The sequence below is a fragment of the Camelus dromedarius genome, chromosome 36, assembly GCF_036321535.1.
Source record: "Camelus dromedarius isolate mCamDro1 chromosome 36, mCamDro1.pat, whole genome shotgun sequence".
NCBI lineage: Eukaryota > Metazoa > Chordata > Mammalia > Artiodactyla > Camelidae > Camelus > Camelus dromedarius.
In genome coordinates, this window is record NC_087471.1 from 398135 (window position 1) to 541132 (window position 142998).

A 142998-nucleotide genomic window follows, 5' to 3' on the forward strand; every position below is an offset into this window, starting at 1 on the left:
TGGCAGGAAGAGCTCCCTGCCGGAGGCCCCTTGGTCACGGCCTGCCTTTTTTCTTGTCACTGACCTTAAACCAGGCCCCCCACGCTCCGTTCATCTCAGGCCTTAGCACAGCTTTCAGATCTTTTGACGGCACTACACTTGCCTAACCTGGTGGCTCCTCCATAGGTCACAGAAGTAGAAATGGGGGTGAGAGGGTAAGAGATGAGCAGAGCTCTTCCCTGCCTCCCCCTTCAGTCCCCTCGTGAGCAAACTGTGTGAACAAGACAGCATCTAAGGAAGATTCACAAGGAACTGCCCGCCTGCAGGCAGGGGCGGGCGGTGACTCTGACCCCCGTCTCGGTGATTAACTGCCCCGTTTCCCTTCAGGACTTCCGTGGCTGAGCCGCATCTTCGGAGACGGTCTCTGGGCGACAGGGGTCCGCCGTCTCCCCGGACTGCCGGCATCCTGTTGAAGAGCAGCTTTCCTCCCTATCAGCAGTGCCTCTCTCATGCACTGACTTCGGAGCGGCGAGCAGCCAGCCCCGCGTTCAGAAACGTTCACGGGGCCCGGGGTGGGGCCTTGGCCCCCGTCTGCCGACGTCAGAAGGAAGGGCCCTCTGCGAAGCCGGGGCGCTGGGCAGGCTTTTCTCTCAGCAAAAGATAGATTAAAATAATCCAGTCCACCAGCGCGGGCCTGAGGCGGGGGTGAGTCCCAGCCCCCGTCTGTGCCCTCAGCGACTGAGGGGCTCGAGCTTACACCAGCGGCGCCGTGTGAGGAATCGGTGTGAGGCTGACGTTGAGCAGGGAACCGTCTGGATGACCCAGCCCGAGAGAAAAGAAAGCATTTGACTTTTTATTTCAATAACTGTATTTTTCACTTCCAGAAGTGCTATTTTTTCTCCCCTTAAATCTGCCCACTAATTTTTTTCATGGCGTCTTGTCCTGCCTGTTGAATCACTTAAAACACACTTTGACATAAAGCGCTTGGAGCAGTGCCCAGTACATCCTAACCCTGCGTAAAGCATGGTTGTGAGGTAATAGCCTCAGTCAATGGCTGAGAATTTTCTAGAACTGACAAAAGAGAAATCATTAGATCCAAATGAAGTAAGCAGATAGATAAACCAGCATCGAGACATACTGTGGTAAAACTGTTACTGAATCCAGACTGGTTCTGCTCGCTGCACGACAGGCCAGTAAATCGGGAGACGAGGTGCTGGGGCAAGGAATGGTGGCTTTTTTGGAAAGACAGCAGACCGAGAGGATGGCAGAATAATGTCTTGGAGAACCATCCTACCACAGTCAGAATACAGGCTCCTTCTATACTGAAAAAAGGGAAGAGGGTATGGTTGGTTGTTGCAAACTTCTTGCTATAGGAATTCTTTGTTCTTGCAGCTGTCCTCGTGGGTCAGGTCACTGTGTCCCTGTAAATCTCCAGCAAGACAAATGTTGTTTTCTATTCTGCGACTTGTTGTCTTTATGTAAGTGCAAAAGTGTTAATATCCTTCAAGGTCAGAGCCTTGAGAATAGGCTCTTCTGGGTATTTCAGGCTAAAGGCAACAAAAGGTTTTACAAAAGGTGCAGAGTGAGTAGGACTAAGCTTAGAAAACAGGGCACAGGGTTAGAGCCAAAGGAACAGATCTAGTACGGAGTCAGATTTGTTCTTTTCTGTTACAAAACCACAGAGCATTAAGACAGAAGTGATTTAAGGTGAGGGGAGCAAGAAAAAGCAGATACTTACCTACCTGAACTATTCAAGAAGGGGGAAGAAAAGACATTTTCAGAAAAATGAAAGTAAGAGTATTTCCTCTCACACACAGAGAGCCCTTGTTGAAACCTCTTGTTACCGGCTAAGAGACGCTTACCAACAGGTGGTAAACAGCGTTTGCACAAAGTAAGATGACAGAAATAAACCTAAGTGTATAGTCGTGATGATTTATATGAAGAGATTAAGCTCATCATGTACAAGAGGCAGATTCTAAGGCTGGATTAAGAAATCCAAGCTCCACAACATTGTAAACTGACTATTACTCAATTAATACAAAAAAAAAAAAAGGAAAGAAAAAAAAATTGGAGCCAAAAAAATACATAAAAGAAAGAACTCCAATTTCCAATCTGCAAAACCAACAGCTAAAACATAATGTCACACACACACACATACACACACAAATGCTAAATGCAAAGGAATTTAAAATAAAATGATAAAATAGACTAATACTATCCAGAAAAAGATGGCATGGCTGTGTGAACATAATTATATTCCTCAAGGTCAAATGCATCAACAGGAATAAAATAGTGAATAAGGTAATGGCTTTGTTAATCGGTGATACAAAGGAGAACCTTATAAAGAATGTATCATGATCTTAATGTGTAGATAGGGGCTCACCCTCAAAATGCAGAAAACAAAGTGGGCAGGCTTACAACGTGATCGACAGATCAGCTATCACAGTGGAAATACGGAGAGCATGGTTCTGTGAGAAACTGGGAGATGCATCAGACAGAAAATAGTGAGGGCATAGAAGATTTGAGCAATACAATCAATGAGCTTGGATTCCTGCACCAAAAGGGGTAGACAGAACATCCTTTTTTTTTTTTTTAATTCAAATATACTCAGAACAGTTCCAAACACTGACCTGGTTATCAGGTCTCCAAGTTTATCTCAATAAACCTTACCTGAGTGATATCATACAGACACCATGCTCTGACCATACAGTGGTAAAATCAGAAATTAATAACAGAAGTATCCAAACCCAGCCTTGGATTTAATATCTTTCTAAATAAGACAAATAAAAGGAAACTCCTTAATAAAAATTATGGTGTATTTTTAATTTAACAAAAATTCCCCATCAAGATTTATGTGATGGTCTTCAGGCCGTATTTCAATGGACATGCACACAGCCTTAAATTTATACATTAGAGAAAAGTGGTTGGAAATCAGTAACTTAAATATTCAACCCAAGAAAATAAACCCAAAGGAAGGAGGAAGGTGGACATAGATATGGGTAGATGTATGAGCAAATAATAATGAACTAAAAAGTATGAGTGAGGGCAGGTCTTGGTTAACAGAAGACAAATTCAGGCAAGGCTGATAAGGGAAAAAGAAGCAACAAATAATTTTTTGAAAAAGGATCGAATTATGGACAAAGATTTTTAAAGTTATAATATTATGAACAATTTGATGCCTTTCAACCAAACTCTTAGACAAATTGGACAGTTTTCTAGAAAAATAAGTGATTCAAACTCATTGACTAAAATAGGAAATCTGAATAGATCTACAACTATTAAAAAAACTGAGTTAACAGCCAATGATCTGTCCACAGAAACACAACAAAAAAAAGAAAGCCAAGATGGTTTTGTCAGGAACATGCTACCAAACCTCCAGGGAACGGATTGTCGCTATGTTATACAGTTGTTCTTGAGACAAATAGGAGAAAGGCCCTTGGTGCATTCCATGGGGCTGGGATGCTCGTGGTTGAGATCCGTTCGAGGGAGGCCTCTTACTTCCCCACGTCAGCTGTAAACAGAGGTCATCAAATCGAGTTCCTTTACTTCCCAGTCAAGCACTTGCAAGCACACAAACCCGGCTGGTGTTCTTACAGGTGGCCATCTGCAAGGGAGCTGCTGGGCCTTTGAGGCACAGTTTCTCGTTATTCGTTTGGTGGCCTAATTCAGATAGGATATGTGACCTGAACACGTGTCCGAGGACAGTGTGGCGGACTGAATGTGTGCTGCTTCTGAGTCTGGCTGAGCAGTTCAGCTTTCTTACGTGTCTCGGTTTCTCCCCGTGACAGCCTAACATCAAAATGCTAGGTTATCAGTCCCTGTCTCGTGCCTGCGCCCCCACTGCCCCCAGTCCCCTGGACGAGCAGTATTACTTAATGGTTGTAATGGGTCTCTCTCGTTCTTCAGAGCTGAATAATTCAGCCTCTCATTTCACTAGCAAAAGTTTTATTCAGACCATATATCAACTTGTTTAAGCCAAGTTTAACACAAACCCAGCCACTTACGTTTCCCTAGGTGTCCCGCCCAGGTCCCTCTAGGTCCCTGCCTAGGAAGTGCACCTGGGCCCCTTAGACCTCCCAGTCCTTAGTGAAATAGCTCAAATACAATTTTCAGATCGTCAGTCACTCAAACAATTGAGACAGGCGGGAAGGGGGCAGGGCACAACCACTGGAGGAATGACACAGCAACTGAGGACAGGACATAAACTGGTTAGAAACAAGATGGCGGAAGACAGGAAGGGAGATCTCGCCCTCTCTCTCTGCCACGTGTGGACACAGTGGGAAGGTGGTCTAAAAGCCAGGAAGAACATAGGTTTCTGCAGTTTAAGCCACCCAGCTGGTGGTCCTTTGTTATGGCAGCCTGAGCTGACTGAGACACTCTGCCATCTTCTCTCCGCCCCTGCACTTTCTGTTCCAAGCCATCCGATAGAGCAATCCAACTGCTTCTCGAATCACCTCAAAGCATTACTGGGAAGAAGCTGGTGGAACCAAGGGGCATTTCTTTAGTCCGACACTAGGTCTGTTTCGGCCACTAACCATTAAGTCATCTCTGAGAAGCCAGCGCCCATTTGGGATGACCTGCCCATGGCCCCACGGCTTGTCACTGACAAACCCAGGCTTCTGCCTGTCACTTCAATGCCCTTTCCCTGCCGTGGACCAACCACGATTTTGAACATGAGTCACGAAGACCTCATGATACCAGTCCCTGGGAACAAATATTTAAAATACAGGAAAATAAGTAACATAAGCACGAATATTTAAAGCCAGGAAATTCAGAATGTGATATTTGCACACTGGGATGTCTAATTTGTTTGCTATGTTGATCAGAGCAGAAAGTTTCCACAGCTCTATTTGTGTATTCATAAGTGGTAGTGGAAAGAAATGAGTCATCATTTGTACATTTTGGCAATGGAAGGAAAAAGTCAACTTATGTCAGGCAGCCCAGAGCCCCACGTCCTTCACAAACTCCTCTTTTGGCATGGGGCAGCAAAAGCGGGCCTGAGAAGAGGTGCACCGACCTGGGGACTTCTCAAATACTCCTGCTTAGAAGAATAGTTTCTCTAGTGAGAAACAGCCCCATTCAGAAGTGGCGGGAGCTTGCATGCTGAACATAGAAAGGCAGAGCCATAATTTTATTGTAGTGTTTCACCCCAGAGAGCCTTTGACGACCCCATGTACCCAGCCAGTGTTAGCTCTGGAAACACCCTGCCTTTAGTTGATGCCATGGTAATAAGCCAACTAAGGTGTCACAGCCTTTGATAACTGCTCAAAAGAAATAGAGCCAGACACTAGTTAAAGGCAACTAAGACAGGTTTCACTCAGTACTAGTGCAACAGGGAAAAGAGTGGAGCTCATTTCCAAATGCAAGGACAAGTGGAAGTTTATGGGCAAGAAAAGGGACTGGGGGTCACTGGATGGAAAACTGAGATGAGGGGAGGGGGCAGGGCACAACCATTAAAAAAAATACACAGCAATTTAGCATAGGACATAAACTGGTTAGAACCAACTTGTTCCAAGATGATGGAAGATTCAACTTCCAGTAGATCTTGAGCCTCATTATAGGTTCATTGTAACACATTAGCTGTTAATGCGACACCCACAAGTGCCATGACAGTTCTCAGGCTGATCACAAAAGGACAAAAAGTATGTGGGGCCCGGTTCCTGAAAGTTCCCACCCCTCGCCCAAACTGTTGGAATAACCCCCCCTAATTAGCACATGAAATTACCCAGCCCCTGAAAACTAACCACCCCATACCCTGAGGCCACTTCTCCTGCCTTCTAGGATGGCCTGCACTCTGCCTAGGGGGTGTGTATCTCCCCAAATAAAGTCACTCGTCTATGGCTCACTCTTGACCTCTTTCCTGTGTGAGAATGTTAGAGCAGGCTGAGAGCTAGAAATGAGCAGAGAAAGGGGGACACAGACCACATGGCAGGAATTGGGCAGAAAGGAGGGGCACAGGCCAAATGCTGGAAAACATACATCATGGAAGCACCAGGGGTCCCTGGGCAGAGAAATAAAAGCAGGAAACTTTGGGTTGATGAGAGGCCACAACTTTTGGCCTGAGACCAACAAAGAAATGTCAGAAAAGGCAGGAATTTCCAGTGTCCGAATGTAACCTTTTGCTCGTTATGCCCTCATTTCAATAAAATTAGCCTTGCAGATCAGAAGTACCCATCATGCACCAACACCATGACACTTCGGATCCAGACTAAATAAGGACAAAAACCCCTCCTCCCTTGGGGAAGGTGGAGTTGGGATGATAATCAGGGAATGCAACCCCAGACCCTTCCCTCCCCAATGAATATTCCGCCCATTCACTTTTACACCCTATGTAACTAACTTGCCAAAGAAACTCAGGGCAGCCGCTCACCTGGGCCTGCCCACTCTCCCCTTGAGTGTGCTATCCATCCTTTAATAAATCCTCACTTTACTTTTCTTAACCTCTATGTCTTGTCTCTGAATTCTTTCTGGGACAGGACAAGAACCTGGAGCACCGGTTGCCTCCACCGGCAACAAAACCACCTAATCTCCAGTAACAAACCCACTGAGAGGAGACATCAAGGGTGAGCTATTCTTGCTACTTAGCAGGATTCGTGCTGAAGGCAGGCCAGGCTGGTCAGTGGGGGATGACTTAGCAGGATTCTTTGCTAAGATGGGCTGAGGCAGGCTAAGGACGGGCCCGGAGGAAAGGCCTAGTAGAGCAGAGGGTTCAGAGGAGCCTGTCAAAAGTTCGGGCAAGGAGAGTCATGGACAGAACTGAAGTTATCAGACAGGAGGAAGTGCGGAAAAGGCCGCCCTTAACTTCAGGCAGGAGATGGATGATGGGGTGGCGTATGTAAGTTGCAAACTATTTTTAAAGTGGTGGCAGGCGTCAGGGAGTGGGGGCTGGGTGGGGAAGGCAGGTGTGAGAAGGCCCTCATGGAGTGAAAATGCTGCCCAGCTAGACCGAGATTATCCAGGACACATAAAGCTGATTAGCAGACGCCAGAGCCCTAGGCACCATTTGATGCCCTCGAAGGAAGTGGGCGATGAACTGATGTTGGATGTCCCAGCCGGGGTTAGGAGTCCTCCTAATCCTGTGTCCAGGACTGCACTGGTGGCTGTTCCTGCGCTCAGCAGAGGACAATGTATAGGAGACTTGGCTCCAAAAGAGGCAAGGAGAGGGTCCTGGGCTTCCTTCTGCCTCTCATGGCACCAGCAGCCCCCTCCCACCTTATGGATCAGCCAGTGGGATGCAGTCAGAGGCAAATGACATAAGATCATGCTTCAGGAAGGGCCCTGGGGAGTTCCTTCCAAGACTGGTTGAGACCATGCATTAGATTCAGAGCTGGAGAATGAGCTGAGCTGCGTCCCTGTGACAGGGCTCTTAGGGCAAGGTCCCCTGTTTACACACACACACACACACACACACACACACACACACACACACACAGATGCTCAGAGGGGCCACAGAAGGAGGGTCCCTTGTAGAGGAGGGGTGCTGGCCTGCTGCTTTCCCCAGGATCTCCCCTCCCTGGAGGGCTGTCCCTGCCTCACCATGGTACCCGAGTGGGGCCATTCTCCCAGGAAGGCGCATGCCCCCCTCCCCCAGCACTCTGAGGGTACACAGTATTTCTGCAAATAATTGGGGATTTCTCGGTGGGCAGGTGGCACCATCACTAAAGAAATGTTCTCTACTTTGCTCACTGTTGTGATAAAAGAAGAAAAGCTGAACAGATCAAGATGCAGACTTGATGATATTTAGAGTTTGGCTACCTTGGTCTTATTTCTGAGTTTTAAGGAAAGTCAGGCACCTCCACAAGCAAGATGTACAGTGCTCATAGTGCCTCTCTTTTTTTCTCTCCGATTCGCCTATAAATTCCCCTGAGTCTTCCAAGAGGGCAGGGAACCAGGGCTTTGGCAGCGCGCTTCCTGGAGCAGCATCAGTCCTCCAGCAGAAATTCCCCTTAGCCCTGGCTCTGCCAAGCGCATTTACACGACCAGCCCGGCAGGCTGGGCTAGCAGTGCACAGTGTCCACGCACTTCCGTCCCATTTCCCTGGGAAGCCGAGGGACAGCCGGCCGCTGGGAGGAAGATCGGGTCTCAGCCGCCGGCGACCCCGCCTTCAGCGCGGCTCAGGCCTGCGAGCCGCTGCCTCCCTGCCGCGCTGCCCGTCCCTCCTCCGCGGGGCCCGGGGCTCCCGGCGAGGGGACTGCGGTCGGCGTCCAAGGACGGGGTGGGATCCGGTCCTTACCTGTTTGATGTTTTGTTCATCATGAACTCTTTTACATTAATTTTTAAAGTTTAAAATACTGCATTAAAATACTGCTTATCTTGATCACTGGTTTTTTTTTTTGTTTTTTGTTTTTTTAGCGCTAAATCCTTTAAATTCTGCGCCCCACGCGAGTGCCTCAGCCCTCCTGGGCAGGGGGCTGAAGCTGTTTCGCTCGCCGCTGAACCCCAGGGCCTCCTCTGACAGATTCGGGCACATTAATACCCTGGGTCTCCGAATGAAAAATTCTTTAAGAACCGCCTTCGATTTCTTGCAGGCACTCTCCCAGCCTGGGCGTAGTACTGCAGGGCAAACCCCCTGAAAGAATGGGGCCCAGGTCTCCCCATCGCCCCATCCCTGCCTCCTGAAGGTCGAACCGATCTTAACCTCCGGCGGCGGCAAGACCCGTGGGGCAGGCAGGGAGGGATGGAGCGCCGGGTGGGGCGAGCGCAAGGTGGATGGGGCGAGGGCGGGGCTGGAGGGGCTCTGGGGCGGGTGCGAGGGAGGGGCTGGGGGAGGGGGGAAGGGCGCCCCGCCCGGGAGCGCAGAGGCGGCGTGCCCCGCCGGACCCCGAGCTGCACGGGTGGGTGGGAGGCGAAGCGGGGCGCAGAGGAGCACGTAGGGATGCGGGGAGGGGCGCAGGGGCTGGAGGGCGAGGGGGCGGGGCGGCTTGGCTCCCCGGAGGCGGGTGCTCTGCGTGGCGCTGCTGCAGTCGCCGCATCTGGGTTTGCGGATATCTGTGAACGAACCCCCTGTCCCCAGTGCGGACGTCCCAGCTCCAGCTGGAGGCGGAGACTCAGCCCCGTGCCGAGGTTCGGGCGCCCGGAGGTGCAAAGGGAGCCAGACACCGCCGCCCGCCCGCAGGTGACCGTCTGCCTGCAGGTGACCAGCCGCCTGCGATCGCTGCCCATCTCCGCCGCGTTTTTCTGCAGGTGTCCGTGAGCCCGTGCTCACCGCCCGGCGTCTCCCCCGCAGGTGTCCTCCCGGACGGGTGTCCCCGCGCCCGGCCATGGTGGACGTGCTCGGCGGGCGGCACCTGGTGACCTGCGACGGCGCGTGGGTGGAGGCCGAGGCGGCGCTGCAGAACAAGGTGGTGGGGCTGTACTTCGCCGCCGGCCGCTGCGCGCCCAGCCGCGATTTCACGCCGCTGCTCTGCGACTTCTACGCAGAGCTAGTGGACGAGGCACGGCCACCCGCGCCCTTCGAGGTGGTCTTCGTGTCTGCCGATGGCAGCGCGCAGGAGATGCTGGCCTTCATGCGCGAGCTGCACGGCGCCTGGCTGGCGCTGCCGTTCCACGACCCCTACCGGCAGTGAGTGGGGGCCGTGGGGAGGTGCTGGGAGAACGTCGGACGCGCCCCCAACCCGCGCCCCAGTCCCGGTCCCTGCGCTTCTCTTTGAGACCCCGACCCCTTCCCTAATCCGTTCGGCCCTCTCTCAGCTACATGGAAGTCACTTGCTTCAGCTTCCCAGGGAGGCTCTAAAGGTTGGCAGATGGGGCTCATCCACCTGCATCACCAGGGGGCTTGGTGAGCCTGACCCTGGCCCACCCTAGTCTCTGGCCGGTGGGTCTGAGGCTCTGGGAATCTGAATTTCCAAGGAGCTCTGGTGATGCTGATGCTGTGGTCCAGGGAGCCCTCTCTGGGAACAGCAGCCCGGGGACGCCCCACCCTGCTGCGCAGGGAAGACGCTGTGGCCCCTTATCTGGAAAGAAGGAGAGGGAGACTCAGAAAGGCCGCTCAGGTCAGAGCTGGGGACTGTGGACTGACTGACGTGGGTCGGTAGGACGGGGCTGCGGGCCACGGGCTGGGGGAAGGGCCAGGACTCAAGGGGCTGGGCGAACCCGGAGCCGGCCACACTGCGGTTTTACCTTCACTGACAGTGACTGAAACTTCATAAAAGCATCTCCAGCTCCTGTAGGAAGAACCAGGTTCTTGGACTTATGAGGGGACGGATGTCAAAGGTGACAAAAATCTTTGCTCCCTGAAGGGATCTTGCCCCACCCCTGCTTCTGAAAAGATATGACAAAGGGTTAGGGTTAGGGTTAGGCCCTCAGCTATTTTGGGTTTTGGAGTTTGTGAACAAGCTAGAAACTGAGCCTAGTGCTCTAGTGGCTGTGGTCATGGGCTCCGCGGAGGGGAGGAAGGAGAAGGTGAGGGGAGGAGGGGGGAGGAAGGAGAAGGTGAGGGGAGGAGGGAGGAGGAAGGAGAAGGTGGGAGGAGGAGGGAGGCGGAGGGGGGAGGAGGGAGGGTCTGGGGAGGAGGAGGGCGGTCTGGAGGATTGGCAGAGGGGAAGATGGCATGGACACCCACTGTCTAGCATACCGGCATCTCCTGTGGCATAGGAGTCCAGATTTAGGTTTTTTGCCCCTCACAAAGTGCATCACCCCACCATCCCCTTAGTAGATAGGGAGATGAATTTCTGGATTTGCTTTAAAGCAGTATGTGTTGATTTCTCTGAGGATTAGTACTCAGTTGTGACATTACCCTCCTCCCCCCAGATTAATTATTCTGAGATGACGTTCCTTCTGGACAATTAAAAATGGGAGCTAACTTTGGAAAGTTCCCTGGAGGAGTAATTTTCCTCCAGCGCATGCTTTTGGTGCTGTCGGGTAAGATATGAGGCCCAGGGGTGCCTGCTTCCCGAGGCCTCATTCACTGGCAGGACTGAGAAAGTCTCATCGACAATAAATCCAAGTGACCGTGTTACTCAGCGGAAGGACTCATGTAGCTTCACGTCTAGTGGTAGTTGTAAAATGAGTTTGCATTTGCTTAGCGTTCAAATTACGCACAGCTTTGGAAAGAACACACTTAGTTTTGAAAGTGGCAGGACTAGCAGTTGGTAATGAGGCAAAGAGCCCGGGCTCTGGGACCTGCTCGTGGCATGACCGTGGGCAGGGTATGCAGTCCGAGGACAACGACACGTCACGTGACGCAGGAGCCCTGAGCCGATGCGCGAATTCAGAGCCCTATCAGTAGCGGGCGTGTCAGTGCTTTGCATCAGTAGCCCATTTCACAGATGCGCTGTGGAGGCTCAGAGACTGGTGTTCCTGGCTCGGGAACCTGTCCTTTCTTGCTCTGGCTTCCTCTTTGTGGGGACACTGAGCCTCGGTGTCCCTTGCACCGCTTCGCTGGGGGTGTGGGTGGAGGTGGGGGACGTGCCCGCTCCCTCTGCTTTTCTGGGTTACTGGGTCAGGGGCTCAGCAGTTCAGGGCGCGGGCACTGTGTTTGGGCATCCTGACCTCAGAGGAATCTGAGGGTGCTCTGTGGGGAGAATTTAGCTCTTTGTGCCTCCCCCTTCCCAGGCTCAACTTTGTTAACCCTTTCATTGCAATTCGTAAGTTAGGAAATGCAGTATTCTGGGGGCAGTTTTTGGAGCTATGCCCGAAATTCTGCTAATCCTGGCCTGCATTTTGGAATCAGATCACGGGCAGAAGCGGAAATGGCTGCCACGAACGAGACCTACGGAAGGTGGGAAGTCTGCAGACAGCCTTTTGGGAAGTTGTTAATGTGTGCAAGGCGTGGTGTTCAGCTGGGGCTGTGAGAAGGTGGGGCCCGGACAGCAGGCACCCGTCAGTCATGGGCTGTCTTCCCTCAGTGGCCGAAATGCTCCATCCCGTGTCCCCCGGATCTCCTCTGACCTGCCTGAGGCTCAGAAGGAGGTAAACCATCACAGACCCCCCACGGGGTTAGCCCGGGCATGGCCGGAGGCAGCTCTGCTGCAGATGCACCTGCAGGAAGAGAATGCCAAGGGCCACTCACCTGTCCTCCAGGCTGCGCAGGGCTTGGCTGCCCAGGGCTCGGCTGCCCAGTGCAGCCCCACACGAGACCCGGTGATGACTGCCGCCTTCTGCCTTGAGAGGCCGGTGTTTACTGACGTCCCTCAGCTGAAGGCAGTGCGGGCACAGGGCCCGCTCTCAGGTCCTGCCCAGGTGCCCGTGTGCAGGTGGACCAGAGGCCTGAGTGAGGGGACAGGCTCGATGGGCACAGTTCCATCCCGCCACCTTCCTTCCCTTTGTTAAGGGCCCGAGAATCGGCAACAGCTTCCAGCTTCGCCAGCAGGAGTTTCTGTCCCGTGCTCCCAGGCACGCGAGCCCCATTCAGTAGTGGGTTTGCATGGATTTTATGATTGTTCCTTGATGACACTCACACCCACGTGGGCTCTGGAATGTCGGTGGACCCCAAGGAGGTCTGGAGTGGACCTGCCCGCGTCTGCATTCTCTGGGTCTGACCGCTGCCCTTGGCCATGGGCCAGGTGGATAGAGCACCTCAGCTTCAGGCCAACAGATTTTGGCTGGATGGAAAAGACAGCTGGCCATGGCTTCCTTTTGGGGATAGAGGACCACTCCATTAGAGCCACTCACTTGGTGAGTTACAGCCGGTGCTTACGCCCAGCATCTAGCCTGCCTCTCCACCCCTGCCCCACTCCAGGTTCCCAGCCCCTCCTGTCTCAACACGTCCCCATCCAGGCACTGCATCCTCTGAGTCTGCGACTCTCCAGTGCTTCCTTTATCTTCCTGCTCATTAATACTTTGTTCATTAAGGCCCTGGACCAGTAGAATACGCTAACTGGCCCCTGGGCCTTGGTGTCCCATCTGATGGACTCTCGTTCCGGTACCTGCTTCATTTCGTTGAACACAGGTCTGGTCCCGTCTCTCCCTGTCCCATCTCTCCAGTACTTCCTGTGGTCCACAGGGCTCAGCCCATGTCTCCTGCAGGCCCCCTTCCCACATCTGACCCATACGCACCTTGTTTCCTGTTGCCCCCTTTCCCCCATGCTCTGGCCAGACTGCACAACTGATGTTCCAGAATACTCCACACACTCTGCCACCTCCAAAGATCGTACACATGCCACATCCCCTCAACCCTGGGGCCCCCACTTCTCTGCCTGGTAGTTCCTCCTCCTCCTTCATGCCCCTGGGGACACTAGGAGCATTTCTGGCCCAAAGGCCTGTGCCCTCTAGCTCGAGCCCAAGGCCACTGCTGTGCTAGGAGTGTGTGTCTGGGACTGGGGTCTCTCTGTAGCCCCTAAGGTTGGACCAGAATTGTTCGGCGATTGGCGCCTGCAGGGCTCTTGTTTGATGGATGCTTGGAGCAAGTAGAGAGATTTGCTTGGTAACAATCTGCCCGTGGCTGAGATGCAAAGAGACTGGAGCCAGAAGTTGCCATGACAACCCAGAAGCCGTTGTGCCAGGGACAAGGATGTGCTGCATTAGGTGGAGGTGGGGGGAGCCAACACTGCAGCGGCACCCAGGGCGAGGAGGAGCCAGGCTCTCGGGTTTCCCCCGAATGGTTGAAATGCTCAGTTATCACTTCATTCTGCCAGCAGCAAGGCTCTTTCCTCTCTAAGGCCTGGCCTGTTCTCTCTAGACACAGCGCCCAGAGGGGAGGGAGGTGACTTCGGGGGAGGAAGGTGGTTGGGTGCCTCTCCCGCTTGGCGCCAAGGTTACAGCTGTCCCCAGGCAAAGGCTGCCAGGGTGGGGGTTTGAGGGCCCACTTGGTGACTCTGAAGGTAAGCTGGAGCAGTGGAAGTCTAGTCAGACCTCCTCCCCGCTCCTCAAAGCCTCGCCTGGTTCCTGATACAACCGTGTCTTCCTTTTCTCCTTGTCAGTCTTGACAGAACCTCACTCTGCTTCTCAGTCGTTTCTGAGAACGGGTCTCGTTTCATCGCTCAGCCCACCTTGATTCCTTTCCTAGTTTGGTGATCTCTGGCCTCCGTCCTTTGCCTGCTTTCTACTTCCCCTGTGTTTGCTCCATCATGGTTTTTTGAGCGTCTCAAATTAAACACAGAACTCACCCATTTAGAGGCCTTTCAGGTTTGGGTGTGTCTGAGACACGACCCTCTCGACTGTGTCATAGCACCTGCAGCTGGGGGCCCGCGGTGTGCTCCGCGTCGCCCTGCTTTAGTTGCTTTGTGTGTCTGCATGGCTGTTTCATATATAACACACGGTTGTTTCGTTTTTAACTCATTCCAAACATTTCTTACTGGTTTCCAACTGCATTATGTTATGGTCCGATTGAGTGGCTTGTGTACCATTGATTATTTACAATTTATTAAGATCCCTTTATGACTGGGGACATGGCTGGTTTTGTCACTGTTTCATAGACGTTTGGAAACAAGGTGCAGTCTCTCCTCCTTGGGTGTAGGCACTGTGGCTTTTCTTTTTTATTTTTTTTTCCTGCTGGAATGAAGATGTGTCTTGGACCTGGATATCGGGCAGCAGCAGGAAGACCCTGACAGAGGTGTCACGGGGACATTTGGTAACAGGAGGATCTCAGGTGCGTCCTTCCTTCCACTCCAGTTCGCAGTCCGGAGGGCGACAGATGAGGGAAAGCAGATTACTGCTAACGCGAGGCCACGGCAAGCCCGCTGTGGTCCAGGACCGGGATTTTCACTCAGCTGTCCTGTCTTGAGGGCAGTAATCCCTCGAGGGTTATGAGGATTTGCAGAACTGAGAACGAGGGCACTTCTTTGCCTAAAAGAACACAAGTAGTTTTGTAAAAAGGCTTCTCGAGGGGTTACACACGACGGTAAACGTACCCAAGACAGGTTTCATGCACAGCGCTGACCGGTGTGTCCCTGAGTCCGCAGGGAGGAACTCTAGCAAGGCTTTGCGTTTCTCTGGAGCTCAGGGAATTTAAACTTTTACCATTAAACGTACCTGACACAGTTCAACCGCTTGAGATGCAGGAGAGCATGTACATTCGTGGGGTTATTTGTGGGCGTGAAACTGCACTGCGCGATTGGGCAGCCACTAGCCACCTGTGGCTCCTTAAATTTAAAGTCAACTAAGGCAAGCAGTTCCGCTCCTCAGGCACCCCAGCCACGTCGCAGGTGCTCGGCAGTCGGCCGTGGCTGCGGCTGCGGCTGCGGTGTCGCGCCGCGCAGGTGCCGAACAGGCCCGTCGCTGCGGCCCCTCCTCCGGGCCTGCCCCGGCTGGGGCGCGGCCGGCCGGCAGCCAGGAGGGAAGAGGCGCAGCGGGGCGCCCGGCGCAGCGGGGCGGGCTCGAGGGCGGGGGGCGGGGGACGCTCCGAAGAGGCCCCCGCGCGTGCAGCAGCCGGCCCGGCCTGCTGACCCGGGCCGCCCTCTCCTCCCCCGCAGTGAGCTGAGGACCAGGTACCGCGTCACCGCCACCCCCAGGCTCCTGATCCTGCAGCCCAGCGGGGAGGTCATCACCGACAAGGGGCGGAGGCAGATCCGGGAGCGGGGCCCGGCCTGCTTCCGGAACTGGGCGGAGGCGGCGGACATCTTCCAGAACTTCTCCGGGTGAGCTGGGGGCGTCTCCGGGCGCGGACCGGCGCGCCCCGCTCAGCGCGCTCCCAGCGGGGCCGGGGAGCCGCCCGCCGCCGCCCGCTCCGCCGCCGTAGGGGGCGGGCGCGGCTCGGGGGCCCCGCAGCGGTGCGGGGGGGCTGCCCGCGCTGCTGTCAGCGCCGCTCCCTCCGCGAGATCGCGGGCGGTTTCACACCTGGCCGCCGGAAAGCGTCGCGAAACGTGCATCCACACAGCCCCCCGGGTATAGAAACGCATTTATTGATACCTTTTCTGGAGACGTCTTTATTTTAATGACATGCTTCACAACTGTATCTATTACTAACATTTGCAGAATCTATTTGCTTTAATAAACAAACCTATTTGCACCCGGAGTCCCGATTTCCTTGCTTCTTCTGGAGGACCAAGCGCCCTTAGGCGGGAAGTGCTCAAGGAATACCCTGCTCGCTCCGTTCTGTTTTTCCAGCTTTATTATGTAGAATTATTACAGTCCGACCGCACATGCACATTACACTGCGTGTAAATACATACAAACAGTACCCTGCACATTTTTTAGTTTTCATATATGTACTAATTACTGTTTCTAAGAACAGGTTAGGTCTTTAGCTTTTTAAACTTACATAATTATCAAAGGAATAAAGCCAACCACAAAATAAGAATCAACAGAAGGCGGAAATCCAATCATAATGGACAGTGAGATGCGCTTACACATATTCAAGAAATCAAAATAGTAATTAGTTCACTTGTGTCATTATTATTGTTACTATTTTTTAGATTCTTCATATAAATGATGTCATATGGCATTTTTTTTTTTTTGATTGAGTCTTCTTGGGGCACTTTTTCCCCTTTGTTTTCTTACGCTTCCTTTAAATAGCATCATAGTATCTTAGAAAGAAAAGAAAATCTCAAGGCTGCGTAGTCACGTCTTCAAGATGAAACCTCCACATCTTCAAAGATGCCGATCAGTCCAGGTAAACAAAATCCTCACACAATCTACTGATAGCAAGAGGGCTGTGAGCAGGGCCCGTTACCAGCGCCCCGGCCTCTCGTCTCGCTGGTCCACCTGCTGGAGACGGCCACCCGCCTTCTGATCCACACAACTGGAATCGTGAAATACCGGGCACCCACCTCTGGCCCGGTTTCCGTTTGCCGCCCACTTGGCCTGCTGGGTCCCTCAGCTGGGAATTTGGAGCAAAAGTGTCCCTTGTAGGACGCAGGAATCCCTGAGTTCCCCTAACGAGGCCCTCTGCGGTGCAGTGCGGGCCACCTGCTGAACCCAGGACGTGACTGCTGAATCCACAAGGGTGAGGCCACGCCATTGGCTTCCTTAGAGCAGGACTGGGGACCCCACGGTGAAGTCCTATTGACCCCCCTCACCCCCAGTCAGATTATCACCACAGAGGCTGAGACCCAGCGTCACTGGGGTCCAGGGGTTGACTAAAGGCATGTTTGGTGGAACTAACTCCTTCATTATTTGCCCCAGAAATAAAGTATAAAAAGTGCAATTTTCTTCTCCAAACACCTAATCGTGGTATTTTTTTCCAGCACCATAGTGTTAGTTACCATCTTTGTCACATCATGTGGTTACCGTTTCTTTTTTGTGGTGAAAACATGTAAGATCTAATCCTGTACTTTTTTTTTTTTTTAATTTCTCTAATGGAGGTACTGGGGATTGAACCCAGGACCTCATGCATGCTAAGCACACACTCTACCACTGAGCTATTCCTACCCCCACAATTACTGTATTTTAAATCGTACATTCTTAGGGGTGGGTGGGCATCTCTTGCAGGTGCGACAACCACAAACTGTGCATGCACGTGTGAGTGTGTGTCAACCACAACCAGACTTCCTAAACAGTAGAGGTACGCCCCTCCTGGTAAACACGCTTATTCGTCGCCACGAGGGACAGGGGCTGGAGCAGCAGCCGCTCCAGGGTTGCGTGTGGCGCGAGCATTCCACAGAGGAGGGAGGGAGGGGTCCCGGGCAGAGGCCACCCCACAGCTGCCCCAGCCCTGCAGGGCACGTGCCTCCTCCTTGAGGGCGTGGCTCAGGCTGGGAGAGTGATGTGTCCTGTGCAGCACTGTTGTTCCCAGAAGACATTCTGTTTACTATTCTAACATCCCTTACAGTTATTTTTAAAATTTTTAATTCAGGCAGAGTATTTCCAACCTTTTATCAGAGAACAATGGAACTGGTTGCTGTTTCTACGGGTGCCTTCGGCCACTTGTATTACAACAGCAAAACGTGCTCACTGCAGAAAAGCAGGCGGAAAGCCCTGTCATCCGAAGGTAAAGCCACTGCACACGTGTGTGTCCCACTAAAGTCCCCGCCGGTGTGCTCCCTGTGAGTACTCTTTGCTTCCCATCTTTACCCTGCACCCCTGAGGCCCTCCTGTGGTCCTGGACCACCAGCAGCACAATGGTTGTCGACAGCCCTAAGTGCGGGCTGGGGGCGGTGGGACCTGCAGCATCCTGGCTGTCGTGGTCGGCTCGGGCCACCCCCACAAAATACTGCTGATAATTATTTCTCAGGTGCTGGAGTCTGAAGTCCAGGATCACGGCGGTGTGCGGTGGGTTCCTGGCGAGGGCTCTCCTCTGCCCGCACACGTGGGGAAGTAGAGAGAGAGCTCTGACGTCTCTTCTTCTAAGGGCACTAGTCCCACCGGGGCCCATCCTCACGCCTCGTCAACCCTCCGCACCTGCTGGAGGCCCACCCCCAGGTAGCATCACACTGGGGGGGGGGGCTGCAGCGCGTGAACCTTAGGGGCACACAGACACTCAGACCCCAGCAGTGGCCCAGCCCGAGCCCCGCTTTTCCCTGGGATCCCCGGGTGTCTGTGTGCGCCGCATTAGGGAAGCACTGCTCTCCGTGTTGAAGTCACTGCATGGAGCCCAGGGTTGTGGCGTCTCCTGTCACACCCAGGCTGCCCGATGAGCAGGCAGTTCTGGCTGCAGCCTGAGGACGCCCAGCCACACTCTTCCTGCAGGGTCATGGGTCACCCCGGAGGTCCCCACGGTTTCACTGGTGTGTTCTTGTGCCGGGCAGCCACCAGGAGAGCACACACACACACCACACAGACACACAGCCTAAATGCACATATACACCCACTCCACATGCTGCACACCACACACACTCACCACACCATATACACATACACACCACACACACTCCACACCATACACGTACCATATAGACACACACTACACACACCATGCCATGTACACACCATATACACAGATACACACACTACATACCACACACACCACCACACACACCACATAGACACACATCACACACCAGACACACCACACACCACATACATACCATACACAGACGCATACCATGTACACACCAGATACACACACTACATACCACACACATACCATACACAAACCCCCACACACCATATCTCATACACACAGTACCACACACACAACACCACACACACCACACAATCATACATATCACACACACAACACATGCATCACACCACACATAGACACACACCACAGCATACACAGATGCATCACACATACTCCATACATACTTCACACAACACCACATGTAGACATATACCACATACCACACACAGACACACCACACATACACATGGACACACCACACAACACCACACAAACATACACAACACCACACACACATAGACACACCACACACACCATACACACCACACACAACACCACACACACAAACATGGCACACATACCACACACGCCAGTACTTCCCCCTGGCACGCACACACACACATGACACTCACATATACACACCACAGTCACACACACACACCCCACAAGTGTCTTCTGAGTCTCTCTTCTCTTCTCTTCCTTTCTCTCCTTCTTTCTTGTATTTTGTTCTAGATCCATGAAAGCAGTGTCTTCTCACCTCTTAAGTGGGACCCAGTGGGTTCAGGGGGCTGAGTGGAGCCCAGTGGGTGGTAACTGTGAGCTCCCCTTGGCGGTGACCTTGTGGCGCCATTTTGTTGGTGAGACTCTCCTCCCAGGCTGGTCACATTGATCAGGAAACGTCCTCTTGTCCGCTGTTGGCTGCCTGGACTCTGGGGGCTGCTGGGGGGCACACATCTTCCCCTGGTTACCTGATTTCACTTTGGCACCCCTCCTCCAGCTCTCCTCTCCAACCACGGGAGCCCACCACCAGCCACCCCTAGGTCATCGATGAGGTGGGTCACCCAGGGCAGCAGGGTGGGGAGGGAGTCTAGGTCTACCGACTTCCTGAACTCATCCCATGGTCCTCGGATGTGCCGTGTGTCCCCTCAGGGGGCGTCTGGAGCTACAGGGTCCCCGGCCTCTGAGGATCCCCAGGTGTAAACCAGTCCCCACTTCCCCAGCACTGGCTGGGGTCCTCCACGTGTGGGCCTGCGGGGTCAGCCACCGCCCCCTGTCACTTTTAGAGCCTCAGACATTTCTGGTCGGTCCCTCTTTTGTTTCCCCATCATTAAAGCACCCCTTTGCTGTCATTTTAATGTCTCTGTCGGGGAGTGAAATTACACTCCAGTGTTCAAACTGCCTGTTTGCCTGAGGGTTGAGAAGAGTTCGCTTTAAGTTTGCAGCGCCCCAAGGACCAGCCCTTTGAGAAATTTTATTTGGTTTAGTGAACTGCCAAGATGCAGCGTAAGTCTGGTTTTCTCTTTAAATGTGAACTTCCGTTCTCTGCAACGCCTCCGCAGTTGTGACTGCGCGTTCAGTGTTACTTCTGCAGTCTCCCTCTGCCTTTGTGGTGGCGGCAGCAGAATGGGGGCACTGGCGCCGGGCCGGACCCAGCCACGTCACACCCAGAACGTGCCCCGACTGGGGTCTGAAAGAAGGCCTTTAATCCTGGTGCGGCCGGAAGTGAGTCTCAGGCCTAAAATCCTGGACCATCTCTCTCTACTCCACGTGAAAGTCACCTGTAATCCTGTATCCCGTGGGCAGGCTCCCTCAGAGACCCACGGCTCATAGTAATTAGAAGATTTCACTTGTTACTTACATCATTTGAAAAGTCATTAAGGAGACCCGTCCCACAGCCCCCACTACGCATCTAAAAGCCCCCTGGCTTCTGCTCCCCAAAGCTCCGTCCAGGCCCTCCCGCCCACTCCCGCACAGCCCTGCTCCCCACGCCCCTCCTCCCCCCTCTCAGTTCCTCCCCTTACTTAGAGTGGGTTTCAGCGGCTCTGTTTCCATGTGTATCTCTTTCCTCCTCCTGACGCTGCCGCTCCTCGTGCGGGGCTGGGCCGACCTGGGGGGCTCTCTGACTGCAGGAAGGGGCCAGTCTTCCGGGGTAAAGAGAATGTTCTCTCTTTCCGGCTGTGGAGTAACGGGGAGGAGGCTGGCCAGCGATGCGCTGGACCATGTCTCCATTCTACGTCATCTTTTATTATTCCAGGCAAATATGAATCCCCGGGTTAAGGCTATGATCTGGGGTTTGGCTTTCTCAGTGATGAGGAATGAGATGCATCGTTTTTCTTTCCTGTGTTCTTTTACTGGTTTTCCCTGTCTGAAACAAGAGTCATTACCTTTAGTCTGCTTACCTGCGCATCGTGATGATTTTACTTGTTACCAATAATCTTTGGTTTGGGGAAGGATGCATTACCTTAATTCAAGGCTTTGGATGTTAACTAACACTAACACTTCATCCATTCGTTCGGCAAGCTTCTGGGATGACAGACATTAAATGTGACATTAAGTGGTCTGTGATGGGGGGGGACAGAGCGTGGGGATCTCTGGCAGCTTTGGGCTCAGAGGGGAGAGAGGAGACTGGAGTGGGCGGAACCTTCCAGGACGGTTGTCCACCCGACACCATGGCCCTTCAATCAGGCCCTCAGTTCTGTTCCTCCGCAAAGCAGGTCCGAGGCTGTCCCCAAGCTGCGCTGATTTCTCTAGGGGGTGACGACCGTCTGCTGTGAGTTGGTGGGGAGGACCTCGCTCTTCCCTTGGCAGGGAGTCATTTAGAAGCGTTTCCATCCTGCAGCGCCGCGCGGGTGACGACTTGGTTGCCCGGGACGGTGCCCAGCGTGTCTCCCTTTCCCGCTGCGGGCGGGCATCGCTCCGTGACCTTTTCTCCAGAGCACAGTCGCCACGCGTCCTGCGTGAGGCCAGCATCACGCCCTGAGTGGTGCTTCTGAGGTGGGTTTTCCTGGGAGAATCACCGTCACCGTTTGGCTGGAATGAAGCCCCAGGTTGACAGGTGGGGTGGGGTGGGGATCTTCCCGGTCCATGGGACAGACTTTGTGGGAAGAAGGTTTGTGCAGCTTCCAAATTGCAGGAGAGAGGCGACATTTTTCACTGCGGCAAACATCTTTGCAGGCTGCTCTTTTGTAAATCTCACCTGGTGAGGCCTCCCTTTCCCTCCTCCCTCTCCCAGCTTCGAAAAAGACCAGAGAAACTGCTGGCTTGGGGGGCTCCCCTTCTAGGTGGCAGGTCACTCCATGCTCACAGGGCTCCCTGTCCCCATCTTCAACCTCTTAGCATCTGTATCAGTCAGCTTAGGCTGTGTAACAAAGCACCATAGACTGGGGTCTTAAGCACCAGACATTGATTTCTCACAGTGCTGGGGGCTGGGAGTCCAGGACGGACGTGTGGGCAGGGCGGTTTCTCCTGAGGCCTCTCTCCTCGGCTAGTAGACAGCCGCCTTCTCCCTGTGTTCTCATGTGGTCTTCCCTCAGTGTGTGTCTGTATCCCAGTCTCTTCTTCTTACAGGGACACCAGCCATATTGGATTAGGACCCACCCTACTTACCTCATTTTAACTCAGTCACCTCTGTAAAGGCTCTCTCTTCAAATGCAGTCACATTCTGGGATCCTGAGGGTAGGGAGGGGCTTCGACATACATATTCTGGGGGGACACGACTCAGCCCATAACAGCACCCAGAGCTCAACCTTCCGAAAGCATTGTGCTGAGCAGAGACAGCTGTTGGGAGCTAATACGCTGAGTTTCTCAGCAAACAGACTACCCAGAAAGAGCAGAGGAGAGGGAGAGGGTCCAGCTAGCCCTTCAGAGACCTCTCTCCCTTTAGGACCACATGGAGTCTTGTGCTGCCCACCCGAGGTGGCGTTTGGGGTGTGGGACAGGGACTGGGGGCCTTCAGGTGACGCAGCAAGTGCATGGACACCACCAGGAACAACGCGGCTCTCTGGAGACTGGAGGCTAATTTTAGCTAACGCGGGATGCCGCGCTCTAATGAGACCCCGGGGACCGGCCACCACAGGGAATCCCCCTGAGACTCAGTGCTTCACCACCTACCAAGCCAAGCCGGTCCTCCGTGGCTAGTGAGCCTCCACTGCTTGTCCCTTCAACATTAGCAACAGCAATAATAGTAACTGCAAAGGGGCTCGCTCTTTCCCAGGTACAGCCACTTGTGCGCTCTCGCCTCCCTCAGCGCCTGCAGGAGCTCCAGGCCCCACCTCTCCGGCGGGACCCCACCCCACGCCCAGCGCCTCCCGCCAGGCACGACCTCTGCCCAGCTCGCCCAGTGCACTTAAACTCCAGCTTCGGAGCAACAGCGCCGACGTGAGGCCCTCTGCCCTGAAGTGGCAAACTAAATGGATTAAGTAGAAAGTGTCAAGAAAAGTCGTCAACAAACAATCACGAAGAAGAACAGAAAAGAGTTTTATCTGAGCCAAACTGAGGACCAATCTGGACCCGCTTGCTTCCAGAGCACTCTGAGAAACCGCTCCGGAGAAGCAGGGTTTCCAGCACAGTTTCATTCCTTGTCAGAACAAAAGCATGAAACAAGGCGGGGGTGCATTTCTTCAAGTTTTCAAAAAAGGAAAAATCGGACCAGCAGATACACACACAGCACGCACAGCACAGCCTTGGCCCCTGGGATGGGAGTCCTACCACCAAAGGAGGACCAGCTTCAGCATCCCGGGAAGAGGGGCGTTTAATCTTTATTTTGAACACTGGTCAATGTGCCCTTTTCCTTAATAATTAACACAGAAGTACAACGTACGTTTGATAGGCCACACACAGGCTGCTTTAGTTAGCATAAAATTCAAGATAACTCATGTACAAGCCAGAATGACGTCCTTATATCTCAACAGGTGAACATTTCTTTTATAAAAAGACGGTGCATCCTCCCCCAGGGAGTTCCCAGGTGGCCCGCTCCCTCCCCAGGCTGCTCTCCAGGCCGGGTCCACTCCCCCTCCCCACCCTGCAAAGCCCCTGAGTTTCAAGTTTGATTAAGAAGGTAGGTGGGATGGGCAGGAATGCAGTGTGGGAGAAACTGGGGACTCAGACCCCTTTCAGGGTGACTCAGTAAAGCCTGTGGGCCCCTCCTTCCCGAGTGGCACAGCCCCTTCCCCTTTGTGCGGGCCCGTCGAGTGAGGTGGGGGCACCTGTGTAAGCACCACGGTCCCCAGAAGAAGGCGGGGCTGGCAGAAACCCGGAGCAGAAAGCGGGCCTGCAGCTTTCTCAGGAATCATCGCAGGGTCTCCCTTTGCGTCATCATCAGGAAGTCTGAACGCAAACCTTCATCTGGTAGTGTGAATTCTGGCCTCAGAGCAGATGCTAGAAAAAGGCCTGGCACCGTCCGCCTGACAGCCCCTGCTGGACCAGCTGGATGCGTCTGTGGGACCCATGCTCCCTGTGGGGGTGAACCTCCCTCCCACTCGTCTACATTGGCCGCCAGGGTGTTGGCTGGGAAGGCCCAGAGGCTCTGGGTGTCCGGGATCACGGCAGAGTCCTCGGGGCTGAAGGCGCAGGGCTGGGGCACGGAGCGGCAGGTAGCAGAGGGTTGGAAGCACGGGGTTTCCGTCCCGTGTTAGCAAGTCTCAGGCTGACTCCAGAGCTGCTCAGGCAGAACCTCAGAAGCACAGCTGGTCGTCAGAGCCCTGTAACTGTCTGCACAAGGAGTGACTGTGTCTGCGACAGAACTAATGGCCACGGGACTAAGAAAAGACACTTATCATGCCTGAAAGCAGCAAGAGGTTCCCCCTACGTCCGTGGAGCTCACAGGTGACAGACAAGATAAGGACAGCAGGGAATGTGCCAAAGGCACGAACGGGCACATTACAGCAGAGGGGAGCCGAGATGCTCACAGGCCCCTCAGGAGACAGTAACCCTTACAGACACTGGAGATAAGAATCGCGAGAGCCCGTCTGGACTTGGAGGGCACTGTGTCCACCGCCGGGGGAGTGTGGCGGTGCCACGTGGCAGATGGCACCAGAGCAGGACACGAAGTGTAACAGGGAGGGAAACTGAAAGGGAGCGGGACCCTGAGCCCCCTCCCCACCTCTCATTTATAGAAAAGCTGATGTCTCCCCGGCCTCCCTGAGTCACAGAAGAGAGGGATCAAGCAGTTGATCAGGACAAGCCTGCAGGCGCTGGGGGGCGGCAGTGACTCGGACCATCTCTGTTAACTGAGCTTACTCCCCCGTTTCCCTTCAAAACTTTCATGGCTGAACAGAATCCTTGGAGATGGTTTTCTAGGGGATGCTGGTTGCACCAGGTTGCAGGCATTCTGGTTCAAAGCAACTTTCCTTTTTGTTACCACAGCTGTTGCCCCCAGGATTACACCCCGCACCTCCCTCGAATAGAAATCAGTTATTCTTATCTAAATCTCAGGAGGCAGCTGCTAAGAAGAAACAAGAACTGGTGAGAACCCGGTCCAAGATGGGGGAGGATGTGACTTCCAGGGGACCTTGAGCCTCATTATAGTTCACTGTAATTCATTAGCATGCTAAGTGACACGCCCACCAACACCATGACAGTTGACGGTTGCCACGACAACAACCAGAAAATTCCACAGAAGGACTGAAAAACTCAAACCAGGACTGACTGGCTCCATCACACCCAGAACGAGAACACGGGGGTGGAAGCCTCCCATAAAAGCCCGCGTAGCCAGACCCAGGCCAGAGCTGTCCCTCTGCCCATCTTGGCTGATGGCTCCCAACACAAGCATGTCTTCCTCTCTCCAGCGCTGTGTCTTCCCTCCTCCCTGCCCCAGCACTTTCCTTCCTTTTCCCCTTCTGAGCGATAAGACACTTGTTCCCTGGTCCCTCTGCCTCTGCTGTGTGGATTCTCTCACAGTTGGTGGCAAGAACTCCCACTTCTGCTGCAAATGGCAGACCTTGGACTTCGGCTATCATGTATCGTGCTGCCAGGAACACTGGGGTGCAGGTGTCTTTTCGAATTAGAGTTCCCTCTGGATGCATGCCCAGGAGTGGGGCTGCTGGATCACAGGGCGAGTCCACTTTTAGTTGTTCGAGGAACCTCCATGCTGTTTTCCGTAGTGGCTGCACCAAACTGCATTCCCACCGGCAGTGCAGGAGGGCTCCCTTGTAGGAGCAAATACAAATCTGTGTCGACACCAGTTCACACACGTGTCCAGCCATGGGTGGGAAGGGAAGGAACAATAATTGTGGGGTGTCTTTGTAGACCTGTCAGCCCCTAAGGCCATAGCAAGATGGGTCATCCTCCCTCAGCTGGACAAGATGCTCCCGCACAGAAATCCCACACATCCCACAGCGCCGCCCGCTCTCATTCCCCTTTTACGCACCTCTAACAGGCGCCCCACCACCTTCCTCTCAGCCCATTCCCCTTGTGGCCTTGGGATGCAGAGGGAGCTGCCTGCACCACTCCCCAGGTTGCAGGAACCCCAGGAGACTCAAGGAGGCTCCCTGTGCAACGGGGCAGAGAGGCAGGAAGTCCTGTCCCTCAGGCCCAGGCTATCCTCTCTGGTCAGGACGCCCAGGCAGGACGCCCTGGCCTGCCATCGGCCGCTTCAGGGAAGCAGAGAAGCTCCCCAAAGACCAGGGCTGCCTCCAGGCTCCATCCTAGAGAACTGGCGAGCGTCTGGAGGCACGAAAGGCATGAAAACAGCTCTCCATCCCTAGCTCATTCAGGGGTGCAGACGATGATGGGGTGCCCCACGGCCCGTGGCCAAGCAGGCTTGAGAAAGAAGGACGATGTGGGGGTACCTGGGGACGGTGAGAGCTGGGGGCTCCCAGGAGCATCTGAGGTCCCTGTGTCAATGCGAGGAAGACCTAGTCGGCCCCCCGTGGACCCGTAGCTCCTGGGACCTCCTCATCCTCACTCTCAGGAGCCCTCTCTGTGGAGCAGGGCAGACATAAATAAGACTACAGTGGTCTGAGAACATTTCTGAACAAAACTATTTTTATTCCCATTTTTTTATATCCCCTGAAGGTGCTGCTCCCACCCACAGCCGCCCAGACCCACCTCCCCCAGCCTCTAACTCCCTACCCCTCCCTCTGCCCCGATGGTCCCGCCCTCCCTCCCTGCCCCCCACGTCAGCCGGGACCAGCGCTGAGTGAGGAGGAGCCCCTGAGCTCCCCCCGGGGCCCCCTGGGGGGCCAGCCCGCTGCTTCCTGCTGGTGCCTCCTCCTCCTCCTGCTGCTCCCTGCGACAAATGGGTCGCACGTCCTCTTTTCTCGCTGTGAGGGGCGAGCCTTGGGACCCCGAGGGCGGGCTTGGGCAGCTTCTCAGCAGACACCGGGCCTCCACACAGAGCCTGCGTCCTGGGCGTGGCAGCTGGCGGAGGAGCTGGGCTGACGCCAGTTCTCTGAGGGAAGAGGGCCTGGGGAGCCCCCCGACCTCCAGGGCAGACAGATCTCGAGGGGCCCAGGGCAGAGCTCTGATTGGCCGAGATACAGTCCCACCTGGGGACCTCCTCCTTGTCCTCACGGACCGTCGCCTGGCCCTGGGCCTCCCTAACAGGAGAGGCCCCTCTGAGAACGGAGGCGTCCCTGGGTCCCAGGCTCGGTGCAGTGCGCCTTTGACCCTGGGGAGGCGAGGGGGGCTGTCCAGCCCGGGGTGGAGGGAAACCCTGACGCCCTGCAGAGATAATAAAGCGTCTGGGCCTGACCAGGCCACTGTTCTGTAATGCCTTGTAAGTTCCTCAAAATCAATCTCTGGTGGGCTGTCTTCATCGCTGACCCCTAGCTGGCCTTGGTCATGCCTCTAGGCATCTTGGCCAACGTCAGACTCACGAGGACTTGAGTCCAAAGAGGGTGCACTGTCAGTGGTGGGTGCCTGCACACCCGACTCCTCCTTCAGGGCCAGGAGTCGTTTCTGCACCAGCTGGTGGGAGGGGGTGGACAGTGACTGGCCCCGCATATGCAGGTGAGGGGAGGAGGGCTGGGCAGGGGGATGACGGCACTAGGGGGCAGGAGGGGGAATGTCCCCAGGATCCAATCAAAGTACACACACTGCTGCACTCCTGCTGTCCTCCTGGGCCTTGTCCCCAGCTGTGTGTCCTTCCCTTCTCTCCAGAGCCCCATCCTTTCCTTCCTGTGGTCTTGCATTGCCCCCAGTCCCTAGTGGGCCCCCCGCAATGCCAGGCCTTCCAGGCAGGGGAGAGCCCTGTGGGCCTCCTGCTCTGGGGCCCCCACCCCTCCCCCGCTCACCTGGGTCCTTGCTCCCTTGGTTCCCTGGGTGTCCCTTCCTTTCCCTCTTCTACCTGGGGTCCCTCCCTCCCCTGTCTCCCTGAGTGTCCTCTGGCTCACCTCTTCCAGGGCGAGTCCTTCCTCTTGCTCCAACTCCTCAGCTAGGGCCAAGAGATCCAGCTGTGGTTCTGGAGAAAGCAAGTCTGTCAGGAACTGAGGGTGAATGACGGCCTCCACCTAAGATGGAAGGACGAGGCCGTGAGCATCCTTGTCCAGGAGTAACCTGTGAGCCACGGATACTTGGAGCAAAAGTGCACAGCAGAGACCCACCCCATGCTCCTCCACAAGATGGCATGTCTTAAACCACCGTGGCAGTCAGCCACACACACACACACACACAGCTCAGGGACAAGGAGCAGAGCTTAAGTCCCAAAGGCCTGGGCAGAACCCCAGTCCTGGGTGCTGAGAGTGCCAGTCCCTGGAACCTTGCAGCCACCAGGCTGCAGGCCCAGCCCACCTTGGTGACGAAGTCTTCCTGGGAACACAGCTGGTCCATGTAGCTCAGGAGACCCGGGTCCGGGTAGGTCCCGTCCTCTGGGCATGCTGCCTCTGGCTCCCCAGTGGCTGAGTGGACAGGCCCCAGCAGCTCCTCCAAGATGTCCTCATGCTTTTTCACAGCCTCAGGGGGACTCTCCTTGGGTGCCTTGGTCTCCCGGGGCCGCTGGGATCTGTGTGGCTGCCGGTGGGCGAGCTGGGCCCTGGGGCCGGCCTTCCTGGGCACACAGGCTACGGCAGAGCGGGAGGAGGAAAGGAGGGTGAGGGGCTCCCGCGTCCAGCTCCTGACCAGGCAGCGCTCGGGTCGGCTAGGGCAGTGCTTGGGGGACACTGACGTGGGCGTGGGTGGGGTCAGGACCACCTGCACCTTCACCCACAGTGACGGGGAGTGAGGAGGGAAAGGTAAGTGGGGGCACCTAGGAGAGCCATGTGTGAGGAAGGGTGGGACCTCCAGTTTTCCAAGGGTCTCCCCATTGAGCCCGCTTCTCAGGCAGACTTTCTGTGGGGCCCTCAGGCAGGGAGGCGGGAGATGAGTTACAAAACCGACCAAGTCAATACCCCACAGTGACAAAGCGCAGCTGAGACCCCTCCGGGTGGCTGCTCAGGTGCAAAGACCAGTGCCCCCCTTGAGGGAAAGGACCAATGTGGGGACAGTGCCATCCCTGGGTCCCTGTTACCTTTGCGCTCAGCTCCAGTGGGCAGGTGGCTACCTGGCTGTGGGCCCACTTTGGGGGCTGGGGGCCCCCAAGGTTCTGGCTTCGGTGGGATTGGAGAAGGCAGGCCCTGCACCCACTTCATCCACTGCACCTGCTGGATCTCCATCTCCTCCTTCGCCTCAAATTCCATGAACCTGAGGGGTGAGGGAGGCACAGGCCATGCTGAGAAAGAGGCCTGGGCTCTGGTGCCCACGCGGGGTGTGTGTCGGGGTTACCATTAACATGACTCCTCTCTTTCTATCTGGGTCTATGTTCCTAGGTCAAGAATTTCTACAGTCCCTTAAAATTAAAATTCAAAGTACTAGAAAGAATCTGGTCAGATTTTCAAAAAAAAAAAAAAAAGGCACCCAAATGAATTAGAACTTCAGATAAACGACAAATTGTGTTTTAGTATAATTTTGTCCTAAACATTATTTTTGGACACAGTTTTACTAGAAATTTGTTCTCTGTTTATCTGAAATTCATTATTAAACCTAGATCCTGTGTTTTATCTGGCAACTCTTCCAAAGAAGCATGACCAAAACAAGTACAAAAAAGGTATGACATGGTAAGCTAAACTGTTAGCTACTCATTTTAAGACAGAGAACTTGGATTAAAGAGACTTTAGCCTGCACCATGTCTCCACTGCAAGACACCACAGTTGCACGTGCATACACACACACACACACACACACACACACACACACACACACACAAATCTTCAGTTTCTTCTGATGATACGGGACTTGGAAGAGCTATCATTCAGCACTGGACCTCTTAGTTTATCAGTGTCAAAATGGTATGAAGGAGCATTTGCGTTTCTCAGAGTGAGAAGAGAATTGTTAAGAAATTGGTCAAGGGAGATGAGGGGTGAAAACTTCACAGGACTGCAACCAAATCTCTTGGAATACAAGCTTTACTCCATGCTTAAGAAGTTTCTTGCTCCTTGCAAACAAACAAACAAACAAACCAATTTGCCCTTGAAAAGGCAGTGTTGTATGAAATCTTGACAGTGGCCACACTGAAGGAGAAAGGCAGTGAACTGGGAGAGTCTGATGTCCAGGGTTCTTTCCTCATCTTTGTTACAGATGTGTACGAAAGTCATTTCTCAACTCCTGTCCAATTTGCTCCTGATTTCTAAGCTTTTTCTAAACTCTCAACCTGAAAGGGTCCAGTGATATACACATGATACATGTAGGATACTTTCAGGGTGCCTTACCATCCTCTAGAAGAGAACGCCCACCCACCGGGATGGTCCCCAGGCCCTAGTGCTCTGCAGCACAGAACTGTCTTCTTACATGCACCGATCTTTTTATTCTCTCTGGTAGCTATTCTGTGCACTCTACCTTGACCGTAGTTGAAAAGAGACAGTGAGAGGAACCGAAGCAAAATCATGATGAACATTATTTAAAAAAAGCAACTGTTGAGGATTGAAGGAATAAACAAATTGGAGATATCTCTCAGTACTTGAACTTTGATCATGGGAAAACCTTATTTTTAACCAATAACTTCATACTAGACCACTGATGAGGCAAAATATACCCATGCACTCAAGAAAGCCAGGCTTCCTTGTTGCTTCCTCCCCTTTTCCAGTCAGTTACAAGATTCTCACTCATGGCTCTGACATAGGATTTGAATGAATCTTCTCAGGGCTAGTGATACAAAAAACTGCACTGTGGAAAAATTATCTGGTCCCAATTTTGCAATCATTTTTGTACTACATCAAAATCTTAGGCCACAGAGGCAGATATAATCAAATTAGCCCAAATGTAACTTGGGGAGACCAGCCACGGAATGGGGTATCTGAACGTCCTTTGGCCCACGGTCTCTCACTCTTTCTGCAGAGAGGTTGGGGGCCTGCATTGACTGCTGAGAAGACAATCTCTGGATATGGATCACAGGCCTCAGAAGACAGCTGATTTTCCACTCAAGTACAGAACATTAAAGAAACAGAGAAGTACCAGGTTTGTGTCTTGTGGAGCTTTCAAGTCTGTGCACTTGGAGGTTCTCAGTGTTGTGAAACATGAGGAGTCGTCAGAGGTAAACTGCTGAGTGAGAAACGCTGTGAACTTGCAACTGACCAGAAAGAGGATCTGATGACTGAAGTGTGTTTTGAAAGTATTACAAAGTCAATGTCAGTAAGTTTATTCTGCTACTGTTTATTACTTTTTATTGACTGAACTGAAATCCTGCAATATATTATAAAATTTATGGAAGGGAGGATAAAGTTTTTCCCATACTACCACTATGTCAATTGAAATTGACCCAAATTATTAAGTCTTGATCAAAGTTATAACAAACACCTTGCAAAGGGAACATCTGTGAATCAACATTTATTGAAAAACTTCTCCTTGTCAAATAAATACACACTAAGAAAAAATATTCTAGTAAATACATTTGGAAAAATTCTAGGAATGGTGTCAATGTATTTCTTAGAAGTGTTTCCCAGGTCTAAAATTCTTTGCCAGAATTATTCCTTAATGGAACCTTCAGACCAGCTAGGAAAAAGGACCTACTAGTTCTAAAAAGGCATTAACAAGAAGCAAGGAGCTGCAGCCTAAAGGCATGAAGCCGCTCGCCCCAACTTGAAGCTACCGTGCTTAGGGTGGACTGCTCCACAACTCCTTCATGAGGGTGCTATCTAAGTGCATGCACTGCACGTTTGCAATTTTAAAATCACAAGTGCTCATCTCAGAAGAGCTGGGTTTTAAGTATATATATATTTATTTATTTATTATTGCATTACTTATGTTTTATTTTGGCAGGAGGGTGAGGTAATTAGGCTCATTTATTTTTGGAGGGGGCACTAGGGATTGGACCCAGGACCTCATGCATGCTAAGCATGCGCTCTACCACTCCAGCTGTACCATCCCCCCAAGAGCTGGTTTAAGAGGAGATGCTGAAGCAATGTCGCCAGACATACTTCCCACCGTGCCAGGACCCTCCTTTTCTTTCCACTCCTGCAGGGACTTCCAGAGAGTTCCCACGCGCCGCGCGCCTACACGCATGCGCACGCCCACTGGGGGCGGGGCTCTAGGGCACGCGGAAGGCGGTCCTCATCCTCCGTTCCCAGCGGCTGCGGAGGCGGGCCGCTCAGGAAGACAGGAGCGCATGCGCGAGTCCTGAGGGCGGCTGCGCGGGGGGCGGGGCGGCTGCGCGGGGGGCGGGGCGGCTGCGCGGGGGGCGGGGCGGCTGCGCGGGGGGCGGGGCGGCTGCGCGGGGGGCGGGGCGGCTGCGCGGGGGGCGGGGCGGCTGCGCGGGGAGGCGGGGCGGGCGAGGGTTCCTGGCGGGGGGGCAGGGCCGCGCTCGGCGGCTTCCGAGGCTAATTCTGTGAACGCGGAGGTGAGGGGTGCGTGGAGCCTTCGCCCCGCAGGGGTGCCTGCGCCGCGCTGCTGTTCGCGCTGCGGGTCATTTGTGTCCCTGTCCCTGCCCCTGCAGGGGGCGCCCGCGGCGTGGGCTCGCGACCCCGCAGGGCTCAGCTCCTTGCAGGGGCTCCTCCCGGGTTCCTGGCTCCGCTGGGAGCAGGCTGCGTGAACGGCTCGGCGCCCGCGGGGCCGCCGGCGGGGGTGCGGGAGGCGTGCGCGCGGGTCCCAGGGGCGTTCTCGCCTGCGCCTTCTGAGCGGCAGAAAGGAGGGACGTTCTTCCGATTCACAGGAAGGATGTGGCCCGGGTCGCTGGAACATGAACGGGGAGTGAGGAAGGATCTAACGTTCATCCTTACAGTTTCACCGGTGTCTTCCTTCTTAAAGTAAAAATATTATCTAACTCTTACGCTCAAACTGCACTCTTTTGTCAGTGATTGGAGAAGTGTGCTGCATCTTACCATAAACATTTATTTGCAGTCTGGTGCTGTCAAATCATGGTGCAATCGCAGTCTTCAGTTGGCTAGTGATGCAAGAGTCCAGCAGAAACGAACAAAGCGTTAGGTAAGAATCAATGAGTATATGGAACGGTCTGTGACTGTTCCGTGGGACTGGTAGTATGCTGTGTGTTTGCAGATGAACGGGTTATGTGGTGCGGGACCTACATGAATCTGCGTTCTGGAATGTGGTGCAGTTATTTCCGTGTGGGCAGTGGAGAGTGTCGGATTATGTCTATTCAGAGAGTGTGAAGCTTTATGTGTATTTGGGGGGACTGGATGGTGTGTTTCTGTATTTGTAGCTTTCAGGGTAGTTGTGGGTATGTCTGGGGCTCGTGGTGAGAAACGAACATTGAGTGTGTGTGTGTCTTCAAGGAATTGGATTGGACTGAATATTTTCTAGGGCGTGTGCTTGCATTTTTCATTAGGGAGTTATTTGCACCTGGGAGTGGGTATTTTTGTATTGATATAGAAATGGGGTTATGCGTGTACTTGGGAGTGGGAAGACTGTGTTTGTGCTGAGATATGTGAGATGATTCTGTGTGAGTGTCTAGGGGTGTGGAGGCTCAAGCTGTGTCATTTAGGCCTGGAAGGGGTTACAGGTATTTATATATGGCACGCGGGAGGTGTGTCCTGGTCTCTTAGAAGTGCGCACTGGTTTGTGGGTATATCCATCCATGTGCTGGCGAGTTACATGTTTATTCAGAGGATTTGGGGTTATCAGAAATGGTCTGAGTGGTTTCCCAGAATGCTGGGCTTTTTATGTTTGGGGATGGCGGTGGTGATGTTGTGTTCTGGAAATAACAAGGATGATGTGTAGTGTTTTGTGGGACATATATATTCAGAGTTTGGGAATATTTGTGTGTGTGTGTGTCCACGGGTGTGTGGGGGTCGTGAGTGCATAGTAGCTACAGTTAGCGGATTGTTGATGTTTTTGTGTTTCGTGTGTATCCGAGTGTGATGGGTGTATATTCGTGGATACTCTGCGAGTGTGTGCATAAGGGCTTTGTGTGTGTTAAAGCATTCAGGGATCCTCTTTGTGTTACTTCTGGGATGTTATGGTTGAAGAACTTGGTGGAGTTGTTTATGTGTGTTTTCATATTTGTGGGGCAGTCTTCTGTATATTTGGTAAATTGAGTTGTTTGTGACTGTGTGTTCAGGTTCACGGGGCTTCTAGGGTGTGTGTGCTGAGAGACGGGAGAGGGTCAGTGTGTGTATTTAGAAGCAGAGGCTTTGTGGGTTGTGTGTTCAGAAATTGTGGAGTATGTGTGTTTTAGGACTGTGGGATTGTGTGTGGGTATTTTTTGGGGTGGTTCATGAAACAACTGCACACTGGGTGGGTTTGGGGGCCTGTGTGTCTGTAGAGTGTCTGCTGTGCACATACGGGTGGTGTGCATGGATTTATACTGGAGCACATTCAAGGTGAGTATGGGTTTGTATAAAAGCCAGGCAGTAGGAAGTGGTGTGTATGTCTGTTCGGGTTTCAGGTAGCAGTTGTGTGGGTGTGTTTAGTGTTTATTGTATGTTCTGAAATATGTTCTGGAGATGTCTAGAGTAGTTTTGTTTGTTCATTTGGGGTGAGAGTTCAGGGTGTTGGTCAGGGTGCACTTGGATTGTGTGCACATGTTCACATGAAGGGCGATAGGGTGCCCTGGAAGTGGCTTGTCCTAGCTTGGGATAGGCAGTGGTGCATAGCTCTTCCCAGCTCTGTGACACCAAAGTTAGTCATGCTGAGAATAGCTACACCAGGTAAACTGTGAAACTCCATAATCAAAGCTTTCCTACCTACCCCCGGACAGCGTTTTATTAAGCATTCATCAGCATTTATCACTGGTGTGTGTGTGTGTGTGTGCACGCATGTGTGCACGTGCGCCTGGATGTACGTGTGTGTGAAGTAGGAAGATTCAGGCATCAGTGGGATACGCATGGGAGACTCTATGAGAATTGCGAGTGGGACATCCCGGGGTTGCGGGCCCTTGTGTGCGTGTGCATCAACCCTGGTCATTCTGAATTATTACATTGTTCCTAATCCAGCTGGCCCATTCTTTAGAGCCAAAGAATCCTCATAAATGTTGGTGATTTCTGCCCCTCTCTGTGCAGATGTCTGCACCTCCGGCAGGTGGACGCCCCTTCAGCGTCTGTGTGGTGCTGGCATCTGAGTCCTGAGATGAGTGGGCCTGGCGGACAGATGCCCACGCACCAGCAAGTGTATTAATCATATTATTTCCTGTATTTTGTGATGTTTTGAGATCTTAAAAAGCCATCTAGCCAGAATGAGACTGCCCCGAACAGGACTGGCCAAGGGCTCCCAGGGAGCATGTCTTTCACATGCAAACCTACAGCCCAGAGTCTGTCGCCCATTTATCTGACTCACACATGGAGCTAATATGCCCCCTGACCTAAACTGTTCCAGGATCAGGCGACTGGAGACCTCCCCTGTAGCCTAAAAGCCACCAGAATTGTTCAGATCAGGCAATCCTGAACTGTTCACTGTGCCCCACCTTCCATTTCCTGGGGAAATTCCAGTGGAGTCCCTGGCATGGGGTTTCCCCTCCGTCTGCCTCTGCCTCCTGACCAAACCTCCTGTTCACCCTGTGGAGCAGTTCGATTTGAAAATGGGCAAAAGACATGAAGACACGTTTCACGCAAGAGGACGTATGTTTGGCAAATAAGCCATGAAAAGATGTCGACAACACTGGTTATTAATGAAATTCAAATTAGGAGCACAGTGAGAATTTTCACATGTCAATTAGGACCGCTAAAATAAAAATTAATTTTATGCCCGTGAGGATTCCAAGCAACTGGATTTCTCATACTGTTGCTAGTGGGATTCAAAATGACACAGTCATTCTGGAAAATAGTTTCCTTGTTTCTTATAAAAACTAAATACATACTTACCATATGGCCCAGTAATTACATTCTTGGCCGTTTATCCCAGGAAAATGAAGACTTCTGTCCACACAGCAGTCTGTGCATGATTGATTACAGCAGCCTTATTTGGAATAGTCAAACGTTGAGAACAACCCAGGTTCCTCTTAATAGGTGGATGGTTAAACAGACGGGGGCACACGCACGCCAGGAACACCGCTCAGCAGCAGCAAAAAAAGCACAATCTGTTGCTACAGCAATAAATTGGACAGGTCTCAGGGGCTTTATGCTGAGTGAAAAAAGCCAACCTCAAAAGGTCACATACTTCATAATTCTATTTATATAATATTCCCCAAATGACAAAATTGTGGAGTTTGAGAAAAGACTAGTGGTTGCCAGGGAGTAGGATTGTGTTGGGGAGGAGCTGGGTCTGACTGCAACGGGGCAGAATGAAGGTCTCCGTGGTGATGGAATCTCAGTCTTGACTGCGGTGATGGTTACCCAAATCTTCATGTGACGAAATGACACAGAACTCCACAGACACCTGTACCAATGTCAGTTTGCTGGGTTCGATACTGTCCTATAATTCTGTAATACGTAACTACCTTGGGGACCTGGGTGAAGAATACAGAGGGTCTTTTGGACTATTTTTGCAACTTTTTATGAATCTGTAATTATTTCAACATTTAAAATTAAACAAATCAAACAAACAACAGAGACAATCACTGGGTTGACCCCATTATGTACTCGGTGAGAAATTACATTCTTTAACTAGCTTTTTTAATGCTTCTGAATGTTTCTTGGCCCTTGGAGGCTCATGGTACAGCCATTCCTGTCGTAATGAGTTGGGTTTAGTGCTGTACAGATTGGAACTGGAGTGTCTTTAAGTGTGCGTGTTGTAGCCAGCGTGCGTTGGGTCTGGCTTTTTACCTCCTCTGACAGTTCTGTATTTTAGCTGGCGCACGCAGACACTGCCACTGACAGTGGTGGTTGACACAGTTGCGCTAATATCTACCGTATTTGTCACTGTTCTCTCTTTATTGTCCCCGATCTTTGTTTCCTTTTTGTCTTCCACAAAGAAGGCATAAAAATGCCTTTTCTGATTTGAATCGAGCATTTTGCAGTTCCATTTTTCTCCTCTCAATATTTCGAGTTTACTTTTTTTTTTTTTTACATTTTTTTAGTGGATGCCCTTGATTTTGCATTATACATTTACCACTAATCCAAGTGCACTTTCTTTTTTTCCAAAATGTTTTTAAATTGAAGTATAGTTGATTTATAATGTTGTGTTAGTTTCTGGTGTACAGCATAGTGACACAGTTATGTATATATTCTTTTTTATTATAGGTTATTACAAGCTACTGAATATAGTTCCCTGTGCTGTACAGTAAGACCTCATTGTTTATCTGTTTTGCATACAGTAGTTTGTATCTGCCAATCACAGACTCCTAATTTATCCCTGTCCCCTTCCCTTTCCCCTTTGGTAACCCTGAGTTTGTTTTCTCTGTCTGTGAGTCTGTTTCTGTTTTGTAAATACGTTCATTTGTGTCATTTTTTTTAGATTCCACATGTCAGTGATATCCGCTGGTATTTGTCTTTCTTTGTCTGAATTACTTCACTTAGTATGATGATTTCCCAGTCCATCCATGTTGCTGCAAATGGCATTATTTTATTCTTTCTTATGACTGAGTAGTGTTCCATTGTATTTCTATACCACATCTTCTTTACCCAGTCATCTGTTGATGGACATTTGGTTGTTTCCATGTCCTGGCCATTGTAAACAGTGCTGCTGTGAACATTGGGGTGCATGTATTTTTTTTGAATTAGGGTTCTCTCTGGATATGTGCCCAGGAGTGGGATTGCTGGATCATAGGGTAGCCCTATTTTCAGTTCAGTAAGGAATCTCCACACTGTTTTCCACAGTGGCTGCACCAAATTGCATTCCCACTGACAGTGTAGGGGGTTCCCGTTTCTCCACACCCCAAGTTCACTTTCAGATAACACTGCACTGCTGCGTGGGTGGTGCCAGGACTTCACGCCAGAATATCTCCAGCTCTTCTTCCCTGTGCCTCATAATGTTGCTGTCGCTTATCCATAAGCTACAGCCAGTCACTGAATGCAGAGTAATTATTATTATTTTAAACAAATTGCTGCTTTTTTGATCAAGTAAGAATAAGAAAAATAAGCAGTTTAATTTCATCTCCACTTATTTTTTTCCCGGCACTTTTCCTTCCTTCATGTTGGTCCGAGTTTCTAACATACATCATTTTACTTGTCTTCGTAGACGTTCTTTTAATGCTTCCTGCAAGGCAGGTCTACTGGCAACATACCCTTAAATTTTGTTTGTTTGAAGAAGCCTTTATTTCTCATTCACTGCTGAAGGATAATTTTGCTGAATACAGAATTCTAGGATTCTTTTCTCTTCCAACATTTTAAATATTTCCCTCCACTGTATTCTTGCTTGCATAGTTTCTGAAGAGAAAGCCAATGTAGTTTAACAGGTAAAGTATTTTTTTCCTCTGGCTTCTTGAAGAATTTTCCCTTTGTCTTTGATTTTTTTGCAGTATGAAAATGACATGCCTAAGTGTAGATATATTATTTTTTTGGTGTTGTTTCCTCTTGAATGATCTCTGAGCTCTCCGGATCTGTGGTTCGGCAGCTGTCATTAGTATTGCAAAATTCTCAGTCATTATTGCTTCTAATATGTCCTGCATCCCCTTTTCTCCTTCTGGTATTCCCGTTACTCCTATGTTACAGCTTTTATAATTATTCTGCAATTCTTATTATCTTCATAATTTCTCTTGACACGTCTTCAAGCTCGTTCCTCGGTGTGTCCAGTCTGTTGGTGCGTCCATCAGAGGCATTCTTTATTCTGGTCACAGTGCTTTTTGTTTCTAGCATTTACTTTTAATTCTCAGATTTTTTCTTCTCTCTGCTCGCGTTGCCCACCTGTCCTCACGTGTGGCTTCCGTCTTCCATTAGGGTCCTCAGTGTAGTAACTGGTCGTCTCAGACTCGTGGTCTGAATGTTCCAGCGTCTCTGCCGTGCTGCGTCTGCTTCTCACGCTTGCTCTGTCTCTTCAAACTGTGCTTTTTTTTGTCTTTGGTTGTGCCTTGCCACTTTCCGTTGAAAGCTGGACACGATGTACTAAGTAGAAGAGACTGAAGTAGACAGGCCTCCAGGGTGAGGTTTTACCTTCGTCGGGCTCGTGCTCATGTTGTGTCTGGCACAGCTGTCGGTGTTAGAGACCAGAATCCCCTGTGGTTTCCTTGTCTTTGCCCCTCTCGCCCTTGTGTCAGGCTTCCCTACAGACTTCTTCTTAAATCAGCCCGAGGAGCGCACTTCCTGTGGCTGCAGCCCCCCGTGTGCGGGAGCTCTGCCGAGGTGATGGGTGGTGGGTGGTGCGTAGGGTGTATTCCGTAGGACACTGAGGTCTCAGTGTTTTAGTGCGTCTGTGTGCCTGGGCTGTGACCTCTACAGGTGCTTCTCTGTGTCACACCCCACCGCTAGGTGGGGCAGGAGGGCTGGGGGGGCTGGAGTTGGGGATTTCCTTCTTCCAAGTCACTTAGGCTGTTAAAAAAAAACCCAATAAATTAAATTTAGTTAAAATAGTTTCTCTCCAGGGCAGGCTTTTGTTAAGTAGAATAGAATGCTCTGGGTGTTGTAAAAATTACTACGTCCTCCCTCCCCCTAGCAGAAGCAGGTGGGCATTTCCTCTGTTCCACACTCTGAGGCCCTAATGAGGATGCTGGAGGAAAACTTCCTGACAGCGTGGGCCTCCCTGCAACTGGAACCCTGGAGACTTAGTTCTCAAGCTCATCCACCCTGAGCCTGCAGCCCCTCACGTTACAGCGTAAGGTCTCCTGCACCGCGGCTGGCTCTGGCTTCCGGCTTCCGCTCCTGGGCTTCGCTCACGTAAGTGTGATTCTCTGCATCTGCCTGTTTCTCCCGTTTTCAGGGCAGTGGTTTGCCCTGTGACCTCAGGTCTCTGATGGGTCAAGTAAAAGTTGTTGCTTTTCAGTTTGTTCATTTTTTCTGGTTTTGAGGGTGGGAGGGATGACTTCCAGGCTTCTTACACCCTAGACTAGAAACTGGAAGCCTCTGATTGGTTTTTGGTAGTTTCTTCTCACCTCCGTAGCCTGTCTGTGTTTGACTTTGGCAGTGAGCACCAGCAGCCCACACGGTGCACCGTTTGGGGGGGCAGGGAGTCCCTGAAGACAGACCTTGCAAGCCCCTCTCCCCGCCAGTGACTTCAGGGACACCCCAGGCCCCACTCCCAGGCTCGCTGGCTCCTTCTGTCCTCTGCTTAGCCCTTTCCCTCCACCCCTACCTTAGTCTCTCTGTTCAGTAGTGGGCACCTGGGGTTTGCTCTTGGGACAGGGTAGACTAAGCCTTCCCCAGGTGACGAGGGGAAGTCAGACAGGGTACCAGGCCTCTGGGTACAACAGGCAGGAGTGAGAAGAACGAAGATGTTCAAGTTCTCTCAAGAGAGATCGAGTTTTGAATTCCTGTTCCACTGCTTCTACCTATGTCACCTCTGAAAAGCCACGTAAAAGCTGGTAGGCTTTAGTTTATCTTAAAAAAAAAACCTAAACCAGGATAATAATACTCAGCACTAAGCTGGTTTCAGGCAGTGGGGAAACTGACTGGGCTGGAGCTGAAATCTGGTCAGTGTGTTGTGCGGCTGAGGTGTGTATTGGGATCCCTTGGTTAGAGGTGGGCAGAGAATCACCTAACTTCAGGAACAGAGTATATGAAGGCCAGGCCCCCGGGGCACAGCCAGCCCGAGTCTGCTGTGGTTGGGTGGAGAACAGGAGTTTAGGGCCAGTGGAATGGCTGCCGCTGCAGCTGAACTGCCCGAGCTCCCCGATCTAGTGGAGAGTGTGGGTGAACCACAGGCCATCCCAGTAACTCACTGACAGCCAGGGGCTGAGCAACCCAGCCTGAGACCCCATAAGTGAGTTTACCACTGAGGGAGGGAGTGTGTGTCTTCCACCTTCCAGAGACAGCTGAGCTCCTAAGGACCGATGCTGGTGGTGGGCACTTTCTAGGCGCCGTGGTACCTCAGTGGTAGAGCTCCAGTTAGAGAGATGGCCAGGGACAAGGGCTGCTGGCAATGCCGAGACGGGTGTGGATGCTGGGAAGCCACTTTCTTGAGGCCTCCCAAGATTATCATGGGAGGGGAGTCCTGTGCACACTCCTGCTCAAGCCAGTGAGATCCCAGTGTTCATGTGCACGTGAGTCCATTTGTGCCCACCTGCCAGTGAGGGTCCAGGATACCTGGGAGATGCCAGGACTGGAAAAAAATATACAGAGTCAGTTCACAATGCTGTGTCAATTTCTGGCGTACAGCACAATGCTTCAGTCCTATACGAATACACATACATTTGTTTTCATGTTCTTTTTCACCATAAGTTACTATAATGTATCGGATATAGTTTCCTGCACTACACAGCATGAACCTGCGGTTTATCTGTTCTATACGTATCAGTTAGTATCTGCAAATCTCTGACTCCCAGTTTATCCCCTACCATCCCCCTCGGTAACCACAAGTTTGTTTTCTATGCCTGAGAGTCTGTTTCTGTTTTGCAAATAAATTCATTTGCCTTTTTTTTTTTCAGATTCTATGTATAAGTGATCTCATATGGTATTTTTCTTTCTCTTTCTGGCTTATTTCACTTAGAATGACATTCTCCAGGGCCACCCATGTTGCTGCAAATGGCATTATTTTACCATTTTTTATGGCTGAGTAGTATTCCATTGTATAAATATACCACAGCTTCTTTATCCAGTCGTCTGTTGATGGACGTTTAGGTTGTTTCTGTGTCTTAGCTATTGTAAATAGTGCTGCTATGAACATTGGGGTGCATGTGTCTTTTTGAATTAAGGTTCCCTCTGGATACATGCCCAGGAGTGGGATTGCTGGATCATAAGATAAGTCTATTTTTAGTCTTTTGAGGAATCTCCATTCTATTTTCTATAATGGCTGCACCAAACTACATTCCCACCAACAGTGTAGGAGGGCTCCCTTTTCTCCACACCGTCTCCAATGTTTATCGTTCGTGGACTTTTGAATGATGGCCATTCTGACTGGTCTGAGGCAATATCTCATTGTAGTTTTGATTTGCTTTTCTCTGATAATTAGTGATATTAAGCATTTTTTCACGTGCCTATTGGCCATTGTATGTCTTCACTGGAGAGTTGCTTGTTTAGGTCTTCTGTCCATTTTTGGATTGGGTTGTTTGTTTTTTGTTATTAAGTTGTATGAGCTGTTTATATATTTTGGAAATTAAGCCCTTGTCAGTCTCATCTTTTGCAAATATTTTCTCCCATTCTGTAGGTTGTCTTTTTGTTTTGCTTATGGTTTTCTTTGCTGTGCAAAATCTTATAAGCTTAATTAGGTTCCATTTGTTTATTTTTGCTTTTATTTCTATTGCCTGGGTAGACTGCCCTAGGAGAACGTTGCTAAGATTTATGTCAGAGAATATTTTGCCTCTGTTTTCTTCTAAGAAGTGTATAGTGTCTTGTGTTACGTGTAAGTCTTTAAGCCATTTTGAGTTTATTTTTGTGTGTGGGTAAGGAAGTATTCTAACTCCATTGATTTACATGCAGCTGTCCAGTTTTCTCAGCACTTGCTGAAGAGACTGTCTTTTCACCATTGTGTGTTCTTGCCTCCTTTGTCAAAGATTAATTAACTGTAATTATGTCAGTTCATTTCTGGACCCCCTGTTTTGTTCCGCTCGTCCATATGTGTGTTTTTTTGCCGATGCCATGCTGTTTTGATCCTGTAGCTCTGAAGCACTCTCTGAAGTCTGGGAGGGTTATTCCTCCAGCTTTATTATTTTTCTTCAGTGTTATTTTGGCAATTCTGGGTCTTTTGTGATTCCATATAAATGGAACACATGGAGCATTCTCTAGGACTGAACGATCTATTTTATTGAATGTTTAAAGTACTAAATAAGAACATGTATTCACTGAAAAAAATTCAAGCAATATAAAAGTATATAAAGTCATTATCAATTCCTCCTTCTCTGTCCCTGACAGTATTTTTGACTCTGAAACCTGCTTTGCCTGGTAATAATACAGCCTCTCCAGTCTTCTTTGACTGGTGTTAGCATGCTGTATCTTTGATGATCCTCTCAGTCATTTTGTGTCTTTATAGTTAAAGAGAATTTCTTGTGTTTCTTAGCTCTTGCTTTTTGACAGCATGAAGATCTCTGGCTTTTCATTGGGTTGTGTAAGCCATTTGATGTGATTATTGACGTGGTTAGGGTTAACCTTTCACCTTGCCACTGGCTTTCTACTTGTCCTGTTTGTTCTGTGCTACGCCGTCCCTCTTTTCTTGCCTTTTTGGGACTAACTGGATTTCTTAATGATTCTGTTTCATTCGCTTTGTTGTCTTAATTGCTGTAACTCCTTGTTCCATTATTTTGTTAGTTGCTTTATGGTTTATAATGTGCATCTTTAACATATCATAGTGTCTTCAAGTGATGTTACGTTCACTTTCAGTGTAAGAAGCTTCCAGGAGGAGACGTTATCCTCCCTTCCACTCACCCAGACTTTGTGACATTGTTGGTGCACATTTTACTTTTATGTGTGTTGTGAACTCTGTAATACATGGGTATTAGTCTTGCTTAAACAACTTTATTTTAAAGGGATTTAAATAATAAGAATTTTTTTGTGTGTGTATTTGCCAATGTGGATGCTTTTCTTAGTGCTGTTTATTCTTTTGTGTAAATTAGTATTTCATCTGGTGTTATCTTCCTTCTGCCTGGAACTTCCTTTACGTTTCAAAATTTTATATGCAAATTATTTAGAGTCTCTAAAAAGGATAAGTAGGGGAGATAGTAGAGAAAATGTTTGAAGAAATAATGACTAAAAATTATTTGATGAAACTGTACCCCCAGATGAAAGGAGCTGAATGAGACCTTCACACAAGAAACATGAGGGTTGGTTGAATGTGCCCACCTACCCATGGCTGCTCTTCCCTTTTAAATTATTTTCCCCTTTTGTTCCTTTTTGAATAGCTTCTATCGCTATGTCTTCAAGTTTCTTCTCCAGTACCTGATTGCCATTCATCTAACCTAGTGTATTTGTCATCACAGACACCTAGCTTTCATGTTTAGAAGTTCAATTTGGGTCTTTAATAACAAATACCTTCCATGTCTCTATTAAGTTTTTGGACACCTGAATTACAGTTACAACTGCTTAATGTTGTTCTCTGCGAATGCTAGCACTCAGCTCAGTTTAACTTGGTTGATTTTTAATCTTCATTTTGTGGCATGTTTTCCTGCTTCCTTGCGTGCCTACTATCTTTGGATGTCAGATATTGTACATTTCCTGTTGAATCCAGAAAGGTTTCCTGAAGTGATGTTTGAGCTGAATATTGAAGGATATGAACGGATTAAAGAGTTATTAGAGAAAGCATTTAAAGAAGAGGGATGAGCATGTGCAAAGGACCTGAGTATGTCCGTCCTTGTGCCTTTGAGAGAGTGAGAAACTGTGACTGGAACAAATAAACAGAAAGAAGAGTTGTATTAAGTGTCTTTGGGGGTAAAGGCACGAGCAGATCATGTCCTGCCTTCTTCAGCGGTCTTGTCAGGCATTAAAATTTTTTTCAGCTTTATTGTGGTATAATTGATGTATAAAATTGTAAGATAGATTTAAAGCTTACCTGGTGGTGATTTGATCTACATAGACATTGTGAAGGGATTCCCTCCATCCCCTCATGTATTTCTCTTTTGTGTGTGTGTGAGAGAGAGAGAGAACATTTAAGTTCAATTGTACAGTATGGTGTTATCAACTGTACTCATCATGTTACACATTAGCTCTTCAGAGTGTCTTCATCTTATAGCTGGAAGTTTGCCCCCATTTATCAAACTCTCCTACCCACCCCTGCTCTCCCCCAGCTCCCAGCCCCTGACAGCCACTTCATACTCTTGGTTTCTAGGAGTTTGACATTTTTCTTTTCTTTTCTCTTCTCTTCTTTCCTACCTTCCTTCCTTCTTCCTTCCTTCATCCTTCCTTCCTTTCTTTCCTTTCTTCCTTCCTTCTTAGGTCCCTCATATACAGGACACCTTGCAGTCTTTGTCTTTCTCTGGCTCATTTTACTCAGCATAATGCCCTCAAGTTCCACCCATATTGTTGCAATATACATACAATGTCTTTTATCCGTTCGTGCGCTAATGGACATTCAGGTTGTTTCCCTAAGCTGCTGCGGGCAGTGCTATGACAAGAATGGAAGTGTGCTGTCTTTTTGAGATGCTACTGTATTTACTTTGGATAAACACCCAGAAGTGGGGTTGCTGAGATCACATGGTGGTTCTACTTTTAATTTTTTGAGGAGCGACGTGCTGTTCCATAGTAGTTGTACGGATTTACATTCCTACCACAGCCCGCAAGGTCCCCTTCCCCCAGATCCTTGTCAGCACATGTCATCCTTTGTCTTTTTGATGACGGCTGTCCTTGCAGGTGTGAGGTGACGTCTCACTGTGGTTTGATCTGCATCTCTCTGATGAAGCGGCATGCCTTTCCAGCACCTGCTGGCCAGGTGTATGACTTCTTTGGAAAAGTATCCGTTCTGTTCCTCTGGCTACTTTACAATCAGATCGCTTTTGTGTTTGTAATTGCGTTGTGTGAGAGCTTTATATATTTTGGATATTAACCCCTTATCAGATCTGTGATTTGCAGATACTGGCTCCCATCCCGTTAGTTTGCTCTTCATCTGCCGCTGGCTCCCTTGCTGTGCGGGAGCGTCTCCCTTCATCAGCCCCACTTGTCTGTTTTCACTTTTATTGCCTTTACTTTTTGGTGTCAAATCCAAAAAAGCCACTGGCAAGCTGATACCAAGAAGCCTACCATCTGCATTCTCCTCTAGGAGTTTTACGGTTTCAGGCCTTATTTTAAGTCCTCACTTCATTTTGAGTTGGTTTTTGTGTGTATTTAAGACAGGAATCTGGTTTCACTCTTTTGCATGTTGCCGTCTAGTTTCCTCAGCACCGTTTAGTGAAGACAGTGTCCCTTCCCTGTTGTATATTCTTGGCTCCTCATCAGAAATTCGTTGACTGTGTATGCGTGGGTTTATTTCTGGGGTTTCTAGCCTGCTCCACTGACGGATGTGTCTGTTGTTAAAGCCAGTACCCCAGTGTTTTGAGTAATAGTCTTGCCGTGTAGTTTGAAACCAGAAAGTGTGACGTCTCCAGCGTTGGTCTTCCTTCTCGAGGCTGCTTTGGCCGCTCGGGGTGTTTTGTGGTTCCGTACAATTGTTACGCGTTTTAGCCTTTGTCCTAAGCGGTATTGGAATCATTTATGGGTTTGGAGCAAGCTCATATTTTTCAGAAAAATCAGTCCGGTTTCAACATGGAGAACACCTTGGATGGGGTTTCAGGGCTGGACGAGCTAGGAGACAAGGGTACATTTAGATGAGAGACAAGCTTGCTTGTACTTGGGTGGGAGTGAGATGGAAAGAGAGGGCCTGGCCTGGGACAGCAAGCGTAGGGCGATTCTAGACCCTTCTTGTCTGCGTTCTCTCAGATTGATCACCACATTCACGTAAACCTCCTTCCAAGGGAAGTGCTGTTTTCACAGCGTGAGTGTATTTCTTATGAGAATGGTCATAAACATATATATATATATATAGTTAGAGTTCTGAATCTTGCACACAGTGTCCTAGAGAGGGAAGCTGTTTACCAGCTTCTTCCCGGGAAGGACCCTCGCAACTCGCTTCTGATATTTGAGCAGGAACTCCCCTGAAACCCTCAGAGTGAAGAACGCCATTGCAGAGGCTGAGTCCCGCAGCCCTCAGACCCCAGCTGCGTCGGGATCATCTGCTGAGCTTGTTCGAACACAGGCTTCTGGGCCCAGCCCCCAGTTTCTGAGTCAGTAAGTACGGGTTGGGGCCAATATGTTCCACCTAAATCAGGTTTCCCAGGCGCTGCTGGCCTGGGGACTCGTGTAGGACCCGCTGGAGAATTAGTGGTGGGGTAGCCAAGAGGAGAACTTCTGGCACTGGACACAAGACCCTGTCCCTTCCTGGTGACGGGACTTGGGCAGATCCCTCCCCTATTTGTGCCTCTGTTTCCTTATCTGGGCTTTGATGAGGATTAGAATGAGGAGTGTGTATAAATTTAGGGCGGGCACACAACGAATATAAATACATTTTTTTATTAAAAAGAAAACGGATTTTACGTGCCTACAATGTGCTGCAAGTCTCAGTGTGAATGGGACCGATGACTCAGTTCATTCGTGGGAAATGCTCGTCAGAGTTCAGTGTGGTAACAGAGGTCCTCAGTCAGCAGCCTCGCGGGGGAGCCTAGCTCTGCTCTGTCTCTGCCTGCTCAGTGCTGGTGAGTTCCCAGCAGGACTGTGCGAGGTGGCTGCCCGCCCCTCCCCCGTCTCTGATCCCCGCGACCTGGGCACTGAGCCTGCCCCTAGGCGGGGCGTCTCCTCTGGGAACGGGCAGTTGATGGAGGAGGCAGAGAGCTGACTCACCCATGCTCTTGGAAGGCAGCTGTGGGCAAGTTTTCCCAGGCTGCACGAGCCGCGAGTTTCTGAAACAGAAGGAAAGGCCGCATCTGCTGGCTCCTGGCTGACCTCATGGGGACAATCGTGGTGTGTCAAGAGGAGGGACTGGGAGGAGGAGACCCACGGAGACCTGTCATCTGAATGTTAAGTGCTGCCAGATTCTTTAGCAGTAAGCAATAAATGGCTCACCTGCACATCCCAGCTCTAAGATTTCCATGGATAAAGGCTGGAATGTTCTTTACCTGGAACTTGCACAAGGGAGTCTAGTCGCTTTCCAGAGGACAGGGTGGAGTAAAAGCAGGGCCAGAAGACAGGTTAGCTTCTGCTGAAACCACCCTTCAGTCAGCCTTCGGGTATAGGGTGGAGCTAGGGGAGGTAAGGCAGAGCTGGCGTAGACTCATTTCGAGCTTCTGAAGAATGTGTGAAATCCAGACTATGGGCTGCAGGAGAGAAGGCTGGGCTCGATAATTAGGCCTTCTCAGCCCTCGATTTAAACCTGGGGCAGGGAGAATGCACCCCTCTACCTGGGCCTTCGGGCACTGTGCCCTCTTTGGGCGATGTCCGAACGTGATGAACCCTCTCTGGAGCGACCTTTCTCCATGTGGTTAATGTGCAGCACTTGTCGAGTTCCCACGATGGGAACGTGTTTAAAGCTTGGCCTGGCTCTGGCCTGGAGGAGTCGTGGGCTTCGTGTTTGGGACGTGAGGACACTGAATTCTGAGTCCTTCGGGTCCTTGCTTCTCTGTGGGGGAGTGGAGGCAAGCATCAGGGCCTGGAGAGCTGGTGACGTTCGTGTCAGAGGTTCTGCCCTTCACTCTACGTGACCTCGTTTTCACCTGCGTGTCGGTGTGGCCCTGCCTAACGAAAGCTCCTTTTGGGGAGATGCCAGTTATCTGCGTGGTCAGCAAAAATGGTGTTTTCCTGTTATGGCCGAAGTATGATCAAAGCATCCGTGGTTTGAGCCAAAGACCTGAGTGTCTGGTCTGTTTAACGTCTCAGATGTTGCCCACTTAGCAGTAGGTCATCCCCAGCCTAGCAGAGAATTCAGATTTTGTTTGGCAGAGTAGTAATTGGGTGAAAAAGCGTAAATTATGTCAAAATGAGAACGTGTTATAATTAGAAATAAAGAGCTAAAGGGTATTTCCTTCACTTAAGTAGTAAAACCGGACCTCCTCACTCCTTAGCATGGCTTTTGTAAATGCGTGCTTGCTAGTTTTATTTGCTGTCAGTAATTAATAGCTTGTTAGTGTTTCCTCACCTCTGATGATAAATTGTAAATTACAAAAATTGTCCAACAGCTTTAACTTAAAAATGAAAGTAGATATTGAAATAAATTTGATACCTTTTTATTAGAAAACGTTGGGGAAGTCGCGGTGTCGTTTACTCGCGTCTCCCTCAGTCAGCCGCCCTGGGGGACCCACACCACGGGACACACACGTTCTGTGCGCCCAGCGCAGAGGAGCGGGGGCTCCTGGCGCTGCTGGGCCGACCGGACCTCTGGGGGAGGCTGGCCCGGCGGTTCTCCGGAGGCAGCGGGCCGCAGGGCGCCCCGTGTCAGTGCCCGGGCCTGCGGAGGCGCCGTCGGCCGGTTCTCTCTGGCCGCGGCCCATCTGTGAGGCCCAGACGGCGGGCGCTCGCTGAGCGCCCTCTGTGAGCTGGAAGTGCCGAGGGGCTTGGGACCCCGAAGAAGCCAGCAGGCAGAGGCGCCGGCTCCGACAGGGACGCGCACAGCTGGGACGGACGCCAGACCACGCGGCGCCTGTCGTCGTGCTCCCGCGGCCGGGGCGCAGGGTTGCCGAGGCGGACCGGCTGGACTGGCCACCAGGGGGCAGCCTGCCCCGCGGGCTCGGCCCCGGCCCCGCCGCGGGCCGCGGGGCCGCCTGCCGCCTGCCTCCTGCTGCGTGCTCACGGCAGCTGCCGCCCAGGCCCCGGGGGTCCTACCGGCGGCAGAGCCCACGGCCGGGTCTCCGTCGCGTTGCGAGCGGACGCCAGCGGGCTCTGGGGGGCGGGTGTGTGTTCAGGGATTCGGAAGGGCCGCCTTCTGCTTCCCGCCGCGCCCCGGCCTGTGCTCTCCCGGGGGATCACCCGTCGGGGCCGACCTGGGGCAGCCTCTGCATCGACCGGCTCGCTAAGCCCGGATCCGGTCCGGGGCGGCCGTCGGTGGGACGACACAGCGCCTTCCAGAGGCTCGCGTGCCCTCCTTGGGAACTGAGAGCCAGAGGGAGGCAATCATTCCACTATAATTTTTAAAAACCATGTTCTGCGCTGCAGTTTTTTTTTTTAACATCCCTAACCTTGGAGAGTTAATAACAGAAACGTAAAATGTATTTAAACTCTTTAAGATAGGATTGGGGATCTTGAATCAAGCTTTAAAACTAAAGTAACTTTGAAATGATATTTCAGGATATTCAGTGAGGATCTTTAATTAGAAAAGTTCACCCTCAGGCTGGGACGGTCCTGAACGATGTGCCGCTGAGAGCGGTCAATTCAAAGGCGGCAGATCAGCACTGAGCTGCCCCTGTGGCTGCTTAAATAAGACACAGACGAGGTTAACGTTGCTCATTCACTCAGTCACGTTTCTCGTGCAAGGGTGACTGATTCTCTTGCAATTTTCTTTTATGATAGTGATTTTTTTTTTTTTTTTGCGTTGCCTGGACAGCTCCATACGGGCAGCACAGCTTTTTCCGTCCTATTTTAATTCTCGAAGTGTATTGATTTTTAATTTGCTGGAGTCAGTTTTCTAGGCAACCGTGCTTTATTTAGCATGAAAAGCAGTGCCAATTTTAAACATTTATAGAGTTGTTTCTCCGAGGAAAAGCACAGGCTAGAAAGAAAAGGGAAAAATTCATTTGATGAGATTCAAATGGCAGTTGGCAGTTTGACTGTAGGAACGTTTTCTTACCCAAAACAGTCACTGGAAGTCCATTTATGAAATGATATCTGGCCAATTTCTGTGCATTTTGCAGAGAGAGAGGACAGTTTCTGAGGAATCAAAACAAGTTTGCCGTTGTCTTGTGAGCCTGATGCGAGAGACAAGGGTGAGGTGGAACATATAAAGCTAAAGTTTCCCCTTTATACATACAAACACACGTACTTGGAATCAGTACATGGATGATGGATCACACAATGTTGCTTCTCAGAAATTTTCTTTTTGTGTTTTCCTTGTCTCACCCCCTTATCCCCCAAGCTCCCTGCTTGCCTCACACGCAGGTATGACCACAGGACGCGGTCTTTGGTTTTCATGGCACACGTGAGTTTTCCACTGCTGCTATTCATGCACACATACCTACTTGCATGTGTGAACATGGGCGCAAAGGGCTTTTCTTTGTTGTTTTAAAAATGAGATAATAACAATTTCCCCTATTATGCACTTGGTCTTCCTCTGTAATTGCTCAGGGACATCTTCCGAAGTCATTAAATATGCCTGTGATTCATCCTGTCTGATGGCTGGGGAGTGCATGCACCAGAATTTAGTTAACCATTCCTTTGCTAATAGGCATTCATTTGAGTTCCTCCCTTTGGCCAGTAGGAGCAGTGCTGCAAGAAATGCTTATGTCCTCGCAGTTTTAAAAAAGAACTTTACTTTTTGAAGAAGAGTTTAGGGTCACAGCAAAATTAAGAGAAGGTACAGGGATTTCTCACATACCTCTGGCCCCACACACGCGTAGTCTCCTGCACTGTCAACCTCCCCCACGGGAGTGGGGCGTTCATTACGCCTGGTGAACCCACACTGACGCGTCGTGACCACGCAGCGCCCATGGTTTGCACTAGCGTTCACTCTTGGGGTAGCGTATCCTGTGGGTTCTGACACATGTGTAATGACACGTATCCCTTAGTGCAGAACCGTATGGAGGTTTCACTGCCCTAAAAATCCCCGGTGCTCCGCCCTCGTCTCTCCCTCCTAACCCCTGGCCATCACTGACTTTTCTCCTGTCTCCATAGTTGTGCCTTTTCTAGAACGTCAAGGAGTTGGAGTCATACATGTCCTTGCATTTTTGTTTCTGTGGGGTGGATGAAGGTGGATATAGAAGTCTGAGTTTTGTTTTCAATCCCCTTTGGCTCTTCTTTATCCACTGTAGGTGGTGGAAAGGTCAGACTCACCTGGCAGAGCCTTCACAGCTGAGAACGGCCGTGGGCCCGAGCCTGCGGAGGGGAAGTGGCCTTTGCCTGAGCCTCTTCCGATGCCACCTGCTTCCTGCGTGGAATGCGGCTGATGCTAAGACCATTTTTAAAGCCTCGTTCTGCAGTTTAGCCATCATTTCAGTAGGTGTTTACTGAGCATTTACTCTGTTCAGGCAGGAGGGACATGGCCCCCTAGCTTCATGAAACATGTAAGTGCTTTGTAGGAACAGCAGAAGGGCTGTAAGGCCATAATGCACACAGCTAGAGTGGTCTGGGGAGATGGGGTTCATAAAGACCTACGGGGGACTCGGAGTGGACCTGGAAGCGAAAAGGGGAGGAGCCTTCTGGACAGAGAAAGCTCTGCGGTAGAGAGGGACGCGGCCTTCTCCTGTTTGTTGGAGGAGAGAAAAGGCCATCGTGGCCAGTGGCCAGCACTGGAGATGGGAGGGGCCAGACCGGACGTGGCATGTCAGTCTTTCAAGGGTCTTGAACTTGGCTGTTGGTGAGGGAGGGATGAGTGTGTAGAGTTAGGGATGGCTGTGGCTTAGACCACCAAGGTGGGAGGAGATCTAGAGTGAAGCTGAGTTTTAAGATGTAGCTTTCCCCCATTTTTAAGATTACTGTAAAACAACATAGCAATGAAAATAATTTACTCACCCCCCCCAGATTTGTCTGATTGTCTATTTAGAGTGGATTCTAGAAGTGATCCTCTGGGAGAAATTGATGCCTGTTAAAATTTTGTTTTAACATTTTTTATTGACTTATAGTCATTTTACAATGTTGTGTCAAATTCCAGTGCAGAGCACAACTTCTCAGCTGTACATGAACGTACATTCATCCATTGTCACATCTGTTTTTGCTGTGAGCCACCCCGAGACCCTGTGTCCGTTCCCCTGTGACGCCTGTTAACGTTTTGCTGCCCCTCCTCCACCTGCCGTCTCCGGCAGCAGGGCGGTGGATGCTCCCGCGTCAGCGTGGCGGTGGGCACTGGCCAGACTCCATCAGCACCGGCCAGTGCTTTCAAATATTCCCAATCCGATGGGCAGATACTAAGGTCTCACTGTCATTTGCCTTTCTTTTATTACGTCTGTGGTTGAATTTCTCAGTAACGTCACGATGTCACAAAACACTTGTTTCCCTTTAGTTTATAGTTTCCTAAAATGAAATGCGGGACTGAATGAGATGGAAAGAGAGTGGATCTAGGACTTCCCATCTTTTAGAAACGCACCTTCCACTGGTCACCTGATGAATTGCTTTTCTCTGTAGATGTAACTACACTCCTGGAATACGTGTTAATTTACTTTCAACAGGGAAACCGTGATGACGTCAAATAGGGTCAATCAAGAAAATGGCTTGAATCAAAAGAAAGCACTGCGGCACTGCACTTTTAGGAGACAGGTGTGTCCTCAGGGACAGCAGGGTGAAGTAACAGACGTGGGAAAGGCTTTATGTGATAATTCTGTGGGAATGCAGTTTATCGTTTTGAGCTACAGGGGTAACCAAAGGAGACTGAAAGTACCGGACGTAGAAACCATATTACCACAGTGTGGTGGGTCCTCCTGGGTGCCTGGCCCTGCGTGATGGACGCGTGAACACATTCCCCTTCCCAGGCTGATGTTCAGCCACCCCCTGAGGTCGGCCAACCAGCGACAAAGCAGAAACTGGCGTAGACCTGGGACGTGAGTAACAGCACAAGTGCCCAGATTAAGCCAGCGCCCTGGCCTCTTGTGTATCACTGATTCCCTCCGTTCACAGTGGCCTCTCATGGTGACCTGAAGTGCCAAGTGGTCACTGTAAGCCCAAACTTTTAGTACCACATGTGCCAACGAATAGCAGCTCACAGAGAAGAGAAACGTTTTTCAGGAAAGAAATCCATTCCTTTTACTCCAAAAAGTTCTACTCCTTTATGCTTTTCCAGAAAAAAAACATCGTTCCCAAAACATCACTCTTCAAGCACCCAGATTAACACGGATCAGACTGTAGAGGAACCTCAGGTGGGAAAGCGGACAGGACCTTGGGGCCCATGAGGAGAGTTTGTTCACAGTGCGTCCGGAAGGCTGCACATCGGAAGTTTCAGGAAGCGCTTCGCCCTGGGGGCGCCTGCCCACCAAGAGGCACGCACACGAGAATCACGTCTGCATCATCACAGCGAAGCCACTCGCCACACTAATACCACGGGGGCCTGTTGGTGTCTGGACCCCAGGAAATTAATTCGTTTATAGATGAGCTAATCTGGAAACATCCTCACTGAAGCTGTTGCTCCTTTGGTTTCCTCCTCTTCAGTGTGCCCTTAACATTAATAAAAACATAACCAGGCTACTGTACTAACCCCCAAAGGCCAAATACGTGTTCTTGTCACGAGCATGGAGGAGCAGAGTTACGTTTCCAGATACTTAACCGCTGTCCTGTTTTGGATTTTTCAGGGCAGGCGCGTGCTTGTTAGTGATCTTGGAATCCCTTCTCACGCCTGGAGGTCATGAACTCTTTTATCATGTGCTCTGGAGATTTAGTTTTGCCAAGAAATCAGGGATTTCAATGACAAAAATGCGGCACATGAATTAAAGAATCATTTCTGGCCAGTTCCCAGTGTCCTTCCGTTGACAAAGCAGTGTTTTGTGTCCAGTGTTTATGTTCTGTTGGTTCCACTTCATGGATGTGGTGGGATGTCAACACTGCAAGTTGATTCAAAGTGGTAGCTTCTCTGTGCTTCAGTCACGGCAAAGGGGTGTGTATTGGTCAGTGTTCTTGAGAAAAACAGCCAATAGGATGCATACACAAACATTTATTTATTATCAGTAATTGGCTCATGTAATATATATATATATATTTAAAATACATATTTATTTATTATAAGGAGTTGGTTCATGTAATTATGGAGACTGGCAGGTCCACATCTACAGTGAGAGCTGGCGGGCTGGAAACTCAGAAGAGCCCATGTGCACGTGAAGTCGGATGGCCGTCTGCTGGAGAATCCCTTCTTACTCTGGGAAGGATTGGTCTTTTTGTTTAACTCGGGTCTTCAACTAATTGGATGTGGCCCACCCAAATCAGAGCGGGCAATCTGATTTACTTAGACTTTCAACTTAAATGCTAATCTCATCCCAAAAGACCCTCACAGACATAGACATAAAAATGTTTGAGCAAATATCTGGGATCCCTGAGACCCAGTCAGGTTGACTCACACTTAAACATCACAGAGAGGATGCTGTTTTAACCCGGAAATGAGTCAGTCTGTGAGCAAAGGAAAATGGAATAAGCCTGAGTGTGTGTTTCTCTCATTCATTTTAGAGTTGTGTGGCATCACCCAGGATGGCTGAACCATGATTTACTAAGATCCCTGGTGAATGGACATCTAAATGGCTCTCTCCTTTTGCCTTCATGCCCGTAGCCTTGAGAACTTGTGCAGATATTTCTGAACTACGTAATTCCTGTGGTCAAATTGCTGCCAAATTGCCCTCCCACAGGGTCTTTGACTTTCCACTCCCACCTTTCTCCTCATCCTGTGAGCCCTGAGCACTACCCGTCTTCCGCATTCCTGCTAATCTCAGCAGAGAAAGGTGACCCTGTTTCTCTAATGTGCCTTCTCTGATCACTGTCATCCTGTTACGGTTCTTCCACGAACTGCTTGTTAGCGCTTTGGGTGCTTTTAAACAAGGAACAGCCCGCTCTCAGAGCTCCCTTTGCTAGACCGAGAGTTGGCGGGGCTCCTGCGGGACTCGCCGCCTCGTGCTGGACCCAGGGGCTCTTCCAAGGTTGCCGATTGTGTCCTGTGTGGGGCGCTGAGCGCTGTACTTTCCCCGCCGTTGTCTCCATCATTTCTCCGCATCATTCTTCTGAGGTGAACTATGATTTAGCTCCATTTCATGGTGAGAAACTGAGCCCTAGAGGGAGTAACTCACTTTTCCAAGGTTAATATAGCAACGCTGGTAGCCGCTCGGCTTACTCATGTTAACCAGAGGTTAGCACATTGCATGGGGGGCAAGTTTGCAGTGCTAACGAGAAAAAATAACCACCAGCATCACTGGATAATTTATGAAAGTACAATTTTTGCTTTGGCTTCCTAATTTTCTTTTTCCATCCCCCCGAAGGCCTTGCCTCAGGGCCGTTCTCAGGTTGGAAATGAGTTGCACAGCTGTTCCACCTTCTTGGTGTGCGCGTGCGTGTGTGTGTGTTTAAGAACCAGACTTGACTTTTTGGGACATGGATCTCCCAGGAAGGAGGCTGTAGGCACAGAGGGACAGGCTCTTGGGACAAAGAGGAAGCTCTAACCCTGCAGGAAGAAACATTTCCCAGCCCAGGGAATCCCAGGGGCTGTGATGAGAAGCCGGGCTGGGCAGGCCCAGATCCCTGACAGAGCTTTGTGGGAAACGGCTGTCCACCCACACAAGCAGTGAGTCTTGCTGACCAAAACACAGAAGACCTTTCAGAATAATCTGCTTGGTAGTAGGCTCCCAGGACCACCACGTGGCCCCATGGAGAGCTGGGGAGAGGTTCCCATGAAGACAGAGACTGAGTTTTCTACCAGCCGAGTGCGACAGGGATTTTGACAGATTTCATTTGATTTTGGAAAAAATAATGAGACATTTCTTCCATCCCCATGTTAATGTTTGCACGTTCATTTTTATTACATAGAAAGAGCATGTCTCAGGCAATTACCAGATATCCAAGGTGTTAACCAATCAAAGGTGCAACTGAGTCAAATATTTTTATCTCAGTGAGCAAACGGATAAATGGGTGCCAGACCGCTAGACAATGGCAGTTTGATTGAAGCCTGGCATCTGGTTCCTATTAGCCAAATTGGAGGCAAAATATGTGTTCAAGGTTTCCTGCCAGTTAATTTAAAAAGTAATTTGGGTTTCATGGGCCTCAGTTGAAGTTTGGTTTCGGGGATCCCATAGGCATGAAACCGCAAGAAGCTGTAATGAGCTAGACAGGCTGGTAATTTCTCTTCCATATTGTAAAAGCAATAATAACCACCCCGCAGAGTGTTTGGAAAGGAGATGGCAGTGACTCACAATCCCAGTCCCAGATGCAGCTTGCCATCTTCTCTTGCACGTTCTTCGAGTGCTCCCCCTGTGACGGCGACAGAGAGGACGTTGTATCCGCGCGCACGTTTGTGTCCACAGCCGCGTGACTCACAGAAGATGCTGCGCGCTCTGGCCGCTCCCAGCGTCGTTCTCGTGGATTTACGTTGTCCTCGTGAGTGCTGCCTGTCTTCTTGCTGGTGGTCCGTTGGGGGCAGACCCCACTGCCTTCTGCCTTCCCCATGGTGCGGGGTTGCTATGATGCAGCCATTTTTTTTGCTCCCAGAAATAATGACATGGCCACACCTCTGCACAGCCAGCCACGAGCTGAGGGCAGGACCTCCCGTGGCTCTGCCTTTGTGCCTGTCACCAGATTGCCTTCAGAGGAGCTGTGCCAGTCTGCACTCAGCAGAGCCTGCTCCCCTAAACCCTCACGGTGTATCCTTGGTCTGATTCTGTGCTTTGAGATCGCTAATGATTCTGAACATCTTCCCGCGTGTTTACTGACCAGTGGCTGGGCCTCTGTTGTGGGTCTCCTTCAGGGACAGTGGCCGTGTGCATTTCAGTTGCCATGTCTGGTGTACAGAGAAGGCTGGGGAGCTCATTCCCTGGAACTGACCTTGTCGTCTCACAAGATGGGAGGGAGAAGTTAAGACTTTCAGTGAGTGACACACCTGTAGCTTAGAACGGTCCCTTCCCGGGTTGTGCTCAGCTGCTTCGAGTGCTGGTCAAATCCCGGCTCTCCTCTGCTGGTGGCCACAGACGCCGTGGGATCCTGGCCTGGTCCTGGCTCCTGAGGCTTCCGCTGGTTCATCTTGTAAAACTAATTCCCATGAAAAAGACGGGGCTCATGTGCTGTGGTTTTTGAGTTCATTGAGTTTTTGAGTTCATTTTGAACTCATTAACAATGTAGCCAGCAGGGAAGACAAGTGAATACTGACCCAAGCTGGTTAGAAGGCTGTTTAAGAAACTGGAAAAGTGTGGCTGAGATGCCTCAGGTATGTCTGGATGGTCACCATGTCCTGCAGGTGAATGAGAACAGAGACAAAAGCTCTCTGACTCACAGCTTCCCAGAGATTTCTGCATCAGATTGGCTGAGCGACATCCCCAATTATTCAACCAGGCACCCACCTAGGTGCTTCTGTGAGGGTTGTAGATGCGATTAAAGTCTTTCATCAATTGTCCTTAAGTAACAACTGAAAGGATTATCCTGGATGACCTTGGTGGGCCTGATCTGATCAGTTGAAGGACCCCAAGAGCAGAGCCTAGGCTTCTCTGAAGAAAAAGAAATCCACCATTGACAGCAGCTTCAGTCCTTGCCTGGGGGTTCCCTCTCTTTCACACTGTCTACCTGACACAGTTCCTACTTGTCCAATGAGACCCCAAAGCCATGTGAATCATTCCCTTATGACAGACCTCTTAATACAGATCTCCTACTGCTTCTGTGTCAGCGATCGAACCCTGGCTGGCACCCCCCCAGTGCCCTCCTCACCTGCCTCCCACTCCATCCCACCCCCTTTCCCGTTCCACTCTGAAAGGACTGTGTGTGCAGCCCACCCTCCACTTTTCCCTGGAGCCACCTGGGCAGACAGCGTAGAGAGGAAAGTCAATGACGGAAAAGAAACTGCTAACCAGGAGGCATCTTAGATGTGTCTGTCCCCTTCCAGCCAACATTTTATTATGACAATGTTCGAACTACAGAAAATTTGAGACGGTTATAGTGAAAACCTGTACAAGCTACATTCCACCATTAAAGTTCTGCCACACCCACCTCTGTTACGTATCCATCCATATATTCTTCTCCTCGTCCACCAGCCCGTGCTACTTTTTGATGCATTTCAAGGCACGTTGCAGATATTAACACCTTTCTCCCTAAATGCTTCAGCAGGTACATCATTAAGTAAAATGTAGTATTAATGGATAGCTCTTTTTTTGAGGAAAGTTTCATGCAATGAGATGCACAGATCTGAAGTGGGCCATTCAGTGCGTTTTGGCAGGTTCTTCCAGCTGTGTGGCCTGAGCTTGCCCCATAGCCATCTGCATCGCCCCGAGCGTCCCCCATGCTCCTTCCCAGTCCTCTGTTTCTCACCCCAGAAGCCGCCGCTGACTGTCTTCCCTCCACAGTTAGTTTTGCTTCTTCAAGAAATCAATCGATGCAGAATCACAGGGTCCATATTCTACGTGTCTGGCTTCTTGCATTCAGCACGATGTTTCTGGGGGTCATCCGTGCTGTGCAGTGTGTCAGTTGCTTGACCCGTTTTGCATCTCCTTGTTCACACACCTCACGGCTTGTGTGTATGTCCTCCTCCTGATGGGTGTCCGGGTGGTGTCTGGCTATTGAGAATAAAGCTGCTGTGAATGTCCTCGGAGGAGCCTGTCTGTGGATGCATATTTTTCACTCCTCTGGGTTAGCGTCTAGGACTGAAATTGCTCTGTCGCATGGTAGGCTTATGTTTGAGTTCCTGTGAAGGGACCAGACCTTCCCCACCGGGGTTGCCCTGGATCCCACTCCCACCAGCAGTGCCTGTGTTTTCACCGACATTTCAAATTGTCAGTCTTGTATTTTTAGCTCTTCTGGTGGGCGTTGAATGCTGTCTCGTTTTGATTGCAGTTACATTAATGATGTTGAGCCCTTCTTATGGTAACAGTGTCTTTTGGTCACATGCTTACAGAGCCTTGAGTCATTGTCACCCCCAACTTTGTGGGGGGGGCAGGGCAACCGGGTCAAGAGTTACATTCTGAAAATCGATCTTGAGTGGTGTCTTCCTGAAGCCAAGGTCGAATTCTTGACTCCAGTGGGGAATTTGGAGACAAAAGGCCATATGCAAATGCCCATTTCCCAGCAAAAGTGACATTCTCAAAGGGGAATAAAGCCAAGGTCTGCGGCAGATGACTAAGGGAGCTGATGAGAACACGGGGGTCAGTGAGGATCATGGGGTCAGTGAGGATCGTGGGGGTCAGTGAGGATCATGGGGTCACTGAAGATGATGGGGGGTCAGTGAAATTCATGAAGGCCAGTGAAAATCGTGGCGGAGAGTGTGGATTATGTGGCTGGTAGGACCAGAAGGACTACTGAGGCTACTGGCCCTGAGATTCGGGGCATCCTGTCCACCTCCATGCATTGGCGGTGACGTGTGTAGGGAAGTCTTGGGCAGGACTATTTGGGGAGATTTTTCGGGCCGGGCAGTAGGTTTCATCCTTATGAATGTGCATGTGATATTCACAGAGTAAAGCGATCGGACGCTTCTCTGTGGCATATGCCATAAACATGTCTCCCAGCCTATTGCCTGAGAATCCAGCTTTGGACAGAGTGACTCTCCAAGGTGGGGGTAGCTTTCAGATATTAATGTGTAATTTAATGCATAACCCCAATGCTCTGTCATTCTGCCATAGCTGACGACTGTGGTTGAACAAAGGCTTTAACTTAGTTTAGAGATGAATTGGTGCAGCGGCTCAGCACAGGCAGAGGTCTGACGGTCAGCACCCTCGGAGCAGAACGTCGGGTTGTACCAGGCCCGTGCCTGGAAAGTGATCTGCTTTTCTAGCCACTGAGTCATTTCCTCACAGAGGAACATGGGGGGGAGCTGGTGGTTGATACCCTCTGTTCCACGCAAACTACATTATGCAAAGCTGGACTTTTACAAAGGATCCAAGCATGCGGGGTGATTTTTATATTTTAAACAGCTTTTGTTGGATAAGAGCTCACTAGAGATTCATTTGAATTTCAGGTCCTTCTCTAGTCAAAACACAATTTGATTGTTAAAAATTCATCAGGCAACTGATTCTCCCAGGCAGGTACAGGCTCAGAGCAAGAACTGGGCCTCCCCAGACACAGGGTGGGGGTCCTGGTCCCCCAGGAGACAGGACAGCACGAGGCGGTATGCATGCTGGGGACACCGCCTGGTTTGTGCTGTCCCATGTGGCCGAGCCATGCAGCACTGCTGTAGGCTGAATGTTTGTGTCCCCCCAGGTGCATATGAAACCTAATACCCAATATGGTGGTGTTAGGAGGTGGGGCCTGGGGAGGTGAGAAGGTCATGAGGTGGGGGCCCCAGGAATGGGACCAGTGTCATTCTAAAGAGGCCCCACAGAGCCTTCCACCATGTGAGGACACAGCGAGAAGAGAGCCGTCTCTGACCCAGGAAGGGGGCTCCCACCAGACACCAAACCCGCCTGTGCCGTGGTCTTCTCAGCCTCCAGGACGTGTGAAATCAATGTCTGCTGTTTAAGTCACCTGATCGGTGGGGAATTTTGCTACAGCAGCTGAATGATGGGGCACCCATCCGGGGTCCCAGCATTAGCACTGCAGAGACCGAGGACTCTGGAGGAGGGGTAAGTAGTAAGTGATTGTCTTCATCAGCGGGGGCTGCTGTAACAAAACGTCCCAGACTGGGTGGTTCAAACACCGCAAATTTATTTCTCACTGTTCTGAAGGCTAGAAGTCCAAGGTCCAGGTGCCAGCCAGTCTGGTTCCCCAGTGAATCTCTCTTCCTGGCTTGCAGATGGCTGCCTTATGGCTGTGCCCTCACAGAGCAGAGAAACAGAGCAAGCTCTCTGGTCTCTTCTTGAAAGGACACTAATCTCATCATGAGGGGCCCACCCTTGTGACTTAATCTAAACCCAGTTACCTCCTCAAGGCTCCATTTTCAAATACCAGCCCACCAGGGGTTAGGGTTTTAACAGCAATTTTGAGAGGGCACAATTCATTCTACAGTATTCTGCCCACGGCCCCCCAAAATTCATGTTTTTCTCCCATGCAAAATATATTCATTCCACACCTACAGCCCCAAAGCCTTCATTCACTCAGCATCAGCTCTAAAGTCTAAAGACTCGTCTAATTCAGGTATGGATTAGACCGGAGCTATAATTCACCCGGAAGCAAAATTCCTCTCCAGCTGTGAACCCGTGAGGCCAGACAAGTTATGTGCTTCCAAAGTGCAACGATGGTGCAGGCCTAGGATAGACACTCCCCATGCAGAAGGAGAGAATTAGGGAGAAAGAGGGGGGACAGGTCCCAACCAAGTACAAAACAAGGTGAGGAAGATTCCAGAAGATCTTAAGACTTGAGAATAACCCTCTTTGGTTCTATGTTCTGCCTCCTGGGCCCCTGGTGGCAGCACTTCTGCCTTCAGGACCACTGGTGTGATTTATTATGAGACTCGTTATAAGGAATTGGCTTATGTGGTTGTGGAGGCTAAGTCCCAGGTCTGCGGTCAGCAAGCTGGAGGCACACGAGTACCCAGGAGTCCCAGTGGTGTGGTTCTGGCCTCAGTCCTAAAGCCTGAGAAGTAGGGCAACCGATGGTCTAAGTCCAGGCCTAATTCCAGTCAGAAGGCAGGAGGAGACTGATGTCCCAGCTCAAAGACAGTCACACAAAGAGAGCAAACTCTGCCTTCATCCACCTTTTGGGCCAGTCAGGCCTTCAACTGATTAGATGGGGCCCACCGACATGGGGGAGGGCAATCTGCTTCACTCAGTCGACAGATTCAAAGCTAATCTCATCCAGAAACACCCTCACAGACACAGCCAGAACCAGGTTTAACCAAATATCTGGGCACCCAATCAAGCTGACACAATTAGCCATCACAGTGACAGAATGAATGAATGAATGGTATTGGGTTGTTCACAGGCTGTAGAAACAGTAAGGACAGGGCTGCAGGCTACCCAGGGCATCTCCAGTTAATTCTTTGACCCCTTCAAATTGACTAAGATGATTTCTCAGATTCCCCAGAAGACATGGTGGTTCTAAGACGGGTGAGGCGGAGGTGGGATGGCAGTGGGGTGGGGAAGAGGGCAGTGGGTCTCCTTCCCTGACCTGGAGTCACTGCCTCACCTGGTTTGGTTTTCCCAGCAGCTTGTGGGCCATCCTGTGTCCTCTGGCTCAGGCCATCTCCCAGGCCAAGACAACAAATCCAACAAGAGAAGTCGGAAGCCCCCGGTTTCTCTCCCTGGCGGCTAACTTCCCCTCGTTCCTGTGATCTGACGCTACCTGTTCGCAGGCCGGAGAGCCTCCGTCCTCGGGGCCTCGCCAGGCTGGAAAACCGCGGGGCCCGTGCTTTCTCCCAGGTCAGGGATGGCTGGATTAGACTCAGATTCTGAAACCTTTCTGTTGTTCTCTGTTGTTGCCCCCTAACTGTTCTGTTGTGCATTTCTTGTTTCCTCGACGAGCAAGTTGCTCATTCAGAGCAAGGACTTGGCTTCATGCACCTGAAATTCCCACCTCATTTGACAGCCTCGAGGGGACGCCCATCATTTGCGTTTTTGCTGGACTGGGCTGCGTCCCGGCTGCCCAGCCAGCCGGCCCCCGGGATGGCGGGACAGGGACACGCACTTCTGCTTCTGTTTAAAAGCAAATAAAGCATGAAAGTCCAGCTGACGAGGGAGGAGACGGCTCTCCGAGACAAGCAAACGTGGAATGCGGTCCTGGGGGTGAACCGGTGTGAGTTTAAGCGAGTTCCTTCCCTGGAAGCGTGTGAATTATCACCATGGCTCTTGCTCTGGTGATCAGCCTGCCTGTCTTCCTGCCCGAGGACAGTTCAGACATGCAGATATAGAGAAAGTAACGTAAGGGTCGATGTTTTCCTGACGTGACGGAGCTCGCGGTGCCCCGCCCACGCCCCTCGGGCTTTGGAGTTCCGCGCAGACAGTCCCTTCAGATGCCTGTGGTTCTGTCCCTGGCGTGAGGCAGCCTGAGCCCAGGGCTCAGGACTTGGTGGACAAGGAGCCCGCGCCCTTGCCCTCCGGGGGTGGCCCGTGGGACCTCCACAGTTTCTCAGGACAGCCCCAGGTGACGCTCCTGAACCCTGCCCCCCACATTTGGCTTCCTTCCCTTTCCCGCCTCCCTTCCTGCCTCCCTCACGTGCCTTTGTTCACCTCTCAGTTCCTGCACCAGAGTCAGCTTTGGGGCATCCAACCAGGATACCTCCAATCCAGATTCAGAAATTATCAAGGTTTTGCCAAACTTGCTTCTTGTCTTCCCTTTGCTCTGGACTTTCTAAAAACAAATCCCAGACGTCACGAGGTGATAATGGTTTATGGTTCTGCTCTGGGGGAGGAATGGAGCTGCCTCCTCTGCAGAGTCCGGTCCCCTCCCGCCTCTCCGTCCCACCGCAGGCCGGGGTCCCCAGGCGGGCCGTCTGGACGCAGGCTGGGAACGTGCCAGCCCGTGTATCGCTGTTTATCTTTTCATGCGTGAAGTTCAGGCCTCAAGTCGTGGGTGTGATAAGTTGTGAAAGGGAGATTTCCTTTAAAAGAAGGACCTTTCCTTAGAAGATAAGAAACAGGGGGAGAGCACAGCCTAGCAAGCAGGGCCCGCTGCGCCCGGGGCGGGCGAGCAGCTTGCCGTGAAGGACACAGGGAAAGACGTCTGTTGGCCCCAGTGGTCGCTTGCAAGGGCGCTGTTTCGCAGGGCCGGGGCCCCTCGTTGTCGGCACAGGTGAGGGTGATGAGACGCGGCCACCGCTCTCAGGCGCCGGGAGACGTGGGTGCACGCCATGGCGCTGTCTTTCAGCAGAGTTGGGCAGCTGGTTTCCAGAGGAAGGTCGGCTCTTTACATCCTGTCTCGAGTGTTCTCTTGCCTTGTGCCTTGCTGGTGACAGGCGCGTGCACCAAAGGCCTCCCGACACTTTGCTTAATGGAGTAGACAAGACCCCCGCCGGCCTCGTTCCCCAGATGTTGGCAGAGGACGCAGCAGATTCCACACGAGTGGGCCAGGGAGCCTGTGATAGGTGAGTGGCTTCCGAGAGCCGCTGAACGCAGGCCAGATGCATGCTGTCCCTTTATGCCCCCAGAAGCCGGGGAGGAAGGTGGAGAAGGGAAGGGGGTGTGCTGGTTGTCTCCACTTCACAGCAGGGAGAACAGGGCTGGGGCCCTGTGTGGGGGCGGATTTGGGTGCAGTGCTGGGAGGCCATGCGCCCTTTTATCACCTTAAAAACTTTTTTTGAGGGGGATTAATTAGGTGTATTTATTTATTTTAATGGAGGTACCGGGGACTGAACCCAGGACGCCAGGCACGTGCTCTGCCCCTGAGCTGTGCACCCTCCCCCTCACTGTCAGCTTTTGCCATGTGCTCTTGGAAGCTGAGCTCGTGCTGTCAAGGCCATGCTGCCCCAGAGGAGGGGCCGGCGAGCTGGCAACGGAGCCCCTTGTGCGGCAGGTGACTTTGGCCCGTCAGCGAACTAACATTCAGGGAATTCTGCTCTGGGTGCATCGGAGATCCCAGAGATGCCACAGGAGGTGGGGACAGCTGAACGAGGGCTGTGTGTGCTTCTGTCCTCTGCTGATTTACGAGCCCTCGCAGGCAGCATTTCGCACGATCCCAGTGAGGTGTGGGAAGAAAGGCAAAGGATGGGGCGAGTGAGGGAGGAAAAGCGGGCGTTGCCACAGGCTGGCTGGGAACGCAGCGGGGGCCCCAGTGCCAGAGGCCACGGGGACCGGCGTTGCCTGAGGCCCGGGGTGCCTGGGGGCTGCCCCGCGGACAGAGCTGCCTTCAGGGCGAGTGGGGCTCCACTCCCGCTGCCTGACTCTGGGTGCTTCCTGCTCCCCCAGAAGGCGAGGGCCGATGGACCATGGCCCAGGCCAAGCTTCTGTTTGGAACAAGGTGGCGAAGGAAACAACAGAGGCAAATTCAGACTGAAAGGCTGCTCTGTTACATCTGTCCTCATTCGAAACCATTTAGGAGACGAGCTCCTTGCAAACAAAGCACAGCTCCATCCGCAGGGGCTCCTGATCGCTCTGCCGACGCCCCTGCGCGCAGCGCGCAGCCTGGGCTCCCAGCAGACCCCCGCGTCTGCCCCTGCATGTCCTGTGCTCTGGCCGTTCTGGGGCCGTCAGAGAAGATGCTGGCCCCGGACCCCGGGGAGAGGCCTGCAGCGCGTCCTCCCCACCCCCGGGCTCCCCAGGAGTCACGGGTGGTGGTTATGTTATGCTCTGTTTTGAGGATTCAGACACATCACCGTGCGGGTGACCACTCTTTGCTGCCTTTCAGGGCCAGCTCCATCAGAGCAACGCGTGCCGTCTGTCAGGGGCTGAACTGTGTCCCCTCAGCGTGCAAAGGCTGAGCCACCGGCTCCTGAGTGTGACCGTGTTTGGACAGAGGGCCTTCAAAGGGCGGTCAGTGTAAAATGAGGTTGTCGGGGCGGGTCCTAATCTGATATGCCTGGTGTTCCTGTAGGAAGAGGGGACACGCAGAGGCAAGGCCATGTGAGGACCGGGGAGAGGGCGGCCGTCTGAGAGTCAGGGAGAGCCGCCTCGGGGGAAACCGCCCTGCCCTTCGACTTCCAGCCTCCAGGAGTGAGAAGCAGTAAACGCCTGTGGGTTCAGACCCCAGGCTGGGGAGCTTTGTTACGCAGCCTGAGAAAACTAACACACCGTCGCGTAGACGCCCTCCCTCCAGCCGCCGTGCGTCCCCGAGCTGCGGGGGAGCGGGGTTTCAGGGAGCCTGGGCCCCACCCGAGCTGTCCAGTGGGCCTTTGTTGTTGTTCTCTCTTACACAGTTATGCTTTGAAAGACGTGTTAGTTAATAGTTTTCCGTTTTTCTAACGAATCCTCAGAGCCTTGGGCGGCAGCGCAGCGAGAGCAGCTTCGTCGCCCAGAGTTGACAGGGTTTCAAGAGGAAGGCTTAGGGTCTCAGTCAGCGTGTTGGTGGTCAGGTCTGATTCCTTCTGGGCTTTCTGAAATACGAAAATTAGCAGTGGATGCTTTTTACTGCCTTCCTGGCCCCTTCGCCGTCTGAGGGCCTTGGCCAGGGAAGGCAAAATCAGAGAAAGATCCAGAACGGACCGTGCACTGACTGCTGTGTGAACGAGGCAACCCCCTTAGTTGGGGTCCTTTGGGGATCAGTTCTACACGCACAAGGGAGTCACATTTGGAGAGGAGTAGAAATTAAGGATTTATTATACGCACACGTCCCAGAGAGGAGACCCAGCACGCCCAGAGGGCCACACGTCACCCAAAGCTGAGTGAGCTCGGCCGACGGGAAAACAGGCCAGGAGAGCGTGGTGGGTGGCGCCTCTGCTGGGGTCCTGGGCGGGGCGGCCCTGGCAGGAAGGAGGCCTGTCCTTGGCTGCTTTGAGCTCCGCTGGGTGGGCAGGGAGGAGGGGGAGGCTGGGCGTCCTCCCGAGCCCCGCTGCCTGGGCGCGGCGGAGAGGAGGCTGGCTCTGCGAGGCTCTCACAGGTGGGCGGGTGGCTGTGGAGTCCCGAGGCCACAGGTGTGTTACACCACCTGAGCCTCAGTGGCTCTCAAACAGGATGGATTCCTCTTGCCGCTGAGTGGGGGAGACGTTGAGTGTAGACAGGAGGTGTTTCCAAGGTCCTGGACAATCAGTGTGAACACAGAGGGTAGAAGCGGGCTCCCCCGATTTGATGGCCGGTGCTCAGCAGCCGGTGTGCAGCCAGTCTCCGCACTCAGCAGGGCAGAGGCAGGAGCATCGGGCTGGTACCTGCGGGTCTAAGGAATTTACTAACTTCACTTAGAGTGACGACATGGTTTCACAATATGTGGAATCTGAAAAAAAGGAAGAAGGGGACACTAGTGAACTCATCTGTAGAAGAGAAACAGACTCGTGGACTTGGTAAACAATTTTATGTTTAAAGGAGATAGGATGGGTAAATTTGGGAGTTTGAAATTTGCAAAGGTTAACCACTATATATAAAAATAGACAAAAAACAAATTTCTGTACAGCACAGGGAACAATATTCAGTATCTCGTTATAACCTTTAATGAAAGAGAGTATGAAGATGAATACACGTATATGTATGCGTGACTGGGACACTGTGCTGTGTACCAGAACTGACACATCGTAACTGACTGTACTTCACCAAAAAAATTGCTAAAAAACAAAACCCTTCAGTTTTGCTTTGGAAGGTTTCCCAGCTTCTCCAAGTGGCTGGAGGGGTATCTGTCCTCGCCAGAGCGCTTGACGTTCACACAAGAGGGTCTCTGAGTGGCCTGGACCCTGCCTTCCTTGGCCAGCAGGTGCTGAGGGGCTCAGGGTCTCCCAGTGACCTTTCGGGCCAGAGGTTCTCAGGCTTCTTGAATTGGAGATGAGTTCTGGGTATTTTTGGAACATGCTCTGTGTGGGCAGCAGACAGCTGTTGACTTGCTGAGATATTTGATGTGGTTTGACCTGGGGAGGGGGCAGCACCTGCCCCAGTGCAGCTGCCTCCACGATTACAGCCAAACCTATGACTGGAGGTGTGGGGGCCGCATGCGTCAGCCTCTGCCCGTGTGAGGAGAGCGCAGACAGTGCGGTGGGGCAGATGTCGTGGGCGCTCCCGATGCCACGAGGTGTGAAAGGGAGGCTCACGCCATTAGGGGAAGGAAGGTGCAGCAGGTGTGCGTTTCCCTTGGGGTCACAGTCTGGTCCCCTGGAGGCAGCAGCTAGGGCGTGATAATCTCCAGGCCTGTCCCGTGCGTGGATGGTTGTGGGGTCTGGGAGGACAGAGGCATTTGGCTGGACTGTGCAGGGATCTGGGCGAACATACAAGGTGCCTGGAATTTGGGTCCCCTCAGCTGGATAATAATGGAGGCCTTGACTTTCCCCAGATGTTCACATCTCCAGGGAAGCCTTGAGGCCCCAGGACTTGGGACCATCTGGCCAAATTCAGAACAGCGTCAGTGCTGTGTGCGCAGGTGCACGTCTGTGCAGCAGACCCAGCTATCAGGGGTTAACGTGTGTGCTGCCACCTCCACAGTGGGGGTGCCACCCTGAGGTCTGGGCAGATGCCGAGGGGGTTGTGGGTGGCAGGGAGGTGAGTGCCGTGGGGCCCTGGGAAGCGGCTGTGGAGGCCGGGAGCCTGAGAAGTGCGGTGCATGAGAGGGTTGGCAGTTGGGGGGGGGGGGTTCCACGTCCTGGCTAGTAGCTTAGGGAAGCAGAAGTCGTGAGACATGTCTGTCAACCCCCATGAAAAGAGCAGATGGGGAGGGGCTGGGCTGGGGAGCAGGGCAAGGGGAAGTGATGTGAGGAACGCGGGTGGCGACTGCACCCCACAGGGGCCTGCCCCGCCTTTGGCAGCGTCACCATGAGGTTAGTGACTCGCAGTTCTGTGGAGCCTGCGGAGGCCGCGGGCACTGGCGTCAGGCGTTTTGTAATCTCAGGGGAGTAGAACCCAGGAGATCGCGTGGATCCAGACAGTGATGCAGGACCTGGGGAAGCAGCGTGGGGTTGATGGGAGCCCACGGGGACCAGCGTGGGTGAGAGGTGGAAGGCGGGTCAGGACGTGATGTTCAGTTCCAGTGGGGAGGCAGATGAAGCGTTGTCACCTCCGGGGGCGTGGAGCGGGGGTCCGCCCTGAGAGTGAGTGCCCTCCCAGGTGGCTGTCCATGGCCAGAGGCCTGGGGCCCCGTGTGGAGGTGCAGCTTAGTGAGGCCTGCAGACCTCTGTTGGAATCCTGCCAGAAGCGTCTGAACTGATGCTAAGTTTCAGTAACTCTTGGGGATCATTGGGACATAATGGGCCAAGGCCTGGGTAGCTTCTCTTAGGGTCTGACCTTGACATTCCATCCACAGAGAATAAATCTTCTGGTCACCTGTACACTCAGCTGACACAGTGGCCCTGGGTATAATGGGGACACAGTCCATAGACTGAGTTCTATAAGCAACGTTGGGGCAGTTGAACAGAGTGGTCAGCGGAGGGGATGGATTTGGGGTCACTGTTCAAGCCAGCCACAGACCCTCTGGCCAGTTAAAACTGTGTTCCGGATCAGTGTCCTGCCCTGTAAGGGCCAGACGTCTGTGCCCTCGGTGTCACTCCTAGTAGATTCCGAGCCGCCCAGGCTGGATGGCGTGTAGGCCTGACGGGTGGTCCCTGCAGTCCAGCTCCCAGCTGCCCCTTCTGGAGCGCAATTTGGAGTGTTTGGGGCCAGTTGGTTGCAGCGGACGTTGGTCATGGAGAGCCCTCGCGGGTCTGCCAGCCGTCCCAGGGGCTCCCAGCCAAACACATTAGGACCAATGACCACAGCCAGCTGAGCACCGACAGCGATTTACCGTGGGGCCTCGAGAGGCTGTGGTCTGAGGAAGCTGTACAACCTCCAGGACGGTGTTTTGAGGCCACAGGCCCCTCTCCCAGTTTGTCGAAGCCCCCAGAGGCCTCTGAGAGGGAGTCCGCGCAGGGTCATTCTTGGTGTCGGTCATTTCCAGGTGTGACTGACACTGAGGGGATGAAATTTGCCGTCTCCTTTGATGGCAGCCTCACGGTTCCACTGCTGCTCTGACCTCTGCCTCCTGCGGGAAACTGCATGACTTGGGTACATGAACCAGCACTTGTGACCAGAATAAACAGGTAGCTGCTCAGGTTCGCGCCTGAGCACATCTGGATGTTTATGTGTCCAGACCAGGCAAGCAGGACCTTCTTCTGGGCTTTTGACAGTTAATGGGTCAAAGCTTTTGACTGGCCCTTGATCGGGTTTCCATGCTGAAGGCGGTGGGGACTTGGCTGAGAAATCAGGTTGATTTGGGGGTGTTTTGCTTTGGATGAAATCCAGACACAGTCATCCCCTGTTGAAGGTAACAGGGGTCTTATAACTGAAAAGGAGACTTTTAGGGGTCAGAGAAATCTGTGTGGGCTGTGTGTTCCTCGAGGAGGTGTGAACTTGGCCATATTAATGCCTGTGGTGATGGACTCATCAGGGTTCCTTCCCCCCGACTCTAACAGGAGCTCTTCAGGAGTCCATCATGGCATTCGGTTAGTTGCTTGTGGGCAACATGAGGGACAGTGATTCCAAGGATGCCTTGTCCCAGGGCCCACTGGGGTGCTGTCTGGGGGTGAAACGTGCCCGTTAACCTGGATCTGTCATACCTGGAGGCCCCAGAATAGCTTCAGTCCGCCCTTGGGTGGGTGTCCTGGGGTTGACTTGTGCGTGGGAAACGGCAGCAGAAGTCCTGTAAAGGAGTCGACCCATGTTAACGCATAAGGAGGGGCCCCAGCGGCAGATGGCAGTCGTCCTGCGTAATCTGTGTGCCACCGGGGGGGCACGTCTTAGAGCAGCACCCCACTTGGGCAGCTGACAGTGTTCAGTCTGGCACTGACGTTACAGCCCTCAGCAGACATTTTAGTACATGAGGGGCCCAGAGCGAGTCCGCACGGTCCTGTCGGTTCTTTCAGGGCACGGATGTCCCTGTGACCTGATGTTACCTGTGCTCTGAAGAGCTGAGGATGAGGACTCTCCTTTGAGGGGACCGTGGCCAGTGAGACAGTTTGCATCCTGGAGAGCTGATTGGCCAGACGGTGTCTCTCGGTGGGTGAGGACAGGTGTATGTGTGATAACTATTGGAATTGAGGCTGGGTGAGTTCTTTCCAAACATAAGAGCCCCAAAGCCAGTGGCCTTGTATTAGAGAATTCCTCGCTGCCACTGGCCAGGCCACAGCACTGGTCAGCTGGCAACGCTACGACTTGGTGAATATATGAATTTGGGTGACAGCCTATGTATGGCATTTTCAGAGCCACAAATACAGCTTCTAACTCAGTCAACTGGGCAGAATTTAGGACCCATCTTTAGAGAGGAAGTGAAAGCCAGATGGCAGCCCACTGCTCACCAACAGGCTACCTCACATACAGAGGTGATGCCGTTGGTAAAGAACACCAGCTCCCTCTCCATGTCAGACATGTGGTCCCAAGGAGCCCACCACCCAGCCAGAAAGGGAAAAGCAGAGGTGTCTTTGTCAAGATCTGTAAATCTGCGGACAAGGTGCTGAGCACAGGGGCGGCCACATCCTTCTACAGTTTGGAGAGGCCCTGTGTGTCAGATCTGGCGTTTTCCAGTGGGTACCACCTCCACTTCAGCAGGGAGGCCTCTGTGGCCATGTTGAGCCATTGCTGGGAGGTGTGATGGTTAATTTTATGTGCCCACTGGACTGGGCCTCCCGATACCCAGCTATTTGGCTAAACATTATTTCTGGGTGCATCTGTGAGGGTGTTTCTGGATGAGGTCAGCACTCGGATTGGTGGACTTGGTAGAGCAGATTGCCCTCTCCAGGGTGGGTGGGCCTCACCCAATCAGTTGAGGACCTGAGTAGGAAAAAAAGGCATAAGAAGGAAGAATTCAGCTTGTCCTGCCTGACTGCTTGAGCTGGGGTGTTGGTCTTGCCCTGCCCTCAGTGCTCCTGGTCCCCAGGACTCTGTCTGGACTGTGCTACACCGCCTGCTGCCGGGGTCTGCAGGCTGCAGATGGCAGGCTGTGGGACTTCCCAGCCTCCGTCATCGCGGAAGCCAGTTCCTCATGATACATCTTTTTCCTTCCATGTGTCCGTTGGCTCTGTTTCTCTGGAGAGCCCTGACTATTACAGGAGCCACCTCTCACCCGAGGCAGAGCAGGAGTCTACGCAGTGCGTCCAGTGGAGCCAGTTAAGAGCCTCAGCCTCTGCTGGCAGCCCACAGGTGGCCAGAGCTCAGTGCTCCATGGGTGTGTGGGGGGCAAAGGAAGCCGTTTGACCCCGAAGCCTCTGAGCACCAGCAAGGCCACGTTTGGTTCAGTCCCCGAGGTGTGGTCTCATGCGGCCCACGTTGCTAAACAGCAGTGAGCTCCCGGGCAGCGGTGGCGGGGCGCGTTGTGCAGCCTACGTGCTGGTCCCACAGACGCTCGTCGGGGCGCCCCCAGGGCACCGTGGCAGCCTTCCTGGTAATCTGATGCGTGAGCTGAAGCAGGCAGCAAGGTGTGGGATAGGTGTCTGCAAACGTGGGAGTTCTGAGTAAGCGCTGGGCCTGCTCGGGTGTCTGGGGGTGTAAGTGGAGGTGGGGGGGCTTCCCCGAGGCGGGGCGAGGTAGCACGCGGCGGTGCAGAGCAGCACACGCGGGCCGGCGGGATGACGGCCTTCCCGGGGCCGGGGGGTAGGTCCTAGCCGGGACAGCCCATCCCTGAGCCACGTGCAGTTGGTGAGGGTCCCTGGGGGGTCGGGGGATCCTCTGCCCATGCTTAGAGGTGACCTTGTCCTTGTCACCAATTATGGTGGAAAAGGGGCCAGGTCCCTTGGTTGGGGTCCTGGGGATCATTTCTTCTTTTTTTAAAAAATGTTTTATGGGGGGTAGGTAATTGGGTTTATTTATTTATTAGTTTGTTTGTTTATTTCTTTATTTTTAATGGAGGTGCTGGGGATGGAACCCTGGACCTGTGCACGCTAGGCACGCACTCTGCCACTGAGCTGTACCCTCCCCTCTGAGGATCACTTCTCCATGGCCACGGAAGCCACACTTGGAGAGGCACAGAAGTTAGAGACTTATTACACTCACAGGTCACAGAGGGGGCGAGCCCGGCACAGCCAGAGGGCCACACGCGTCGCCCAAAGCTGAGTGAGCACGGCTGACGGGAAAACAGGCCAGGAGAGCGTGGTGGGTGGCGCCTCTGCTGGGGTCCTGGGCGGGGCGGCCCTGGCAGGAAGGAGGCCTGTCCTTGGCTGCTTTGAGCTCCGCTGGGTGGGCAGGGAGGAGGGGGAGGCTGGGCGTCCTCCAGAGCCCCCAGCGCGGCGGAGAGGAGGCTGGCTCTGCGAGGCTCTCACGGGTGCGTGTGCGGCTGTGGAGTCCTGAGGCCTCCGGGAACGGCTGGGTTACACCGTCCAGGAGTGACTAAGTGACCCTGAAATCCCGTCCCTGAGGGAAAGCTGTTCTGTGAAGAATGTTTCCTTTAATAGCTTCCCGTCTGGCTGATTCCTCTGCCTTGGTGTCTGTCTTGTTACGCTGGCTGTATCTCTTTAAGCCCCTTCCATTCTTTTTGGAATAACGGAGAGCATGAGGGGTAGACGCGTTTCCTTGCTGTTTGCATGAGAAAAACATCAAAAGAAAAAAGTGTCATTCTTTTCACAAGGTTTCTTTTTTATTTTTTTGGCTTAAAGAATCTGATTTTTTTTTAAATGTGACAGTGAATATATGTATGTCCATGTATAACTGAAAAATTGTGCTCTACACTGGAATTTGACACAACATTGTAAAATGATTATAAATCAACAAAAAATGTTAAAAAAAAAGAATCAGATTTTTTTAGACCACTTTGTGTATTTTTCCACACTGTAGCCAACTATTCAATTATGACGTGCATAAAGAATGAGAAACATACTTTCTTAAAGTCCAGAAAGTGAAAATATATAAATAAAAGTCTAGGGAACACGCAGACCAGGGAGGAAGGGCGCCCCCTGGCTTCACCCTCCAAGCTCACACACCGAGGAGGGCGGCAGGTGGGGGTGAGGTTGGCGGTGGTCCCGGGGAAGAGGGAACATTGTAGGCTGCTCAGGATGAGAAGCTTGTCAGATCCTGGTGGGGTCTCCTGACAGAAATGGTTGAGACTGTCATCTCTGATCTGACTTTTGACGGTGTACGCGGTCACCTGCATGTGACAGGTGGAACCACCAGACAGAAGCACATCCCTCTGGAGCTTATTGTCACACCTGAGACGCAGGAGAACCCCTGGGGCTCTGTCACAGCACAGACCCCTGGGGTCCGCCGTGGAGTCTCTCACTCAGCGGGAGCGGGGCGACTGGGTGACCTGCGTTTGTAACGAGTTCCCAGGTGGGCAACACTGCTCTTCTGGGGAGTCCACTTAGGGACCTCTGGTCCGACGTTCTCTGGGGCAGCACAGACACAGCCCTCCCCCTGCCTGCACCTCCAGCCTCCTGACATTGGCAGGTGGTGGGCCCGGCAGGGATGTTTCTCCCTGTTGCCCTCCCAACAGAACCCCTTTGCACCCAACAGTTGGGTACAAAAAGCAGTTTTTATTTAAAAAAAAAGACAGAAGTGTTTGCCAAGAGGAGACCTCAGCTGTAAGAATGGTGAAACAGGTGGAACTCGCTGAGAAGTCTGTCTCTAGAGAGAAAACTGGCCGTCAGTTAATAGAAGTTGTCCGTGGAAAGCAGTGGTACCAGGAAGGGGCGGTGTACGCTCTCGGAATAAGTCACAACGTCGAGGTACGTGGAGAAATGAGACGGGTGAGGGTATAGTTCAGTGGTAGAGTGCGTGCTCGGCTTGCCCGAGGTGCATGAGGGGCTGGCTCAATCCCCACTACCTCTGTTAAGGGGGAAAAAAGAGAGAGAGAGAAAAAAGAAGAAATAGGAACAGCAGAACGCAGGAGCCTTGTCCAGCTGGCTGAGGCGCACGAGTGCCGTCTGTCTCTGCTTGGCAGAGAGCCCCGAGCGCCCACCTGGGTCTGAGTGATGTGCCGGACTCGCTTCCCAGCACACCTGGGACAGGAGGCGAGAAATCCACCATCCTGCTTCATTCCTGGAACTTCCCAGGCCTGAGAGCCCTGGTGCTGGTGCACTGGGGTGGGGGTGGGGGGGCGGCCTCTGGGCTAGCCTCCCGTTGCTCTTACCAGCACTAGCCTTTTCTGGCCCTCTGAGATGTGCTGTGGGCCCCTGAGTTCTGGCCCTGTGGCTGTCCCGTCGTGAGCATCGTTCGTGTCCCATGTCAGTATAAAAAGCCAGAGACTCCAGCGGGGAGGCAGACTTCATTTAGTCCGGGTGGGGAAAAGCTCACTTGGGTGCCAGTTCTCCCCGCAATGCTGTGGACATCCTGAGACACCCTGGGACATCACAGGGTCCCTCACGGCCATTCAGATGGAGTTGGTCGCTGTCTGCCAGGGGTGCTGCTAAGAGAGCTCCTTTTAATGGTGGAAGATAGAACGATATTACCTTAAAATCTCTTTGGCCTTGGATTTTTAAACTTGATTTTGTGCAAATACCGACACTCCCCCCACCCCCAAAAAACCATCAAAAAATTACATTAAAAAATTATAGACCACTGGCAAGGCAAAACTTAAAGGAAGGCCATAAAAAGGCCTTAAAATAATACATCTGGGAAACAATAAAAAGATCACACGGTCACATTCAAAAGATAAACCCCTTCAAGAGAAATGGCTAAACGTTCAATATGTTAAAATAAAGAACATCTGTCTTCTTACGAGTTTTGCCCAAGTGAATGTAACTCCTGGCAGGAAACCTAGACTTTTCACAGTGTGTGTTTTGTGATTTATTTTTAGTTGGTTTCCTGGGAAAATTGTAATTTTCATTCTAAAGTAGCTCATTTTAAAGTACAATATTTTATTGCCACTCGTGGCTAAAACTTTTCCATGGGAAAGAATTTCTGATTTTTATCATGGAAGTCAATGCAGGAACGTGGGTTTACTGCAGCTCCCTTTGCAGGCGTTTCAGGGAGAGTTCATCACTGAGGCCAGCTGGACAACTCCCAGACTCCAGCATCAGCCTCAGGAAACCGTCTTCCAGACGCAGAAGGTCTCACTCTCCAGGCTCTTCCCTGCAGCGTGGCTGGTGAAGTTCATGGACCCTCTGCGATGGGGACCCTGACACCCACATCCAGCTGCTTCTGGATGCAAATCATGTGCCACACTTACAAAGTGCCAGGAATGAAGTTGGGTTTTCTGTGAGGTAATTTTGTGGGTTATCGCTGGAGGATGATCTGGAGAGAACAGTTCAAAGTGAGCTGGAAGGGGCTCCAGAACATTCCAAATTAATGCTTCCTTCAGCTGCACGTGTCGTCCAGGGCACACTGGGATGTCAGCGAAGCAGATCCCACCCCAGATCGTTCCAAACAGAAGGAGGGAGCTTGGCAGAGCTATGTCTACGTGACGTGCGGGCGTGCAACACTCCTGTTCAACCGAGCCACGGCGACGGTCACGAGGGACAGCTGGCCTGAATGTTTCCCTCTGGGCATATTTGGGACTCACAGGGGAGGTTAGGGAAGCTCACACAAGTGACATCCCGGGGCACTTTCAAAGCTAGGGCCTCCCAGCAGGGCCTTCCCACCTCAGGCAGTGTCTCCGGCCACAGAACTCAGGGGTTGGAAGCGAGAGGGGGTGTCGGGTGCCCCAGGTGTGGTCCCTTGGTTTCCAGCCTCCCTCTCTGAGACCCGGCTCCCTTTCCCCTCACCTGAGACGCCCCGTCTGTTGGCCTCAGACTCACCTTGCCTTGGGCTCTGGGCGATTGCTCCCGAGGACCAGGGAAGCAGGAGCTTGGGTTCCCGGCCCGCGTGACAGGCGGCCCCGCGACTGTGATGTTAGTGGTGTTCTATAGCTCTTGTTTAGTTTTTTCTTGCTACAGAAAGAATATGTTCATGGCCAAAAAAAAAAAAAAAAAAAGATATAAAACTGGACATGTGACAAGAAAGGGATCTGCACCTGCTTCGCTTGCCTCGCCCGTGAAGCAGCCGTTCTGCTTACGCCCCTCCCGACGCTTAGAATGAAGCCCCCGGCCCCCGGCCCCCGGCCTGGCGGCGGGACGGCCCCCGGCCTGTGCCCGCCGCTCCTCGCCTCCTGCGCCCTGGCCGCCCGTGGCCTGTTTCTTGTCCCCCGAGCCGCGGACTTCGCTCACCCCAGGCCCCGGGCTTGCGGCGCCCAGTGCAAGCCACGCCTCGGAGCCCCGCGCCCGGCCCCGCCCGTGACTCCGCCACGCCGCGGAGCCCCGCGGACTTTCCCCCAGACGCGCCCGCGTCACAGGCAGCTTGTGTTTCTCGCCAGAGCTCACCGCCGTCTTCTGTTATCTTCATCTCAAAAAAGATTTTCGTAACAGTTCTTTTGCTCAGTTTTATTGAGTTATATTGCCATGTAACCGTGTAAATTCACCTTAAGTGATGCCTTGATATATGCCCAGGCTGGAGCCACTTAGCTTTGAGCTTGTCCGTGGCGGATCCCCAGCGAGAGTCTGCTCGTGGGGCCGGAGCCCTGCTGGTGCCCACTGGAGAGCTCCGACTCCCTTGGCTCCCGGCCCCGACGGGAGCGCGAACGTCTTCCCGAGGTCGGCTTGGCTGCCACGCTTTCTGGCGGGCCTTGTGCAGCCGTCCCCCCCGAGGCTCTACGCCAACTTAGTTTCCGCTCTTACGCGGGGGACCGGCCGCTTCCCCGCCGGGAGGCCCGGCCCCGCGAGCTATGTCTCGCCCAGCGCAGGCGTGGCTCCTGGTCGCCGCTCCTCGCCTGCTTCTGCTCTCTGTTGTCCCGCATCAGATACTGACTTTACAGCTAATCCACTCGTTCCCAACTCCTTCTGTTTAAAAACTCACTTTACTCTTTTTTTAAAAAATGAAAGAATGAATGAATTTTTTAAAAATCGAGGTTTAATAGATACATTATCTTAGTGTCAGGTGTGCAACAGGATGCTTTGGTATTTGTGTCCATTGTGGAATAATCACCATAACGTCTAGTTTACCATCTGTCACCATACGTCGTTACACAAGTTTGAATGTGTTCAGGGCTTTGAAGATTTACTCTCTTAGCAACTTTCGAATATGCAATATAGTATTATTAGCTGTAGTTGTTGTACTGAGGATCCACGTGACCTACTTATTTCATAACTGGAAGTCTGTACCTTTTGGCCCCTTCACCCATTTCACCTGCCCTTCGCCCCCCACTCCCCTCTGGCAACCACCAATCTGTTTATTTGTATCTATGCTTTGTTTTGCTTTTTAGATTCCACGTATAAAGGAGGTCATAGGTTTATTGGTCTTTCGTTACCTGGCGTTTCACTTTACATAGTGCCCTCAAGGTCCATCCATGCTGTTGCAAAGGGCAGGACTCCATTCTTCTTTATGACTGAGTAGTACTCCATGAAAGACATGCCTCTTCTTCTTTATCCATTCATTCATCAGCGGTCACTTAGGCTGTTTCCCCATCTTGGATACTGTAAACAGTGCTGCCGTGAATATGGGGTGCAAATATCTTTTTGAATTAGTGTTTTCATGTTCTTCAAATAAGTATCCAGAAGTGAAACTGCTGGATCATGTAATAGTCCTATTTTTAATTCTTTGCATCATCTAGTCCTTTTCCTCCTAATTCCCCTGAAGCAGACAATAGTTTCTGAATTGCTCAGAAGGAATCAGTTAATGGTCAAATATTAAACAATCCTTCTACATAACTAACCCCACACTGACTGGCTGACCACATCCTTCTCACCCGAAGTATGTGCTCAGCTCATGTGTGTATACCTTCTGCTTTCATCTTCACATCAACAAGAAAGTGACTCCCGTTCCTGCTTTACGGATGAGAACCCCCACTGTCAAGCCACGCAGCCACCAAACAAGGGGACAATGATGTGCATCTCCGCCCTTTATGTCTTCGTTCAGCGGCTGTGCATTCCAGTCCTGCTCAATGGCGAGCACCGTGATCAGCGCTGAGGATACAGTTCTAACCAGACACCCGCAGCTCCTGTCCTGTGTGGTCCGCATCACAGTGACAGGACAGGTGTTTGACAAACATGTACATGATAAGCATTAAACTGCAACTGTGCTCAGTACAACAAGAGAGAGATGCAGAAAGCCATTAAGACGCTGAACAAGGTTGAGAACTCTTCTAGGGGCCCAAGGAAGGCTCTGAGAATCAGGCCGTGCAGAGGGGAGCTGAGTGCCCCAGCCGTCAGTCAGCGCCTGGGACCTTCCAGCAGCCAGTCCATCCACAAGCTGAATTTAGCCACGTTGAGTGACCCCAACCAAGATCAGCAGAAGTGAGCTCACCATGAGAAATAGAAAGCGTTGTTTTAAGCCACTAAGTTTTGGGGTGGTTTTGTATACAAGCAGAGAAAGCTGAAATAGAATCTGATGACTAAACAGAAAATGACATCGTACATGTTTGCCTGCGGTCACTTGGACTGAAGGACTCAGTAAAGCCAGGCTTTTGCAGCTGACTTTACAGCTGCCATTATAAGGCAGTATATAGAATATTAGCCCTTTGGGCCTCCAGCTCTGTGGTGTAGAGTGACGGCTTTTACTGACACTGGGAGGATGGGAGAAGAAGTTCAAATCCTAACACAAGCCCCAATCCAGGGTCCTCCTGAGCTGTGTTAATAGAGTCTCTTGTTCCCACATGGTGACAGTAGCTAAAAATCAAAAGCAAAGTTAGACGCAGTGGTTTCCCAAACTGTAGTAACAATGGAATTTAAAGGGCCCTCCGCTAAAGCATCAGATGGGAAACGATGCCACCGAGCACTGGACCGGGGTACCCGGGAGGATGAGGAGGCTCGGAGCACCTCGCAGGAGCTCGCGTCCACCCCCCTCTCTGAAGGCGCTGCAGCTTCCTTGCAGGAGGGAACTGCTCCGCAGGAGCAGAGACCTGCAATTACACTCAGATCCTGGGGGCGAATCTCAGAGTCAAATCACAGAGCAGAAAGCTTTCTGCGGTGGCTTGAACACATGTCCTCAGATTCCATGTGGCCTCCCCTTGAACCCGGGTGGGCCTCTGTGGTGCTGTGTGATTTCTGAGATCTGGACAGAAGAGGTCACATGGCTGTGCCTTAGGACACTCACTCTGGGAGTCTCCAACCATCTTTTATATACACGTTTTTTTCTCCAGCTTTATTGAGATAGAATTAACATATTATATCGTGTAAGTTTAAGTTGTACAAAGTGATGATTTGATATGTATAATGTATTGTGGAGTGATTACCTCACACATCCATCACCTTACATAGCTGTGTGTGTGTGTGTGTGTGTGTGTGTGTGTGTGAACATGTGTGTGATGAGACCATTTAAGATTTACTCTCTTAGCAACTCTAGCTGTCTTGTAAGAATTCCGGCTACTCTGGGGCCACCATGTGAAGAGACCACACAGAGAAATGGTCCGGGGGCTCCAGCTGCTTTCTAGCTCCCAGCCCAGGAGCCAGACGTGGGCGTGAAGAGCCGTCAGGGTGGCTGCCACCCCCCGATAACCACGTGAAAGGCCCTGCCGAGAACCGTCCTGCCGACCTTGGTCAACCCAGAGCCACGGAGGTAATAATAATATGAGACTGTATTGTTTCAAGCCACTGTTTTGGGACAGTTGGCTTCACAGCAACACAAAACTGGAGCAGGCCCCCACCAAACAGGTTATGTGACATCACTTTACACGGGGAGCATCTTGGGAGCATGCACGTAAGCAGGTGCTGAGGGGGAAGCAGCAGCCATTGTCCGCTGTCCTGAGGAGGAGAGAGAGGGACGTCTCACGAGGGGCCACTTTATACGTCAACCTGGCTAGACCGTGGTGCCCGTTTGTTTGGTCAAACCCAGTGCAGGTGCTGCTGGGAAGGCATTTTGTAGATGTGACCGACATTTGCTATCAGTTGACTTTTTAAAAAATTGTTTTCATTTTACAGCCTGTATTATCATTTTATATTTTTACCTTTTATTTTTCTTACTGTTTTCTATGTCTTTTTCAAGCCCAGAATTTTATCCTGTTTTTTTTTTTTTTGTTGTTGTTGTTGTTTTGTTTTGTTTTTGGCGAGAGGGAAGGAGGTAGTTAGGTTTTATCTTTATTTATTATTACTTCTTTTAGATGGGGGTACTGGGGACTGAACCCAGGACCTTGTGCATGCTAAGCACATGCTACCACTGAGCTATGCCCTCCCCCACTAGCAGTTGACTTTAATTAAAGCAGGTTATCCTCTGTAATGGACCTCAAGCAATCAGCTAATGTCCTTAGAGCAAAAGACTGAGGACTCTTTCAGGGAAGGAGGAATTCTGCCACCAGACTGCAACTTGAAAATTCGGCCTGAGTTCCTCGCGTTCAGACTCAAAACTGTGATATTAACTTTTGGCTGAATTTTCAGTCTGCTGACCTGCCCCTACTGATTTTTGCCCCTACAACTGAGCGAGCCAATTGCTTATCAGTCTCTCTTTCTAGATTGATTGATAGATATAGATATGACAGAGATAGAGGTGGGGATAGAGATAGAAATAGAGGTAGTGATTGTACTGGTTCTGTTTCTCTGGAGAGCCCCAGGTGCTGTATCAGGGAAGCCTGGCGTGTGAATGAAGTTGCTGTGGGTCATGCCAGCACATCCTCTGCAAAGGGAAGAGAAGAACATGCTGCTGGTCCTCACATCCTCATCACTCAGGATACACAGGATTGGCTGGGCTTCTCTGAAATGTGGAGGCAACAAACGCCACGTATGGTCACATGTGTGGTTTGACTTGGAGCCTAGAAGCTGTGAGGGGCTGAGACACAGAGATCCTCCAGCTGGACCGGGAGGTTTGGAGACTGGGCTGGAGACCCTGCACGTCCACCAGGCATAGGGTCCCAGTCGGGGTCAGCGGCAGCCCCACAGAAAGTCCAGGGCATCCCTGTGGCATTTGGAGCAGAGCGGAGCCACTGCAGCCTTGACGACAGGAGGTGCTGCAGCCTCAGTGACAGAAGTCCTCCAGCAACCGCGTGAGCTTCTAGAGGAATGTGACCCCCACGGGAGCCCCAGTCCTAGCTGGCACCTTTGTCCCAGTCTTGTGAGACCCTGGCAGACCACTCAGCTACACCACGTTCAGCACCCCACTTACAGAAACTGTGAGATAGCGCTGGGTGTGTTAGGCTAAGTTTGCTGGAATTTTTTACACAGCAGGAGGTAGCTGATACAGACCCTAAGTGACCACACAGCCTTAGTTGCTTACTGAGAGCTGTGCATCTTCTGATTCATTTTTCCTTCAAATTCAGAGTGTGCACCAACCCTCACTGTCAAGTGGCAAATCCTGGGTGGGACTGCTGGCACCCTAACAACACTCACCCCCCCACTTCTCACTCCCACCATGCCTGATTTTCCCACATTGTCAGCTCTTGCGCAGGCACAGCTGTGCTTTCCAGGAGAGCACTCTAGTACCAGCAGATTGAGGATAAAGATATTTAAGCCTGGTTTACCAATGGTTCTGCACAAGGGGCTGGCATCAGTTCTGAGAACTGGACGAAGGACAGTGCTTCTCTCTCAAGATGCTCAGTTCCAGTCTCTCTGACTTGGCTGTTAACAATATGGAACTTAAAGATGTTTAATGGGAAAATATGGCATATCGACTAAACCCAAGTTTGTGATTTGTGATTTAACCGCATTGGGAGCGTGGGAAGAGGGTGTGTGTGTGCGCGCGCGTGCACGCGTGTTGGGGAGAAGCTGGTGAAGTAACTGAATGCTCATCTCCTTAACAGGGGGCCTTGGCCAAGGTCTACTTTGAAAACATGTCCTGAGTCTGACCTCTTCTTATTGCACCCACGCTTACTCTGATGTCCCAGCCATTGTCACACGTGGTGTCCAGAGCCCTGGAGTGACCTCCTTCCTGATCTTCCAGTTTCCACACTTGTCCCCAAGGTCTGTTTTCCACACAGACTTGTCTTTTATGATAGGTCCACTCGTGTCACACGTCTGCCTGGTGTTCCCAGAGGGCTCCCAGCTCTCGGAGCCAGAGAAGGGCTTTGCCACAGCTTCACGAAGCCCCACGTGGCCGGGCCCCCTCGAGATTTCTTGTCTCACTTCCTACAAACCCTTTGCTTGGATGGAAAGTATCTTGTCAACAGAGCCCCTGACTGGTGTTGGATGGCAGCCATAGGGGACGTTGGGGGTTTTCTTGGGCAGCGCACCTGCTTTCTGGTTGTACGAGTGAGAATCGCAGTGGGAGTAGGTGACGTTTGATGCAGAAGTCTTCCCTCCCGTGCAGAAGTGCGGCAAGAATGGTGCCTGAGGGTGATCGGGGCCGACAGGATGGGCTGCGGTGGGTCATCGCTGGGTGTTAGGTTGGTAGCCAGTTCCTGAATCTTCCCACCGTGGGGCAGGGATCTGATACTGTGTGGGTTCCGGGGAAGGAAGGCGGGCCCACTTCCTCTGCAAGCGCAGGGCGGCCTCACGCTCTCTGCTCTCTGGCAGCCAGTCTGGTCACAGGGTCAAGGCCGGGCCAACCGGCGGCTCCTGCCTGGGGCTCTGCACCGGCCAGGCTCCGGTGCTGGGCCACCGCGCAGAGGTCCCTCCCGGCGGAAGAAGCCGTGGAGGGGGTGGGGCGGCGCCTCGACGCCCCGGGAGCTGGGGCTCCTCCCCCCGCGTGGCCCCGAACCTCCCTGCTGCTGCAGGTTCTGAGCTGGCTCTCCGGAGTCCTCGCGACAAGCTTCCAGTGACGTGCTCGGGCTCGTTGGCGTCCGTCTGTGCCTAAGAACGCCTCCTGGCACAACGAGTAGGTCCCTCCCCGCCGCTCCCGGTTTCTTCCCTCCGTGTCTTCTTGCTCTGCTGAGATGAGGGCCCCAGATGTCATCAGGGCATCTCTGCAGAGACGCCCAGTCGCTGCCGTCCAAAATGAACTCTGAGCCGAAGCAGGGCTGGGCGCCCCGGCGCTGGCACGGGCGGGCAGCTCCCGGCCCCGCCGCGGTGGGCGCCCCGGCGCAGCTGCGCGCCCAGCCTGCCCTGGCGACGCGCGCGGAGGCGCGGGCGGGCCTCCCTTCTGCTCGCTGCTGCGTCTCCCCGCTTCGCCGGGGTCTCCAGGGCCTTTTCGGGAGAGCGAGTGCGACTTCACCCACTGGGCGGCAGGGCCTCTCTCGGGTCCCGGCAGGACGGCGGCGCGCTCAGTTCAGGGGGACGAAGGAGCTTTCCTTAGCGGCCCCTGAAAGTCCTCCAGGTGGCGGGAAGGGAGCAGTGACTGAGACGGAAGAGGAAAGACGACGACACCACGCGCTCAGGGGGAGCGCCTTCCCCCCCCCTCCCACTGCGCATGCGCGGAACCGGGAGGCTCCGCACGCATGCCCAGTGGGGGTCTGTTACCTGGGACCGAGCGCCCGGCCGCAGCGGGGCCGTGAGAGGGAGGGCTTGCAGGGCCGCGAAGAAGGAACCTGACTCGTGAGTTACGTCCATTAGGCTCCGCAGAAATGCTGCCCAGGTCAGGCTCGACAAGCGGTTTCTGCAAAGGGCCACGTGGTAAACATGGCAGACCAGAAAAGAAACTCTATGGGGAAGAGGGCTGTAGCATCGCCATTGTTCGGGCTCGTCGGCTCGTGCTGACGGCGAGGAGAACCGCAGGCGGGTGGGCAGCCCAGGGAGAAGCAGCTCCCAGAAAACGCCACCTCGGCAGCTGGGAGGTAGGCAGCAAAGGCTGGCCAGCTCCACGCTGAGCTCCGCCTCCCCGCAGACAGACTGCAGGCAGCCACGGCCCCGGGGCGGAGTTACGGGGGCGGCCCTGAGCCCCGGACCCAGGCCCTGAGTGAGGGACGGAGGTGCTGGGGTCCTGGCGGCTCGGTGGGGCCGAAGCGGGAGGAGCTGAGCGTCACTTGGGGCCCACTGGGCCCACCAGGAGGTGAGACCCCCCCAAGCCCAGGTCCAGACGGCTCGGGGGTCGTCACCCTGTCTGACCCGGGAACACGCTAGTGTCTGCGATAGAATAAACACTTTGGTTTGGGAAGGGAAGCTTCAAACGAAGAATGTTTCATTCTAAGGCTCAGAAATCCTTCAATTCCGTGTAACACACTCATGGTTATTATTATAAAGCAGAAAGCTGACTATGACAGTCGTATCCCCGTCTGATTATTCGTCAACACTGGATTCAAACTAGAAGACTGATTAATCCCTCTGAAAGTAAAGACACAGCAGGAGTGATGGCGTTGATGACGAGGGGCTGGAGAGGGAGTGAAGCGATGGCTTGCGCCTGGCAGGGGACCAGCCCCCTCGGAGCAGAGGCCAGTGCCTGCGTCGTCCGGGCTCCTCTGCCCAGTCACGGCGCCTGCACGTGTTGACGGTGACCGGACGTGCAGGCAGCACGTGGGAAGTGCCAGAGGCGTGGCCGGGCGCCAAGTGCTGTGTGAGTTTAGAGAAGGGAGTGAGCGGGGCGGCTGCTATTTTAAAGAGGATTGTAACTGAAGAGTAGATGGGAATGAAGTCACGGAATCTCAGAACCTCTGGGTAGGGGCTCTGCAAAGACAATTTGCTTTTCAGCCTACTCTTTTTTTTTTTAATTTTATTTTTTTGAGTTATAGTCAGTTTACAATGTTGTTTCAGTTTCCAGTGTAGAGCACAATTTTTCAGTACATGTATTCATTGTCGCTTCTATTTCACCGTGAGCCACCACAAGATCTTGCATATATTTCCCTGTGCTGTACAGTATAACCTTGTTTCTCTATTCTGTATATGCCTGTCAGTATCTACAAATTTCGGACTCCCAGTCTGTCCCTTCCCACACCCCTCCACCCCGGCAACCACAAGTTTGTGTTCTGTGTCTGTGAGTCTGTTTCTGTTTTGCATTTCTGTTCGTCTTCTTCAGACTGCTCTTAATGACTCCTAATTTAATATGAAATCTTCTGGTAGCTGACACCCTTTGAAACGGGCTCTGCCCCTGTGAGTGGAACGATGCTCCTATGTGCAGTCATTTAAGTAACTGGACCCAGCGGTTGTGTCTCCCATTCTCTCTCTGGAAGCCTCGTCTTCCGTTTTGCCGAAGATGCCGGTGTGGCGTAGGGCTGAGACTTACCGTGCCATCCCTGTCTCTCTCTGGCTGGGCCTGTCTCTGTTTCTGAGAGTGCAGCGGCTCCTAGAACTGCACACATGATGGATGAGGCCTTACCTTCAGCAGGCAGAGAGGGGCGCCTGCCCTTCATGACCAAATCAGCAGGTGGCAAACCGCAGCCATCGGAATGGGCTGGGAAGAGCCCCGACCGCACCCCGGAGTTCCCAAGGGACCCAGACACCGAGCGGGGAGGCACACTGGGCTTCATCAGAGGCCTCTCATTCGGCTCCTCCCGGGTTTACTGTTAATGAAACCTTCAAGCCAATTTTCGGGTGGCAAGCTGCAGTTTATTCCCCTTCATTTTATATTTCTGCAGTCGATTTATTGGACTGTGGGGGCTATTTGGGGCGACATAATATGTGGGGGACAAAAGACAGGGGACAGTCTTCTCAGAGCAACTGTCTCTACCCGCCTCCTGTGCAGGAGTGGATTCGGCCACACGGGGGCCCATTCACGAGCTGGTCTGAAGCCCGTATGGCCGTCCTCGAAAGGACAAGCAAGGCCACCGGACCACTTTTTTGGGTTTTGAACAGGGTTCCTGTTGATTGTGGGTCTTGGAGCTGGAAGTTCCAGTGGACATTGGCCGCTGTTTGGGGCCTTGTACAAAATTTGTAAATGGAGAATCCGTTGGGGGTGGTTTCCTGTAGTGGCCAGTCCCAGGGCAAGAGTAATAGGCGTGTGTAAATATTGTCCTAAGTAATAAAAACACACCATAAAAATGTATCTTTGAGCTTTATCCTTAATATGAGACTCCCTCCACTCAGTTTTATTTTTCATGCCCCCTGCAGTCCTTCCCAAGTGTTCCTTTTTAAGCTTAAGTTCGTGACCTTGAGATCTGTTTATCTGTTCCTTTTACTACCCACATGTGGATGCAATGCTGTGACAACTTACTGAATTAGAGACCCTAAAAGTTTACTTCAAAGACAGGCAATATTAAATCAAGAATCAGGGCCCTCTAGCTTAGCTGACACCAAACGGTCTCTTAATGAGCTTTGCTTCTGGTGAGGGGGGAGGTTCTGCTGGAAATTTTAATCGGTGATGATTGAAGCTATAAATTACCAAGGCTCTACCTCAACCAGCCCTCATGCCAGCACTGGACACGTGACGTTGTCAGCACTGTAAGTTTTTAGTACAAAAAAATCTTTATACTAAGAAAGTACACGTGGGCTATACCTACACCAAAAAATGACGTGCTTAGTTGAAATTTAAATTGCGCTGGCGTCGTGCTGCATGGCTCAGTCTGGCAGCCCTGCAGCTGTGTGAGTGCAGGATTCTGTCCTCACTGCACTGTGTCAGGTGCTTCCTAGGGGAGCAAGACAAATTCTTCGATGTGATGATTAACACCTCCCCCCCCCCCCCACTAAGACAGGCCCAGGACAGTTGTGACGGACTGGGAATGTTCAGGCTCCTGGCTTCTCTCCTGCCAGCACCGGGCGGGCGTCCCGATGCTCCGGGACCTTTCACCTCTCCAAGTGCGTCTGACTCACTCGGCCTCACGGGGGATAAAGGAGCTTTGTCGAAGCTGGCCCTCGTTTGCCACTTCAGAGCACCATGTCTGTTGACACTGCAAAATCGCAGAAGAATTTGACAACAGGTCTTTTGAGAATGTTCATCATCAGTGCACAAAGCGCAGTCTCAAGTGGGTCAGCAGCTGCCTGGAGAACTTTCCGGGCGAGAAGTCACATCTCAGCATTCAGCCTTTGCGTTCCCCATCCCGCCCACCTCCCTCTGTGGTTCCCTCGGTGACTCACAGGGGCAAAGGCATCGGGCAGCAACCCCTCTCAGGCAGCTCAGGTCCCTGCGAGGGCGGGAGCTTCGAGGGGCTCCCTGTGCTGACCTGTGACACCCTCCCACACCATGGCTTTCTATAGGAAGAGGCCCTGGGCCCATCCATCCTTGTGGAGGCCCCTCTAGACACCAGCCACCCTGTGTTTAGGGGGCCTCATGCTACAGGCTCAAGCATCAAGGCAGTGGAAGCTTCCAGCAGCTTGCTGTCCCCCCCGCTGTGTGCAGGGAGTGGCCACAGCTCCAGCCTGGCAACTGGCCGGGTTTGGTGGGGACAGGATGCTAAGAGAGGTGCGTGAGGTGGAGGCGGGATGGGGTGGGTCACTGCTCCCTGGTCAGTGTGTGCTGCATGGGGATCAAGGGGCCCCCATCCAGGGGGGAGCACTTGAAGTCTCACCCCACGTGAGTGCTGTCTGGGTGACCCCTACAGCTCCAGTAGCAGAACTTCCCCCAATTAATTTGTCCAGAAGAGTGTTGCATCAGCGGAAATGCTCCACACACTTCCACGGAGGGGACAGCTGATTGGTTTTCAGAGCAAACAGCTGGAGTCCGCAGCACAGGAGGAGCAAAGGCAATCCAGAAACTCCACAAGGCCAACAGGGATCTGCTGACTCACTCTGTTGGTAATTGGTGTGCAGCTGGAAAAAAACGCATCCATGTGAATTATTTAGGTGCACTAGCCATAACACATAGAGTTGGCGCACATGAAGAAGGAACGCTGTGTGTGTGTGTGTGTGCATGTGTGTGCGCACACACTTCTGTGCACATGGAGAATTCATTCTCTCCTGCCCCTCCAGGGATTTCCCTAATACCCTGCCCATTGGTTTCAGCCTAAAAGCTCCAATGTCCCTGGCTGTTTATCTTCCCAGCTTTCCCAGGGTTGGACAAACCCAATTCGAGTGGCAGTTGGAAGCATGAAACTGACTTTGCTATCATGAGTTTGGCTATAGTTCAAAATGGCTCACAAGAACAACGGACTTTTTTCTTTTTGGCAGCTTCCATTCAAGGTTAAGTAAACACGAACATTCAGATTGGATTTGATTGTGTCTAGGTCTCAGCGGTTTAGGTGAAATAAGAGCCAGGGGTTTACGTCTGTGATGGGAGAGAGGAAAGATGCTAATTTATGGGGACCGGTAGTGTCTGTTATTACCAGCGTCATGAGGTGGGTGGGGGAGAGGAAGAGCAAGAAAGAAAAGATCCTTGGATCAGCGTCATGGCTTGACTGTTTTAGTTTTGACTATTTACCAGTGGAATCCAGGAAATGTGATAACAGAAAAATTGAAAAAAGCAAAATATCGCGAAACAAAACAAAAGCCCCACTTGAAACAAAAGCACAAAAATTGAAGCGTCAAGGAGTAAGGGAAGAGAACTAACAGCCTGCGAAAACTGGATGGAGGTCGCCTGGTCCTGGTGTCAGAGAACCGTTGCAAGTGAGACGGATGAAGAATTTTCAACGAAGTTTTTGGGCGCTATGCCTGTACCTTCTTTACAGTATCCTCAGTAGGATGGGATGAAATGTTGAGCTCCTTTAAATTATTTTTGGGGCTGAATTGACTTTTTAAAACGCAGCCTTGTGCTGAGATGGGCCATAAGATGGCTAGAATGCATTTAATTTCACTTTTTTAACAATTGGAATTTACTCAGTTAAAATGTGTCGATCTCTGGTGTACAGCACACTGTCCCAGTCATACATATACATATATATATTAATTTATATTTTTTTTTACTAAAGGTTTACAGCTATGTTGAACATAGTTCCCTGTGCTATACAAAATAAATTTATTTTTTAATCTATATTTAAATATAGTAGTTAATATTTACAAATCTCAAACTCCCAAATTTATCCCTTCCCACTCCTTTTTCTCCCTGGAAACCATAAAATTGTTTACTGTGTCTATGAGTCTGTTTCTGTTTTGTAGATGAGTTCATTAGTGTCTTCTTTATTCTTTTTTAGATTCCATGTAAGAGTGATTATATATGATATTTTTCTTTTTCTTTCTGGCTAACTTCACTTAGAATAACATCTCCAGGTCCATCCATATTGTCACTCTATGCAGATGACATGATACTATTTATAGAAAAAAAAAGCTCCACACAAAACCTATTGGAGCTGATAAAAGAATTTGGCAAGGTAGTGGGATATAAGATTAACATACAGAAATCAGTTGCATTTCTTTACACTAACAATGAAATATCAGAAAAAGAGAGTAAAGAAACAATCTCTTTTAAAATTGCATCCAAAAACAATAAAATACTTAGGAATAAATCTGACCAAGAAGATGAAAGGCTTATACATGGAGAACTACAAGACATGGATTAAGGAAGTTAAAGATGACTTAAAGAAATGGAAAGACATCCCACGCTCCCAGATTGGAAGAATCAATATTGTTAAAATGGCCACACTGCCCAAGGCAATCTACAGATTTAATGCCATCCCTATCAGATTACCTGGGACATTTTTCACAGAACTAGAACAAACAATCCTAAAATTTATATGGAATCACAAAAGACACAGAATTGCCAACACATTACTGATGAAAAAGAACAAAGCTGGAGGAATAACCCTCCCAGACTGCAGATAATTTCACTTTGAATTATCAGCATTTATTGTGCACTCTCTACACTCACAGAAGGAGGAACTAGTTGTTGTCGTCAGCCTAGCAACCATCCTGAGTCTTGTCCCTTCCCCGACCCTCATGTGCAGGCCGCCCCTCAAGCCTGCTTGGTCTCCGTTGACCTGCCCGCATCCCTGGGCTTCCCTCCATTCTCACTGTGCCTCTACGAGTGCTGATCCACAGCACCTCCTGCCTGGGTGAGTGCCTCGACCCCATCCCACTCTGGTCACCAGGGATGCAGACTCGGGTCCACGAACCTCCCTAGACGATCGCTCTGTGCTTTTTCATCCCCTCTCCTACCTCCTCCTGCAGTTCCTGGCTGTGTGCACAATAACAAACACCAGTGCTGGTGGTCATCATGGTCGTCGCTACCGTGTACCATGCAGAGTGCTCCCACCCACCCTCAAGCAGGTGCCACTGTCACCTCATGTCACAGTAGGAAGCTGAGTCACAACATGGTGAAACAGCTTGCCCAGGACTGAGAAAGAAGAGCTAGACTTTGAAAATGGACACTGTGGCTCCCAAGTCCTTCCTCTGAGCGACTTCCATTACTGGCTTCTTTTATTTCATTTCACACGTTCCCCACATAAGCTCTCTGCTTCCCTTATTAGCCCCCAAACACACTGAACTTTTTTCTTCATGGTGCCTTGTTCACACTCTTCCTTTCTTCCTCTCTCCCAATTTTTCTGGGGCTGGATTTTAAGTCCTTTCAGCACCAGCTTCTCCAATGGCTTCGGTTGTCACTGGTTGAGAAACAGTCCCTCTTCAGGACAATCTGCTTTCGCTATAGATTCCCCTGTAGACGTGTTTCCCTTTCTAGGTCTGTATCCCTTCCCATCTAGTCTGAGAGATCCTTGAGGGCCACACCCATAGTCTCACATCCCGTTTTACCTTTAGCATTTTGTGCAGAATCTCTCACGAAATGTGGTTGCACAAAATACTCATTTCAGAGGGAGCTGGTCCTTAGCTGCATGATCTCCATCAGATCTCTGCCAATCTTTGAAACTGAATAATGTTCTCAATCTTGTCCTAAGTATTATAGAAAGAATTACAAAAATTTTCTTTCCAATACAATTGCCACTTCCAAGTCCCTTCTAAGTAGAAATTCTAGAGCCATCGCTAAATAGCAGGTGTTTATCAGATCCCCATGTTCTACCTTGACTCTGTCCATCTATCCATCCTTCCATCCTTCCGTCCTTCCAACCAGCCACCCATCCCCCCATCCACCTAACTGGTTATTAAGTACAAAGGAAGCCCTCAACTCTGTGTTACAACAATAACATGGTACAATAATAGGACAGCAGGTATGTGGTCATGTCTTCGACGGAGTCCACGTTCTAGTGGAGGAGACAAAGAGATATAATAGAGTGTGCAGTGCCTCGGATTGGGGGGGGCGTGTGAGGAGGAGGAGTTCCTGAACACGAGTGTCGGGGAAGACACTTCGGTAGCAGCAACAACTAAGCTGAGTCCCTGGACATGGAGAAGGAAGCTTCCAGATTGACAGCTGAGCAAACACAGTCCATTCTAAGTAGGAGCAGCACGCACAGTGCCCAGGGGCAAGGGAGAGTTTGTAAACCCATGAACTAGGCCTCTGGCGTTGCGTCATTGGGGCGTGCAGGGCATGACTTCGGCGCCTCCCAAAATAAGAATTTAGAAGCAAGTGGCTCATTTGGGTGGGTGCGATTCCCGGAAGCCCTGGGAAGGCTGCAGAAGTGAAACGAGGAAGGGAGTACTGTGGGCAGATGCGGCTCAGGCCTGCTGAGAACCCTTCGAGTGGTTATGTAGACAAGTGTCACAACTGTCCCCTGGAGGGCGGCAGCTGGGGGGTCACTCCTGGGGCGACAGCTCCCCAGCAGTTCTGGCCTCTCCTGCAAATGAGCTGAGCATGCCCCTGCAGCCAGAGAACGCCCCGAGGCAGACAGCCTCAGGATCCCTGGTCGTGCAGGGAGCAGTTCCAGGCCAGAAGTGAGGGGATGGGCTGGTCACTGCTGGTGCCTCCTACGGCTGGTTACCTTCTTTCCCTCGTCCCTGTTTACTTCCCATCTGGTGCTTATTACAAACTGGGATGGATGCTTTATTTATTATTACTGATCTTATCATCGCTAACTCCACCCAGTGGCGAGCCTGGTACAGCTGCGTGCTGGGCAGACTCGTGCTGATGCGCCGCTGACACCTGAGGCCTGCCGGTGCATCTCCCCAGTCTGGGCCCTGTGCACGCGTTCCCAGTGGGGCTCACAGTCACCTGGCTGTGCCTGGCTTCCTGCAACCGTGGTCTCACCTCCTTACCTCTACCTGAGCCGCCAGAGAGGTCTGCTGCAGGGATCTGGCTCCCAGGCACCAGGTGATTCCTGTATCCCGTCGGCTGCCACGTACCTGGGATCCCTGTCTGTACCCGCTTCTGATGCCTGCTGCAGCGGCCCCAGCCCATCCAAAGTCCTTAGCCTCGTGAGCCCTCCAAGCTACGGTACCATAAGCAAACGCATGGCTTTGTCGTTGTATCTGGCCCTGCTTCCTAAATTTGCACCCCCAGGTTTCCTGGTTGATATAATTTGACCTCCCCGGGAAGACGGCCGGGCAACAACTAAATTCCCACGCTCTGCAGAGGGGGTGCTTCTCTCTCCCCTAGGGGGAGCTGTGCTGTGCTCCATCGCTGTGTGCCTGGCCCTGTGGGGCTGTCTGCTGGCCAGAGGTAAAGGGCCTCTGTCCTCCATGGGGTGACTTGCTCTTCCTTCCTCCCCCCGATGGCGGAGCAGGCATCTCAGGCGGCCTCTGGTGAGCATGCTCTCAGCTGTGCTTCTGAGAAGGTGAGGCCAGCGTGGGCAAGTGTTCCCCTCTGTTCTTCTGTCCATGACTCACTCCATCCCTGGCCCTACCCGCGCTCCTTCCCAGTGGTTCCACTCTGGACCCAGGCGTCCGGCTCCTCTCCCTGGGGACCTGGGCTGGCACCTGCTGATGATTTTGGTATTGAGGGTTTTGTAAGTGTGGGAGGCCCCCAGGCCTGAAATTCCCCATGTCCTCCTCCTGGGAATCAGACAGGGCCATCATTTTGTGGTTACTGGTGAGTATTGTTGAACAGGATAGTTTCAAACACTTCCAAAAAGATGGGTTGCCTACCTGCCCTAAGCGCGAAGACAGAACAACTACAAATTCCCAGAAAACTGACTTGCTTTATATCTTGAGTGTATATTTCTATAAATAAGAATGGAGAAGGCTGTCACATTACTTCCCAAGTGGATGGAGGGAAAGTTGTGCTGGACGTTCTGAGCACCTCTGAGGAAGGTGATGAATGCGGTCGCACGCAGCCCCACCCCGGCCCCATCCCGCACGCACACCTGGCTCCGTGGGTCCCTTGGTGGCTCCTACAGGGTGGGGGGACAGTGGAAGGCAAAACCCCACATGGCCGCCCCGCTGGCACACAGCCACACCAGCTCAGTGGTCGAAACTGCCGTGACTGAAACAGTACTTGTAGCTACGCGTCGCTTAGCATCACATTTGGTAAGAAATAAAGGGAAATTGGGAGCTTTGAGTCTGCCCCTGTTTCCGTCTCTAGGGGAAGATAGTCCCCCAGCGTTGAACACTCTCAGAAGGAAAGCAAGCGTTGCCCCTCAGCACCTCGTGGGAGGCGGCCTCGTCAGATGGCCCCCAGTGAGACCCGACTCCAGGACTTTACGCCTTTGAGTGCCCCCTCCCCTCGAGCGTGGGCCTCAAGGCTTGCTTCCAGCAAATAGAACACAGCAAACGTGGCGGGATGGCGCATCGGAGATCAGGTTACAGAAGACTGGAACTCCCATCCTGTTGGCATTCTCCCTCTGACTTTTCTGCAAACTTGCCCCGATGAAGTGAGCCGTCTGTCAAGGAACTGGTGGTGTCTCTGGTCAGCAGCCGAGGAGGACGTGAGGATTTTTTGAAAAAGCCCTTAAAAAGCTGAATTTTGCTGACAGCCGTGCGGCTGTGCTTGGACGCTGACTGCTCCCCGGTCAAGCCTTCAGATCAGACCACCCCAGTTGCCACCTGATTGCGTCGTGTGAGAGACCTTGAAACAGAGGCCCCAGATAAGTCGCGCCCGTTCCCAGACCCACAGAAGCTGTGAGATCACGAACATGCATGCTTTAGGGTGCTAAACGTCGGAGTAATTAGTTCTTCAGCAGTGGATTAATGGGACGCACGTCAAGGGTCTCAAACGTTCATGATACAATAGCATGAAAATACTGAAGAAGTGGAAGGACGACGGTGTGGACGAGAGGATGGGTGGACAGCCTGAAACCTGCCAGAGATGGCAGGGTAACCGCGTGCCACCCACACGCACGGGCCGGTGGGATGAGAGGCCTGGGTCAGGTGCTGTCATCTCTCGGGGGTAACCCTGGTTGTGCAAATTCACGTGACAGGTTTTCCCTCGGGTCGAGTTCCTATTATTTCCCTACTTACTTACAGTTTGATGGACTTGATTTTGTTTTCTAATTTTAGTTGAATCCTGTTATGCTGTCTATCAAGTGAAACCTTTAATGTGATAACTGAATTACATATTAAAATGTCTAAATACACGAAACTTCCATGGTGAGTGAACACGGTTTACTTACATGGAGATTTAAAGACTGGTTTTGACTCCGCTGCCTTCTCAGGTCTCACAATGTGCCGCGCTGGTCCTCTTCCGAGAGGTGCTGTCTTTCTGATACGGTGCAAAACCAGCGCACGGCTCTGAGAAGAGCTGGGTCTCCCTGGGCGCCTGCGTTCTCTCTCTCTGTCTCGTTTTGGATGACTTGATGTCATTTGTGTAAAAATACCACAGTTGAAAATAAGCATCTCCCAGCCACGAGCAGTGTGCTTCCTGCCTAATCCCCCTTGTACGAGGATCTCCTTCCCGGCAGGGAATGAAGTCGCTCACTCTCCCTGTGGATCTGAGACATTGTGAGCAGGACTGAGCAGTTTATTTATCGGCGTGAGAGAGGGCCTCTCAGCCTCGGCGCTAGGGACGTTTTGGACTAAATATTTATTGTGGGGGCGACCCTGTGCCCTGAAGGACGTTTAGCAGCATCTCTGACTTCTGACCCCCAGGTGCTGGTAGGACCCCCAGATCATGACAGTCCAAAACGTCCTTGAGGGGCACAGTCGCCCCCAGTTGAGAGCCATTCACGCAGCACCGCCCCGCGAACACTTCGCCTCTACTGTGATGGACTGAACACCAGGAAGAGCACTGAACACAGCCCAGCGGCCGATCCCGACGCGCTGTTGGTCACTCGTGTTATTTACAGGCCTTTTTGAGAATTCCTGTTTCCTCTTTAGGGGACAAGAGAAGTGTGTTTCCTGGTATACCATCCTGTATTTCAAACAAGACAAGAATGAACAAAAATTCAAAAATACTGCTTCAGGAGGGGAGACAAACTTCTCTTCATGAAGCGGTGTTTCGGGCCTTTTTGAAGGTTCCTAAGAACCCTGCGTTCTCCTGCCTGCTGGGAGGCGTTCCGTCTGTTTGGAGCTGGTTTTGGTTTAGTTTAAGCAGCACGTTCTGGGAAGCCTCACTCTATAAATTGGCTCCATTTGCTTGAAATCATTGTTGGGAAGATAGTTTTCACATTACAGCTTTAGAAACTTGTAGGTTTTTAAAAAAATTTTAAAGTAGGGTGGGAAGGGATAGACTGGGATTTCAAAATTGTAGAACAGATAAACAAGATGACACTGTATAGCACAGGGAAGCATACACAAAATGCTATGATAACTCACAGAGAAAAAAATGTGACAATGAGTGTGTATATGCCCATGAACGACTGAAAAATTGTGCTGAGCACTGGAATTTGACACAACATGGTAAAATGATTATAAGTCAATAAAAAATGTTAAAAAAATGTTTAAAGTAATTTCCACTAGCGGGTAAGTGAACAAACCTACGTGGTGAAATTCAGTGTTTAGTACGTCTCCCTGTGGCTCTTGGTTCTTGATTTAGTCCGCTTTGGGTTTGCAGCAGCAGCAGGTAACTGCAACAGTTTTTGCTCTTTCTGATTTCCCGTGTGCGAATTTTCCAAGACGGGTCATGTGGACTTTGTGTCCTGCAGAAGCGACACTGGGGGGTGACAGAACATCCCGGGCTGCTGTTTCACCTGTACCTGAAATTCAGTTCTCGACTCCCATTCCTGTAAAATGGGATGGTGTTGTCATTCGCAGGCTCCTGGGAAGGCTCAGTGGAGGCCCGGCATTTTCAAGGTCACCTCTGACCTTGCCCTGCCTTTTGTGGGGTGATTAAAACAACCACATACTATACCCACGCCTTCTCAGTCATTGTCAAGTGGACAGCGCAGCGGTGTTGACCGTGTGACAACCTTGTGCTGCGCATCTCTGGAACCCAGCCATCCTGCGCGGCCCCTTTAGCAGCAACGCTCACTGCCCGCCCCCCAGCTCCTGGCAAGCCCATTCCATTCTCCGCTTCTGTGAGCTTCACTATTCTAGATACTTCATGTGAGTGGGGTTATACAGTGTTTGTCTTTAGTGACTGGCTCGTTTCATTCAGTACAATGTCCTCAGTGTTCACCCATGTTGCAGCATGTGTCAGAATTTCCTGCCTTTTGAAGACTGAGGAATATCCCATTGTGTACTGCACTTTGTTTGTCCATTCATCCACTGATGGAAACGCAAGATGCTTCCATGTCTTTCCTCTTGTGAACAATGCTGCTATGAACATAGCTGTTCAGATCTCCTTTGAGACCCTGATTTCAATTCTTTTGGATAAATACCCAAATTTGACCTTTGTAGTCTTCTGAATATAGTTTTATGATAGAAATGATAGAATCTTCTCTAATGCTGTAAACAAAGGTCTACATGCCCCTCTACCCCTCCTGATATGAGAGTGCCCCGAGGTCAGGGACGGTGTCTCCCGTATCCTGGGGATCTCAGCACCTAATTGGTGCTCAGTAAAGAATGTTGCATGCGTTACGAAGTGGGCCAAAAAAATCACTCAGCTGATGGAGGTAAGTGGAGCTCTTGGTGTGGAGGAGACCCTCAGCAAACATCACGGCTTCCTCTAGAAGTGAGGACCATGACGCTAGGGCTGTAACAGTACAACTGACAAACGTCATCCCATAGCATGTTCACTTCATTTAGGCAACAGAGAGCCTCCGGTGTCTGACTACGAGGTGTTGAAACACAGCATAGCACATTCTGGTAAACAAGATGCCTTCTGTTTAAAGGCTACATGATGATTGCCTTTTTTTTCCTAAGAATTTGAACAGGATAATGAACAAGGGAGGACCAGTTAGACACCGATCCTTAGTGAGAAGGAGGCAGTCCACATGCTGACTGGGCTGTGCCTTTCTAACAGCCAGATGCTTTTCCCCCCAGCCTCCGTGCCTTCATAAAGTTAAATATCAGTGGGATGTGAGCCCTGTCCAGATGATTTCCAGAAAGTCATGAAAAAAGAATTCCTTCTTCGAATGGAATCATAACAGTCACGTCTGAATCCAGTCTTTGCACGAGGCGGGCGTTCGCCACACCCCGAGGTGTTCTGTTCTCTCTGCCTTTCACTGTTCTCTGTAACGTGGCACTGTTGGGAATACCGCCTGATGCGCTTGCACTCTTGGATTGACTTAAAATGGTTTAGCTTGTCCTGAATTAGCTGTGGCTTCCGACCATGCTGTTAAGAGGCAGCAGGCTGGCCTCTATCTGACCAGAGACATGGCACAGACAAACGATCCTTTGCAAATTATAGCCTTGAAACCGGGAAGCCGTGCTGGCCTCCTTTGCTGATGGCGTGGAGTTCGTCAGAAGTCTGCCATGGGTCCCTGACGGGGAACTGATGTTGACAAATTTTGTGACAAAGGTGACATCATTATAATAAAAATGCTTTCCAAGGGGGCATAGACTTACACTTTACAAAGTGGTTTTCCTGTCTCATCTGGTGCGCACGGTGTTCTTAGGAAGTAGCTTCAGACCTCAGAGCAGCGTACAGCGTTTGAGTAACCAGCCCAAGGCCACCCTCTGTTTGCGACGAGAACATGGACTTTGGACCCAAGTAGACCCAAGTCCAAACCCCTGCTTACATGCTCGTTGGCTCTGTAATTCTGCACTTTCTTAGTCTCTCTCAGCTTCCATTTCTTCATCTACAAGTTTGGAAGATAATAGTTAAACTGCAGGGTTGTTTTGAGTTTGAAATGAAACAATATCCATAAAGTGCCTGTCCCCAGTGGGGTCTGAACAGGGTTGGCTCCCGTCTGCTGGCACAGGATGGAGCCGGGAGCTGGCCCCGTCAGCTGGCTAAGCCCACTGCTCTGGTGGCGCATTTTCCCACATGAGACAACCCATACACGCTATTTCTACTTGGGCTGCAGGACATTTTTTTGTTTTTGTTTTTCACAGTGAAGTGTAGTTGATTTACAATGTTATATCTGTTTTAGGTGCACAGCATTGTGATTCAATACTTTTATAGATTATATTACGTTTAAAGTTACTATAAAATGATGACTTTATTTCCTTACCCTTGTAGCTTATTTATTTTACGCGTAGTAGTTTGTGTCTCTTAATCCCATGCCCCATATCTTGCCACATACCACTTCCTTCTCCCTTCTAGTAACCACTAGTTTGTTCTCTATATCTGTGGGTCTGTTTCTGTTCTGTTATATTGATTTGTTTGTTTGTTTGTTTTTATATTCCACATATAAATGGTAACATGAAATATTTGTCTTTCTCTATCTGTCTTATTTCACTAAGCATAATACCCTCTAGGTTCATCCACATTGTTGCAAATGGCAGAGTTTCATACTTTTTATGGCTGAATAATATTCCATGGTATATATATATGTATAGATATATGAATATATATGTATATATGTGTATATATATGTATTTATCTCACATATTTGATGGAGATTTAGGTTGTTTTCATGTGTTGGCCATTATGGATAATGCTGCAGTGGACACCGTGGTGCAGATCTCTTCTAGAGAGCAATTTCATTTCTTTTGGATAAACACCCCAAAGTGCTGGATCTTATGGAATTTCTATTTGTAATTTTTGGAGGATCTTCCATACTGTTTTCCATAGTGGCTGCACCAATTTGCATTCCCACCAACAGTGCACACGGGTTCCCTTTTCTCATCCTTGCCAGCACAGGTTTTGCTCTGTTTTGTTTTCCTTTTTTGATAAGAGCCACCCTTTTATCAGGTGTGAGGTGATACCTCCTTGTGGTTTTGATTTGCATTTCTCTTAGTGATGTTGAGCATCTTTCCACGTGCCTGTTCGCCATCCACTTGTCTTCTTCAGAAAACTATCCACCCAGGGCTTCTGCCTAGGTTTAGATTTTTTTTGATATCGAGTTGTATGAGCTGTTTATGTATTTTGGATATTAACCCCTTACTGGTCATATCATTTGTGAATATTTTGTCCCGTTCTGAGGTTGTATTTTCATTTTGCTGATGGCTTACTTTGCTGTGCAAAAGCTTTTAAGTTTAATTAGGTTTCATTTGTTTGTTTTTGCTTTTATTTCTTTTGCCGTAGGAGACAGATCCAAAAAACATTGCTACGATTTATGTCAGAGAATGTTCTGCTTATGTTCTTTTCTAGGAGTTTTGTTTCATGTCTTACGTTTAAGTCTTTAATCCATCTTGAGTTTATTTTTGTACGTGGTGTGAGGAAATGTTCTGATTTTATTCTTTTACGTGTAGCTGACTAGTTTTCCCAGCACCACTTATGAAAGAGACTGTTTCCTCTCCATTGCGTATTCCTGCCTCCTTTGCTGTAGATTAGCTGACCATAGGAGGGTGGGTTTATTTATACTCTGCTTTATTGACCTATGTGTCTGTGTTTGGGCCAGTACCATGCTGTTTTGTTTACTGTAGCTTTGTAGTACAATCTGAAGTCAGGGAGCATAACATCTCTAGTTTTGTTCTCTTTTCTTACTATTACTCTGGCAATCCAGGGTCTTTTGTGGTTCCATATAAATTTTAGGATTACTTGTTTTAGTTCTGTGAAAATTATCACGGGTAGTTTGACAGGGAGTCCATTGAATCTGCAGATTGCTTTGGGAAGTATGGACGTTTTAACAATATTAACAATTCTTCCAATCCAGGAACATAGGGTATTTTTTTCCATTATTTGTATTATCTTCAATTTCCTTCATTAATGTCTTATAGTTTTCAGAGTATAGGCCTTTACCTCATTAATTAAGTTTATTCCCAGGTATTTTATCCTGTATAATGTGATTTTAAATCAGATTTTTTTTTTTGCTTTCTGTTTCTGATAACTCATTATCAGTGAATAGAAATGCAACAGATCTCTGTGTATTAATCTTGTGTCATGCAGCTTTACTGAATTTATTTATTAGTTCCAATAACTTGTTGGTGGAGACTTTTGGATTTTCTCTATATAGTATAATGTCATCTGCAGATACTGACAATTTTACCTTTTCCCTTCAAATTGGAATGCTTTTATTTCTTTTTCTTATTGGGTTGCTATGGCTAGGACATCCAATACTATGTTAAATGAAGTCTGTTTTTGTAATGTGAGCATTGCTACCCCAGCCTTTTTCATCATTTCCACTTGCATGAAATATCTTTTCCAGCCCCTCACTTTCAGTCTGTGTGTATCTTGAGCCCTGAAGTGAGTCTCTTGTAAGCAGCATATAGATGGATCTTATTTTTTTTTTTGTTTGTTTTAATCCAATCAGCTGCCTTATATCTTTCAATTGGAGCATTTAGTCCATTGATATTTAGAGTAATTATCGACAGGTATAGACTTATTGCCACTTAGGGCTGCAGGCTCTTCATCCCAAAGTGAGAAAACAGGTAACCAGTTGTTTCTGGGCAACATCACAAAGTGTTTTGGAAACGAGAGCAACCACACAGTCACAGATACTAGCATCGATTTTCCCCCAGTTGGCCTGAAGCCTTGCTGCAGTCTGTGACAGAAATGTGGGTCCTCCTGCTGAGTCCTATTGTGACAGTTGTTCCTAATTCAGACAGATGGAGATTATCATGAAATTCAAAACCCCAATAAGAAGATCTGAATGTGTCACTAACTGGGAACACGTGGAGAGGTGTTCAGGCAGATTGATGCTTGTTCGATTAGGTGCTGTGTGACAAGGAGTGGGGAACCCCGTAGAAACAGGCCTTATCTGCCCAGTTTGGTCCTTCTTAGTTCGGTACCTGCACTTAAGGAAGGAGCCTTCTTACTGAGTGACTCTTTTCACCTTGGTTCCTCCATGTAGATAAAGCTCCTTCACTGGTTGTTTTAATATACAATGTATTTGTAGAAAATTTGAGCTACAGGGAAATCAACAGCTCAGGAGGTGACTTCCATTGAAAAGATAGCTTGAGGGGGGAGGATATAGCTCAGTGGCAGAGCGCATGCTTAGCATGCTTGAGGTCATGGGTTCAATCCCCAGTACCTCCATTAAATAAAAACAAATAAATAAACCTATTACCTCCCCCATCCAAAAAAACAAAAGAAAAAATATATATACCACGCCCTCATTACATCAGATATTGGAGACACAACATTAAACAAGGCAGACAGTTTCTGACTTCATATAACTTAGAGTCAAACAAGAGAAAGATAATTACTCAAGCAGTTTCAGTCTATTCACTATGTCAGTGTCAGTGATAGGGTAGTACGTTTGCAATGGGAATCCATGGGGGTCATCTGCTGTGGACTTCGGGGAATCCAAGTTACTGGTCATTAGTGGTCAAGGACTTAACATGTTCCTATCAAAGGGAAGCTCTGTCTTTTGTGCAATACTTGAGAAAAAAGACTGAACGATAAGGAAGTGTGTATCTCTAGTTTTCTGGCACCCATCCTACACCATGAAGGGAGCCAGTCTTATGATGAAGCCTATTCTGCAAAAGATGAATGAGAAGTGACACTGCCAAGCTGTTGCTCAGCCCTTGACAAGTCAACCCTAACTTTGAACTCTTCAGCTACACGAGCCAGTAAATGTCCTTTGTTGCTCAGTCTAAGCTGGTTTTTCTAAGTTGTTGTAATTGGCAGCATCCTAACTGACTCACTAGAAGGGCTGGTAAAATGCAAACAAAATTCTAGTGACAGTGAACAAGTGTGACAAGAGAATGTGAGGCACTTAGAATGACTTGTGAATTAAGAGAGAGGGAGAAGTTAAAGAAGGTAAGACTGAAGGATTGTGAAGGAGCCTGCTGGCCGTCTTACCCTCAGGGAAGTGGGGACCCACCCACAGCTTTTTCAGGGGAGTTATACGAAGGCATTGCCTTTCAGGAGAATCACTTTGCTTAGGGAGGATCAGAGAGGGGGCAGGATTGCAGAGAAGGAAACTGGTCAGGAGGCCATCTCAGTAAATCAAAAATTCTCACACATTTTGGTCTCAGGACCCCTTTGCACTCAAAAATTATTGAAGACCCCATTTGTTTTTATGGGTTGTATCTGGCAATATTTGCCAAATTAGACATTTTCAAGATATAAACTTAACTCATTAAAAATAACAATGACTAACCCATTGCATATTAACATATACATTTTTATGAAACAAAATATATTTTCAAAAACCAAAAAGACTTTAGAGAAAAAATGGTATTATTTTACCTTTCTTCAAATCTCTTCAATGTATGGCCTAATGGAGGACAAATGGAGTCTCATCTACTTTCATAATCGGTCTGTTGCAAGTACTCTTAGTTGACGAATGCAAAGGAAATCTGATTTACAAAGACCTACATCTGGGAAAGCAGGGGTATTCTAGCAGTCTTTTCAGACAACTGCACATTATTTTTTAACACTAAATCAAGATTCAACCAGTGGTAGTTTCTTAAAGGTCAGTTGCTAAGTGGAACAGAAACCAGACAAATAAAAATATTCTGTTCCACTAAAATCCATTGTTCCATCTTTTGCAGTTGGAATGGCTTTTCTCCATGCATGATCATGGCCTTGCAGAAATCCCCAAAGCATCTTGGGCCTCGGGGAAGGGTCTATGGATCACCTCTTGAGAATCGTTGTGGTAAACCAAAGACGTTCCGACAAGAACCTGAGTGAGGGAAGTGGTTAAAAGGAGGTGGAAAGAAAAGCAGAGGTGTGCTTAGGGATGGTAGCTGTGGCGTTGCTGGGGGGATTGGGAACTGGTTTCATTTAAGGAGAGAGGAAGGGATGCCCCTTTGGGCCCTAGCCAGGGTGGACGATGGTGCCGTTCATAATAGAGCACAAGGGGAGAGTCAGGTTTGCACAAAACGAGGTGGGTCCTTCTGAGGATGTTGGAACTCGGATGCTTGTCTGACATCTCAGAGGATCTGTGAGTCTGAAGCTCAAGAGAGCTCTCCATCAGGGACAGACTTGGACTGGAAGTCAACAGCATACACGCTGACAGTTAACACCAGAAAGTAGATCAGGTACCCTGAGGAGAGTTTGTGGAGGGAGAAGAGAGGAGCTTTGAGAGCAGAAACGTACACATTTTTGACGTTAGGGGGACAAGAAGGATGAAGAAGCACTCCAAGAGAAGATGGAGATAAAAAATGAAAAATCAGTAAGATGCCATGTCATGGAAGGCAAGGAAGGCAAGGAAGTGCTGAAGGAAGTGGCCAGTGGGGGTTCACACTGATGATGGTTAAGGAAGACAAGAATCAACGTGCCTGCTGAGTGTAGAGCATGAATCCACTTGTGGTGCTGGTAGAGCATGATGGAGGGAAATGTAGAAGTCAGGATTCTTCTTCCTTCCTTCCTTTCCACCTTCCGTACCCCTTGTCTTTATTGAACACCTGTGGTGTGTCAGGTGTATAATATTGAACATGGCCCTCACCTTCATTATGATTATAGTTATTATTGTGGGGAAGGCAGAAAGTAATCAAGTAAACCAACATACGGGCTTATGATTCTATGATCGTCTTTAAATGAACCGTAAGGAAGAGAGGACAAATTCACATTCTCTTATGTTCAATGCTAAGATCCAAAATGCTTTGAAAACAAAAAAAAATTTTTTTATAATTTAGTTGATGTCAAAAAATGTGGTAGTATACTATATTGCCCTCTTAAAATCTGGAAACTTCTGAACTCCTAACAAATACACAAGGATTTCAGATAAAGGGATCATGGACTTGTATTGGCTTATTTTTACAGATAAGGACACAAGACACAGAAAGTTTAGGTAACTTCTTCACATTCACATAGCCACACTCCCTGCTGGGAGATCCAATGTCAGATAAAGCAGTACATCCATCCATCCATGCATCCATTCATGCATGCATTCATCCATCTATTCATTCATATGTTCACCCATCCACCCACCCACCTCTCCATCCATCCATCCATCCATCCATCTTTCCATCCATTCAGTCATCCATTCGTCTATCATCCACTCATCCATTTCAAAACATTTATTTGAGACTCCACTATATCCCAGGCTGTAAGACAATAGTTCAAAGTTACTGGAGAAGAGACAAAAACTTTTTTCTACTAAATAGTGGTTGCAGAAAGTACTGTTTCTGCAGGTGTTACTCAGGGGCTCTGGGAACTCAAAGGGTGATTTAAATGCTTGGCTGAGTCCTGGCCTTGTGAAGTGTTGATCAACAGGGTCCTTCCATCTCTCATCATTTACTCAAGTGCAAAGACAACATCTCACCCCTTACATCCTGTGCATTATCCCTGTGAGACCTCTTTCAGTGTTTGGATACTGTGGTCTCTGGAAAAAAAAATGGCAAGGAGAAACTTGATGATTGATTTGGTTTGCGCTTCAAGAGGCAGCAGGATAAAAACAGAACAGTACAAATGTATTTCACATGGTAGCTTCCAAAAGAATCACAGAAATGTTTTCGGAAAAGCCAAGTAAGAGAAGGTGTGCCTTAAACTGTATTAGAGAAAAGAGCTCTCGAAGGGAGAGGGAAAGTGATGGGAAAGAAAAACATAAAAAGAATACAACTAAGTGAATATTCTTGTAGTTATGGGAGGCCCATGGGGAGAGGTGTGTTTAAGAATCAGAGAACTGACAACAAGCTCATGTAGCTCTAGCCTAAGATCGAGAGATGGAACTCACTGGCTTAGTGCCAAGAAACACACCCCTGAGTCCATGAAGGGACCAGCGCATGAGGGCACCTAACATGCAGAAATGGAGGGCAAGTGTGTAACTGCGTTTCAATACAGAAAATCCGATGACATCTACTACAGAAGGCTGGGCGCAGAGCTCGGGTTGCCTGGGATGTACCTGCACCGTTTCTGAGAACGGGGGCTAAATCCTGTATGGAGACCTGGAACTGAAACTTCCAGCAGCTCTTGTCTGGGTTGATGGTGTGTTTGGACTTCACTCTGCAAATAACTTCATGACATGGATTTAGCCTGCTGGTTCTTGAGGAAGCCAAGACTTTTTGCAAGAGCACAGCCCAAACCATTGTTGGAGGAGAGGGCGCCAGACAGTCTTCACTCCAATGCTAGCACCTTGTGTGTTTTTTGACTCTTGACCAGAGGTGCCCCACATCTCTGCCTCCAGAACATGCCTTGAGTCCACGTGGGGCTCTTTTCCCTGCATTGGGCCCTGGGCTCAGCTGGAGTCCTGCTGGTGAGCGCACAGCTGCCTCCTGGTCTCAGCTCAGCATCTCTGCCTTAGTGTGATACTGCACCCCATTCTCTGAGGACACAGAGAGAACTCTGTGTCCTCATGGTCTTCCATACCAAGGAACCCTGAACCTCCAGGTTTTCATCTGCTGAACTTTTACAAAGGATGTAAACTTTAAATCTTCAGGGTTTTTTGGTAGCAGAGCCTAAGCCCCCAACCCCCGACACACACACACACACACACACACACACACACACACACACACACACACACACCACACACACACACACCACACACACACACAATCTAGTGCCCACCTCAATCCTTAAAACAGAGAAGACCCCTTCTGGTGGAGGCTTATCTCTGAAGGGTGAGAAGGGGTGGGGCAGAACCCCACCCACTCAGCTTTCCAAGCCCAGGGGCCTGAGCATGTGACAATCTTGTACGTTACTTTTTAATTGATCTGCACAAGCATTTTCGTTTTGTGAAAATGCTCAAGGCTATAATTTTATGGTATGTGTACACACAATATGTTCACGCATTTCTGCTTCATATATTTTCTACACTGTAGATTATACTTCTACAAAAAATGAAATATTTCATTGATTAAAGAGGAAAAATAAAGATAGAGATCATAAGCATGTATTGTCTACTTAAAAAATAGAGCCTGGATTTTCAGTTTTATGTTTGAATCATGAAGTTGAATCTAATCAATGCACATGTTTCCTATCAGTTTCTGGGAAAAAAAATGAATACCATGTCATGTTTCTCTCAATTCTCTCATTATTCCAGTGAAACTAAAATGAACCCTGGAGACCCCATTTTTCCACTTTAGAATAACGGTTGAAGGGATTAAGAATTCACCACTTCCGTTCTCACTTCTCTGCTTTCACCCTTTCTTCCGGCTGAGGGAGAGAATGGAACCTTATGGATGGAGGCAAGAGACTCAAAGGAAGATGCCAGTGAACAGAAAGCCAAGTCCAGAAGATAAAAATCCACTTTCACATCGCTACACTCCAGCACTCGGGGAGAAGGCGCCAACACATCCCTGAAACACACACACACACACTCTCCACAAAATGGCTGCAGGTTTCTGGACGCTACTGGTGTCAGATCCAGGGAGCAGGACATGCCCAGCGGGTACTCGACGCCCACCAGAAGGTGAGAGTGTTTTACAAGGTGTGGTTTCTTTAACAACCTTCCCTCCCTTCCCCTCCTTTAGAAACCATCTGTTGCTCACTGGGACCCAGATCCTGCTCCCTCGTGAGGCTGTCCCAGGGCCACGTGCTTTGTCTCAGGTGACACCAGCTGATTATTGAGGGGGCGCACTTACCAAAAACCCCTGCTTTTTCTGATTGTATCCAAATTATTGGAAACAAGGATACTCTGCCTATTAGAGAAAACAAAATCTTCACTGTGCTAAGATTTTGACATGGATAAGCTCATCTGGCTCTCACAAACTCCTAGGAGATCCTGTGTAGGAAGGATTGCTACTCAGACAGCCTTAATTAGAAGCCTGGGGCTCTGAATGATCTCACCAGCCACGCAGAGGAAAGACTTTAGTGTGGCTGGAGGGAAGGAACTATATACCACTCCAATTAGTCACTGGAATGTGTAGGGAAAGTTGGCAATGACCTCGTTAATTTGTAAGCACTTGACAGGAGGAAAGCCCCACTGACGGAACACAGTGTTCAGAAATGAGATTCGTGATTTCATCAATAGTGTATTAACTTTTTATTGTTTTTTGGATTTGGAGCCATGTAATGCTGTAGTTTGGTTATATAAGGAAAGCAAGCGACGGATCAGCCGTAAAGACCCAAAAAGGTGAAAATAAAGTAGTAGAAACTCCCGTCAAAGCTGTGCAGGTCCCCAAGGGGCAGCCAGGCTGTTCTCCTGCAGAAACGGGCGGACAGCCTCAGCCGCCTCTCCGCACCTGCCTGTCCTGCACAGGCATTTCACAAAGACGCCGTTCCACTGCCTTCTGTTCTCATGGTTTCTCCTGAGAAATCAGCCGTTTGTCTTACCGGTGTTCCGCTCATCTTGCCTTGCTGTTGCCGTCTGCTTTTGTTTCTGGCTGCTCTGAAGACTTTCCCTTTGCTGCCGGTTTTCAGCAGTTTACCGTGATGGTTGCTAGATATGATTTTCTTTGTATTTAACCTGCTGGGGTTCACCGACCTTCTTGCAGCTGTAAGTTTCGTGAGTTTTGAGAAGTTGTCTCCAACGATTGCTTCCATCATAATCTCTTTTCTCTCCGTTTTTAGCACTTCTGTTATATGGTGTTAGGGCATTTTATCACGTCACATTTGTTCTTGAAATACTTTTTAAAAATTTAATACTCTTTTAAATTCTCTATATTTCGTTCTGGATATTTCTGTTGGTCTGTCGTTCTGTTTCCTAATCTTTTCTCCTACTGTAACCAGGTGAGTGTAAATCCATTTATTGAGCTCCTACTTTAAGTTATTGCATTTTTGAGTTTTAGAATTTTTATTTCATTTCTCTCTTATCACTTTGAGGTTTTTTTGCTAACTCCCACTTTGTCTTTTAATTTCTTGAGCGTATAAGTCACAGTTATTTTTAAATCAGTGTCTGATCATTCTTATATCAGGATCTGCTTCTATTATATATCTTTTTTCTCTTGGCTCTGACTTCCAGTGTGTCTGGGAATTTCCCATTGCATGGTAGACATTGTGTATAAGAAATTATAGGAGCCTTATCTATGCTGTCCAATAAGTTAGCCACTAGGTGGCTATTGTCCCCTTTAAATATGGTTACTTTTGTGTAAATTCTCACTGAATTTCAAAGACTTGGTTCCAAAAAGAAAAAAAAAATCTAAAATACTGAATAATCTTTATATTGATTACATCTTGAATTGATGATATTCTAAATGTATTGGTCAAGTAAGTTACATTATTAACATTAATTTCACCAGTTTCTTTTTACTTTTTTAATACAGTGCTAGAAATCTTAAAATTAGATATGTGGCTCAAATTATATTTCTCCTGCACAGAGCGCCTCCAGATGACAGCATCTTCCTCTTGGGAGGATTCACATTAGCTGCTCTCTGGCAAACTGACAGGGACAGGAAGGTCACACCAATCCAGTTAAGGACTGAGTGGATCTGAGGCCTGGCAGAGTGCACTATGGTCTCTCGAGGGTCCTGACCGAAAGCCTGCAGACTTTCCTGGGCCTGCTGCTCTGAGCAGACACAGAACTCAAATTCCTCAGCATTGTGAGACTGCTGAAAATTCTGTCTAGTTTGCCAACCATCTTAGTTTGGGCTGCCATAGCCAAATGCCATAGGCGGGGTGGCTTCAACACCAACATTAATTTCTCACAGTTCTGGAGGCTGGAAGCCTGAGATCAGGGTGCTGGCGTGGCCCAGCTCTGGTGAGAGCCGCCTCCTGGCTTGGGGGTGGCTGCTTTCTCCCTGTGTCCCCACGCGGCAGCGGGAAAACCAAGCCCTCTGAGATCTCTTTTTATAAGGACGCTGCTCCCATCATGACGACCATACCTTTATGACCTCATCGAAGCCTCATTACTTCCCAAATGCCCCATCTCCAAATATTTTCTTATTGGGGGCCAGGGCTTCAACATCATGCCTTTCAGGGGGACGCAATTCAGTCCAAACACCAAACAAGTTTTTAAAATCTGAAAATGTCTCAAATTAAAACTTGGTTCAAACTTCAATAAAAAAAAAAATATATATATATATATATTCTATAAAAATAATAAAAAAACCTTGGTTCAGGATGTCAGGATCATGTTCCTGAATTTTTCCACTCTCCAGGCCACTGGGCTCTCAAACCCTAAGCTTGTTGGAAGCCCTGGGCCCCCATGTTGCCTCCTCAGCTCCGTGTTACTGCTGCAGGCTTGGCCTTTTTGCTCCATAATTTTTGTGACCCTACAAATTCCTGGAGGGGCAAAGCTGTGCAGACTGCTTACCTCACCTCAGTTCATTTCCCTTCTCTCTGGACCGTGGCCAGTCAGGTTCTAGTGACCAGGTTGCCAGCATCTTCAGACGGTGTGTTGGAATTTTACCCGGATTTTCCAGTGCTACGTCAGCAGGATTAGGCTGCTGCAACCAGACTGTTAGAGCCAGAAGTGAAGGTCCCAGACCAGCTCTCAGCACTGCTTCCTCCCCCATGAATGTTTAGCTCCTTTCTTTTCTTCTTCTCTATTTGTCTCTTGAATTTACAAATTTTGCAGCAATGTCTTCCAATGTGAAATCTTCCAAAGTGAGAAAGAAATGCTGAACACTCTGCTGAAGGTGAGGCTGCCCCACCAGGGCCTGCCCATCCGTCCTGTGAGGCCCCAGGTGAGGACCAAGCTCAGGCTCTCTTGGGAACAGATACTGGGGTTCCCACACCAGTAGGTACGTTCTTGGCTTTTGTCACACTTGCTTTACAGATTTTGAGATCAACCTTAAGCTCATCTCTGTGTTATAGAACTTTGGGAGCTGGAGTGAGTCCAAGATTACATGTTCCCTGTTTCTAGAATGTTCTTTATATTCTGACATCCCTCCTAGTGTGACAGTGACCATTCTCTCTGCCCGGGTTGACACTCAAATGTTCATAGACAAGCAGCGCCCTCCGCCTCAGGGCAGGGAACATGACTTTGAACTTAGTGCCGCTCAGCACTTGACAAAGCTAGGTGGAGAATGGGCGTGTGCTTCAGCTCTTCTACACACCCAACAACCTGCGCCTGCGTTAAGTCAACTGTGTGTCTTGGTTGCACTATGGTGGGAAGCAGGGAGTGTTTACTGAATTTTACTTTGGAGTAATGCCCTCAGCAATCAAGGGAGAAGGCAAAAGAAGGCGCTAATTTCATCTGCAGATGTATTTCCTACATTAAACAGTGCCTTCTTTTGAAGACCGATGGAAACACTTCTTTCTGGTCTTAGCATAAGGAGTAACTAGATCACTTCCTGGGAAATGCTCTGCTTCTATATTGTGAACTTGATGAACTGTGTAAGTAACGGTGTTTTCTTCCTGGATTAGCCGCTTCATAGTTTAGAGCCGTACTCGGAGCTTCCTTCCAGCGAGTGTGTGGGGCCCCATCACATGTGTTTGCTGTTCTCATCCCAAGTCGGCCTTTTCACTTGTCCCTGACCTCGGTGTTCTCTGTCCACCGTTCACTTTGATCGATGGCATTGCCCTAGGTCAGACACACATTTTCCCTTCCTTCAATGACTGTGGCTGCAATTTTATTGGTCTTCCTCCCTCCTTCCTCTGGTCCCGAATGTGTTATCTGCACTAGCGAGAATAAGCATCTGTATCAGTTATCAGTTGCTGCATAACAGTTAGTCCCAAACCTAGTGGTTTAAAACAATACACATTTGTTATCGCACCGTTTCTGTGGGTCAGGAATCCGGGCATGGCTTAGCCTTGTGTCTCTGACTCAGGGTCTCTCAAAAGCCGCAGTAGGTGTTGGCAAGGGCTTCACCATCTGCAGGCTCACCTGGGGAAGGACCAACTTCCGAGCTCACCCACATGCCTGTTGGCTGAAGACATCGGTTCCGTCATATGTGGGTGTCCCCGCAGGGCAGCTCACAGCATGGCAGCTGGCTTCCCTGAGCGTGACGAGGGGGAGACAGAGAGGTACCCGGGACGGAGTCCACAGTAACCCACCCCTGGAAGTGTCATCCCACCCCTTCTGCTGTCTTTCAATCATCAGGTGCAGTCAGGAAGTCCAGTCTACACCTGAGGGGAGAGGCTCACACAGCATGCATGTCTGCATGCGTGGACCACTGGGGCCGTCTCGGAGGTTGCCCACCACACCCCCTATAACACACAAAGCTGAGTAAGCTCTGTTAAAAATCCTTTGGTGTCTCCTTAGTGCCCTTCAAATGAAGTCCAAACTCCTTGGCACAACTGGCAGGTCTGTCCAGTCATGGCTCACCCACTGGCCTTATTTGGAGACGCTCCATTCTTGGCCCATTTGGTTTTTTTTTTTTTCCAGAAGGAAGAAAATGGAGTCCATTTAGTTTCATCTTTTCTCTGTCCCAGAGGACATTTTTTTAAAAAAGTAACAAACTTATCCAAGAAGCATGAAACAAATCGTTGAAAATGTCACCAGAGTAATGGACAGTCCAGGAATTGAGTCCTGAATAATTTACAGTTGGCTATAACGGGACTGAAATGAGTAAAAGCAGTGAGAATGGCCTGCACTTATGACTGTGGGTCAGGCGCTGTCCAGAATACGTTACACGGAGTGGCCAATTTACACCCTGTGGCCTTGACCTCCTAGTTCAAGACGCTGTGCACAGGGAGGCTGGCTCGGCGTCCCCTCCCTTAGTCACTGCATGTGTTGCTGCAGCCCGTGTATGCAGACGTGACCTGGAGGGTACCACGGGAACCGGTGACTGCTCTTACGTTCACCATGCACAGTGTGGGGCTCCATGAGTGATCTGATCCCTGCAAACGGCTCCGTTGACTACATTCAGCCGCACAGAACATTTTAAGGGAAGAGCAGAAACAACTTTTTGAAATGTTTTTAATGTATACTGGGATTTCACACATTTTATATTATGGTGAATTTTTTTTTTAAACTTTATCCTCTAAATAAACTTTTTGGAACAGGGGCACTTAAAAAAATTAAAGTTCTTTTGGACACAGAATTCTGGTGAACAAAGATTTTTCCAGAAAATTTCCAAGCTGATTCTTTTTTTTTTTTTCTACAAAGATATAAAAAACAACAAGAAAGTTGTTGGGGACAGACATGCGTTGAAAGACTCTGCCTTTGGTGGTCTGTGCAGGGCGACTTTAACATTCTCTTGCCTGTTTCTTCTTCATTCATGTTCAAGCAACCATGGTTATGTTTTGGGGATTAGGCCAGGGGATTTCCCACCAAAGGAGCGAAGTTGAGATGACGCTGATTTGGGGTCAACTCAGGAAGCCTGTGAAAGCCCAGTGTGGTAAGGAGCCCACAGCTGAAGGGTCCACAAAGAGAGGGGCCGCTGTCCTCAGGGACGCCCAGTAAGGACATCGCTCCTAGGTGGTGTCGACTGAAATAAAACGCACAGCCTAAAAGCTGAGGGTGATATTTTGCTTGGTAGACTTTCTGAGGACTCAGCTCCGGATGACAGCCTCTCAGATCGCTCTGGGGATCTACTCAGAAGAGGTAGGGGAGGAGCCAGGATGTATAGGAGCTTTTGCAACAAAGACCAGGTAGTCAGAACATCAAAAGATCACTGTTAATTAAAGAAAACCAGGCATCTCAAGTTAAAAAATGTAGTGCTTTTCTATGTATGGGAAGGTGCCAAGGTCTGAGCTCATTAAAAACATTCCTTTGACATGCACCTTAGCTCTCCAGGGTCAGTGTCCTGTTCCTTCCCATCCTGAGTCCCCTCAGAGGGCACCGCTGGGGTGGCTGCAGAGGCCCGGCTGCCTGCCTGTCTGCACCCTGAGTTCCCTCTGCTCACTGTTGGGGTGGCGGTACTGGCTGATGAGTTGATGGCCGCAGTGTCCTTTATTTACTGACGTGGCTGGCGGTACTTTTCATCCACAGTGGGAAGTTGGAGAAATGGATGCGCCTATCGCCAGCTCCAATTTCCTCTGATCCAGTAAACTTCACTCCTTTCCCAGCCCCAATTCTAAACAAATTACTATTAAGAATAAATGCAGCATGGTGTGGAAAGACATGCAAACCCAACGATCATGCTTCCTTGGCGAGCACCAGCCTGCACATTTTAAAGAAAAGGATGTTTCTAAAAGAGCTCCATCTCTGCTAGCAATTGCACGCGGCCCAGTCACTCCGGAAACGAGCTGCACCCACGTGGCTGGGGGCACGGGGACTTCCTGACATTTCCAGCTGCAGCTTCTCAGCTTTCAGACACATGAGTTTCATATAAGCTATTACTTTTCCCCTTATTCCACCTTATTCCTGCCAAAATCCAAATGTTTACTGTATGCTTTATTTGTGGTGAATAATTTTGGCTAATTATCACTCATTTTGCAACCCTGAGCTGCAAATGGGAGAAAACAAAGCCAAACTTGTCGTTTTCTAAACAGCACGAGTTCAAAGCAGCCTTGTCACAATCTAAGCGATCCATTTGCCGGTTAAAATCTGGCTCCCTCTCTCCTCCTCTGGAGGAAGGGAAGTTTTATTTTCTGCTGGACACATTTTTAGAGGGGCTTTAAGAAGCTAATCAGTCAGAGACCAGACAGACACCACTGCCTGGGGCATGTCAGGGCACGCCCACCACCCGGCCCTGTAATGGCAGCCCTGCTCGGAGTCTCTTTGTCATCTCTCTTTCTGGGGGCAGCACCCCAGGGAGGCTCAAGCACCAGACTTCTCTGCAACACTGTCCCTCCTTCCTGCCTGTCATGGCCTCTTTTTTCCTCCCCCACTTCTTAGTGGTGCTCTATGCCCAAAGGAATCAGCTAAAAATCTATTTAAGAAATGTACTTTGCCACTCACCTTACCATGCTTAGAAAAGTAACCCTTAATGTCTGTGCTTCTCAGTTTACAAGCACGGAGTCTAGGAAGCAGGAGACAAGGCTCACGGGTGCGAGGAAACTTGCCCAGCGCTGTGGCAAAGTCGACTGAATGCAAGCTCATCCCACTTCGCAACCATTGGTTTTCATGATGCATAACTCGCTCCACCCAGGGCCTGGGGTTTGGCTACACCTGGCTGAGTCCTCACTGCTCTGGCATCTGTGGGCCTCCCTCCATGATAGCAGGGGGCACAGAGGTGGCATGTGAGGGGTGGGGCTGAACCAGGACACAGAACTCTAAGGCATATAGGTGAGAAGGTTTTTGTAGACTAGGAAAAGAAGTCCCAGCTAGTTACACATTTTTGAAAGTTGGCAAATACCAAGCGTGTCACAATATCATAAAATAACGTTTTTACAAATTGTCTCATGCATTTCTGAAATATTACAGTTTTAATGCAATGGTGGTGATTTGCATGTTTTGTCTGGAGCTACCTGCTTCTGAAGGGTAAGATTCATTGAAATCTCCAATCTGCAAGTTGCCGTGTGGGGGTGGATAAAATATGAGGCCACGTGTAGGTGGACTAGTTATTTGCAGAACAGTTCTTGCTTTTTTGACCTAAGAAACACGAGTTTTGATACGTGCTATTGCACGAGATTCTCGTAATAAATGTGTGTTGCATTGATATTTACATGTACTGCATTTCATTTTCCTGACCAGAGAACACTTCTCTTTTGCTGCATCCAGCGCAGCTCGGGACCGTGTCTGAGGACGGGCGACGCAGGACTCAAGAAACAGAGACAAAATAAAGAGCAAAGATGGGACCAGGGGCCTCAAGATCTCGTGGCTCCAGAGCCCCGAAAGCCTGGTTGACATCGTGTTTATTAGGAGTAAACAGCTCAGAAAAAAACGCTATCAAGAGGGGGGGCTTCAGCTACTCCATGCGATAAGCACTGCGTTCTGCTTGCTGGCTAACTGATCAGTTTCAGGCCCATCCCTTCCAGGAACAGCCACCCCGGGTGTGCAGAGTTTCTCAGTCTATCCTGTTGTTGCCTCCGGGACATCCCGAGGTAGCACATACTCCCCCCGGGCTTAACCGCGTGCTCTCATGCCAGAACCTAGTCCTGCTAGTGGACGACCTGGCTTTCCAGGCCCGTCCGTTGTTCCACACTAAGGAACTATCTGCCCTCCTTCGAGCCCTCATGGCCAGTCTCAGGCTTGCCCGCCACACATTTTCTTTAGCCTAATACGTGCTATAGATGTCACCTGCTGCCTAAAACATTAAAACAAAGCAAGCGTGTGTGTTTGAAGCAAGCAGTTGTGAATACAGTATTTTAAGCTCATGGAAATTGAGGTGCGGCTCGTTTCCCAGCACTCTTTTGACAAGGGGTCGCTGCGAACTGCTTACAGCTTAAGCACAGTGGCTGGAAAGTTTTCAGAGACTAGCTCCAGGCTCTGCAGCTCTGCACCCTTGTTTCTCTTCCGCCGGCCCCAGCACTGTGCTGTGGGAGGTGACCCCACCTGCTTGTCAAGACACCAGGGGGCTGGCGCAGTGGGCAGGGGGACATTCCAGGAAGTCCCTCCTGCATTGGAATGGTTAGCAACAAGGTAGGCATGCATGGCGCTGTCTAGTGTCACGAACACCCTGATTGCCGGGAGCGTCCAGCAGCCCGGGTCCGGGCGGGGCTCCGGGGCCTCGTGTGCTCGGAAGGTTGCTGTTCCCTCCCTTGGAAGGTTTGACTCGTTTTCCAGAAGTGCCGCGGGGAGACGAGGCCTCTCTCGTCCCGGTTTTCCGAAGTGACACGCGTCCGGGCCGCAGAGCTCGGCTGCGACGGCGGGTGCCCGGCCCCTCACGGGCGTGGGCAGTGCGCTCGCTTGCGGGGAGCGACCCCCTGTGGCTTTCACCGCCTCCAGGCCGGGAAGCGTCCTAGGGCTCTGGAGGGCAGCCCCCAGCGGGGCAGCGCCCTCTGCGCTGCGGGCCTCGGAGGGGACGGGACGACCCGGGGGCCGGGCTCCGCGCGCGCTGCGAGAGCACCGCAGACCGGCCGGCCAGCCGTGCGCCCCGGGTGGGGACGGGCTGTGCTCTGGGGCGCCTCCCCCGCTGCTGCAGTGGCTCTGACCAAACAGCCCATTCTCGTGCGACATGCACCCTCCAGCGGGAATTCGGGGGGAAGTGGCCCAAAGGGAGACACAGCCTGAAGGGCTTGCCCAAAGGCACACAGGCTGCGCCCGGGACTCGGGCGCGGGGCTCCCACTCCAGAGCCGCCCCCCGCCGCCCTGCACCGCGTGGATCCTCAGCTGCAGAAGGAAGTTGGGGGGCGGGGGTGCAGCTGTGAAATATGAGGAGCGGCAGGGCAGAGTTTTCTTAAAAGCTTGTTGCAAAACCCTAATTACAATGTTTCATACAATTTTTTTTCTATTCAACAGAGAAACGGGTCAAATATGACTTCTGAACCCAGGTCCAGCCTTTGCAGGGAGAGAATTTAAAACAGCAAGTTGTGTGATTCTCAGGTAAACTGCATGGGGATCGCTGACCCCCACCTGCAGTCCCCAGGGAGAGTTTGGGGGTGACCTTTCCAAGGAAGCCGCTGTTCATAGAATTAAAAGAATCTCCGTGTATGGAGGAAGAAAGGCACTGAGAGGTGAAGAGCTTTCTCTAAACAGGAGACCAAGGCGAGCCACACCTGTCGCTAAGGTGGAAGCTCTTGGAAAGCAGCCATCAGGGCCATCGTGCCAGGCACGTAACAGGTCCCCAACAGACATTTTTATTTGAATGTCCATCAGTGTTCTTCAAGATCTCAATAGGGGTTTCAGAGGACGAAGCTGTCTGGGGGCCCACTTAGCTTGGGGAACCCTGGACAGTAAGCAACATTCTTGCCTGAAGTCCTCTGCATGTCTGTCGTGTGCGAGTGGGTGTCACGTGGCCCAGGTGGAGGCCACCTGTCTCCCTGACCACACACGCTTGGGGGGAGAGGACAGACAACTTTCTACTAATGCAAAGCGATGGGGTTTTAGAGGCAGAAAGCCTAGACTCGAGCTTGCCCCTCCCCCACTGCTGTGACACTAGAAAGTCTTTCCCGTGTACCCCTCTGCCCATCCGAGCAAGGGAATGGCTGTGGCAGCGACACATAATGTGTGCTCAGCACGTGGCAGGATGCCGAGAACAAAGCGGGTGTTTCATAAACAATAACTCTGGAAAGATCATTGGAAAATTGGGTCCCAGAGACTGCCAAGTGGCCCAAGGTCGCCCGGCTGTGCCCTTGGTCTGCTTGCCTCCCCAGATATCCCTTATCCTGCACTAAGCTGATGGATAAAAGAAGTTATACCATGACAGATTTCTCTCATAGGCACAGCAAATCGAGTAGAAGTTGCCAGATGTTTCTACTTCACAGAATAATAAAGTTAATGGATGTATATCAGGGCTCAAACCCAAGATTTAAAGAGCGATTCCTGACATAAGCAGCCATAAAAGATGTCTAGTTTGGCATTCCAGCATTCCAGGGCAGCCCAGACCACCGTCTGGTCACATCTGGTCTCCATCAGGCCTGAAGTGTTACATAAATACATGCCTGGCTTACAGGGCGAGGAGGTCCTACTGAGACAGCCCAGGTTCTGTTCTGCGTCAGCCCTGCAGGGGGTCCCGGAGGCAGCCTCACAGCCCTGGGCAACGCCCTCTCAAGGGACGGAGCTCTCTGCTCCCCAGGGCAGGTGTGGCAGGGAGGGCACACTCTTGTGTCCATCTATTCCAGCTGCCCTCCCTCGTGTAAGACACACCTGGATGTTCAGCCTTCTGATAAGAGGCTGTGAGTACAGACAGCTGGTGGAGCTCACTTCTGGACTTAGAGAAGAATGAAATGCTTCAAAGATCCTGTGGGCTCATCTATCCACCCACCCATCCATCCATCCAACCATCCACTCGTCCATCCAACGACCCATGCTCATTCCAGCTACTTATTCAGTGAGTATGAGCTCTTTCCACATACAGAGCACAGGGAATCCAGCAGCAAACAAGTGAGACACGGGGCTGACTCTCGCACCCAGTTGCAGAGTGGGAGACGCACATTAAGTCAGGCACAATTACTCAGTGGGCAGGGAGATAAATTCTCAGGAGGATTACAGAGTGCAGTGCGAGATGCACCCTAACTGAGAGGCCGGAAGAGGTTTGCAGGGGCACAGACGCGCGGCGCGGCGGCCTCGAGGCCCCGGCTGCAGTCCCTGGACTGACTTGGGGTTTGCGAGGTTTTTGTTTTCTCTTCTCTCAGTTCTGCTTCATTCTTTTCCCAACACCCAAAACAAGTCCAGAACAAGTCTGTCTCTTCTCTAGGCAGAACTATTAAAGTGTTCCTGGAACCAGTTTTCCCAAGCGATCTAACCGAAGGACTGACTCTCCTAAAAGCGAAGTCCCTCACGCCACAGTGAAGGAGGGAGGGGAGAACAGGGGTCCTTCCGGCGCTGCCCCGGGCAGGCGCCCTTTGTCCTGACGTCCCCCCGGGACCGCAGCACCGGCACTGCCGGCCACGGCCCCGCGTGTGTTTTGCTTTTTAAGAGGAGCAGAACCCCGCGGATCTTCTCTGCGCCCCCTCCCCCGACACACAGCGAGCGGCCCACCAGTCGGGGGTGCTTCCTCCCGCGCGCTTGCCCCTCCGCTCTGCGCCCCTGCTCGCCACACCTGGCCCAGAGAAGCGGCAGAAGGAACGGCTTCTCCCCGCTCCCTGCCGGGGCGGGGGGGCCGAGCCGCTTCCCCCCCCCCACCACGCTCCCCGCCCCCGCTGCGGGGTCGCGGTCCCGCCGCCCGCCCGGGGGCCTGGTCACGGCCCCAAAGCCTGAGGGCCAGGCGGGGCGGGCCGCCCGCTTCTCTGATGAGCAGCTGTGGTTACACGCCGGAGGCAATTACACGGGCCTCGCTCCGTTCTCTGTAGCTTTGCCCGGATCTCCGAGGAAGGGAGCGTCTGGTTTTGGCTATGGTGTAATTTCTGTGTAGGGACAGGGTTTTCGGCTCCTCCCAAAGCGGCTGCCTCGCGCGCAAAGCAGCAGTTACGCGGCCAGAGGGCAGCTGCTCGCGGGCTTACCCCTCTCCGTGACACGCATTCTCCGTGAGCTAGCGGAGAGGGCCCGCGTCCTCTGCAAGCACCTCTTAAAATAAACACGCCGGGCTCCTCCCGCGACTGTCTGCACGGGAAGGGGAAGCCGCGGGGCCTAACGTGCCTTGGAGCATCTGCCCGCCGGCCCACACGGGGAAGCCACGAAGGAGCAAAGCAGAGGTGGTGGGGCCGGCGGGCTGTGCCCACGGGGAGGAGCGCTCAGGGCCCGTCTCGTGGCAGGCAGAGGCAGGGACAAATCGTGCCGCCTTTTTTTTTTTTTTTTAAGTTTAACGGAGGCGGGAAGCCCCATAAAGAGACCGGCAGGACCCCCAGGCAGGGCCACTATTCTCGTGCGGCGCCATCCGGTTCCCTAGCCTAGAGACTCTCGCTTTTTGCCTCTGAAACAGCTTACTTACCCCTAAAATTCTATTGGTTCCCTGAGCTCACTTCTCATTGGTTATTTCCTTCACTCCTGAATTGTTATTACTCTCACTTCTGATTGGTCCACTTCCCTAACTTCTGATTGGTCCATTTGTAGTACTTCATTTGCATGGAGCTCACTCCTGATTGGTTATTTCTCTCACTCCTGGTTGGTCTATTTCTACAAAGCTTGTTCCTGGTTGGTCAACTTCTGTTATACTTTATTTGCATATGATGTTGCAAAGTGTAAAACTGGCAGCCTACAAAGGCCTGTGTAAACCTGCAGACGGAGTCCAACGCTTGGAGTGTTAATTCCTCTGGGCCTGCTGGCTTAAAAAACATGAGTTCTCCAGCTCTCCGACACATTTTTCTGCAACAAAACAAGCAATGATTTTCATCCGAACGTCATGACAAGACACTGGTTTGTATGAAGATATTTGCCGGACGAGCAGCCTCGAAGCACCTGTTATGGCAGGTAGTGATGGACGGATCCTGTAGTCTTTGCCAGACACCACGTAAGTGAAGACAAGTGAGGTGTTCTCGAGAATCCGAGCTGGAAACACCTTGGACACCGATCCTTTAGTTTAAGGGGAGGAAGCTGAAGGCCATGAGGTCAGCTCGATCGTCTACTGTAAGCAGCCCCCCCTAACGCCCAGCACCCCTTCAGCTGGCGGCAGTGAGGCTGGCTCCACAGCTCAGCCTCGGGCTTCTCAGGTCGTGAAACGAGGAACCTTCACGTGTGGTGTGAAATCTAAGGGCTGGAAGGGGCCCTGTGCTCTTCTCAGGGATGGCTCCCACACAGGGAGGTTGTCAGGATGCCCCGCCTGTGGGATGTGGGCTTGGTGGTGTTTGCTCTGTTGTGTGGGGGTGACAGGGTGGGAAGGAGGCTCCCCTGTAATTGTCAGGATTGGTGCTTCTCTTGTGCCCTTTCTGTAAAGCCTTGTGCTGAAGATGAAGGATTAGAAATAAAACGAGATTGGGGCAGCTCTTGCTCCCAGGGGAGGGGCACTCAGAGCCTCCGTCCCAGCTCTGTCTTCCCCTGAACCAAACCTGCAGCTGCAGTAGAAGCTGCCTTTCAGCGGGTAGAGCTCTCTCACAAGATCGTGTTGTCTTTCCTCCTCGTCCTTCCTCTGCCTTTGTCCGTCTCTCTTCTCTGTAATTCTCAAAATTCTCTATACTCTGGCTTTTCTAAAATGTCCAAGGCTTGCGTTAAATGCAGCCTCAGTATTTCCTTCATTAACTTGGACCCCTATCTGTATGTTACAACGTTGGGTCAGTTACTGCTCTGACTGACTGAGGAAGAGGTGATGGGCAAGGATGCTGGCGAAAGTCATTTTGTATCCAGATCCTGCTAGTTTTATAATTCGTTTGTCAAAGTAACATGCTGTTGTGCCTTCCACATTTAATATCCTCTCCAAGTCATTTTGATCAACTCTGACTCGTAGATCGCTTCCTAATTTTACTAAGCCCTCATTTCTCCACTGGTTGGGTAGACTAGCCAGGGGGGATTTCTGAGAGTGGGGCGCCCAGACCTGAGTGTTCAGAGTCTTTACCAGAAAACAGACCTTCTAATTCTGCCCAAAGCACGTGTGCATCACCCATCAAGGTTGTCCCACTTGCTCAGCCTGCAGGACAGCCCAGGGAGAGGTGGGAAAGAGAGAAAGAAACCCAGGCAGGAAACTTGGTGAAGCCAAAGGATGTGGAGGGGGTCTTAAAAGGCACCCTGGCCGAGAGGTGCAAGGCTTTGTGTCGGAGACGCCAAACAGGCTTTACAATAGTAATGTTTTAACCACCAGTCAGCAGACTAGGGCAGTGGATCACAACTTTCGAGTTTCATGGACAACAATATTCTTTTTTTCAGTTTTATAGAGATAGAGTTGATACACAGCCCAGTATCAGCTTCAGGTATACAGCTTAATGGTTTGACTTACATGTATTGTGAAGTGATTACCAGATAAGTTTAGTGAACATGAAACAACAATATTTAAAAGGAGGTTTAAGCAACAAAAGTGCTATTTATGATCATCATCTATTCCTAAAAGGAAGCACAGATTAACGCTCCAAAATGCAGGAAGCACGTAATCACAGGGTGATGAACAATCTTTGTTTAAAAAATTTTTAATTGAAGTATAGTCAGATACAATGTGTCGATTTCTACATAGACATACGTGTATTTGTTTTCATTTTCTTTTTTGTTAAATGTTAGTACAAGTTATTGAATACAGTTCCCTGTGTTACACAGAAGAAATTTGCTTTTATCTATTTTTATGTATAGTAGTTAGTATTTGCAAATCTCGAACTCCCAATTTATCCCTTCCAGCCCCCTTCTCCCCTCAGTAACCATAAGATTGTTTACTGTGTCTGTGAGTCTGTTTCTGTTTTGCAGATGAGTTTATTAGTGTCTTCTTTTGGATGAACAATCTTTAAACACATACATTTGTCTTTGTGAAAAACTAATGCATTGTCCATATTTTCGGGCTTTATTATGGACTCAGAGAGAGTCGTTGCTGGGCATCCCTGGTCCAGGGCTGTGTTACGGGCCTAGCGTGAGGGTGCCAGGTGGGCTCAGCTTCAGAGCTGATGCCGGCAAGTGGCCCGCGGTGACTGGAACAACGCGTTGAAAGGATTCTGATGCCGGATGCAGACTCCACCATTATTAGTTAGCAATATTTGACAGGGGCATCGTGGTGATTTTGACATGTTCACAAATCCTTTGCTCTCCTCCTCTCAGTGAAAGGTGGGCTGGCCTTAGCAACTTGCTTCTGACAAACAGAAAGTGACTTTGGAACACTCGCACGTGGAACCCAGCCGCCACTGTCTGAGGAAGCCCACGGCGCGCAAGGTGTAGGCGTTCTAACCTGCAGCCCCGGCCCCTCCCAGCTGGCTTCACCCCCAGGCGGGGGAAGGAGAAGCTGGCAGATGATTCCAGCAGCCCCAGCCAAAACAAGTGAAGCATACGAGCGGCCCTGCTCACAGTGCACATTTGGGAGTGAAAAAAAAACCTCAGTGCTTCAAGCTAGTAGTTTCGGGAGTGATTAGTTGTACAGCAGTAGAAAACCGGAAAAATCAGGATGAAAAGTGGCAGAAAATATTTACCATCCCTCTCCTAGAGCACCTGAAATTAAAAAAAAAGTCTAAGTAATTATTCTTCCATTAATCTCTTCCTGTTTTCATTTGGAAATTTAGAAATTAAATGTGCTTTACCTACATCCATGAGAAAAGGCCAAGGTCGTGTTGACTTCAGTAGGTTACATGCAAACTGACTAATGCTCTGTGTTAAGGTCCACTGCTGTCAGCCTCTGCTCGTCTCTCTCAGCTCCTCGGTAGGAAGGAGCACTGAAGACATGCTCTCCTGAATGTTGTCCTGGGCCACTCGCCTGTTTCCCCCACATCACACTAACATTGGGCCGATTATGTCTGATGGTGTTCACTCTGGGTCCTCAAAGGCTGGACCTTCGTCCCCGTCATCATTACACACTCAGCACCTAACGCAGGTAGCAGCTTGACCAGATACACCTGCCTGTGTGTGCACGCGCATGCACACGTACACACACACACACACACAGGAATCATCACATATATGGTGCATTTCACACTTGCCAGTACAGGTCACTGGAGAGAGGAACTTTCTGAGGAATGGCTGACCCATATTAAAGGGCCATTAAAATTGTCTGAAAGGCCATCCTTGGAGCTCTTCCTTGGGTGTTTGGATGTAGGACTTCTCTCTTTGGAATTCTGAAATTCTCAGGCCTTAATTTAATCTCAGGCTGGATTCTCCTGGTGCAAACCCACTGGGAAGAATGCAGTTGCCACAGACAGCTTTTGGCGGGGAGGGCCTTGGTGGATGGGCAAAGACCCTGAGAGGTCTGCACCTCCAGATATCTCTCGTCCTGTCTCCAAAGCATGTTCGGGCTGCTGTGGTCACCTGGCACCTTTTCTGAGAGGCTGACAGCAGTGGACCTTAAGACAGAGCGTTAGTCAATTTGAGTGTAACCTACTGAAGTCAACGTGACCTTGGCCTTTTTTCATGGACGTAGGTAAGGCACATTTAGTTTTTGTTTTGCTCTTTACTTTTTTAATCCTGGAACATGACATCTTTCCGTCATTAAGAACTCTTTTCAAGGGAACCCTCCTACACAGAATGTAGTTTGGCGCAGCCATTATGGAAAACAGAATGGAGAGTCCTTAAAAAACTAAAAATAGACTTACCCTATGATCCAGCAATCCCACTCCTGGGCATATATCCAGAGGGAACTCTAATTCAAAAAGATACATGCACCCCAATGTTCATAGCAACACCATTTACAATAGCCAAGACATGGAAATAGTGTAAATGTCCATCAACAGATGACTGGATAAAGAAGGTGTGGTATATTTGTACAATGGAATACTATTCAGCCGTAAAAATGACAACATAATGCCATTTGCAGCAACATGGATGTCCCTGGAGAATGTCCTAAGTGAAGTAAGCCAGGAAGAGAAAGAAAAATACCATGAGATCGCTCATATGTGGAATCTAAAAAAACAAAACAAAACAAAAAACCATAAATAGAAAACAGAAACAGACTCACAGACATAGAATATAAACTTGTGGTTGCCAAGGGGGAGGGGGTGGGAAGGGACAGACTGGGAGTTTGAAATTTGTAGATACTGACAGGCTTATGCAGAATAGATAAACAAGATTATACTGTGTAGCACAGGGAAATATACACAAGATCTTGTGGTAGCTCACAGCGAAAAAAGAATGTGACAATGAATACATGTATGTTCATGTATAACTGAAAAATTGTGCTCTACACTGGAATTTGACACAAAATTGTAAAATGACTATAACACAATAAAAAAAGTGTAAAACAAATCTGAAAAATTAGCATTAGGTGTGAAGAGGTGAAATGTGTTGAATAGATTCATCATTTACTAAATAAATACATTTCTGTGCTGAAAGCAACCCAGGTAGAGTTCTCCACACAAAAATCAAAGCAGAAGTGAAGAGATTCTGAAGCAGCTTTGAAACTTATCACATCAAATATGGTGGGTGGAGCTTTCTGTGAAACTGATTTTCTTTGAAAGGGAAAGTATGACTTTCCTTAAAAGTTTATTATTTTTCATGCTCAGCCAGAGTCCCCATGACCAGCATCCTGTCCTGCATTTATTTATTTTGAAGAGGGACCTCAGTCCATGTGGGAATTAAGGCGGAGAAGCTGACCGGAGCCAGGAGAGAACAGACTCATTAGAGGGGTGGTGGTTTCTGCTTTACGGGAAGCCCCCCTCGACTGCAACTTCAGAGTGAGGGAGATGAATGAAGAGCCTTGTGCAAAAGAGACACACTTCCCAGGTGAGGGGAGGCATTTGCGGTGCCTCCTTCTAGGGCTGGAGCATCCTGATGAAGCCCTGTCCCACCTGCTTTAGCTGATGTGAGGCAAAGAAACGCCTGCCGTGAGTGTCCAGATCCCGTGACACTGCAGGGAAACCATGCTGCAGGAAACTGGACCGGCTAGTCATAGCACCTAAATTATAAACCGATTAAATGATGCACATCAGCCACCCTCCAGGTCAGCACACACACCCCCGTGGACCTGCCTGGGGTCTGCGTAGTAAGAGGGAGACCCCACTCAAGTTCCCAGCACCCGTGCCCTTGGGTTCAGATGGCTTAGAAAACAAGGTCAACGTTCAAAGTCCCCCCGGATCCTGAAACATAAACACTGCATAAGAATTTTTTTTTTTCTTAATATGGTTTCCATCGTTTTCCCGGCTGTCTGAGTTAATGGGCTGCTTCTCTGAGAACCACAGAGATTAGCCCTGAGAGGAGACACAGATGGCCAAGTGTGACCCTCCGGGGACACAGCGCGCGGCCTTTGGCACAGCCGTTTCCTGATTCACTTTCCTTCTTCAGTAAACACTTTTGTGAGCGGCTGCTTTGGAAGCAGAGCGGGGCAGTCGGAAACCCTTTGATGTGCAGGAAGGCTGAAGCTGGACTTCGACTTCAGTGATGACAAAAGCTAGGTCGACGAGCTCCTGCAGCCCGCCGGAGCGCGAGGATGTACATGCAGGGAAAGCAGACTTCGGCTGTGAACAGGGCCTGGGACTTTGCGTGGGAAGCCCCGCCCCCTAACATGCTGAGCCTCTGGCCCACCCCATCCTCTGCCAGATAAAGTTCGTCCAGAAGAGTAGGTGGTTTATCTGGGACCAGCATTAATGGAAACATTTCCATTCTGGGTTTTCATAATTATAGGCCAGGCTTTCCCTGCAAGCTCTCTGTTGAAATATTCCCACACAGGGATCGGAATCGAAACATGAAAAAGGGATCTCGGAAGCCCCTGGGAACCAGGACTTGCGACAGGAGTGAAGTGGATGTGTCTCTGCTCAGGGACCTTGGGTTGGAGGCTTGTGCTGGGAAATGGAGAGCAGAGTCCTGGTGAGAGCGTGGCCGGATCCAGGCGAGGGTTGAACGTGCAAGCGCAGGGCCGTACTCCAGCCTGGAGAGGGGCTGGTCTGCAGGTGCCATGTGGGTGCTGCTACCACGCGTTTCTCCTCAAGGCAGCCTGCGCCTTGAGGCTGGATAACCAGGCACCAGCTGAGTTGGTTATGCCTGCATCTGAGTGCTGGGCTGGCATCTGTAAATGGCTGTCAGGGAGGGTGTGCCTCCCCAGCAGAGCGGGCCAGAGGATTGCACGCCGGCGCACAGAGCCTCAGAGGCAAGCACCACGCAGGGTGGACGCCCAGTCAATGGTGGCTCCCCTTCTACAGTTTCCATCTCCTGTATCCGACTCTGGGTGTCAGATATAACTTAGCGCAAAGACACAGAAAGCAGAACACGACGTCCTGCTCTCTGTTTTGCTTTCCTGCTGTATTGTAGTCTCAGAAGCATTTTTCTGTCCCTGAATCTACTGCAATGGGTCAATGAATCCGTCATATCCGGGGACCCCAGCAGCTCTGCAAGCTCGGAGGGATGGAGATTTATTCTGCTTTCTGGGGAGTAAGGGCCTGGGGACCTCTTGTGGGAAGCAGCCTAGACAGAGACTTCGCAGTGGCAGGCAGAGCAAGACTGATGCCCACAAAGCAGACCCACCTCGTGATCCAGCAGCCCCACCCCTGGGCATGTGTCTGGAGGGAACTCTATAATTAGAAAAGACACCTGCACCCCAGTGTTCATAGCAGTACTGTACACAGCAACATCCAAGACATGGGAGCAACCTAAATGTCCACTGACAGATGACTGGATAAAGACGTTGTGGTATATTTATACAATGGAATACTACTCAGCCATAAAAAAGGATAAAATAACGCCATGGATGGACCTGGAGATCGTCATACTAAGTGAAATAAGCCAGAAAGAGAAAGAAAAATTATACATGAAATCTTAAAAAATAAGACAAATGAACTTATTTATAAAACAGAAACAGACTCACAGTCATAGAAAACAAACTTGTGGTTGCCAGAGGAGGAAAGGGGTGGGTGGAGAGATACACTGGGAGTTTGGGATTTGCAGACACAGACTACTGTACATAAAACAGATGAACAGCAAGGTCCTACTGTGCAGCCCAGGGATGGAGAGCTGAGTCATCTTGTCACCTGTGTAGATTCCTGCATCCACCAGCTCCATCAAGGTGCCGGCTGTTCTGTCACCACAGACCTGAGACCTTGTGGTCACACCCACCCCTTTCCCGCTCACAGACCCTCCCCACACCAGACACCTCTAACCTGTTCTCCATCTCTATGGCTGTGTTGTTTTGAAATGTCTTGTAAGCAGTGTGATGCCGTGTTGACCTTCTGCTCAGCATGATGTCCTTGCGATCCCTCTGCGTTGTGCACCAGCTGTTCAGTTCTTCTCACTGCTGAGTCCACGGCATTGGCAGCTGGTGATTGTTCACAGGTTACCCTTTGAGGTTGCTTCCAGTTTTTGGCGATCACAAACGCAGCTGCTGTGAACACCTGTGTAGAGGTTCCTGTGCAGACGTTTTTATTTCTCTGGGATCAATGCTCAGAAGTGGGATGGCTGGACTGTGTGGGAAGTGTATGCTTAGGTTTTTAAGAAACTGTCCTACGTTTGCAGGGTGAATGCATCATGTTGCATTCACACCAGCAGTGTGCAAGAGGTCCAGGTTCTCCCCACCCTTGTCTGCACTTGGTGTTGTTACTAATTGTTATTCTAGTTGTTGTAATAGGTGACATATATATAAATACATATAATACATATGCAATAGGTGACATATGAATGTATATATTTATATGTATATTATATAAGATACACTAGGTATAATATATTAGGTATACTTATATGCTCTATCTGTATAGAATCACGTGCTTGCTTATGGTCTAGATCCTCCTCGGTGGAGTGTCTGTTCATGACTTTTGCCCATTTTCTAATTGGATTGCTTGCTTTTGTTTTCACTGCTGAGCTTTAAGAGTTCTATACATTCTCTGTGTACCAGTCCCTTGTCAGCTGTGTGCTTCTCAACAGTCTGTCCGTTGCCTTTCATCCTCTTCACTTGCGCTTTCTTGGACCAAGAGACCTTCATATTGATAAGGTCCAGCTTAGTGATTTTTTCTTTTTCATGCAGCGTGCTCAACTTAGTGATTGTTTTCTTTGATGCAGCGTGCTTTTGGTGTCATGTCCAGGCACCACCCCTGGTCCCTGAAGATTTTCTCCTTTGTTTTCTTCTAAATTTTATGGCTTTATGTTTTATATTTAAACATGTTATCCATTGTGAGTTAAGGTGTGTATCAGGTGTGAGGTTTAGATCATAGTTTATTTTTTTTTGACCCATGGGTGTCCAATGACTGGTCCAACACCACCTGCTGAAAAGACTGGAATATAAGACTTCTAAAAAATGATTAAAATGAGTGATTCTTAATTAAAAAAAATCTTCCAAAACCAGGGGTATGGATAAATACTGCAACACCTTAGAGAAGGGAGAGGTGATTTTGGTGGAATCTGGGCAGGAAAGCCTTCACAGATCAGGGACACTTAATGGGGCCTTGAAGGGAGTGTGTAAAGTTTTTTTTTTAGCGGGTACACCAAATTAAACTCCCACTAACAGTGCACAGGAGTTCTCTTTTCTCTACATCCTCACCAGTGCATGTCATGTCTTGTCTTTTTTAAATTTTTTATTATTATAGTCAGTTTACAGTGTTGTGTCAGTTTCCAGTGTGGAGCACAATTTCTCAGTCACACATGAACATACATATATTCATTATCACATTCTTTTTCACTGTGAGCTACCACCAGATCTTGTGTACATTTCCCTGTGCTACACAGTATCATCTTGTTTATCTATTCTGCATAAGGCTGTCAGTATCTACGAATTTTGAAATCCCAGTCTGCCCCTTCCCACCCTGCTCCTCCCCGCTGGCAACCACAAGTTTGTATCTATGTCTATGAGTCTGTTTCTGTATTTATGTTCTTTTTTTTTTTTTTTTTTTAGATTCCACATATGAGTGATCTCATATGGTATTTTTGTTTCTCTTTCTGGCTTACTTCACTTGGACATTCTCCAGGGACATCCATGTTGCTACAAATGGTGTTATGTTGCCATTTTTATGGCTGAATAGTATTCCATTGTATAAATATACCACACCTTCTTTATCCAGTCATCTGTTGATGGACATTTACACTGTTTCCATATCTTGGCTGTTGTAAATAGTGCTGCTATGAATATTGGGGTGCGGGTGTCTTTCTGAAGTAGGGTTCCTTCTAGATATATGCCCAGGAGCAGGATTCCTGGGTCATGTGGTAAGTCTACTCCTAGTCTTTTGAGGACTCTCCATACTGTTTTCCACAGTGGATGCACCAAACTGCATTCCCACCAGCAGTGCAGGAGGGTTCCCTTTTCTCCACAGCCTCTCCAGCGCTTGTCATTTGTGGACTTTTGAATGACGGCCTTTCTGACTGGTGTGAGGTGATACCTCATTGTAGTTTTGATTTGCATTTCTCTGATAATTAGTGATATTGAGCATTTTTTTCATGTGCCTGTTGGCCACTTGTGTTTCTTCATTGGAGAATTGCCTGCTTAGAAGGGAGTGTGTAAATTAAGTGGTGAGTCCCTCTTTCCTTGGTACCCTTGCAAGTCTTCAGAAGCCTCTTCATAGTGTTGGCCTTGGACTGCCACTCTGTGTGAACCAGCCCTCAAGGGTTAAACAGCAGAGAGCTGATCGTATACAATGAGTTCCAGATTCAGGATGAAATCTGTGTTGATTCATCCCATGCTCCATTCCCTGGGAAACTAAAGGCAAAAAGGTGAATCCCATCTGGTGGTGCTGGGGAAATTCCGCTCAGAGAGAAACCAGCACACAGGCAGGGGGCTGGGGGCTGGGGGCTGCACAAGGAGGTCGTTACCATGACATTTCAAGCTTGCAGCCCCAAATCTAGAGCAGATGGAGATTGTTAGGTTGCATTTCTGAGCCAGATTATAAATGGCACTAATCAGCTCGAGGGAGCCTTGGCATTTCCTGTAAACGCCACGGCAGCCTCACTGGTGGACACTCGACATTCCACCGCAAAGAGCTCCATCAGACCCTGCTATTCAGAGCAGTTAAAATTAAAAGGCAAGACTGGAAGAGTAAGTTTAAACATGACCTAACTATGTGCTGTTTATGAGAAACGCACATCAAATTCAACAATATAGGTAGGTTGACGGGAAAAGAATGGAGAAAGATGTACCATGAGGATATCAATTAAAAAAAGAGACATGAACGGCTATACTAATATGCAGTAATGTAGACTCCAGAGCAAAGACAATAAAGACAAAGAGGGGCATTACATAAAAATAAAAGGAAGAATTTACAACTTTAAACGTGTGCACAAAAAACAACAGAGCCTCAAAATACAAGAAGCATAATCCATGATCCATGCTTCCTCTTTAAAAGTCTGTTAAGTAAATGAAAGAACAAATGGCAAAAGATACCACAAGTGGGAAAAGCACACAGGAAGAGTTTCAGCGTCATGAGTCATTAGGGAAATGCAAAGCAAAACCACAAGGAGATACCACTTGGCTATTAAAATGGCTAAAATATTTTTATAAAGAAAAATGACGACACCAAGCCCTGGTGACAATGTAGATCAGCTACAACTCTCATGTGTTGTTTGTGAAAATGAAAAATGATATGGCTACTTGGAAAAACTGTTCGTTTTTTCTCATGAAGTCACACATATAATTGTCATACAACCCTGCAATTCCACTACTAGGTGTTTGCCCGTGCAAAACGGTAATTTATGTTCACATAAAAACCTTTATTCAGATGTTACAGTGGCTTTGTTCACAATCTAAATCTGAAAGCAATCAAATGTCCTTCAAGTGGTGAATGAACAAGCAAACTGTGGTGCAATAGGACATGGCTCACCAATAATACAGACCACTGACACATGCAGCAGGCTGGATAAATTCCAAATATGTGACGTGAACAAAGCCATTCTCAAAGATTACATATTGTATAGTTCCAATTATATGACATTCTGGAAAGGACAGAATCATGCAGGCAGTAAAAGTATCAGTGGTTGTTAAGGGTTGGGGACAGTGGGAGGGGTTGACTGCAGCAGGTCTCAGGGGAATTTTTTGGTTGAAAGCGCCTTTACGTATATTGAATTTGATGACCTTGTATTCGTCCAAACTCACAGAACTGGACAATCACAGGGGCGAATGATACATGTAAATTATATCTTCATAGAAAAAGGAAAAATGTTAAAGATAACACTAGTAAGAGCATTACACAGGAGTAAATCTAACAGAATTATGCTAACCCCCTACACAGAGGACTATGAAACACTATTGAGAGGAATTAATAAAGAAGCTAAATAAATGGAGAGACATACCATATTCATGGATTAGAAAATAAACATTATAAAGATTTATATCTTCCAAAATTTATTTATAGATTAAATATAATACTAATCAAAATCCTAGCACAATGATTTGTGGAAATTGACAATCTTATCTGACATTTACACGAAAATGAATAGAGAAAAACAGTCAGTAAACTTGAAAAAATATATCAACATGGAAGAACTTACACGACCCCAAAACAAGACTTACTATAAAGCTACAATAATTAAGAAAGAGTTCCAATGAATAAAGAATAGACAAGTGTACCAGTTGATCAGAAAATGGAGTCTAGAAACAAAATACTTAAATGAATACTTGATTTATGATAAGGCGGCACCCCAGAATAGTGGGAAATATGACCATTTAAAGAAATACTGCTGGGTCAACTGAACATACAGGAAAACTAAGGAGTCCTACACACTGTTCCTAAACTCAGTTCCAGGTGTGCACTTGATACACATAAATACGGAAATATAAACAAAAAAGATTCTAGAAGACAATATGGGAGAAAAACTTTGGGATCTTGTGCTAGGCAAAGGATTTTTTTTTTGTATTGCTAAACACAAAACACTATCCATAAAAGAAAAATATTGCTAAATTGGACTACCTGACATTTAAAAATATCTGTTAATAAAAAACACCATTAAGGGGTTTAAAAGGCCAACCACAGATTTAGAGATATTTGCAACATCTACAACCGACAAAGTCTCATATCCAGAAAATACAGATTTTTTTCCAAGTCAAGAAAATGGTAGAGGGGGGTTGAGCCCAGATGGCAGAGCAGAGAGACTCCCAGCTCGCCCTCTCCCACAGATACACCAAGAATTGCATCTACAAACCCACTGAACCACACAGAGCACCTGCTGAAGCTGGTAGAGTGTCTCTTGTTTCAGAATGCAGGAGGATTCTCACAAAATCCAGTAAGAGAAAAAGAAAAAAATCAGTGTGGGACTGGTCATGCCGGGAGAAAGTGGGCTAGGAAGGCACCCTCGTGCCGGGGTGCCCGCTCTCCCGCTGGGGGGCCAGTGGGGACAGAAGCGGAGCTTCCGAAGCTCCAAAGAGAAAGTAGCAACTGCTTAGCGGACAGAACCAAAGGAAACTGGCACAGAGGGCCCCTGCGATCCCCGGCCCTGGATGCAAGCTGGCAGGGCTGAGCCGGGACCGGCGCTGGGCATCGTGAGGAGCCCGGCAGAGGGCTGGGGCCCAGTGCACAGGGACAGCCTCGGGGGCCTGGAGAAAGGGGTGAGCTCTGGCAGGGGGGGTGTGGGACAGACATCCTGGGGGCCTCATAAAAAAGCACTTTTGGTGGGGGTGTGTGCAGAGGAGGGGCACCACCCAGCCACACCATAGCTGCTTTCTCCCCTTGGCTCCGTTGCTGATGTGCTCTCACGAGAAGGGAGGTGGGGTGTGGGCACAGCCATCACCGCCGTGTGGAAGTGGGGCTGAAAACCGAGTCCACACCCAGCAGCCCTGCGACTTCACAGGTGGGACTGAGATTTGTTTACAGCCCCAGGCAGAGAGGGCCAAAGGTCTAGACAAGCTGTTTGTTTGTTCTTTTCTTAAGTTGTGTGAGCTGTTTATATATTCTGGAAGATAAGCCCTTGCCAGTCTCATCTTTTGCTAATTATCAGAGAAAAGCAAATCAAAACTACGTCCATGAAAAAAGGCCAATAGGCAAGTGAAAAAAGGCTTCATATTGCTCTCTCTGGACCCTTTGCGGACCTATGGCTCTGGGACAGGCGGTGAGCAGAGTTCTGACTCATGACGGGAGTGGCTATGGGTATTTAAAACAGGCCAGAAAATCAGATCGTATGTGGAAGCAGGGCTGGGGTCTGCAGGGACCCTGTGGTGCACCACAGATTCAGATGCCAAGCTAGTCTACAGTGTCTTCCTTACAGGCCTTTCGTCGTAGGTCTGGGAGCTGCTTCCTAGTGCATCCTGTTTGGGTGACGTCCCCGCGGTGCTGTTCTGTGTCGAGGGAGACTGCAGGTAGTCTGAATGTCACCTGGGTCACCTTTCACACTGCTGGGTCCTGCCTACCTGGTGTGGCCAAGGAGGGACCCAGGTCAGCTGCGAATGTGGGGGGTATAGGGGAAGGCAGGGGAGCAAGCCACATGAAGCCATGTGTTCTGCATGTGCCTTTGGAAAAGCAGCTATGTGTGACAGCACACATAACATAAGTACACGCTACATGCACACGCACCGCACATACATGTGTATCTGTGTGAATTTTAGCATCATGATTCACGGTGGTCTCTCATGAAAAACACAGCACGTGTACCACACTTTCCATTTTATCCCCTTTGTATGGGATCTGCCTGTTTTGTCTCCCATTCACTTGCAACCATTCTCAGGAACGACGTCCTTGGGGCTGACTGGGAGGACCCGCCACTCCTGGTACAGCAGAACGGAAAAGCAAGAATGCCCCAGGTCAGATCAGAGCAAAGAGATCTGAAGACTGGGACCATCTCGTGTTTAGAAAACAAGAAGTGGGCAGGAAACAAGAGCCCTGAGGAAGTGCAGAGGAACACGTAGACAAGAAAGGGCACAAGGCGGGACCGGGACCCAGGCTGTCTGGTGTGTCAGTCTTCTCAGATCCGGCGTCCACACTTGGCAGTCATTGTGATTCCTCCTTCATGAGGTCGCCTACGGTGGGTGAGTGTGCGTGCACGTGTGCAAGTGTATGTGTGTGTGCACACAATGCAGACTGGGAGTTCACAATTTGTAGACACTGACAAGCACATGCAGAATAGATAAACAAGATTATGCTGTACAGCACAGGGAAATATATACAAGGTCTGGTGGTGGCTCACAGCAAAAAAAAATGTGACAACGAATATATGTATGTTCATGAATAACTGAGAAGTTGTGCTCTGCACGGAATTTGACACAACATTGTAAACTGACTATAACTCAATAAAAAAAATGTTAAAAAAAATACAGCCAGCGAAACACTGCGGAAATCTTTGGGCTTTTTGATTCAAGGGATGGGTTTTGCTGCAGTGGTGCCGACGGGAGAGCCCTGCTTTCATGGCTTATGTGCTCGTTTTCCGTTTTCCTTTTCTTCTTCCTGGAGACTCTGGGCAAGACTACCAATGGTCCTGTTTTCTGCTCTCTCCCTGTGTCTTTCTCTGATTCTCATTTTCGGGGGTTTGGGACTATCTTTTTCGTTTTTTTTTTTTTAGTTTAGGTGTAGTCAGTTCACAGTGCTGTGAAAGCTTCTGGTGCACAGCTCAATGCTTCAGTCATACATGGACGTACGTATATTCATATTCCTATTCCTTTTCACCATGAGCTACTACAAGATAGTGAATATAGTTCCCTGTGCTGTACAGTATACACTTGTTTATTGTATAAATACCAGTCAGTATCTGCAAATCTCGATCTCCCAGCTCCCCCTCCGCAGCCGCCTGCCCCCGGCCACCGCAAGTCTGTTTTCTATGTCTGAGTGGACTATCTTTTAATTACTCCACAGTCATTCCCAGGCCCTGTGTGTGTTTTTTTTCCACTCTGTTTCTCCTTTAGTATTTGCAGCCAGAGCGCTCTGAACCTGACGTGATGAAACTCAGGTCACTGTGCGGAAAATACTGAGCACAAAGGAAGAAACCCCAGGGGGCAAAATCTGAGACCGGAAGGTGGGATTAGGAGCAGCCAAAAAGGCCAGCAGGCGGGTTCAACCGGATGGACGGTCATTTCCTTTTCTTCAAGTTTCCTTTAGGAGCTGCAGCCTGGCCAGACGGACGAGGAGAAGCTGCGGAGGAGGAGCACTGGCCCGGGGTCAGGGGCCGGGCTGCGGGTCTGGCTGGCAGCTCCCCAGCAGGGACCCTGGGGACCTCCCGGCCTGGTCTTCACATCTGTGATGGAGGGCCGTTTCCTGCCGGTTCGACCTTGGACACAGGAGACGGCTGGGGCGGGAACTGGGGTCAGCGGGAGGGGGAGGCTGTGTGGGCGTGAGAGAGTCTTCGTGTTTGTGTGTGAGTGGGGGTGTGTGTGTGAGGGAGTAAGTGTGCTGTGTGCACACGTGTCAGCGTGTGGGTGTTAGAGTGTGTATATGTGAGTGAGAATGTGTGAGTGTGAGGGTATCTGTGCAAGAGGGCTGGGGGTGTGTCTGAAGGTGTACTAGTGTGTGGAAGTGTGTGTACGTGAGCGTGTGAGTTGTGTGAGTGTGTGTGTTGAGTGCATGTGTGAGAGTGCATTCAGCTGGGTCAGTGCGTGAGTGTGTGCATGAGGAGGTGTGTGGTGTGTGCATGTGTGTGAGGATGCATATGTGTGTGAGTGCGCATGTGAAAGGAAGTGTGTCAAAGAGTGTGTCTGAGTGTGTGAAGAGAGCACGTGAGACTGAATGTGGAAGTGTATGGGTTTCCATGTAATTGTGTGCAAGTGTACAGAGATTCATGTATGTTTAACATTTAAAGACTATTTTTAAAAGACATTACAAAAGTACCATTATCAACTAAAAAGTTTAGCTGTAATCCCTTAATACTGTAACAGAAAAGAAAAATCTGACTCCGTACTGGATCTGTTCCCTTGGCTCTAACCCTGCGCCCTGTTTTCTAGGCTCAGTCCTGCTCGCTCTGCACCTTTTGTAAAAGAGTGTTGCCTTTAGCCTGGAATATACAGGAGAGCCTATTCTCGGGGCTCTGACCTTTAAGGATGTTAACACTTTTGCACTTACGTAAAGATGACAAGTTGCAGAATAGAGAATAAACCTTTGTCTTGTTGGAGGTTTTGCAGGAGCACCATCACCCGGCCCACGCGGACGGCTGCAGGAACAAAGGATTCCTGCACCAAGAAGTCTGCAACAACCAACCACAGCCCCTCCCCTGTGTTTTTTGTATAAAAGGAGCCTGTATTCTGACTGGAGCAGGACGGTTCTCCAAGACATTCGTCTGCCATCCTCTGGGTCTGCCGGCTTTCCTAGTAAAGTCGCTATGCCTTGCCCCAGCACCTCGTCTCCTGATTTACTGGCCTGTCATGCGGTGAGCAGAATGAGTTTGGACTCAGTAACAAGACCGACCACATGCAGTCAGTGTTCCAGGGTCTCCAATTGTCTCAAAAATGGTTTTTTACAGTGTGTTGCATCAAAATCCGCAGGAGGCTCCCCAGCGCTGACCTAGCGGTCACTCTTGCTCTGTGGGCTGTTTGTTGAGTCAACGGTTCATTTACCCCCTAGAGTTTCTCCCTGTTTAAATTTTGCTTTCTTCTAGATTTTTGCACCCAGAAGTTGTCATTTATCATGTTTCTCCGCCCCACGTGCCTCCTGTAAAGTGACGGCTGGACCTGGAGGCGCAGGTCTGTCCAGCAGGGCCCCCGGTGGGCGCGCCCTCGGGGCCGGAGGCACGCGTCTGCGTGGGCCGGTGTCTGAGGCTCGCTGCCCAGCGGAGCAGCTCTCGTGGTGGCCCTGACGCACGTCCGAGGCGAAACCACCGCGCTCTCCTGTGTCCAGGCGCCCACCGAGCGCGCGGCCACGCCGCTGTTTTCTAACGGGAACCCCGGGCAGGGCTCCCGGCGGGGGACGGCCCTTCCGCCCAGCGCCGCCCCGGGGCCGGCCTCGCTCCCAGGGGCGCGGCGGCCGGCCGCGGTGTGAGCACCTGCTGCAGGCGGGCTGCCCGGACGGCTCGCCGCCGGGCGTGGCGCCCCTTCGGATGCCTCCTCTTCCGACGGTCAGCGCAGCCCCCTTACTTCTGCGTCTGTCTTTCCCAGCTGCTCGGCTCTGCAGCCCGCCGGGTGCTCGGGTGAGAAGGGCTCCACACACAGCCCGGGGGCGGAGGCGAGCTGGCCGAGAACAAAATCGCCAGACGGGTCACAGGGGACCTTACCCCGAAAGCTTTCCAAAGAAGGGAGGGAATAAGGACAGACGGAAACCACGTGTGGGGCAGGGGCAGCGGGAGACGAAGCTCCCAGAGCCTTTTCGACCTATTTTCTTGGGTGTCAGGAAGAAAAAAGAGGGGCCTGCGGGACTGTTTCCACCGGAACCCGAGGGCCCCCGCCCGCGTGTGTCACGAAGTAGGTCAGGTCTGAAGGTTGCTCTGCGGCACCCGCCCTCACCCACGCCTGCTGCCCTTCCCATCGTCACAGGGACGCTGAAGGCGAGTTGCCTGGGAACGGGAGGCCCCCCCGGGGACCAGGGGAGCTAACCGGTGGTGACCTGCCCCTGATCAGACTATGACAGTTAACTGTGCATGTGCGCCTGTGGCCCGGGAGGCCCAGGACGCCCTGGCTGTAGACGACAAAGGTGATTCCAGCATCCGTGAGGGGCCCTGCAGTGGGAAGGGGATGGTGGGGAGAAAACAACCTTTGCTGTGTGGTGTGCGAGATAAACCCTCTTTCCTCCCTCCCAACAAAACGCTCAGTGAGGTCCCATTACCTGCCAATCACAGACGCCGTGGCTCACGTTACTCTGGGGGTGACAAGCTTTCCGGGCCCCAGTTGACAGCGGGAGTAGTAGCTGTGTGGTCACAAACCGACACTCCAGGAAAGAGGCACTGAGGGCCTCCGACAGGGAGCAATGACGGCTCCGCCTGGGTGGTTTTCATTTCCCTCGCAGTTGTCCCACAGCAGGACGCCTGCGCGGGGCGCCTGATCCGGGATTCCCAGCGCTTCTGTGCTTCTGTGTCTCCCCAATTAGGCCTGGGGAACACAATGATGAATATGAGTGCAATTGACAGCTCTGCTGACACAACAGATAACGATCTGAATGGGGCAAATTCCAAACTGGGGCTGTGACCAGCCCTTCAACAATGAAAGCACGGCCCTGAAGTTTGGAAGCAGTCGTGCTGTTAACTGCCTGATCAATGGCTAATAAGCGGGAGACAGCAGGTGACCCTGAACACACCATTTCCCTCTTTACTTTCCCCTCATTCCTTTTTAAAAATTTCTCTTTCAGACAGAAGATTTGATGTGCCTGGTAGGTTTTCAAAAGAAGAAAATGGGGGGGGGGGGCAGCTTAAATGTGGCCACTCTCTTGTCACATCTTAGTCCTGTCCTGCAAGGTGCTTGTCCCCTTTCAGATGCTTCTCCCATTGGAAGAGGCTGTTGAGTGGGGCTTCCAGAGGCACCATGAAAAGCAGACCGTGTCACACTCACCACACCCTGCAGTGAGCCGTCAGCTGGCTCCCAGCCCCTGGGTGACTCGGGAGAGGGGGCAGGGCTGCATTGGTGCCACTGACACTGACCGCTCCCCTCGTGGACGAGACAGCGAGTCACTGGCTGGGGAGCAGCAGAGGAGGGAGGGGCTCTCCCTGCCCATGGGGAGTGGAGGGGAATTCTGCTTTAACCATCTCCTCTCTACTCCATCGGCGAGGGGGGGATTCCCCTAGTGTGAGGGGGTGACCAGACACACAGCACTCAGCCCTGGACAGATGAGGTGGACAGTGCTGTTAGTCACACATACTCCCAGCCCCGGGGAGGAAGGCTCCACACACCACCCACGGCCACACAGGGCTGCGTTTTGGGACCAGAGTGAACCAGCAGGGCTGCGGGAGGCAGGCTTTGTAGTGACAAGAGGGTGGCTGCCCCTGGTTCCAGCGAGAAGCTGTGACAGGCTTATTTGAAGGGTTCTGCGGGTTGGTGGAGAATGGGAACCTGCGCTCAGGGGTAAACAGGAGTGCACCTGCCCTTTTGATAAGCAGGCTGTTTGGCAGGGAGACCTCATCTGTGGGAGCTGAGTGGTGAGTGGAACTTGCACCTAGATTGTTGGAGATTCTCCTGATTTTACCAGATGTCCAGGGAGCACATACTTTTGAACCTTAATTTTAAGTCTGGTCCTCCAGAAAGGGGGTGCTCCAGGAAGTCACCGGTAGTCCAGGAAGCCAGACGTCACATGCCTGCCTGTGGACTTGCAGCTGTGGGTCCTGCAGGACCTGCCCGGGCTGCAGCCAGGAAACCCTGGGAGCCTGAGTGCCGTCCGCAGAGTAAGCCTCAAGTCTCTTTCAGAAGGTGTCGGCGATGCCCCAGGAGTTCCTGCAACTTCATGTGACTGGGCACCGAGGTCCCAGAGCATCAGGGGCCTGGGACTGCTCAGGTGGTCAAAGCGTGACGGTCCCACTGCTCCAGAAGAGGACCGGAGGGGAGCACGTGCCGGAGGGGCAGGCTGGCACAGCCCGCAGCCTGCGTCCCTTAGAGGCTTCATCCAGATCCCTGTAACAGACACCCAAATGCAGCAGCCCAAGTTAGAGGTGACTTCTCTCACATAACGTGAGGCCCAGGAGGGTGCTGTCCAGGGTGACAGCATGGCTCCAGAGTGTCTCCAGTGAGCACAGGATGGCTGAAACACGGCCGTGGTCTTTGTTCCCCCGAGGAAGGAAGGAAGGAAGGGTCAAGGGCCAAGGGCAAAGGCTACATGCCGGGGGACAGCCTGGAAAGTTCCAATTACGTCTCCTTGGCCAGACTTAGACATGGCCATTCTCATCTGCAGAGAAGGCTAGAAAATACTGTTTTAGGTTGGGCATGGTGTCAACCCCTGCAGACCTGAGGTTCTGCAGTTCTGGAAGTAGGGGGACAAGAGACACCGAGAGCCCCGCCTGGGGGCAGCAGTGCTTGCGGGGTGGTGCGCGGAGAAGTAGGATGTGCCTGCTGAGAAAACACCCCCTTCTCTCCACGGCCTTGGGAATGACTCATGTGGGGAAGGCAGTGATTGAAGAACCAGTCAACAGGGGCTCGTGCCAACTGCCCAATGCACAGACTCGCAGAAGACCAGGGAACAAATGGCCCCACCAGGCCCGGGGACGCTGGTGCCTGGACGTTCAGGAAATGGAGGGTTTGCAGACTGAGCTTGGGTGGTGGTGGGACTCAGTGCGGCCTGCCCCCTGAGCGCTCGATACAACCTTGTGTGACCATGTCTTCTAAGCCTCAGAACATAGCCCTGTAATGTGTTTACTTCGCATGCGGTTAGAAATGCTGGAAGGTGGCGGTGAAGGAGAGAGACAGTATCTGAACATAGTTCGTGAAGATGGTTACTGGGAGAATTCCTGACATCTTGTGCAGATGGAGACGTTACACGATTGATCAGCCAACCCACCCGCACCTCTGGCTTCGCACCCAGATTCTGCTAGCGCCAGCAGGGAAGCCGAGGGGTATTGCCGCCTCTGGGAGCTTAAATCCAGCCGAGACGCGCCACATTCTGGGAGGAAGACTGGTGCTTAGAAATCGAACAAGTCGGTTACGTGAAAAGTCCAGGTCGCCCTACGTCCTTTCTCCTCACCGCTGGAACTTTCCTAAGAAACAAAACAAAGGGAAAAGCTTCAACATGGAAGTCAAGAAAACAAGACCCACGGTTAGGAAGTGACGCAAAGGGACCAGCCCCGAGATGCTCTGAACAGGACCCCCGGCAACGCGAGCACAGCCGTGGAGTAGCAACGGCCGCCCGGCCGCCCTCAGAGGGCCGGCCCCGGGGCCCCGGGCGGTGCTCCGGGAGGCGGGCGGAGGTGTGCGGGGGTGAAGGTGGGCGCCGCGGTCGCTGTCCTGGGACTAAGCGGAGACGGGCTGTTCTGGAAAAGCTGGCCGTAGGTTCCCCGCAAATACTTGTCCCGTTTCTAACTTCAGTCTCAGTTCCTTAACGCCGTGACGCAGCTGCCTGATTTAGCAAAACCTCCCGCTTTACTGGGAGCTGCTGGGTCTTCACAGAAACAACCAGCTGCCGTCCAGGCCAGGCTGACCACGGACTGGGCTCTTAGGCGACGCTCAAGTCTGTTGCCATGGATCCTGCTTCCATCCAAACAGAACAACAGTAGCAAGGCTATTTATTTCCCCCCAAGTTCACTTGTATGTCTAAACTACATTTAAAAATCTCTGGACGTAACCCCAGTTGGGGTGTGTCCCCTCTCCTCCTCCCTTGTCACCCGTGGTCCGACTTCCTTCCGGTGGGGTCAGGCAAGTCTTTGGAAAGTCCAGTGAAGCCCCGCCCTGTTGTTCACGTTCACATCCAAGTGACAGCAGCTGACGCCGTTTCAGAAGAATGGAAGGCGCCCCAGCAGACGGACGCCGTCCAGCGCCGGCTCGGGCCGCGGGTGAGGGCACTGTGCTGGGGGAAGGCCAGCTAGGCTCTGCTTCTCCTCTCCAGGTGAAATGCACAGCGTTCAGAGCTAGCGAGAGCCTGTTTCAAAGGCAAGGATGGTGTGCCTGAAGCTCGGTGGCAGAATGGCTCCATCCGATGACGACAGGTCAATGATGGGAATGGAGAGACCCTGCCTGGACTTATGAAGCCTCTGTTTTCAAAATCAAAAGCATTTGTTTTTCTCCCCTAGAGTAGAGTACGTGTAATATATGTAAAAGGACTAATCACTAATGCGTGTAAAAGGAATGATGGGATTGGAACAGAATCACTTGGAAATCTTTATAAGGATGGTGAGTCAGGCAGGAGTCATTACTAGATGCTGTGGTTGATGGGTGGAACCTGATGCAAAAAGGATATTTGCTGCAGTTTGACAGCATCATCCACAAGACACTAACCACTTGCGAGGGAGGTGATGGTGACTTTGCAGTGGACACCAAGGTGATCAAGGTGACACTTCCCAGAGGTGGGGAGAGCCGACACCACGTGCACTGAGCGCAGCATCATTCACACTGAGGAGCCATGGCCTGAGCCTGTCGTGAGGAAACACCAGGCCTCATTCTCTCTGCATCAAGGACACGAGAGAAGGGAAAGGACGAGGAATTGCTCCAGACTGGAGGAGGCTAAGAAGACAGCTGCACGCAGTGTGTGATCCTGGACAGAGTCGTGGACCAGAAAGGGGACGAGGTGGAATTGGGAAGGCTGGCAATATTGGAATGGGGTCTGCGGGCTGGATGCCAGTGTTGTACTGGTGTTAGCTTCTTGACTAAGAGGGTTGTACAGTGTTTATGTAGGAGACGGTCTTTGGGGAGAAAACACATTGCAATATGTAGGAGTATCTGCAGCTGCCTCACAAAGGATTCTGAAAAAGACTAATGATGTAGTGACCACAGACAGAGAAAGAGAAGGTGTGACGGAGAAAATGTGGTAAAATTCAGACCGTTGTAGGAGATACGGAAATGTTTTATACTGTTCTGACAACTCTTCTGTAAGTTTGATCTATTTCAAAATGCATTATTGAAAAGAAAATGGAGAAAATCTGGAAGAAATAGTATCCTGATCAAACAGTATTGCTAATAATGAGCTTTCTATCAGAATCAGTCAAAAATTTAATTAGCCATTAGCACACACCACTCTGTCAGGTTAATTATAGTGGAAATATCCAACAAATGGAAATCACAGTTATTCATTTTTAAATCAGGGTCATAATGACATAGAACTTTATCACCGACAACAAAGCAAAGCTTATTCTCCAAGGATTTCCCAGGGAGACCTAAAGGGTCCAATTTCTTTTTTATTTCACCTCTTTTTAACTTTAAAAATAAGATTCTTTCAGTTTGAAAGTCCTTAAAGAAAAATTTCAAAAATACCAAAAAGTGGAAAAAAAGAAAAAAGAAAATCTAACTGTAGTTCTTCTTAACATTTTGGCCCATTTCCTTCTACTTTCTCTGAGGCAGTCTTTCGTTTTGTTGGAGACAAGTCTGATCACATTCATGCACACTTTTATCCTCTGCGTCTTTCTTCTAGTATCTCTAGGATTTTTCCGACCTGCCGCCTGGTCTTTCTCAACTACAACTTCAACGGCTAATGGTGCTCCATCGCGCAGAATGCCCGCTGTGGGCTCCTTGGCCGTCCCCGC

General features: G+C 50.4%; 1 protein-coding gene and 1 long non-coding RNA gene across 2 annotated transcripts; both read left to right on the top strand.

The window, feature by feature from the left end:
* The first annotated feature begins 9204 nt into the window (after positions 1-9204).
* On the top strand, positions 9205-15517 carry NXNL2 (nucleoredoxin like 2). The gene is made up of 2 exons (XM_064482420.1): positions 9205-9541; positions 15330-15517. Exons 1-2 carry the CDS (start codon positions 9240-9242, stop codon positions 15496-15498), a joined length of 471 nt encoding a protein of 156 aa, XP_064338490.1. The 5' UTR covers positions 9205-9239; the 3' UTR covers positions 15499-15517.
* Positions 15518-32402: 16885 nt separating this feature from the next.
* On the top strand, positions 32403-115749 carry LOC105086412 (uncharacterized). Its single transcript, XR_010379169.1, has 5 exons — positions 32403-32444; positions 32757-32850; positions 32945-33028; positions 106466-106716; positions 114709-115749. It is a non-coding gene; the product is annotated as an uncharacterized LOC105086412 (long non-coding RNA).
* The last annotated feature ends 27249 nt before the right edge of the window (positions 115750-142998 follow it).

Bases quoted from the DNA above. Each gene is read 5' to 3' on its own strand.
- NXNL2 (XM_064482420.1), top strand. From the start codon at position 9,240: ATGGTGGACGTGCTCGGCGGGCGGCACCTGGTGACCTGCGACGGCGCG. The intron at 9,542-15,329 runs GTGAGTGGGGGC...CCTCCCCCGCAG, and splicing joins TTCCACGACCCCTACCGGCA to TGAGCTGAGGACCAGGTACC.